At 32.6% G+C, this 134,349-nt stretch overlaps 14 protein-coding genes, 2 long non-coding RNA genes and 1 other non-coding gene across 28 annotated transcripts; 11 read left to right on the plus strand and 6 right to left on the minus strand.

Moving 5' to 3' along the window:
• Positions 1-441: 441 nt before the first annotated feature.
• Positions 442-512, plus strand: TRNAG-CCC (transfer RNA glycine (anticodon CCC)). The gene has a single exon. It is a non-coding gene; the product is annotated as a tRNA-Gly (tRNA).
• A 5,364-nt stretch (positions 513-5,876) lies between these two features.
• LOC140180720 (uncharacterized) lies at positions 5,877-6,485 on the plus strand. The gene has a single exon (XM_072222003.1). The coding sequence runs from the start codon at positions 5,877-5,879 to the stop codon at positions 6,483-6,485; it is 609 nt and encodes a 202-aa protein (XP_072078104.1).
• A 17,543-nt stretch (positions 6,486-24,028) lies between these two features.
• LOC112764731 (acyl-CoA-binding domain-containing protein 1) lies at positions 24,029-27,882 on the plus strand. Of its 3 annotated transcripts, XR_011875621.1 has the most exons (7): positions 24,029-24,864; positions 25,324-25,429; positions 25,544-25,647; positions 26,149-26,240; positions 26,332-26,482; positions 26,989-27,086; positions 27,351-27,882. XR_011875621.1 is itself a non-coding variant. In XM_025810491.3 (6 exons), exons 1-6 carry the CDS (start codon positions 24,368-24,370, stop codon positions 27,525-27,527), a joined length of 1,074 nt encoding a protein of 357 aa, XP_025666276.1. In that variant the 5' UTR covers positions 24,029-24,367; the 3' UTR covers positions 27,528-27,882. The 3 variants fall into 3 exon arrangements, 2 of the variants coding, with proteins under 2 accessions (XP_025666276.1, XP_072079577.1); XM_025810491.3 differs by lacking the exon at positions 26,332-26,482; XM_072223476.1 differs by lacking the exons at positions 26,332-26,482; positions 26,989-27,086.
• Positions 27,883-28,950: 1,068 nt separating this feature from the next.
• Positions 28,951-34,154, plus strand: LOC112764972 (importin subunit beta-1). The gene is made up of 3 exons (XM_025810829.3): positions 28,951-29,541; positions 30,298-32,721; positions 32,819-34,154. The coding sequence occupies exons 2-3, from the start codon at positions 30,305-30,307 to the stop codon at positions 33,015-33,017; spliced, it is 2,616 nt and encodes an 871-aa protein (XP_025666614.1). The 5' UTR covers positions 28,951-29,541; positions 30,298-30,304; the 3' UTR covers positions 33,018-34,154.
• A 3,388-nt stretch (positions 34,155-37,542) lies between these two features.
• Positions 37,543-38,963, plus strand: LOC112765309 (uncharacterized). The gene is made up of 3 exons (XM_025811218.2): positions 37,543-37,700; positions 38,231-38,286; positions 38,637-38,963. Exons 1-3 carry the CDS (start codon positions 37,634-37,636, stop codon positions 38,748-38,750), a joined length of 237 nt encoding a protein of 78 aa, XP_025667003.1. The 5' UTR covers positions 37,543-37,633; the 3' UTR covers positions 38,751-38,963.
• A 10,481-nt stretch (positions 38,964-49,444) lies between these two features.
• On the minus strand, positions 49,445-52,749 carry LOC112766717 (protein phosphatase 2C 57). 4 transcript variants are annotated; one of them, XM_025812611.3, is made up of 11 exons: positions 51,813-52,749; positions 51,586-51,714; positions 51,380-51,482; positions 51,187-51,297; positions 51,008-51,087; positions 50,859-50,912; positions 50,661-50,777; positions 50,514-50,568; positions 50,106-50,138; positions 49,823-49,869; positions 49,445-49,744 (listed from the first exon to the last, which is right to left on the minus strand). In XM_025812611.3, the coding sequence occupies exons 1-11, from the start codon at positions 52,115-52,117 to the stop codon at positions 49,621-49,623; spliced, it is 1,158 nt and encodes a 385-aa protein (XP_025668396.1). In that variant the 5' UTR covers positions 52,118-52,749; the 3' UTR covers positions 49,445-49,620. The 4 variants fall into 4 exon arrangements, with proteins under 4 accessions (XP_025668396.1, XP_072079579.1, XP_025668395.1 ...); XM_072223478.1 differs by having other exon boundaries at positions 50,085-50,138; positions 51,813-52,429; XM_025812610.3 differs by having other exon boundaries at positions 51,586-51,726; positions 51,813-52,429.
• A 14,205-nt stretch (positions 52,750-66,954) lies between these two features.
• Positions 66,955-72,051, plus strand: LOC112765489 (RNA-binding KH domain-containing protein RCF3). The gene is made up of 8 exons (XM_025811385.3): positions 66,955-67,999; positions 68,845-69,321; positions 69,530-69,778; positions 70,103-70,321; positions 70,831-70,910; positions 71,031-71,139; positions 71,499-71,625; positions 71,726-72,051. Exons 1-8 carry the CDS (start codon positions 67,298-67,300, stop codon positions 71,743-71,745), a joined length of 1,983 nt encoding a protein of 660 aa, XP_025667170.1. The 5' UTR covers positions 66,955-67,297; the 3' UTR covers positions 71,746-72,051.
• Positions 71,878-76,819, plus strand: LOC112765490 (uncharacterized). The gene is made up of 11 exons (XM_025811386.3): positions 71,878-72,015; positions 72,110-72,182; positions 72,479-73,588; positions 73,672-73,857; positions 73,927-74,158; positions 74,489-74,639; positions 74,886-75,108; positions 75,217-75,308; positions 75,624-75,759; positions 75,940-76,271; positions 76,366-76,819. The coding sequence occupies exons 3-11, from the start codon at positions 73,503-73,505 to the stop codon at positions 76,614-76,616; spliced, it is 1,689 nt and encodes a 562-aa protein (XP_025667171.1). The 5' UTR covers positions 71,878-72,015; positions 72,110-72,182; positions 72,479-73,502; the 3' UTR covers positions 76,617-76,819.
• Positions 76,820-77,032: 213 nt separating this feature from the next.
• Positions 77,033-79,392, plus strand: LOC112765493 (uncharacterized). The gene is made up of 4 exons (XM_025811393.3): positions 77,033-78,081; positions 78,394-78,466; positions 78,555-78,610; positions 79,082-79,392. Exons 1-4 carry the CDS (start codon positions 78,032-78,034, stop codon positions 79,194-79,196), a joined length of 294 nt encoding a protein of 97 aa, XP_025667178.1. The 5' UTR covers positions 77,033-78,031; the 3' UTR covers positions 79,197-79,392.
• A 242-nt stretch (positions 79,393-79,634) lies between these two features.
• Positions 79,635-83,719, minus strand: LOC112765491 (protein ABIL2). 5 transcript variants are annotated; one of them, XM_025811392.3, is made up of 11 exons: positions 83,245-83,719; positions 82,732-82,784; positions 82,468-82,599; positions 82,229-82,311; positions 81,978-82,128; positions 81,037-81,136; positions 80,799-80,891; positions 80,667-80,709; positions 80,493-80,575; positions 80,190-80,335; positions 79,635-80,061 (listed from the first exon to the last, which is right to left on the minus strand). In XM_025811392.3, exons 3-11 carry the CDS (start codon positions 82,570-82,572, stop codon positions 79,891-79,893), a joined length of 975 nt encoding a protein of 324 aa, XP_025667177.1. In that variant the 5' UTR covers positions 82,573-82,599; positions 82,732-82,784; positions 83,245-83,719; the 3' UTR covers positions 79,635-79,890. The 5 variants fall into 5 exon arrangements, with proteins under 5 accessions (XP_025667177.1, XP_025667173.1, XP_025667175.1 ...); XM_025811388.3 differs by having other exon boundaries at positions 80,493-80,578; XM_025811390.3 differs by having other exon boundaries at positions 80,493-80,578; positions 83,348-83,552.
• A 9,727-nt stretch (positions 83,720-93,446) lies between these two features.
• Positions 93,447-94,468, plus strand: LOC112766050 (protein RKD4-like). The gene is made up of 2 exons (XM_072222275.1): positions 93,447-93,943; positions 94,021-94,468. The coding sequence occupies exons 1-2, from the start codon at positions 93,554-93,556 to the stop codon at positions 94,207-94,209; spliced, it is 579 nt and encodes a 192-aa protein (XP_072078376.1). The 5' UTR covers positions 93,447-93,553; the 3' UTR covers positions 94,210-94,468.
• A 4,198-nt stretch (positions 94,469-98,666) lies between these two features.
• Positions 98,667-100,797, plus strand: LOC112767246 (uncharacterized). Its single transcript, XR_003184811.3, has 2 exons — positions 98,667-99,022; positions 100,528-100,797. It is a non-coding gene; the product is annotated as an uncharacterized lncRNA (long non-coding RNA).
• LOC112767245 (sugar transporter ERD6-like 7) lies at positions 99,320-100,034 on the minus strand. The gene is made up of 4 exons (XM_025813128.2): positions 99,900-100,034; positions 99,721-99,810; positions 99,591-99,650; positions 99,320-99,501 (listed from the first exon to the last, which is right to left on the minus strand). The coding sequence occupies exons 1-4, from the start codon at positions 100,032-100,034 to the stop codon at positions 99,364-99,366; spliced, it is 423 nt and encodes a 140-aa protein (XP_025668913.1). The 3' UTR covers positions 99,320-99,363.
• A 1,934-nt stretch (positions 100,798-102,731) lies between the features above and the next one.
• LOC140181050 (uncharacterized) lies at positions 102,732-105,184 on the plus strand. The gene is made up of 4 exons (XR_011875622.1): positions 102,732-103,032; positions 103,115-103,168; positions 103,257-103,385; positions 104,917-105,184. It is a non-coding gene; the product is annotated as an uncharacterized lncRNA (long non-coding RNA).
• A 4,225-nt stretch (positions 105,185-109,409) lies between these two features.
• On the minus strand, positions 109,410-111,138 carry LOC112766685 (uncharacterized). Its single transcript, XM_025812585.3, has 2 exons — positions 110,563-111,138; positions 109,410-109,774 (listed from the first exon to the last, which is right to left on the minus strand). The coding sequence occupies exons 1-2, from the start codon at positions 111,070-111,072 to the stop codon at positions 109,697-109,699; spliced, it is 588 nt and encodes a 195-aa protein (XP_025668370.1). The 5' UTR covers positions 111,073-111,138; the 3' UTR covers positions 109,410-109,696.
• Positions 111,139-118,348: 7,210 nt separating this feature from the next.
• On the minus strand, positions 118,349-122,358 carry LOC112765067 (uncharacterized). Of its 3 annotated transcripts, XM_029294627.2 has the most exons (5): positions 122,079-122,152; positions 121,547-121,999; positions 120,096-121,300; positions 119,059-119,990; positions 118,349-118,882 (listed from the first exon to the last, which is right to left on the minus strand). In XM_029294627.2, the coding sequence occupies exons 3-5, from the start codon at positions 121,258-121,260 to the stop codon at positions 118,550-118,552; spliced, it is 2,430 nt and encodes an 809-aa protein (XP_029150460.1). In that variant the 5' UTR covers positions 121,261-121,300; positions 121,547-121,999; positions 122,079-122,152; the 3' UTR covers positions 118,349-118,549. The 3 variants fall into 3 exon arrangements, with proteins under 3 accessions (XP_029150460.1, XP_025666717.1, XP_029150459.1); XM_025810932.3 differs by having other exon boundaries at positions 121,547-122,358; XM_029294626.2 differs by lacking the exon at positions 122,079-122,152 and having other exon boundaries at positions 121,376-121,563.
• A 2,563-nt stretch (positions 122,359-124,921) lies between these two features.
• Positions 124,922-128,141, minus strand: LOC112764683 (PP2A regulatory subunit TAP46). Its single transcript, XM_025810404.3, has 8 exons — positions 127,802-128,141; positions 127,449-127,535; positions 127,154-127,258; positions 126,870-127,031; positions 126,513-126,548; positions 126,363-126,434; positions 125,769-126,049; positions 124,922-125,440 (listed from the first exon to the last, which is right to left on the minus strand). The coding sequence occupies exons 1-8, from the start codon at positions 128,021-128,023 to the stop codon at positions 125,191-125,193; spliced, it is 1,215 nt and encodes a 404-aa protein (XP_025666189.1). The 5' UTR covers positions 128,024-128,141; the 3' UTR covers positions 124,922-125,190.
• Between the last annotated feature and the right edge of the window lie 6,208 nt (positions 128,142-134,349).

A 134,349-nucleotide genomic window follows, 5' to 3' on the forward strand; every position in this document is an offset into this window, starting at 1 on the left:
GTCCAGTTCCAAAAATGTATTGTTATCCAAAAGTTAATCAAAATATTAATAAATAGCGTTTGTAGCTTACACACATACAAAAAAATCAAATCCCACGTGTGACTCTTCTTTCTTAGACACATATGTGGGAGTGGATCCTCTCCAGTGAATAAAAAACTGGATGGTGTGCAGTGTTTAATCTAACCATTCACCACATTCTCTTTCTTATTTATTTCTGATCCCACTATTAAAATCAAAGGTGAGAGATTGCACTGTATTTTGTCAAGTGTTGAAAAAACTGGAGAGGATCCATTTCCCACGTATGTTCAACATACCATGTTAATTTCTAGCCGTAACCACCATAGAACTTCCCTTTTTATAACTCGATGATTCTTACACTATCATTTCAATTGCTTTGAAAAGTTAAAATTTAAAAAAGTATCCAGAAATTTTAATATGAAAGCGCATCTGGTGTAGTGGTATCATAGTACCCTCCCACGGTACTGACCGGGGTTCGATTCCCCGGATGCGCAGTTTTTCTAACAGTTTTGCTTTTCAAAAATAAATAAAGTATTTGAGCAATGAAATTTAGCACAAGTTTATGTAATAAATTAAAAATATTTTTTTATTTATTATATTAAAATATTTTTTAAATAAAAAGACTTTTTTTTTAAAATATAAATTATAGCTTTTAACAAAAATTTTTAGTATTTTTATTTTTACTTTTAAAAAATTGTTAAAATACGCTACTGAAATAAATATTCTTTTTTAACAAATTAATGGCACTTAATCATTTAATATAATATAATGACGATGACAGGATTTCTTCTTGTTCTTGGGTGTCTTTATGTGACAGGTTTATGAGACAATGACCATGAACGATGACTTAGTAATACTTTTCTTTTTCGAATTAAAACTTCAAAAGACGTTTTAATGATCCACAATGGAGGACACTACTTATCATTTATTTCGGAAAAGGGTACTAATAAGTAACATATTCCCAACGACTTAGATTAAATCATATGTTTTAAAACTTCCAAACATTAATATTTAATGATATATATTTGTGACTAAAGTTAATATATATATATATAAAGTATCAATGTTTTCAAATTTTATTAAGAATTTTCTAAAAAATTATGTAATATGGTTATTTTTATTTTTATATTTTGTCAGATTTTAAGGTATTTTCTAATTTACATGAAGATGGACTTTTTTTTCTATTTCTATAAAGATATCTTTATGTAAAAATAGTATTATAAATTGTTAGATTCAGTCAAATATATTAAGTTAAATATAAAAATAATCTAATAATTTTCAATACAATTTTTATTTAAAGATGTTTTTATTAGAGTAACCACCTTTTTTGTTATAGTAATAGTGTAATACTCACACAGATAAAAAAAAGTGATGAATGTTTCATAAAAAACTAACCCTAACCCTAAATTTTAGTTAAGTTTGAAATTTAGGTACATTTTTTTTGTCTAATAGGTTAGATAATTTTTAACTCTAAATATTATTATATTACAAATTCATTTACACTATATACTTGTATTACACACAACACTTTAAGAATTTTTTTTTTACTTCTTAATCTTAACCAAATTTTAAACTCGAATATGGTTATTCACGAGACAAATGAATTCTCATTGGGAAGCGAAACCTAGGTATATTTTTTTTGGATTTGGACTTAGGCAAAAAAATTGACCTCGGCTCGAACAACAAGAACTTGCCCGAGGAAGGAGACTTGAATATCCTACACAAACCCCACCCATCCTTAGCTAGGTATACTTGTTTTAAAGGAATAAATACCTATAGGAAAAAGGGAATTTATGTCGATCAAAATTGATTTGGTGAAAGTCTATGATATTGATAGCTCAATTGGTATTTCATCTTTAACACCCTTTCTAAATTTGGTATTCCCTCACAACTTACCAATATTATCAAACATTGTATTTTCTTCTCTCAACTCTCTATCAATTTGAATGGTCAGAGAACAATTAATTTCTTCCCTCTGAAAGACATCGGACAATGGGATCCAATCTCCCTTTATATTTTTTTTATTTGTATAGATAAATTATCTCACTTGATTTCTAAGGCAGTTGATGATGGTATTAGACTCCTATGAGAGTTGGTAGAAATGGACCTCAAATCTCCTATTTAATGTTTGCTTATGATTTAATTTTGTTCCTGAAAACTTCTACATAGCAAATGAGTAAAGTCTTAAAGATTCTTGATAAATTCTATGAAGCCTTTGGACATATGATTAATAGCACAAAGACTAATATTTATTTCTCTAAGAATGTCTCTGATCAATAAAGGCGGAACATTAGAGATATTAGTAATTTTTCGGATGTGAAGAAAATTGGGAGATACTTGAGGGCTATTATTTAGGAAAATAGAATTCGAAAAGAGCAGTTTATTAACATAATGGAGAAAGTTAACAACAATTTTAGTGGATGAAAATTAAGATGTCTTTCAATGGCAGAGAGAATAACACTTATCCACTCGGTTATTGGCTCTATGGCGATATTTTCGATGGAACATACTCAAGTCTTTAAGAGTGTGCCAGTTCATTAAACAAGCGCAGAGGGACTTTATTTGGGAGCATACAATCATGGAAAGGAAAATTCTCCTTGTTTGTTGGAAGAAGATAACCTTGCCAAAGATAAAAAGTGGATTAGGGTTTAGGGAGCTGAATAAAGTAAATCAAGTCTTTATTATTAAGAGAGGATGAAATCTCATAAACAAACCAGATGAACTGTGGGCCCAGGTCCTTATTGAAAAAATACATAGAAATGCTTGTTTGAATAGGAAAATTGTTTGCCAAAGTTGTGAAACTGCCTAGCAAAAAATTGAAAAATTCTTATTGATAATACTAGTGTTATTATAGGAAGGGGGTAGAATAAATTTTTGGAGAGATCCTTAGTTGAAATCGGGTGTCAAATTGATTGACTTTCTTTCACCAATCCTTAGAGTTGAAGAGTATGAGAAAGTGATTTCTAATTATGTGTTAAATAATGAAAGGTGAGATTTGAAAAACCTTAGGTACCTTATCCTAAATGAGTTTGTGGGTAATATTAGTAAGGGAATGGTTCCTGAAAAGGAGGATGGCAATGATCTCTTTTGTTAGAAGATGAATCCGAGAGGTAATTTTACTGTCAAGCATGCATATGGTCTTTTTCAAATCATCGTCATCACAATGAAGGCCCTTGGAAGAAAATATGGAATTGAAAATGGTTGTAGTGTCAAGATGTATTTGTAGCAACTGAGTCACAACAGCATCATGACTACTTCTAAAATTTAACATGGTGTGTCTGGTGTATAATAGTCACATAGAGACTCCTTTCATGTTATCAGAGATTGCCATAAAGCCTCTCAGGTGTGGATCTCGCTATTGGATCCTTAACACACTGCCTCATTTTTTAACTTGGATCTCTTGGATTGGATAGAATTTCACATGAACAAGGAGATGTGAAACAAAAAGATTTTGATTGGAATGATGTGTTTATGATGGCAGCTTGAAAGATTTAACTTTTTAGAAATGAACATGTTCATTCTAATAGTGGCAGACCAGTGAATGTCCAAATATCGCAAATTATAAAGCTGGTGTAGGAAATTTATAGTGTTAGAAGGGGCATTCCTTCTCTAAATAGAATGAATTTTTCTTCTATTGTGTGGAAACCTCCTTCAAAAGATAGTTTAAGCTTAATACAGATGGAGAAAATCTAGGACAGAAAAATTGGGTTGGCGTCCTAAGGAATGACATGGAAGGATGGATTTAGAGACATGCAACAAGGATGAATAATGTGAAAGCCATCAAACTGAAAATATTTGCAATTCTAGAGAGTATGAAATTTGCTTGGAATAGAGGCATTAAGCAATTAACTGTTGAGTCATGTGTTGAGGGAGAAAAACCAAGTTGCAGATAGTATGGCGAATTTCATTCTAGATACTTAGAGTACCTCTCTATTTAAGCCCTCAAGTTATTTTTTTTGTTTCTCACGGTATCCCGCAGTCCAACAGGCCAATAACTGATCCACTGTGGTACTGAATTTCGTTTAAGAGTTTGTCGTTGGCCAATGGATGGCTGCATGCACAAGGAGGGATTCGAATCCTCAACACTTTCTTAAGTATACTAATGAGCTAACCTCGAGTTATTTGCTCACAGTTTTGGGATTTCTTTTTTCTATGATAGTTAGTTTTATTTTCTCTTCATGATTTTAGGGCCTTATATGTACAAGAAAAAAACAAATAAATACTTCATCAAACTAATCCATCATTGGCCTTTTTTCTCTTATCATGATGCCCAACCCCACAGCAGCACCCCCCCCCAAAATCTACACATCCACTTACTTTTATTCACTACACCCTAAAGATGGATGGTGATCCGTTAGCTATAACTTGGCCCAATCAAACTTATACCTCGAAATCGAAGTCAAATAAATAAACACATGATCAAAAAGAAGCAACAGAAGATGAGAATCTCTCCCAACAAGCCACTAAGAAACAGTTACACAATAGAGATTGGCCCAAAAATCCTCAATAGTCTGACGGATACTAAAACACCTTCCAACGTAAAAAATTTATAAATACATCTACTCTTGACATGAAAGAGGTACGTTATTCACTCTGAATAATATCTATATCATCTTGTACTCATTTTGACTTAGAGCGTTGGAGTGCCTTTGCAGGTACTCATCACCGCCGTTCTTAGAAGAGCCGACGTATACTTCATCCCCTCCAAGGAGAAGCGAGTTCAAGCACTGAGTAGAACGAGCTATACCTTGGAACTGACTACTCACGCAGGAACATTTTGCATCCACCATGGGGCCCAAGTTTTAAACTAACCCCAATATCATCTCTCCTGCCCTATTTTCGCATCTTTTTTGCAGGTCACTACCTATGGTAGAAGAGCAAAGCAACCATCCTCCTCCTCCCCTCACTCAAGCCGAACTACTGGCCATCAACGAATCCCTATGAACAGAGAATAAAAAAATGGCCGATTTATTACGTCAGAAGCAAAACAGCCAAAGTAAGGGAGGAGAACATAAGAACACTGAGAACAAAGATGATCAAGACAAACACACGTCGAAAGCCAAGCCTATAATAACAACCTCTACAAAGACGACAGTGAAGAGGACCAATCCTTTTTCGAAAGATATCATGGACTTCCAGATGCCCCAAAACTTCACCCAACTAGTAACACTAAAGCCTTATGAAGGAATAGGCGATCCCAACATACATGTCACTAAATTTTACACAATGATGTTCATAAATAGTGCATCCGATCCAATTCTCTGTCAAACATTTCTTACTTTTTTAGATGGTGCTGCCTTGATCTGGTTTTCTAATTTGCCTACAAGTTTTGTATCAAGCTTTGACGAGCTACCGACCTTTTTGTCAATAATTTTGCTGCATCAAAGATTTATGTGCATGACTCAGATTACCTCAGCACCATAAAGCAAGTTCAACATGAGAGTTATAAAGACTACATGACGAGGTTCGCCAAGGCAACCATGAAAATACCCAATCTCAACCCGGAAGTCCACCTGCATGCCCTGAAGAGTGTACTCCGCCCTGAAAAATTCCAGGAGACCATAGTTGTCACGAAGCCAAAGACGTCGGCCGAATTCTGGGAAAAGACGACAAGCCAGATTAAAATAGAAGAGCTCTGACAAATTCGGAAAGTAAAGAGGCTTAACCCTAACAGAGAGGAGGAAAAGAAGAACAAGTACCCGAGCAACAAAATGGATAAAAAACCATTCAAACTAATACCAAAGTTTGACACGCACACCCCTTTCAATACCAAAAGAGAGGACATCATCAAAGACATCCTACACTCTAAGCTGATCAAACCACCAAACAAAGCAGGGACATACCAGGACCAACGATACATGGACAAGTCTATGTACTGCACTTTTCATAAAAAATATGGACACACCACGGATGACTGTGCTATAGCAAAAGCCCTACTTGAGAAGCTAGCTCGGCAAGGCATGCTAGACAAATATATTGACAGCCGAGGACAAAGACGAAATACAGAGGACCTCGGCCAACATTCTAAATCAACCGACAATCATAGAGATAAAGGGAAGAAGGTAGATGATAACCCTAATCCACCCCACCAAATTATAAACTGTATCTCTGGTGGTTTTGCAAGTGGTGGAAGCACCAACTTAGCCAGGAAAATATCTTACAGAACTATGATGTCAGTCACTAACTCTGATCCGACCTATACCACCCACACAGATGCCCCAGACGTCACATTCAGTTCTTCAGACTACCAAGCAAGTGACAAAAACTCGAACGACCCTGTAGTCATATCATTACAAGTCGGCGAGCCACTAGTGAAAAAAGTTCTAATGGACCCAGGGAGTAGCGCCGACGTGGTATTTTACTCCACGTACCAAAAAATGAAACTAAGTGATAAAACTCTTCAACCATCTTCAGGAGAAATGGTAGATTTCTCAGGTGAGCGTATTCCAATCCTAGGTTATATATAGTTACAAACAACATTGAGTAATTATCCTAATTGTAAAACTATAGATATTCAATGTTTAGTTGTAGACTGCAAAAGCCCATATAACATCATTCTAGGCAGACCTTCTTTAAATGATTTTCGTGCTATTGTTTTTCACTTTACATTTGTGTGTTAAGTTTTATTCACAGGACAATAAAATCATCACCATTCATGGCGATAAAAAAGAAGCCAGACAATGCTATAATGCAAGCCTAAAAGCAAATTCTTTAAGACAAGCCGACCAACAATACGTACAGGCAGTCTATAACTCAGAACGTATGCCAACCTTGGCCGGCATGAATCCACGGGCCAACCAGCAAGACCAACCTATGCCCACAGACAACTTAACAAAAATAAAACTGACAATTAATAAAGACAAATACACCTATATCGGAGGTTCTTTACAGGGGCGAGAAAAAGAATACCTTATCAAATTACTGAAGCAAAACATTGACCTATTTGCCTGGACTCCGGCAGATATGCCAAGTATTGACCCAAATGTCATCTACCACAGACTTGCCATCAACCCATCCATCCGATCTATAGTTAAAAAAACACCACCTTGGTACGCACAAGAGGGAAACTTCCTTAGAAGAGACCCAGAAACTACTCAATGTTAGATTTATAAAGGAACTCAGATTCACAACTTGGTTAGCAAATGTGGTCATGGTTAAAAAACACAATGGTAAGTGGAGGATGTGCGTGGACTACATTGATCTCAACAAGGCATGTCCAAAAGACACATATCCTCTCCCGTGTATTAACAAATTAGTTGATAGCTCATCTGGTTTTAAATGTCTAAGTTTTATGGATACTTATTCCGACTATAACCAAATACTTATATATTCGGCTGACCAGGATAAGACCATGTTTATTACTGACCATGGTAACTTTTGTTATAAGGTTATGTCATTCGAACTCAAAAATACAGATATAACTTACCAAAGACTAATGGACAAAATTTTTGCTAACCAAATCGAACAAAATATAGAAATATATGTCGATGACATGGTAGCAAAGACAAAGTCCAATAGCAATCACATCAACGACCTAAAGGAAATCTTCTAACAACTCCGAATATACACATGAAACTTAACTTGTGCTTTTGGAGTGTACGGCGGAAAATTCTTCGGTTTCATGTTAACCTGCCGAGGTATAGAGGCCAATCCAAAAAAATACCAAGCTATATTGAAAATGAGGAGCCCCAAGTCAATCAAAGAAGTTCAACAACTTACTGGACGTTTCTATCACGTTTCCTCCCTCGGATAGTAGACCGTTTACACCATTTCTTTAAAACACATTAAGAAAGCAAAATGATATGGTCAAAAGAATGTGAAAAATCATTCACCAAACTCAAGGCCATAATATCTTTACCACTAATTCTCCAGAAACCAAAACTTGGTAAACCCCTTTATCTATATTTATCTGTCACTAACCATGCTATTAGCTCTGTCTTGATAATAGAGATAGGTAAGCAACAACAGCCATTATACTTCGTTAGCAGATCTTTACAAAATGTCGAACTCAGGTACTCAAGGCTAGAACAATTAGCCCTGGCTCTTGTCACAATAACGAGTCTGCGACACTATTTTCAAAGTCACACCATCATAGTTCGGACAGAGCACCCCCTTAGACAAATCCTAGCTAACACGACCTGACCTTGCTGGATGATTAATATTGTCTATAAAGCTCTCGGAATATGACATCTAATATCAAGTACGAGGAGCTATCAAGTCACAAGCATTAGCCGATTTCATAGCAGAACTCACACTCGATGAACCCACATCATGTGAGGAGGTATGGATGTCAGACGTCGACGGAGCTTTAAACATGAAAGGCTCTGGAGCTCGAATATTACTTGAAAATAGAAAAGGAATGGTCATAGAACAATCTCTACAATTCACTTTTCATGCCAACAATAACCAAGCAGAATATGAAGCACTTATAGCTGGTCTCAGATTAGCTAATACTCTTGGAATAACACACATCAATGTTAAATGTGATTCCTTATTGGTCGTACAACAAGTAATAGGTAATTTCCAAGTAAGAGATACATTATTAGAAAAATATAATTCTATTGTCAACAATTTCACCACTTGTTTTCTGAAATTCAAAATCTCCACACACCTCGAGAGCAAAACAGCCGACCTAATGTTCTATCTAAAATAGCAACTACCAGAAGTATAACCCATCAATTGAGCTTATCACAATTAACACTGGATAAACCCAGTGTCACGCTAACAAGGGTGATGAGTATTTCATAGGAAGAAGATTGGCGAAGACCATTCATATAATATCTACAAACAGGAAGCATACCTGAGAGCATCCAGGACGAGAGACAATTCAAACGAAGATCCAACTTCTATACCATGATCGGAACCGAGTTATACAGATGAGGTTTCACAAGACCGTTATTAAAATGTCTAAACACAGAAAACGCCAACCTAGCCATGGACGAAGGCCATGAAGGTGGTTGTGACACACACATAGGAGGAAGGAGCTTGACCTCTAAAATGCTAAGAGCATGGTACTATTGACCTACACTACAAAGAGACTGCATGAACAAGGTCAAATCTTGGGATCATTGCCAACGACATACACCAATCATTCACAACCCAGCCGAGTAATTGCACACATCAGAGGTAAGCTAGTCCTTTAGTAAGTGGGGCTAGATATCCTCAGTCCTTTTCCACCAGCTCCAGGTCAGGTTAGATTCTTAATTGTCGCTATCGATTATTTTACAAAATGGATATAGGCTATACCTTTAGCAAAAATCAATTCTGAAAATGGCAGACAATTTATAGATAAAAAATTCACAAATTTTTTACAAAATTTTAGAATCATTCATCAATTTTCATCTATAGAACACCCACAAACTAATGGTTTAGCTGAGACTGCTAATAAGATCATATTGCAGGCACTTCGAATAAAACTCGAAGATTCTAAAGGACAATAGACCGAGCTCATGCCAGAAGTCCTATGGAGCTATAACACGACAAAACAATCATCAACAAAAGAGACTCCTTTCCGACTAGTATATGGTTGTGATGCCATGTTATCAATTGAAGTATCTCTCTAGTCCACCCGAACTTAAAGCATCAATGACAAAGCAAATACGGAGTTAAGAGCAACCGAAGTCGACCTAATCGAAGTAAACCGTGACAAAGCGTTAATCCAACAACACACAACTCAACTTGCTATAGTTCGGAAATACAACAAGAGAATCAAACTAAGGTCATTCCAAAAAGGAGACATCATTCTCAGAAAAACAGAAGAAGCACGCAAACCATCAAGACATGGAAAACTAAGTGCCAATTGGGAAGGCCTTTTCTGAGTATCAAAGGTCTTCGGCCAAGGAGCATACGAAATTCAAACATTAGAAGCTAGTAACCTTTCAAGTACTTGAAATATCTCGTCTCTAAAACTCTACTATAGCTAAGTCTATAAGTCGAGACTGGCGATGTACTCTTTTTCCTACTACTAGATTTTGCCCCTAAATTGGGTTTCGCTGGAGAGGTTTTAACGAGGCACACCCCCTACATCTTCAAAATGTGAAAGTTCTTCTCATTTTTTAATAATACAATTCCTTATTCAAGCAAAGCTCTTTCCATGGCAAATTCATTAACCAATCTATATCAACACCCAACATCCCACGATGTCTTCGAATAGTACAAACCTTTGCATAAGAATCAATCAACCACTTTCATATTCCTAAACTTACACAAATAGTTACCAATATCATGAACGATAATCACAAACATATAACAAGCTTATATATGCAAACGCATCCGCAACAGATTACCAACACAATTATTCAAAATTCAAAACAAACTTTTTCAAACACATACCAAACGTGGGGATACATAATACTTTCTTACGTTTAAAAATCCAAGCTAAGCACAAGTAAATTAATAATTAAATAGTATTTTGGCTGAGTTATACTCAAGTCATCAGTTCTCCAAAACACCAACACAAACAAAATCAAAACAACCTAATACCATTAGTCATATTCTTTTACAATCTGCCTTCATGGTGCATCAGGATTCTCGCCCTCCCACTCCTCATCTTGATCCTCATCTTCTATCAATTCTCCATTAATCATAACCTTGCATGAGTCCATAACAGTTAAGTCCATATCCGGAGCCAGAAACTTTACTTGCTCCACAACTCTCTCAAAACCAGTAACGAACATCTCAAGACCATGATCCTCTTTCCCGGTCTCCAGCTCCTTTTTCTCGATCCCTAGCACAACTATCCTAGCTTCCAAACTAACTTTCTCCTTCTCCAACTTTATAACCTTTCCATCAAATTCACTTATCTTCTCTTCCAACACCTTAATCTTCTCCAGCGCTTCTCGAAGCTTGTTACTTTTCTCCAAATCCTCTTACATCACCTGATCTATGCTAGCTTTGTCAAAATCATCCCTCACATGCTTCAGCTTTTGAGTTCGACTAATTGACATTAGCCGTGCTCCCATTACCTACAGAATCAATCAAAACAACATATATAAAAAAAAACCAACAAATACAAAACATATACCAGTCAATATTTTTTACCTCGCCTATAAGTACTACACAACACTAATATCGCCAACGTCATGGACAAGCTTAATATCAGTCGGACTCTGTCCATACTCATCAGACACTAACACGAAAGGGAAGTGGCCACTCCATAGCTATGTAAGGTCTTCGTTATCCCTGTATCCATGTAGTATCCTTTGGTTCTCAGTAAATTTCTCCACCTGCTCCAAATCAATTTCTTTCTTGCCGAACTTGTTCTCGATCAAATCAATCACCTTGTTTTTATCAACTCTTTTCCTTTCATAATTCACCATCTTCACAGGAGAAGGCTGATTAATTTCGGTCCCTTCGTCAGCCTTCACATGACTGGTTGACCCCTCCTTCTCCACATTCTTTGTTTTAAAGAAAGCGCGCAAGCTACTCGAAGTGATCTTTGGCGCCTTTTCACCTACAACAAAAAACAAAAACCATCAACAACCACATAAGGACACTAAAACTATTGTTACTAAACAAAACCCATGTCAATTTATCTAAATATTTAATCACTGCATGTTTATCATTTTTTCCACTCAAGCAACTCAAAAATAACCAATAAACTATTCGTCAAAATGTTATTCACCAAAAACTCAACAATCATCTCATTCATATACTCCATTCTCTCCATACCAAGAATATGCCTCGGAGCAGGATACCAATATAATGAAAATTTCTCCATCAAATGCTCATGCACATAAAAAGGAAAATCATTTTCACATGACCTCACTTTCGCATACATAGTTTTGAAACCTTTAAACGACGACCTATACAAACTAAATATAGCTCGGTTAGGCATACTAGCTAAGTTCAACCAACACTCCCTTTTCACATCCTTAGCGTGGAACAGTGCAAAGAATACCTCTAACAAAGGTTTCACTTTCAAATATTCTATCAAAATTTCAAAATCTCTTACAAACGCCCAAGAATTAGGATACAACTGATATGGCATACACCTCAATTACATCAAAACTTCATGTTCAATTATATCCACCCCTATGGTATACACGATCAGTAGAAGAGCAGGGCAAAAACTCAACTTTTACAATTTCAGTCTCTCTAACCCAACTTCCAGGATCACCCAATTGAGCAATGCTATTTTTATCACCAAACACAGAAACCCAACTCTTAACAGACTCCGCAACCCACGTGAATGGGTTATCCGGATCCCGAATAAACACCTCTTCAACAATTTTATCACCTACTTTGCTCACATTCTCCTTCTTTTTTCCCTTTGCCTTCTTTTTTACTTTCTTTTCCACCTTCCTCATCACCACCTCTTTACCTTTTTTCGTTTCTTCACCGTTTCAAACATATACGAAAATAATATCATATACAGAAAAGAAACCCACTAACATCTTTCACTGATCTCTAATGACCTTTTGAAAATCACAATAAACCAAAAACGCGAAGTCAATATTGCAACCTATGCCACAATTACCATACAAAATTCACTCAGCCCTATAATCAACAAACAAGAAGAAAATCTTTTAATATTCCAACTAAATCCACACCGTCAATCATAGTATGGAACACACAACTGGTCATCAAAACCTTGGTAACTATAAAGGTCAAGTGAAGGCATTCATTACACACGTCCCTTCTATTACATATTTTTAATATTTTTTAAATAAAATTTACAATTTCTTCCCCCTCTTACATTCATTTACTTCAAACCATAAAACTACAAAATTTTTATTACAACAGTTGAGTTTAGGGCTCCACTCTCTCGATTCTGAGCTATAAATCGAAAGCTCAACCTGTTTATATAAAAAAAATACCACAGGTTAAATTTGAGGGCTGTGATCCATTAGTTATAACCTGGCCCAATCAAACTTATACCTCGGAATCAAAGTCAAATAAATAAACATGTGATCAAAAGCAAGCAACAGAAGATGAGAACCTCTCCCAACAAGCCACTAAGAAATAGTTACACAAAAGAGATTGTCCTACAAATCCTCAACCGTCCGAGGGATACCAAAAAACCGCTCAACTTAACAAATTTATAAATACATCTACTCCTGAAATGAAAGAGGTATGTTATTCACCTCTAAATTTGGCTCCTCCGTTGCAACGAAACCAGCCAACGATGCACCCAATACAGCCTTTGTTGCAACGCGTCCAACCTCCGTTGTAACACTTCCAGCCAACGTTGCAACGCGCTCTGCCTCCATTGTAATGCTCCCAGCCAAATTTATTACTTTGTGGTTTATCTTGTGTTAAATTTAGTGAATTTTATCAATTTTTCTCACATTTATTTAATGAAATAGCATGATTTTATAATTCTCCCTAAATTGTGCTTTATGATTAAAAACATACTTTTTAGGCCTTAAAATTGCTAAATTTAATTCACTTTGATTCCACTCGATGCCTTGATATATTTGTTAGTGATTTCAAGTTTAAGAGGTAAGGATTGGATTAAAAAAGTGAAGAAAAAGCATGCAAGATGGAGAATTCATGAAGAAATAAAGAATTGGTGAATTCATGGCAACGCGTACGCGTGAGAGAGGATTTTGTCAGGCGACACTACGCGTGACACTCGTCACGTGACTTCATTAAAGAAAACATGGCTGGCGATTTTTGGACTTGCTGGAGCCCAATTCAACTCATTTCTGAAGCTATTAGAGGCCAAAATCAAGAAGGATGAAGCGGGGAGCAATTAGGGTAGTGTAGGAAATATGCTTTAGGTTAGTTCTAAAGAGAGAAGCTCCCTCTTCTCTCTAGAAATTAGGATTTTTAGTTTAATCTCTCTTAGATTTAGGTTTAAATTCTTGTTTTCATCTAGTTTCTTTTACCTTTTCATGTTCTATTGTTTTAATTCTCTTAGTTCTTCTTGTTAATTTTTCTTTTTATGTTACTTTTATGTTATTGAACTCTTGTTAATTTTAATTTCATGTAATGCAATTTAATATTTTATGTTTCTTTGATGTTTGTTTGAGTTATTGTTGTTATTTTTTTGCATTTAGTAGCTTTAGATTTTATATTTCTTGCAATTTTTACCATGCTTTTCTTCTAGGCCTTCCAAGTGTTTGATAAAATGTTTGGTTGGGTTTTAGACCATCTCCAACGATGAGTGCCTTGGTAACTTTTTCTGACACAAACGAGTTCCTGCCCGTTGGAGCAAAATGGAATTGATCCTTGCACAAGGTCCGATGGAACAAACTCCCTCTGAATAGGGACTGGAAGTAGCGAATAATAACTTGCCATTTGGCAAGTTATTATTTAAATAAATAAGTATATAATATTTTAATTAATTATATTAAATAATTATATTAAAATAAATAATTATATTAAATAATTAAATAATAATTAATTTAGTAATAATTATAATAATTAATTATATTAAATAATTATATTTTTATTTAATTAATAATTTATATTAGTTATTTAAATAATAATTAAATCGTAATTAATTATTAATAATTATAATAATTATAATAATTAATTAGATTAAATAATTAAATTTTTATTTAATTAATGATTTATATTAATTATTTATGTCATAATTAATATTGAATATTATTTATATTATTATATTAAATTAGCCGTTGTAAAACTAGCCGTTGCAAAATTAGTCGTTGGAAACTAGCCGTTATTATGTTACTATTATTATTAATAAATTAATATTTTGTTACTCTATATATACCAGTTAGATACACTTCTATTCTCACACTTTCTACTACTCTTCTTCATCTTCTTCCAAGTTTACGAAATCAAAGCTCTGGTAATATTATTTTTTGTTCGAAAAAATGAATCCAAACCAACTCAACTCTTTCTTCAATTACTTACAAAACTTTTCTCAAATTCCAAATACCCAACCATCTCAAACCTCAAACTCTTAAGTTCCAAATCAAAACTTCACACTACCGAATATATTTCAAAATCCAAATACACAAAATCTTTCTAATTTTAATTTTCAAACTCCTTATAATAATCAATTTTCTATATTCCAACCGCAAAATCAAAATTCACAAACACCACATTTTTCATTTTCTTCCATATTTAACCCCTCTATTAGAAATGTTAGTCCAACTTTCTTGCCGTTTCCAACTCAATTTAGTGCATCAAGAAATAACTCATCTGGTGTTGGTGGCTCTTCTAACACATCCTCTCAGACTCCTATACAATCTAGTCCAAATTCGCAATATTCAAATTTTGCCAACCCTCGTGGATTAGATGCTATCGACCTCAATGATGATGATATTGAAGATCGGAGGCAAGAGAGTATTCAACACTGGCAGTAAAAAGAGGATGAGATGCTGATCAGTGCATGGTTAAATGTTTCAACTGACCCTATAGTTGGTACCGATCAAAAAGGGAGAAACATTTTGGAGTCAAATTCATAGCTACTGTGTAGAATTTTGCTCCGACATGACAAGGGGGGTAGTTGCATGTAAGAAATGATGGTATAAGATCAACAAGACTGTTGCACAATTTGCTGGTTGCTACGATCAAGCTAGTCAAAACATAAGGAGTGGTTCGAACGCTGATGATATAAAGGAGTTTGCCTATAAACTTTATTCCACAAATTATGGTCAAAAATTCACTTTTGAGAGGCATTAGAACATGCTTCAGTTGGAGCAAAAATAGAGAAGCCAACTACCTACACAGAGTGGCAGCTCAAAGAGAACCAAGGTTAGTGCAATTGGAGCATACTCATCCTCATCAAACCCAGAAATACCGTTGGTTGACGAATCTGGTGTGGACTCTCCTGTTCGCCCACAAGGATCAAAGAAGAGCAAGTGAAAAGGTAAGAAAAAAGCACAAATGTCTAAAGATTTTAGCGAAAAGAAATCATCGGTGGTTAAAAAGTTATCTCTCATGGAAGATATTAAGAATGTTAGAGAAAATAAACTAATGAATAGGGAAAAAGAAAGAGAAGAGGAGAGGGAACATAGAGTAAAGATTATGGCAATCAAAGAGAAGGAGTTACAAATTCAAGCGGCAATGAAAGAACAAGAATTACAAACTCAGAGGTATATTAAAGAAATGGAGATAAATGTAAAAGAAAGAAAAATGGAAAGGATGGCCAAGGGAAGGGAAAGGGAAATGGATATGCAAATACTTAATGCTGACACGTCTACAATGAGTGAAAAATGACGAGCTCTTCATGAGATTCCATGTGAGAAAATAATCACCAAGTGGTTTACTTAATGGTTCCTTGTATTCGTAGAGTTATGTAGTATGTTCTTATTTTTATTGCGTACTACTGGTATGTAATGTAGTTTGTTTTATTTATTTCTGATGTAATTTTTTAAATTAGTCAATATTATTGTGCCATTATTGTTCATGAAAGTAACCGTTGCAAAAGTAGTCGTTAAGTAGCCGTTGCAGAACTAGCCGTTAAGTAGCCGTTGTAAAACTAGTCGTTGAGGAGTAGGTACTTATTAGAGACACAATTATAAATATCAAGTATCAATGACTCTGCAACTCCACTTCAACTCTTGTTTCTCACCTCGAAAGAGAACTAAAAATTACATTTCTAGATATGGCTAGAAATTTTGATGATATATTTAATGAGGCTTTGTATGGCAAAAGAAGACGGCAAGATAACACAATCATAGATAACTGGATCGATGAGTGTTTACTCGAAGATTCAGAAGAAGAAGATATCGATAGAAGCTCTATCCCAACTCCTCGTAGATGGATCAACAGAGATCGAGAAGTAGGACATGATCGCCTTTTCCAAGATTACTTTGCAGATGAACCGGTGTATAATGCTGACATTTTTCGACGAAGATTTCGAATGAGAAGACATGTGTTCCTTCGGATAGTAGATGCTCTCTCAAATGTCTATCCGTATTTCTAACAAAGGGTTGATGTAACTGGAAGAAGAGGCTTGTCACTACTCCAAAAATGTACCGCTGCGATACGGATGTTAGCATATGGCGTAGCAGCTGATGCTGTTGATGATTATGTGCGCATAAGCGAGAGCACTACAATCGAATGCTTGAAAAAATTTATTGAAGGTGTCATTTCGGTGTTCAAGGATGAATACTTGCGAAAACCAAATCCAAATGACGTATGACGCCTGCTACAAATGGCAGAGGGTCGTGGCTTTCCTAGCATGTTGGGTAGCATTGATTGCATGCATTGGCAATGAAAAAATTGTCCAAAGACATGGAAATGTATGTACATGAGTGGTTATCGTGGAGTTGCAACCATAGTACTTGAGGTTGTAGCATCTTCAGACCTTTGGATATGGCATGCGTTTTTTGGAGTTTCTGGTTCAAATAACGATATCAACGTATTAGATCGTTCTCCAGTGTTCGATGATATTCTAAATGACCGTGCTCCGGAGGTAAATTATACTATTAATGGTAATAATTATACCATGGGATACTATTTAGCAGATGGTATTTATCTTGAATGGGCCACATTTGTCAAATCAATCTCAAAGCCACAAGGAGAGAAACGCAAGTTATTTGCACAATACCAAGAAGGGCAAAGAAAAGATGTGGAGCGAGCATTCGGTGTGTTGCAAGCACGCTTTGCAATTATACGTGGTCCAGCTCGCTTTTGGGAAAAGAAGAAGCTTGCCAACATAATGAGAGCTTGGATTATATTGCATAATATGATTGTTGAGGATGAAAGAGACACTTATGCAGGAAATTTTGCTCAAGGCTTAGAGTATGATGATGTCAAAAATGGCTTATCACAACCTCAGTTGGGAGAAGAAGATTTTGCACCATACCATCAATTTCTCCAAAGAAATGTCCAACTTCAAAATAGGCAGCAACATAGACAATTGAAAGAGGACTTGATTAAACACATATGGCAATTTCACAATGTTTGTCGTCAATTATAGAGTTTAATTATGTTTTTCTTTGTATTAAGTAATTTTACAAATTAGTGTAATCCCGAATTATATATTGTGTATTATTGTTATATATGAATTTATTTAATATTAATATTGTTTAATAGTGAATTATTTTTAAATTTATAAATTTAAATTATATTATTGAAAAAAATTAACTACATTAATTTTAAGTATTTTAATTAATTAATTAAGTAGGACCACAACAGGGACTAAAGTTAGTTCCTCCTAATGGAGAAGAGAGAGATGCTTTGAGTTCCTATTTACTGTTTATGACGCAAAAGCTGATGTGGAGTTACTTTTTATGACATGTGGGCCACAAATAGGAACTGGGATGAGTTTCCTACTGGAGATAGTCTTAGAGTAGATTTTTAGCATTCTTGACTTGGAAAGAAAAATTAGACAATCTTGAGTCATTAATACCCAACATGAGTTGGTGATCTAGGATTATTAGTTAGTCTTGTTTCCATTGATGCTACTTATGGATTAGGATTAACTAGGCATATTTGACTTTTTTCCAATGTGGAGATAACGTAATAGGCTTAACTTTTGGTAATTATTGTGTTATGATTAATGACTAGGATAGAAAACCTTGATTTTCAATCCTTGCCATGAATACCTCTTTAGTATTTGGTATCTTTAGTTGTTTTTTTTTTACTTTTTTGTCATTTAAATTCTTACCTTTTTTATTTCTTGTTTTATCAACCCACCCCCTTGAACCTCATAACTGATACATACCTCACTGCAATTCTTTTGAGAGACAACCCGAGATCTAATACTCTCGGTATTTTTATTGGTTTACACTTGTGACAACCAAAATTAAACTTTGATTGATGGTTAATTGTCGGTTTAGATTTATACTTCAACGAGATTATTTTTGTGTGAAAAATTCTAAACCGACAATTTTTCTTCTATCACTCAACCTGTTTACATAAAAAAATACCACATGTCAAATTTGGGGGGTTGTGATCCATTAGCTATAACCTGGCCCAATTAAACTTATACCTCGGAATCAAAGTCAAATAAATAAACACGTGATAAAAAACAAGCAACAGAAGATGAGAATCTCTCCTAATAAGCTACTAAGAAACAGTTACACAAAAGAGATTGGTCTACAAATCCTCAACGTTTAAAGAATACCAAAAAATTCTTCAACTTAACAAATTTATAAATACATCTACTTTTGACGTAAAAAAAAGTATGTTATTCACTATGAATAATATCTATATTATCTTGTACTCTTTTTTATTTGAGAATTAGAGTGTTTTATAAGTATTTACTATCCCGTTATACTTCATCTCCTCCAAAAAAAGCTAGTTCAAGCGTTGACAAGTTATACTTTGGAACCAACTACTCAGGCAGAAACAGATGGTATATGAGATATTTTCAACCATCAATGTCATTTTCTTTGGGCTATGAATGTGGTCCTCTATATTTACGAAAAGTTTCTGATGGCCTAATACTTTGGTAAATATAGTAAGCTAGGCTCATATAATGCTAAAATGCAAAATGTTAATTAACATTTTATTAAAGACACTTATTTATTAATAATTTAAAAAATATTTTTTACGAAATTCGATAACATTTATATATCTATTATTACTAGAACTTAAAAAATTATATAAGAATGTACTATTTTCAAACTTTTAACAAGTGAATTTAACAAAAATTCGCATAAAATATAGGAATAGGTGGGTGGTATTCTCTTGTTGCTAGTTCTTACCAACGCACATAAAAGGCCAAATATTTTAATATGTGACTAGCCAGTGAACCACGTGTACCTACATGACCCAAAAAATAAGAAAAAAAAAAGAAAAAGAAAAAGAAAAATGTGTAGTAGGTTTGGCAATGCTAACTACTACTTGTTGCTTTATATAAATGTATAACGGACTTAATTTGAGAAAGATAGAGAGATAAAAAGATGAATGATTTCCCTTCAATTCCTAGCTTCCTAATGTTTCTTGCTCAAGTGAGTATTCCAATTTCCAACCACAGAGGCATGCAAGTATTGCACTGATGAGGATTATTAAGGTTGATTGAGATGCTCACATGAGCAAGCAGTGTTAGAAGGTGGGAGATATATATGTATATATTAACCGCCAACAATTCTTAAGGTATTTCTTTTAACATTTACAAACATGTGTATGAGATTTTCCTCCATAATTATATATTAAAATGGCTTAAACTCGTAAGGAAAAAATAAGTTTAAGAGATATATATGTTAGGTTGCGTTTGTTTACAGAGATAGAACACTCGGACATAGACACAGAGACACACAATCATGTTTGGCAGAAAAGACATGGACAGAGATAATGTGTCCAGAGACACTGAATTAGTGTATTTTGTGTCCATCCTGACAGGAAGGACACGGAGACACTAACAAGGAACACAACTTATTTTTTATTTTTTCTTTTATTATTCTTGTTAATTTTTCATAATTATATATTTTATTATTATATTTTTCATCTCAGATTTTTTGAATGAAAAAAATAAGAATAAATTGGATTTTTATAACTTATTCTAGTTTATTACCAAACAGAATATAAGAACACAAAATTTTATGTCTCTGTCCATCAGTGTCTTGTCTTATTCTGTTCTTAGTGTCTTGTCCTATCTATTCTCAAAAACAAACGGAGTCTTGTATCCGCTGAGAATCATCAAGAATTAAGAGGTGTTTAAAATCAATCCTTTGTGAGTCTGGTTAAATGTGGTTATTAATAGTTATACTAGGTTAGTTATTATGAATATTTATGATTAATATATATAACAGAACTTAATTGATTAGAGATGCATTCAACATTACTAAACTATACAAGCTTTGCAGAGACACCAAAAAAAAAAAAAAGGCTAAGCTTTGCATATATAAATTTAGAATATGAAAAATGGAAAATAAATAAAAACAACTCAACGTGTATCTTTTACAAAATGCTATTTAAATGAAAAAATGCATAAGATTAAAATTGCTGCAAATAAAATTATTATGAGTAGAAGTATACATTAACATTATTAGAATGTTATATTTACTTGAAACACAAGGACATTTTGTTGAGTTAGTAGTATTTTTGTGTCAAATACATCTTGAACACAGTTTTTGTCCGACACAAGTTTAATGTTCTGTCTTTTTGTATCTATTTATATATCTTAATAAAAATAAAATAAAATAAATTTTGCTTATTACCAAAAAAAAAAAAATTTGCTAAACACACTTGAATACACCAAAAAACAATTAGGTGTTGCATTGGCTTGTTTAATATTATTCTTGATTGATATATTTAAAATGAGTTTAGAAATTAAATAATATGTATTATAATATTAATATAAAAAGTTATTTTAATTTAAATAATTTATATAATTAAAAAAGACAAACAAATATTTAAAAACTTAATTTAATGAGTGTTTCTATATCTAACAAAAATTTGAAATTAATGTCCTATCTAGATGTATCCTATGTCATATACATCATATGTCCATATAAAAAAAAGGTTTTAATTATGGTGGATATTTTCATAATAATATCTTCGTATAAAGATAGTATTATAGACTATTGGATAAATTAATATATTTGATTAAATATATTTAATTAATCATTTAAAAATTTATAATATCATTTTTATATAAAGATGTCATCATGTGAGTATTTCCCTTTAATTATATGTCCATAGTGTATCCTATATCATATACCTCGTATGTTCCTATATGATATTATGCCATTTATATAAAAAAAAGGTTTTAATCCCAACTTCAATTTTGTGTGTTGAAATTGGTTTTGGAGTTTAATAGGATTTGATTAATTAACATTTTGACCGAGTTGGTCAGTTGGATTACATTTGTTACTCTGAATACACCAAAATGAACTAACTTCTTCTAAAATATTAAAATAATATAGTTCACACTTAACAAAAGTTACAAAATCCATAATAGATGATTAAACATCACTTTTTCACTCTATTGGTCTCCCTGTTACTTTAAGAATTTTGTCAAATTACTATAAATAAATTTGATTATTTATCTATTATTAATTATTTTGATGTATAAATTCTTATTTCAATATATATATATGTACACACATAAAAATACATATAATAAATTATTTAATAGTTAATTTTTAATATATATAATAATTTTTATATGAATTTATACATATTAATTCACATTTTTTAACTAAATAATTATTTACTAAAATAATCAAATATGTCATAGTAAAATAATTAAACTTGTAATAGAAAAATAATTAAATTTATTACAGTAATATAATAAAAAATTTATGAAATTTTAAATACATGTTTTTATACATAATATGATTCGCAATTGGTTCTTTTAACACTGTAGTATAATTGTAATTATTTTCATAAGCTTTAAATTTTTGGGCATTTTTGTCGTGTTCGTGGTTTTTAATGGGTTAAGTACGATTTTAATATTTAAAGTATAGGTCAAAATTTTTTTTTGTTTTTAACTTTTTTTTAATATAAAATTGTCCTTAAAGTTTAAAACTAAATTTTAAAATTGTTTTTTTTTTAACTTAAATCTTAACATTTTTGACCAAATTACCTATAACAAAAAAACATAAAATAAAAAAAAGAAAAATAAGAGAAAATAGTGTTTCTACCCTGCGAAGGAGTAATGAAGAAGAAGAAGGGAGAAAGAAAGAAGAAGAAAAGAAAAAAGAAGAAGAAGAAGCTGTCCACAATTCACCTTTGTTTCTGTTTCCATCGCCAAAACTTTAAAATTAAGTTAAATCTTAGAAACGATTTTAAAATTAAGTTAAATCTTATGAACTATTTTATATGAAGAAAAAGATTGAAAACAAAAAATATTTTCGTCCTATATCTTAGAAATTAAAATTGTGTTTAACCATTTTTTTTTTAATCTAACTATGTTCCTATCTTGTTATCATTTTTTTTGTTATTATTATCATTATTTCTTTCTTCATTTATTAACAAAAAATTCTTTCTTTATTTGGTCATGTTATTGTACATTATTTTGGTGGATTAGTAGTACATGAACAGATTTATACTGAGCCCTACGCAGAGAATTAGCCATCTATTCAAAAATGAATGATATGAAAATTAGCTCAAACAAATGGTAAATTAATTCAATTACTTCTGTCTAAAAAGGGAAATGAAGAATTTAAACCCAATCAAAAGTAAAATTCACAAAAATGAAATATGGGACAAGATGATTTCGATTTAATTTTTTATAGGAATATAAATTTTTGGTACATAATTTTCTCATGGGAAAGCCATTATTAAAGGTAGGTGATTGTGACTCTTTTTAAACTCAGAAGTAAGGTTATGTTTAAAAGGGAACAGAGACGAAAAAATAAAAAATAAGATATTAAAATAAAATAAAATTTTTGTATTATATTTAATATAAAATGTATTTTTTTTATCGAAGATATGGAGACTCCAATAACCATGTGAACTATTGCTTCTTGGCTAATATAAAATGTATTGAATTAAATTATATTTAAATATCATATTTAATTTAAAATAAATATAAAAATTAAAGAATAAATTTAAAATTTTAATTTTTAATTCTAAAAATTTTAGTCTTTTTTATTTCTACTTTTGAAAAATCTTTAAAAAAACTAAAATTTTATATTCTAAAACTAAAATTTTAATTTTCTTTTTTGAAAATAACCCCTACTTAAAAATACACAAGTCATTAAGAAAGGACAAAAATGGAAGACCACTTTTCCTTTATAGGGTGGACGACAGAAGAAGGGACTAACGGTGCTTGAGATTTTTTTGGTTTACCCTTTTTTTTGTAAAGAAATATTTTTAAAGGAGAGGAAAAAGAAAGAGAAAAAAAGAGCGAGTATCGTCCTTTACCTCCTTTACTTGTTTATTTTCTTGTGATTTTTTATATGTGAGGTCATTTACACTATTGGAGTTCATCATCTCGTGAAAGCTATATACAGCAATGTTTGGAAGTAATGTTACTTGAATAAAATTGTTGAGATAATAAATGATGATATAGATCTTCTACTAAGTACTAACTAATATATAATGGAGAGTTAATTTAATGCTCTTGCCTAAGTACATCAGTACAGTAAGTGTTTCCAAACAAGACTCGATTACTTTCAAATTAAGAGAAGCAATGTTTGAATATTTAGAAGATTAAAATTATAATCAATAAAGCATAGTCGGTGGCCATATCAAAAACACTTTAACTGGTGGATACACGTGTCAGCCGCAACGACGCAGCCGTAAGATCACATGTTACGCGCGAAGCAGCTGATAGCTCTCTCTCGCTCTGCGTTGGCGCGTGCATGAGTTCTTCCCTTTCTCTCTCTTACACATCGCAATCTTCCTCTATTTCCGTCAACTCCATAGCTTCTTCGGTGCTCTCTCACCTCTTTCTTCAATACTCACTTAAGGTTTTATCTTCTAAGCTTTAGGTTCTTCACATAACCCCCCTCAAAAACCTAAAACCTCTTCGGTGGAATTAGAATCAGATATTTCTGTTAGGGTTTTCAACTTCCAATCCGCATCCATGGGAGACTGGCAACCCCTTCTCCAATCCATTTTCATCGGTCTCATTTTTTCTTACCTTCTTGCCAAGCTCATCTCCGTTGTTGTCTCCTTCAACAACGACAACCTAACCGTCACGCGCGCCTCCGCCGAAGAAGATGACAGCAAACCTATACGGACCGCCACGGGACCCGACAGAGGCGGCGGCATCTCCGAAGCAAGTAACAATCGCTTTGAGGAGGAGTCTGTCATGGCGGAGCAGGGAAGTGTGAGGAACGAGAGTTTGGACGGCGACGACGACTACGACGATGACGATTGGGAAGGTGTGGAGACCACCGAGCTCGACGAGGCGTTCAGCGCCGCCACAGCGTTCGTGGCTGCCGCCGCCGCCGATCGGTTGTCGCAGAAGGTGTCGAGCGACGTGCAGCTACAGCTCTATGGGCTGTACAAGATCGCCACTGAAGGTCCCTGTAGCACGCCGCAGCCTTCGGCGTTGAAGATGACAGCACGTGCCAAATGGTATTCATTGCGTTCAATATATGATTGCAACTGCTTTGTCATAAATAGTTGAGGGAAAAACAAAGTGAAAGGGAAGAGCTTTAACATTTGCTTACTTTTTTGTACGGTAATTATGCATACTTGGAATCTTGTGTGTTGTTCCATCTGTATGTCAGTATTGATATTGGTGATTATGGAGATGATTAGGTTGTTAAACTTATAAATGGATTGGCTGTAGTTGCAGTTTGTTTGCACGTTAGACTTGAGGCCTAAAACTACAGAAAAAACAGTGAAATATCTGTTTTGTTCCATCTCCATCTATAGGCATTAGTTATGTTGAAGTGTTTAAATTGAGAGCTCAATGGCGCTTGGAATTATTAATTTTTCAGGGTTATTGTTGGCTTGTTTAAGCTGTTATTTTTGGTGTCTGAAAATTAGGCTCTTAGGTGCTAACCGTGTTTTACTTTCTTATTGTTGAAGGCAAGCGTGGCAGAAATTGGGAGCTATGCCTCCTGAGGATGCAATGCAGAAGTACATTGATATTGTGACAGAGCTATATCCTTCTTGGCTTGATGGTTCATCTTTGGTGAGCTAATATGCTGTTTCTTGCGCTATAGTTGTGGATTGATCACTAGTTGTTTCACCAAAAAGAAGCCCCCCTTGTCATGACCCTTACTGATTCCCATTGTTCGTGTGACAGCGGAGCAAGAGTTACGGTGGTGGTGGCTCTAGTTCAGAGGCTAAGGGACCGATGGGGCCAGTATTTAGCACTTATGTATATGAAGAGGAATATGGCAGTGACTTGTAAGATTCCTAGAAATCAATTTATTTTGAGTTGTAATGTAAATGTCTAGACTCTAGATAGCAATTTGTCTATAATTTGTTCTATATGCATTTATGTATATGCTGTTAAATGTTATTACGTGAATGTCGCATTGGTGTCTGTCCAAAATTACGGTGATGGGATATCTTCTATGGTAGCTCTTTATGGTTTTTACTTTGGTGGTCTTTCTTTTTTGTTTTTGGTCCTTCAAGGTTTACTCTCAAGCTCATTATTTGGTTCTGATGCTAATCCTGATTCATAGCTATAAGGTTATCCTTCTCTTCTTAGTAATCATGTTCATATTGAAGGATTATTTGTTAAGGTTTTGTTGTGGTCCTTGGCAATTCGCACCTCTTATAATATGTTTTTTCTGTTTCTTTTTTGTAAATTAAATTAAAAAAAAAGAAGCTCCATTCTAGGTTGATATTATCTCAACTGCAACTGACAACCTTTTATGACTTTGATGGTTCCTTCCTTTACAGGACAATGGATGCCATTCATGGATTTGCTAGAGAAGGAGATATGGCTAATCTGCTAAAGTGTATTGAAAGTGGTATTTCAGTGAATTTGAAGGGTGAGTTACTTCTTAGTTGTTTGCTTTTAGGGTGTGCTGTAAGTTGTGAATGGTTATTTATTTCTTTATTTTAATTTTTTGGTTTTAAAAGGGACCAAGTTCCTTAAGGACACCATGTTATCAGCATGAATAGAGAAGTACCATCACGGATTTAGTGCAACATCAATCTGAATTTTTGTGGCACTTGCTTGACAAGCCTAACATGGGCATATGTATGGCCTAAAAATTGTTTGACAACTAAGGTAGGTGCTATGTTTTTGTAAAGAAGCCTAAGTAACTGGCTTTAAGACCCCGTTGAAGATAGATAGTTGACTGGTAACTTATGTGTCACACATGAATAAATCTTGTTGGACTACATCTAAGTCATTAAAATTGTCTGAAATAAAAAATTCTGCCCTGCTACATAACTAAATAATGAATAATCATTTCTGTTTTTCAACCTATATTCTTAGCAGTGAGTATAGTGAGGGAAGTAGCTTTAATCACACTGCTATTGTTCCTACCTTCTACATACATTTTCTTGACGATCAATAATGTAGCATTAATAATTCACTGTTTATTTTATGTAAATGCACTATTGCATGGCAAGGCAAGTAGCTACATTCACACTACTAATGAGCATTGTAGAATCTATTTCTTGAATTGTTGATCTCGTTAGAAACTTTTTATACTTCAAGTCCATATACAGAAAGAGAAGTTGAATGGCCAACGAGGCATTAGAGAATTGATCTTTCTGAAATGGCTGCAGACAGTGAGGGCCGGACACCATTACATTGGGCCGTGGACCGTGGCCACCGTAATGTCACAGAGCTGCTGCTTGAGAGGAATGCTGATGTGAATTGCAAGGTAGGTATCCATAGACACATGTATGAACCTAACTCTTAGGAATAATAGCTACCATCAAGCTTAGTTGGCATCGCCTTAACTTTGAAGAATGAAAACACGACAGAACCTTAATTGTATTTTGAATATGGCATTATTACTTACTGTTTGATCTCAAATATTAGCTTAGTCTTTTGAAGACGTTTTTCTGATGCATCTTTTAATTATCCACACTGCTCTCAAGTTGGCTCCCTTTTGTTGATGCTATGTATGTTTTCTTTTTGGAAGGATAATGAGGGACAAACTCCGTTGCATTACGCTGTTATGTGTGATAGAGAAGCCATAGCTGAGTATTTAGTGAAGCATAATGCAGACACAAATTTAAAGGATAATGATGGCAGTTCCCCGCATGACATCTGTGAGTCAAACTGGTCGTGTTTGCAGCAACTGGGGGAACCAAATTGATTGTTAGTTTGGTTCTTGGTGCTTTTGGCTAATATACTATAACCTTACCCAAATCCCTTTTGGGGATGTACGTGTCTATATTAACTCAATTTTTCTTTTCCTTCTTCCTTTTAGTATATATACACCCTTTTAGACCCGCCAATATACTGCTTAGGTAATGGTTAATCAAGTGTATGTGTTTTATTATTGCTTCATCTGATTAACACCTGATTGGTCCCTTCTATTGATGAGGACTCCTTATTTTGCCCTTATTTACTTATATTTGATGGAGAATTATAATATTCATCAAAAGTATAGAGTAACAAGGAAATGAATCACTCCTAAGTACTAACTAAGATTCGTTATTGTTATGCTATCCCTTTATCTACCCCCTTCTTCCCTTAATCTTATTCTACTGAATTTATGATACAAATTTACATGGTGGTCTGTTTTCTTTCTTCTCCTTCTTCGCCAAATGCAGAAACATGCATGGTGAAGAAGAGCTGTTACTGCTTTCATACGAGCTTGATGACTTATAATTCTTTGACAGATCTCTAAAATGCTAGAAAATGGATACTCCTTAGTCCTTAAGTATATCCTTTCATAAGTATTTTTATTTTTTTTTTGGGGGGGGGGGGTTTAGTAATTTTTTTTTCACTCTATCTATTACATCTGACATATATTTACCTTACCAAAATATAACTCAATATTTCGACTGTTCATAAAGTTTCATTTTATGAAGCGGGAAACAGTAAACTAATTTGATTTGTTTAGTTTCAGAACATATACACAGATCACGTATAATATCAAATTCGTACGATAAACGAATCTGATCCAGCTAGTTAAAACAGTATAAAAAGCCATTTTGTATAATGTTTACTCTAACCCCAATCTACAGTGGTAGTCGTGGACTGTTAGTTTCTTGGAATGAGGCATGTTATATTTATCTTAATAACCATTGGCCCTCCGAATTCCCAAACCCTCCTGCACAATCATTCTCGTGTGTGTGTTAAATAATAATAATAATAATAATTAATAAAAGCTCAATCTAGTTGAGTGCTGAGTAGTCCACTAAGCTGAAGGGATAAGAAAATTCTGGCCATGGATGAATATTGTCATTGATGATCATAGACTTGCGAGACAAGAAAAGCTATTTTGCTATGAAGTATGAACTATACCAAGTTGGCTTGCTCCAACCTCCAATAATGATAATAGAAAAAAAGAATAAAAGAGAACAATGATACTAATAATTTATTAAATTCAATTCAAACGCGGGCCCGTCGCCCGGGCAAAAGACACCGCCTTTACGCGCTGTACTCTAATCATTTTTATTTATTTATCTTATTTTTAAATAAATAAATTATTTCTAATGACTAATTTCTTTTGAGTAGTGCTAGGGAGTCAATGGCCTAAGTGTACAATATGTACAATGGGCTAAATCTTTGGTTTATGAATTAAATGAACATCACTTATACTATGCAGAATAACCATCCGGATACCAGGGATAATAAACATCTCATGTTATAAAAAGTTAATTTTGGGTTCACCAAGGTTCGAACTCTTGACCTTCCACATCTGGAACTCTTATACCATGTTCTGAAACCACTCATCCCAAAAGCGTAACCTGACAGGATAATGTAACACTAATAATGATATCTCTAATACTTTCTAAACCTTCATTGTACACATTGTACGCTTACGCCATTGGCTCCCTAGACTTTCTCATTTCTTTTTTACTATTTTTTTTATTATGTGCACTGGCACCTCTTAAAAAGATTTCTATATTTTGAATTAACATGCTATTTTTAAGGTATGCAAGAAATAAGAAAAATGACATGAATTTTTAATTCGAATCTATCAATTCAATCGCTTTGCGATTGTAATTTGCAACCGCTGTTGCAAGCTATTTGGGTTGTTTGAAGCTCACTGCTCTCTTACTCTGTCACTCTCTCTTCTCTCTCTCTCTCCCCCTTCCCCCTCTCCCTCCCTCTCTTCCCATCAGATCTCTTTTCCATCCAAATTTCACCGATATCAGGTAACTTTTCATCCGATTTATCCTTTTTATTTCTCAATAATTTTTTTGTTCACGCATAATAGATATATTCGATTAGGTTTGACTTTTTTTCTTTTCACAATTTATTCAATTATTAACCATTTTCGGTTTCTGTTTCGGTGCTTCGATACGTTTGGACTGTTGTTGTTTGATTGGATTATGATCGATTTGAATCCGTTCTTGTATCGATTAGAATTTCGATCTGTTGTTTTTTATCTTGTCGGTGTGTGAATCTGTGACGGGTCTTGGTTTTGAAATTGTGGCACTTTGGATTTGGGGATTGGTTGTTCGGTTGAGATAATAGGGCATTAGCGAGTTGGCTGAGTCAACTAGGTTTTTGGACCACAACGTCTCTGTATCCTGTACGCAGTTTGATTATTACTTTCCCCCCTTTTTCATCAATATGTAGAATCAATAAAATAAATTTTTAAATACATGTGGACCACGATAAAAATCCCAGAAGTTTTGATCTATCGGTTCAAAGAATTTTCTTATAATCGAAATACATTTGGGGATTACTTCTGTTTTGGAAATCCAATATATTTATTGTTCCTGAATCGTTCTGGCATCATTTCCCCCTTGGCAATACTGCTGGAGTAGACGATCTGAAATTGGACAATAATTTTATAAACAATTATTTTTTGCTTTGAAGGACTCGTTGGCCTTTGCCTTGACTTTTCTTTTGGTTGGCTGTTTCACGTTGAAAACTTACGAGCCAAGTTTTTTTTGTGCCATTAGGTATAGCATGGCAATGGAAGTTACCCAGGTACTTCTGAATGCTCAATCCATTGATGGGACTGTACGGAAGCAAGCCGAAGAAAGTCTGCGGCAATTTCAGGAGCAAAACCTTCCTGGTTTCTTGGTCTCACTCTCTGGAGAGTTAGCAAGTGATGATAAACCAGTTGATAGCCGAAAGTTGGCAGGATTGATTCTAAAAAACGCACTGGATGCCAAGGATGAAAACAGGAAACGGGAGCTGGTTCACAGATGGTTGTCGTTGGATCCTGCGGTGAAAACCCAGGTCAAGTCATGTTTGCTGCAAACACTCTCTTCTCTTGCAGCTGATGCTCGATCGACTGCAACTCAAGTTATTGCCAAAATTGCTGGAATTGAGCTTCCTCAGAAACAGTGGCCTGAACTGATAGGTTCACTCTTATCAAATATTCATCAAGTACCATCTCATGTCAAGCAAGCCACTTTGGAGACTCTTGGGTACTTATGCGAGGAAGTCTCTCCGCAGGTTGTTGATCAAGATCAGGTAAATAAAATCCTTACTGCTGTAGTCCAAGGTATGAATGCATCTGAAGGGAACAATGATGTTAGGCTTGCCTCTACTAGGGCATTATATAATGCTCTTGGATTTGCTCAAGCTAATTTTAGCAATGATATGGAACGTGACTATATCATGAGAGTTGTCTGTGAAGCAACTATGTCTCCTGAGCCGAGAATACGACAGGCCTCCTTCGAGTGTTTGGTCTCAATTGCAGCCATGTATTATGAGAAATTGGCTCCCTACATCCAGGATATATATAACATCACAGCAAAGGCTATTAGGGGTGATGACGAACCTGTTGCTCTTCAAGCCATTGAGTTTTGGAGTACAATTTGTGATGAGGAGACTGATATCTTGGAAGACTATGTAGGTGAATCCAGTGGGGACTCTGATATACCTTGTTTTTATTTTATTAAGCAAGCTCTACCTGCACTCATTCCTCTGCTGCTGGAAACATTACTCAAACAAGAAGAGGATCAGGATCTGGATGAAGGTGCCTGGAATATTGCGATGGCTGGTGGTACGTGCCTGGGTTTAGTTGCTCGTACTGTTGGAGATGATATTGTGCCACTGGTAATGCCATTCATTGAGGAGAATATTACAAAACCAGATTGGAGACAGAGGGAGGCAGCCTCGTATGCGTTTGGCTCTATCTTGGAGGGGCCTTCCCCAGACAAGTTAGCACCTCTAGTTAATCATGCTTTACCTTTTATGCTTAGTGCTTTAGTAAAGGATCCAAGTAACCATGTGAAGGACACCACTGCCTGGACCTTGGGACGAATGTTCGAATTTCTTCACAATTCAATTGTTGGTACACCAATTATTAATGAGGGAAATTGCCAACAGATTATTACAGTTCTCCTTCAGAGCATGAAGGATGTTCCCAATGTTGCTGAGAAAGCCTGTGGTGCTCTGTATTTTCTTGCCCAGGGTTATGAAGATGTGGGACCAACATCTCCTATAACTCCCTTTTTTCAGGAAATTGTTCAATCCCTTCTAGCTGTTACTCATAGAGAGGATGCTACAGAATCACGATTAAGAACTTCAGCATATGAAACATTGAATGAAGTAGTAAGATGTTCAACAGATGAAACAGCTCCGTTAGTGTTACAGCTAGTTACGGTCATCATGATGGAGCTGCATAAATGTCTTGAGGCACAAAATCTTTCATCTGATGAAAGAGAAAAGCAGAGTGAACTGATTGGCCTACTTTGTGGTTGCTTGCAAGTAATTATTCAGAAGCTAGGGTCTTCAGAGCCCACCAAATATGTCTTCCTGCAGTATGCTGATCAGATAATGGGGCTTTTCTACAGGGTTTTTGCTTGCAGAAACGCCACAGCACATGAAGAAGCCATGCTAGCCATTGGAGCCCTTGCCTATGCTATAGGCGCCGATTTTGCCAAATACATGCCTGAATTTTACAGGTTTCTGGAGATGGACCTTCAGAATTTTGAGGATTATCAAGTTTGTGCCGTCACTGTTGGTGTGGTGGGGGACTTGTGCAGGGCATTGGAAGATAAAATACTGCCTTACTGTGATGGGATTATGACACAACTTCTGAAGAATTTGTCAAGTGATAATTTGCACCGTTCTGTGAAGCCCCCATTGTTCTCTTGCATTGGTGATATAGCTCTTGCAATAGGAGAAAACTTTAATAAATACTTGATGTATGCAATGAACACACTGCAGCTTGCCTCAGAGTTGTATGCCCACACATCAGGTTTTGATGATGAAATGACGGAGTACATTAATTCTTTGAGAAATGGAATATTAGAGGCATATTCTGGGATTTTCCAAGGGTTCAAGAATTCATCAAAAACCCAGCTCTTGATTCCTTATGCACCTCACATCCTCCAATTCTTGGATAGCATATACATGGAAAAAGACATGTAAGAAAGTGAAAAATGTTACCTTACTTGAGTGTTTTTGCTTTTTTTTTTAATACAATAACCAGTTTTAATGGCTTTCGTTGCCTTCACTATGCAGGGATGAAGTGGTTATGAAAACAGCAATTGGAGTCCTTGGAGATCTGGCTGATACGCTAGGAAGCAATGCAGGTTCTTTAATTCAGCAGTCTTTGTCAAGCAAAGAATTTTTAGATGAATGTTTGACCTCAGAAGATCATTTGATTAAAGAATCTGCTGAGTGGGCCAAGTTGGCTATCAATCGTGCCATATCTGTTTGAGGTTCATCTGAGTTGCATATTATTTTTCGTAAACTACCTGCATGCATTTGGGTGTCAAAATCGGTCTTGGGGGATTGCATGAGTCAAGTTGTCACCATGGTCAGACAACAGAAGGTATCAGTTTGAAACTCTTCAAGTTGTCACTAACACTTGCATCATCACCAATGCATCACTGACTTTTGCATGAGCACCATCGAGTCCAGTTTGGTCAAGAGGAAGAAGGTAGCAATGAGTTTGCAAATATGCGGGTGTGGGTCTTCATGGGACACATAATTGGTTGCATGGCCGAGGGGAGGCGGTAACTGATCCATGATTGAGAAATTAAGATACCCTTTGATGCTGAGTCTGAAGTTGGTCTTATTAGAAGATAAACCCATTATAGCCTGACAATGGTTTTCCCATAAACTAGCCATGGGTTGTTAGAATGGTGGAATTCACAGGGTTGAACTGGTTTTTATCAACACCACCAAAGTGCCTTGTTTCAAAAGAATCTCTTCCTTTTTCTGACTTTTAACACTGCATCTAGTTTTTTTTTTTTCCTCTTTAAGAGACATCATCCCATTGTGTATAATTGTCCTGGTATGTCTGTCTGTCATCCATATCATTTTTTTCTCCCTCCATACTTGTTTTTGCTATGATCGGGGTTTGTTATTGTTTAGAGGGTGGGATAGAATACATCCTCCTCGCATTGTGCATTTTTTTTGCCCTTTTAATGTCAGTTGGTATTGTTAGGTCATAATTCATCCCGCATTCATGAAATCATCAAACTTTTCAATTTATTTCTTGTGTTAGCTTTTGAAATGCGTATGTAATCATATGTTGGCTATACCTATGATTAGTTTAAAAGATCGTCATGTTTTCTGATGACGACCATAGAGTTGTGGATTCCTTTTTCTTTTATTGGAAGACAGTGGTATGGGTTTAGCCCTCTGTGTATCCGTTATTCTCTGTTACATACAAGTTTGGGGATTTTCTTGCAATTGGCAATTTGCCATATTTCCTGTATATCTTATTTTTTTGTTTGGGGGTAAGAATTTTTGTTACCAAGTTACAATCGTTCAAATGATGTTTGATTGTGAGAACAGGATAATCAACTGTTGTAAAACCTGAAAAATAATTATAATTAATTATTATGCATATGTAGTCTCTCTCAGTATAGAGGCAAAATATAATAAATAGTAAATATGTATGGATACTTTCACCTAATGGAAATAGCGTTAGGTTTGTTCTCTATTTAATAAAACTGCTGACACTAGCATTCTTCAAATTTTCCCAAGACAATTATTCATGCCAATTTTGTGGTGCATATGTGCTATTAATACTTTTCTTTTCTCCCGAAAAAGCCCTCCTCTGTAATTGGCCATCATGATCATCATCTTTACTTTTTTTAGGGAGAGGACTAAGGGGATTAACCAACGATTTGAAGAGAGGAAAGTGTGTAACTTTTTTAGAGAAAAGCAAGTGTTTTATATTATAAAATACTAGAATACGTAAATCTTAAACTGTATAACTAAAAAAATGATGTGTGTAATTTTATAACCAGTTTTCAGGTGACATCGGTATACTTTATCCAATAATACCAGAACTATGGTATAAACTCAGTAATATTAGCGATTCCTAATTATATCTGGTGATTATTAGGAGAAAATGCACATGCAAAACACCAAACAAAATATAACACAACCAAAATTGTTTGCTTCCCCAGTGATATTGTCCGAATTCCAAATCCCCTAAAAAGGTTCAGTAACTAATCAAGCGATCATATTATGTGATAGAAGAATGTTAGAACAGTAAAGGAGGCTATATTTGTCCCATGAGACCCCTGAAAAGCCATCTTATTCTGATACATTGTGTTAGTAACAAGTGGTCATGATAAAGTCACTTCATAGAAGAAAATCATAAGTTAGGTTTTCCCATATATATAATTCATGAATTAGGTTCCTCTAAAAAAAATCAATTATATAAGTGATTATGTATGTAATTATATATATTTAAATTTGAACATGTTAGTTTTTTTTATCAATTACTTAATTCTTAAAAGTATAATTTATATTTACAAGAGCCACACCCATAATTTGTATGTTAATGGAGAAGGGATCAAATGTGTGAGTAACTTTTGTTTCTTTTAAATTAGTTCAGAGAAAGTGCTAGTGAGCTTTTATGATCTGACTGCCACCAATATATCATATCTCATAAAGCAGAGGCTTGGATGTGAATGATACACTCCTATTCTCCATTTTTGTTTCTTCAATTCCTTCTTTGTCAATCCTCTCTTATTTCTTCTTCTTTTTATTTGTTTATTAATTAATTTATTTTTTTTATAGTAATCAGTGTTGTATGTATTGTGGATTTGTTAATTGGAATTTTGGAGCCTTTGACTACTATATTGTATGTTATGCACAACTATACATATATTTTCTAACAATATTATATAGTGTGGAAAAATAAAAAAGAATGCAAAAATAAAACACACATAGTGAGCATTCAAAATGAACAGAATCTCCACATAAAGCATATATTTGCATCTATGAAGTGAGTTGTGACCAAATGCAGTTTTCTCTCTCTACCCCTCTTTGGCTTTCATAGAACAGTGTCACACACAAATATGATATTATGTACTTGCATTGGTGGTGATAATAAGAAAATAAAAAATGTTATATGGTTGTAAAAAAATAATGCTCATCATGCAACAATACACGAATAAAATTGCCAACCTTAAGATCTGTGGCCACATACCGACACTTCATTCTCACAAATTCTATCATGAGAATTGACAATCAAACCCCTTTAATAAAATCATAATATATTCAAGAATACTATGAGTTTGGTTTTTGGTATATTCCATTTATTGGCATGAGATTAATTAGTATAAGGGCTTATGGAGAATGCACAAGTTGCATAAGATAGAGGGCAGGTTAAAAGGCCAAATCACAATTTCTAAACTTTTTAAAATCTATGTTAAACAAGATGCCATAAAAAATATTCCTTTGGACCATTGAAGACAAAACCAAGATATGCACATAAAGGGCAAATATCAAAGTTGCATTTGCCATGTGAGGAAATACCTACTTATGAGATTAGGTAAATTATATATATCTTGCTGATATTTTCATGGAAATTTTATAATTACTTTTATATGAAGATTTTTTTTATCATTGAATAATGAATTACAGAGTTTAATTTTGTCATGTTATAAAAGCATTAATTTTATTTGATAATATTCTTTTAAAATTGTTACTTTTTTTTTTCTATAAGTCACGCTTTTAAGGTGTGGCTAAACAAATATTTTTATGAAAAAATTTTAAAAATATCTTCATTAGAATAGATGCCTAGTTGTATATTTATGGGTGGCACTATTAGTTGAAAATTAGGTACAACTCTTATAAGAACTATAATAAATGCATATTTGCATCAAATAATAGAATTTAGGTTATCTAAAATGAGAAAGTAAATAAAATAATAAAGTGTGAAGGTTAATCGTCATTAAATTTGTAATTTCTATAAAATGTATATTATACTATCTTAATTTAAGAATGATTAACTTCACTTTACCACTTTATAAATTTTTTCATTTTAGAAGATCTTAATCTCAAATAATATGATAATCAAAAGCTTCCATGACTTGCATTTCCAACAACATGAATTTGTATTGCCAAAAACAGATACAAAAGGCAAAGGGTCCCTTACGGCCATTATTACCATCATTTTTAATTGTGATGATTAACTTGAACATGTTTCATTTAATTGCTCTAATGAAGGATTAAACTATTAAAGATGTTCCCCTATAAAATCATGATTCTTTTTGGTAGTGCACATAGACGCACTAAGGGGAATTTCCGCAATGTATTTGAATTAATCTGTTGTAGCCCACTCTCTATGTCTGTCTCCATCCATTGACTAAAGCCGAAATAAGAGGACCAAAAGCCACCATTTTGCACTCATCTCTAAAGTGGTTATTGTTGGTACCACGGAAAAAGAATTCAAATCCACCACAATGTTTTAACAGCTTTCACTACCCAATTCCCATGTCAAGAATTAGCATAGCAATTTAATTACTTTACTTATTTTATTTTTAAAAGAAAAACTCTAAGTTTCAACGCTCTAACCATTTAGAAGATCTATTTAGACGACAATCATACTTTTTTGTGTATTTTTATTCTCCAACCAAACATATTGATATAATAAAAAGTAACGAATTGTGTATTGAAACGAACATCAACAAGGAATTAAAACGAAAGTTGACTTGGGAAATTAAAAAGGTGGACAAAGCTATAAGTGGTTAATTATATATGATATGATTTTGTGCCATGCAGGGAAATGTAGGTATTGTCCACATGCAAACAATTTTCCTGTTTAGAATTATTTATTTAATATACAAGGAAAGTCATATTCAAAAATGAATAGTGAAGTTGACTTATAAGAGTGATGGGGGCTAAGGCCTAAAAAAGAGTTATTGCATTTCATCATAACAATGTTGCTATTTGGTGGGGTACACCATGACAATGCAACACCTCTCCTAACACCAACTTTAAAAGGGGGGTTTGCACTTCCTTTCATTCATGCCAAGGCACGTATAGGCTTCGCTTTTGGAAACTCATTTTTACTTATCACTTGCCATGCCTCTCATCAACCTCAAGCCTTTCCTTCTGCTTCTTCTCTTCCTCTCCATTCCATTCTCTTCAGGTTAGCAACTTCATTATATTCTCTAAGACTGCGTTTGTTTACAGGAAGGAGACATAGATAAAAATATTGTGTTTAGAGATATTTAATTAATATATTTTGTGTTTATCCTGACAGAAAGAACACAAAGACACTAATAAAAAATATAATTTATTTTTTATTTTTTTTTATTATTCTTGTTAATTTTTTATAATTATATTTTTATTATTATTTTTTTGTCAAATTTTTTTAATAAAAAAATAAAAAAAATAAATTAAATTTTCATAATTTGTTCTACTTTATCACCAAATAGAATATAAGAACACTAAATTTTGTATATCTATTCTTTATGTCTGTTCTCAGTGTATGTCTTGTCCTGTTTTTAGAAATAAACGCATTCTAATATCTTCTATCACATCGCAACAGTGAATTTTACTATATTAATTTACCGGTTATTAGACTCATTTTTTCACTTTAAAGAAAGTTGATCAACAATAATATAATATTGTTTAATCTATGTAATCGATTTTATTCAGAGATATTCCTTCTTTCAGGTTTGGTTGAAGGGTTTAGGGATAACATGTATCCTACTCATCATGTACTTTACAAGGTATTCTATTATCTCTTCTATCTCTCTTATTTGAGTTATTTCTAAATGGAAAATGTTTTTATTTATTTATAGTCGTTAACAAAATGTAACAGAAAACACTCTAAGTAAACTTTTTTGAAAATCATTCATAACTTGTGCCAAATTATTCGAAAGCTGTGTAGAAGTGTTATTTTCAATAATGTCATAATTAAGAATAAAACGTTTGAGTTAGAATTCTGTTTAGATAGAGGATATGCTTGGATTTTAATAATGCTAATTATATAATAAAAAATTGAAAAACTTGTATTATGTTTGATGTTTAGATAGTGTTGATCTTTTAACTAATTAATAAGTGCTTTTTCATTACGAAGGATGGTGGCATGAAGATGAAATTAAGGAAACTGTTTTCCCATGAATTTGTGTTGGATTACGATGAAGCAGGAGCAAATCCAAAGCACACAAAGAAGCCTGGCAAGGGCCCTTGAATAATGAATATGATACTTCTTTTTTATTACAACCCTAATGATCACATATAATATATAATAATAAAAGTTATGATAATAATCCTATAGCCCTTATTTCAAAATGTTTTGTTAATGTATAATGAGACATATGATATATTTATTATAGACCACCGGGACTACTACTTGTGTGAATTTAGTGACTTACTATGAGACAATAAAGTTTTTGATATCTTATTATATGTGTAATTAGACCATATATGTTGCATATTTTATGGACCATTAAGTGAAGTGGTAGTAATTAAGTTGAAAGAAAAAGAAAAGTCTTGCCATTTTATTTACTAACTTGCAATAAACCATGCCTAAGTTTATCTCCCTTTTCACAAATTAAATAGAAAACCAATGAAATTTAGGACCAACGGATAGGTTTATAAGTAATTTTTTTAACTTTTAATTTATGAAAATTATTCATACTCTGACTCAATATAATGGTCACGCTTAAATAAGTCAAAAAGGTCTAATTTAAAGGGTTGGTCTTCATTAATCCATCCGACATTTCATGAGGTCGGATTCGACATGAGCTGGCAAGTGACACTTATTCAAATAAGTAAATGCCTTCTAAAATCTCTCACCCACTTCTAGAAGAGAGATCCCAACAACCTTAAGATAAAGGAACAGTTATCCACCATCAGAAGTGAAACTACTTTAGCGGTGGTTATTGGTCCATCCCCTATAAATACCCTGAAGCACTCAAGTAAAACTAAGTTTCAATACACTTAAACCTGCTTTACCCTTTGCTGACTTAGGTATCGGAGTGTCTTGCAGGTACCACCCCCCATCTCCTCAAACACAACCCAGACGGTGGCTCCCTGACGCAGGACAAGTCAGAGACCACCTTCTTTGAACACTTGGGCTTCACAAATAAGCCCAATCATCCGGTTCTAGGTAAGCCCCAGAACATTGGCGCCGTTGTCGGGGACCTGGAAGATCAACGCACGATGGCGGACGACCAGCACAAAGATGGACACACCGCATCGGAGTCTAAGCAAGAACACCAAGACGTGGTCAACAACGATCGGGCAATAATATCCTTACAAGAAATGGAAGGACAGCATGACAAAGGTCCCTCCAATACCCAGGGTTAAAAAAGGATCTCGTCCGAAGTTCATCGACCCGGAAAAGATGCGCAGCCTCACTCTATTGACCTAATGGGATTATTACATGGTTACCAAGGTCGACTCGAGCAACTAGAACAGGAGTTGGAACAACAGCGTGAAGCAGAACGAAGCCTAAGGAGAGAGATCGAGTGACGAAGAGAGCTTGAAGAAAAGCTCTCAAGGCTGGAATGCAACCTCCGAAATAAGGATTCCCGCAGAGATCGAGAAGACACCCCGTTAGGAGAAGAGGATCCATTCATTGAGGATATCATGAGGGCTAAAGTTCCCAGAAACTTTAAAAGTCACGACATGGATCTGTACGACGGGACGACTAATCTGAAGCATCACCTCAATAATTTCAAAAGTCAGATGTACTTAGCTGACGCGTCGGACGCCACTCGTTGTAAGGCTTTTCTGACAACTCTAACAAAGGCAGCCATGAAGTGGTTTGACGGCCTCCCTCCAGGTCGATGACCAGCTTCGATGACCTCTCGCACAAGTTTCTTGCGCGCTTCTCAATCCAGAAGGACAAAGTCAAGCATGCACCCAGCCTCTTAGGAGTGAAACAGGAGGTCAGAGAACCCCTGAGAGACTACATGGAAAGGTTCAATAAAGCGTGCTTAAAAATCCAGCACTTACCCACTGAAGCAGTGATAATGGGCCTAGTCAACGGACTTCGAGAGGGACCTTTCTCTTAGTCCATCTCAAAGAGACATCCAACTTCTTTAAGTGATGTACAAGAACGAGTTGAGAAATACATCAACATGGAGTAAAATGCCAGGTTACGAGAACCAAGTTGGCGGATAGGGCATCCCCACCAATCAAAAGAAAAAGAGAAGGAGCCCAAGAAAAAAGAAGAAGTCGAAGCTGAAAGGCCTAGGAGATACACTCTTATACTCCCCTGTGAGTTTTCCAAGTCGACGTATACAGGGAAATTTGTCACACCGAAAAACTTCCTCCCCCACGACCCATCAAGAACAAAAAAGGGGAAAGTCATAATGAATACTGTGAATACCATAAACTGTATGGGCACTCTACTAGTGATTGCTACGACCTAAAAAATGTGATAGAAAAGCTGGTCAGAGAAGACCGGCTAGATAGATATCTCATGGAAAGGTCGGACAATCATGGAAAAAGAAAAAGAGATGATGAAGGTTATGGACGAAGAAGTCCACCCCCCGCAAATCCCAGAACGACATATTCATATGATATCGAGGGAATTTGTAGGAGGAGGATTGACCAAGTCATCTCGCAAAAGGCATTTGAAGGAAGTCTATCAAGTTGGGAGCGAAGTGCCCGACCTCCTCACCATCTCTTTCACCAAAGAGGACGGATAGGGTATTGTTCCCGGGCACGACGACCCGTAGTAATCACTATAATTCTCGCTAACGCTCATCTACATAGAACTCTGGTGGATCAAGGGAGTTCAGCTGACATTTTGTTCAAACCAGTGTTCGATAAGCTGGAATTGGATGAAAAGGAGCTAAGAGCTTACCCAGACACTCTCTTCAGACTAGGGGGCACTCCCATTAGGTCGTTGGGTCTCATTCCCCTACTCACAACTTTTGGAAAGGGAATAAAATCCAAGACATTAAGCATTAACTTTATTGTCATTGATGTAGCTTCTGCCTACAATGCCCTGATAGGCAGAACAACCCTAAATTAGCTCGGAGCAGTGGTTTCTACCCCTCATCTCTGTATGAAGTTTCCAACACCAGAAAGGATTACCACCATTAGAGGAGATCAGAAGTTGGCGAGAAAGTGTTACAATGAAAGCCTAAACCTAAGAGGTAAATGCAAGAAAGTCAATACCATTGAGCTCGGAGGAGTCCGAGTTAAGGAAGAGCTACGACTACAGCCCGGAGGAAAGACTGAAGAGGTACATATTGGGCAAGAGGTCAGAAAGAATACCAATATAGGAGCCAACCTAGAGAAGATCTGAAGCAGAAGCTGGTACAACTCCTACAAGAGAATTCCGATCTCTTCGGCTGAAAAGCCTCCGACATGCCTGGAATAGACCCCAAACTCATGTCACACAGATTGGCTATTCATTCGGGGTCCCGACCCATTCAGCAAAGAAGAAGGAAGCTAGGACCTGAACGGGCTCAAGTGGTCGAAGAGAAAGTACAAGCCCTGCTTGAGGTAGGCTTTATCAGAGAAGTCAGATATCCGGCCTGGCTGGCAGATGTGGTGTTGGTCAAGAAACAGAATGAAAAATGGAGGATGTGCATCGACTACACTGACCTAAACAAGGCATGCCCTAAGGACCCATATCCTCTACCAAATATTGATACCTTAGTAGATTCCAGCTCAGGGTATCAATACTTATCATTCATGGACGTTTACTCGGGATATAACCAAATCTCGATGTACAAGCCAGACCAAGAGAAGACATCATTCATCACGTCCAGAGCTAATTATTGCTACGTGGTCATGCCATTTGGATTAAAAAATGCAGGGACCACATACCAGAGGCTGATGAATAAGGTGTTTTCACCTCATCTAGGAGAGCTCATGGAGGTGTATGTAGATGACATGCTGGTGAAGACCAAGGATGACGTCCGCCTCCTGAATGATCTCTCGCAAGTCTTCAACACCATAAGAAAGTATGGGATGAGATTAAATCCCGATAAATGCACCTTTGCAGTGGAGGCTAGAAAATTCCTAAGATTCATGCTAACACAAAGGGGGATTGAAGCTAACCCCGATAAGTGTAAACCGATCTAAAAATGAAGAGCCCGACCTACTTAAAGGAAGTTCAGTAGCTGAACGGCCGACTTGCAGCTCTATCCAGATTCTTGGCAGGATCAGCATTAAGATCCCTACCTCTTTTTTCCCTACAAAGAAAAGGATGGCAGTTCGAATGGACTCCTGAATGCGAAGAGGCATTCCAAGAGTTCAAAAGGTACCTGAGCCAACCTCTCATTCTTTCCCGGCCAAAAGTAGGGAAAGAGCTCGTATTATACTTAGTTGTCACTGAGAAAGCTGTGGCATCAGCATTATTACGGGAATATGAGGTCGGACAGCATCCTGTCTACTTTACAAGCAAGGTGTTACAAGGCCCTGAACTAAAATATCAAAAACTTGAAAAGTTCGCATATGCCTTGATAGTATCATCTAGAAGACTTCGGCCTTATTTTTAATCTCACACCATAAAAGTTCGAACGAACCAACCCATGAAGCAAATCCTTCAGAAAACAGATGTTGCGGGCAAAATGGTTCAACGGGCTATAGAGCTATCCAAGTTCGACTTGAAGTACGAAACTCGGACAGCCATTAAATCCCAATGCCTCACCGACTTCGTGGCTGAATACGCAAGAGATCAAGAGGAGACCTCCACAACCTGGGAGTTGTATGTGGATGGATCCTCCAACAAAGTCAGAAGCGGTGCTAGCATAATATTGGTTAACCAGGAAGGAACTCAAATAGAAGTCTCCTTGAAATTTGAGTAGCCTTCAGTGACTCTCAAGTGGTGACTTTTCAAATTAATGGAGACTATCAGGCTAAAGACCTGAATATGAGAAGGTACTTAGAAAGGACTATCGAGTATCTTGGACAATTCCCCAAAATCGAGGTCAGACATATAACTTGAGAACTCAACAGCAGAGCAGACGCCCTCTCCAAGTTGGCAAGTACCAATCCTGGTGGGAACAATAGAAGTCTGATTCAAGAAACTCTCCAAGGACCTTCAGTCATGAAGGCAGATACCAAGCTAGACATCTTAGAAGTTTCCAGATTAGACCTTGGTTGGATGAATCCTCTAGTCAAATACTTAAAATTCGATATCTTACCGGAGGAACAAAAAGAGGCCAAGAAGATCCGAAGGGAAGCACAGAATTACACCTTGGTGAAAAATATCCTTTACAGAAGGGGGATATCTACACCATTGTTGAAATGCGTCCTGACTTCTAAGACGGAAGAAGTTCTGGAAGAAGTGCATAGTGGCATTTGCGGAAACCATCTTGGAGCAAGATCTTTAGCCAGAAAGGTAATTCGAGCTGGATTCTTCTGGCTGACCTTGCAAAAAGACACTGCCGACTTTGTAAAATGGGGACTAGACCTACTCCTTGCCAGATGCATGCAAACTCCCATATTGCTCCCCTAGAAGAATTAATTAGTATAACTTCTCCTTGGCCTTTCGCAAAATAGGGACTAGACCTACTCGGACCTTTTCCTCAAGCGCCGGAACAAGTAAAATACCTTATAGTGGGGATAGATTATTTCACAAAATAGATTGAAGCAGAGCCTCTAGCCACCATTATAGCGCAGAGAAGTCAGAAGTTTCTTTACAAGAACATCATTGCTAGGTTTGGAGTCCCCCACTCATCACCACGGATAATGGTACTCAGTTTACCGACTCTTCCTTCAGAAACCTGGTGGCCAGCATGAAGATAAAAAATCAATTCACCTCGGTCGAGCATCCTCAGGCGAATGGACAAGCCGAGGCATCCAAAAAGTTATACTAGCAGAAAAGACTTCAAGAAGCAAAGGGAGCTTAGGCTGAAAAGCTTCCTCAAGTATTGTGGGCCTACTGAACTACACTTCATTCTACTACCGGAGAGACATCCTTTCGACTTGCTTATGGCATAGAAGCCATGATCCCTGTTGAAATCAACGAGCAAAGTCCTAGGGTGAGATTTTACGACGAGGTCAGAAACATTCAAGCTCACAAAGAAGAACTCAAGTTGCTCCCAGAAGTCAGAGAACAAGCCCAAATAAGGGAAGCAGCGCTGAAGTAAAGGATGACAAATAGATACAATAAAAAGGTCATTCGAAGAAGTTTCGCCCCAGACGACTTAGTTCTAATCCGAAATGACTTTGGCATAAACAAGTCGGGTGAAGGAAAACTCGCTGCAAACTGGAAGGGACCCTACAAGATAGTTGAAGTCTTAGGAAAGGGATACTATAAGGTGTCCGACCTAGGTGGATTCGAGCTTCCTAGGACGTGGCACGCTTGCAATATGAAGAGATATTACATCTATAAGTGAACCTCGCTCCCTGATGTACTCTTTTTCCTGACTTCATGGTTTTTTCCAAAAAAAAAAAGGGTTTTCCTGAAGGGGGTTTTAACGAGGCATCAAAGCGAGGGCTAAGGGTAGAAAAGCCATAAGTCGCTCCCCTAGTAGCAAAAGCACCCTTAGGAAACACATTTCATTAGTAATAATATCTCGTTTCTCTATCTCTTTACTTTTCTCTTTAAAAATTCCATTTATCATTACTATGATACGCACTGACTTAAGCTCGAAAAAGCGCAAACATCCGATTGACCGACCTACGTGGCCGGAAAGATAAAGCGACGAGATATAAGCCAGTGTAAAGAGGTTATAAAAGTCGATCATGACAGCTCGGATATAAGATAGCTAGCGACTTATAAGTCGGAAAGCCCTAGCAGATCAAAATGCATCGCGAAAATAACCTAGGTTCTAAAAACGATTCAATTGGTAAAACAAAATTGAGCGTACGAGGTCAAAGTAATGGAAAACAAAGAGATGCGAAAATTCCTTAGGGAATCAATGATAATTTTTTTTTTCTCGGAACATAAAAGCTTAAAAAGCTTCGCATAGTTAAAATCTTTCGTCCAAGGAACGAAACAAAGATTTTTACAAAGCCTTGTAACGGCCTTGAACCATTCAACAAAAGTTTTTCAAAATAAACACAACGTTATCGCATAAACAATAAAATGTTTACTTTGTTAAAGGTCCTATCCAAAAAGGACCAGAAACAAAAATCGTTGTTAAAGTCCCTATAAAAAGGACCAAATGTCAAGGAACCAGGAGAAAAATATACAAACAAATATAAAAAAGACCCACAAGCTGGGCCTTAAGAAAGCTTAAATCATTGGGGACCAAGAAGAGGATTAAGGTCATCGGTGGGAGAGGAAGTCGGTTTGGCCGCAGGAGTCGTAGGGGTTGGAGGGATCTCTTCGGCATCACGAGCTGAAACCACCTCGGGAGCAGCAGAAGAACTCAGCATATCAACCTCCCGAGGAGGGGATTCAATAATACGCTGCCCCGCCGTCTTCAACTCGGAGTCAGTCTCAGGACAAGGAGGAGAGACTATCTCTCCATTGACGACGACCTTGTCAGGATGAAGAGGTGACAGGTCCAAGTCGGGAGCCAGAAATCCGACCTGTTCCTTCAGAACCATAAACACTTCCTCAGTACCCTCGACAATGGAGTCCTCCAAGTCCTGATAACCCTCCCGAAGTTGCTCCAACTCTTTTTTCAAATCAAGATTCGCCGAAAAGATCTTCACATAATTTTGTTCAGCTTTATCCTTCAGATCCTCAGCCATAACATACTGGCCCATCAATTTTTTCTCCCTCTCTCGGGTCTGAGCAAGCTCTTCCTTCAGCCTATCATTCTCCTTCTGCAACCTTTTCTCATCCTCCTGATACATGACAATCCTCCCTTGGAGATCCTACAAAGATTTTTGAGTAGCTCTCAACGGAGTCTTGTCAAAGATATCAAGAAGAGAGGTACAGACCCCAGCAGTTCGAATTCCCCCTCGAATTAAGATTTGAAGATGATTTCGGATAGCAGCATCATTCATAGTAATTTGACTATAAGGAAGGATGTGCTTCCTAGTAAACTTAGGCCCATCAAAGCCGGTATCCCCAACACTAGAGGAACCGGCTTCCATGGTCTTACATTTTTTATTCTCAGGTTTCGAGGTGGATTGAATTAGGGGAGCAGCAGGAGGAGGAGGAGGAGGAGGAGGAGCAGGAATAGGGTTTACCAAAATGTGCTGAGAAGAAGTCCCCAAACCTGAGACTTGACGAGGAGGAGGAGTGACGAAAGCCCCGGCCTCCTGAGCAGCAGCCCGGGCACGAGCATTCTTCTTAGCCTCCTGCACCTTCTGGTAAGCTGCCTTCGACCCACCTTTCATTTTTTCTAAAAAAGGGAATTAAGAACGATCAGCACACAAGTCGAACGCAAGTAGACTAGCACAAGTCAGAAGAACTAGGAAACAACTACAAAATCAAAAATAAAGGCTACCTAGCTCGGTCCGAACATAACTCGGAGAACCGAGAAGAAATTTCTTGGTATCGAGGTTGGGAGCCCGTCCCCAAGCCTCTTGGAAAAACTCAACCACCGCCTCCTCCACCTCGTCCAAATCAACCATATTGTACTTTTCTATGGGGGCTGCCTCTGCCCAGTATAATTGAAAGCGGGGCTCATAGTTGTCATTCAAAAAAAAATGGGTGATAAGTGATAACCCTCGACAGCTTGAATTTTGAAAAAGAAATTTTTAAAATCATGGAAGGACTCATCAAAAATAGAAAAAACCTTCCGACCTTGTATAGCTCGGAAAGAAACCCATTGCTGCTTATTCTGCTTACTAAAAGGCTTGGTAAGGTGGAAAAGGTAGAAAAAGATTCTTAAAGAAGTCGAGAAGTCAAGCTCTCGGCTGACAAGCAGGTATATTTTTAAGAAACCCCAAGAATTGGGGTGGAGTTGGGTAGGAGCTACTCGGCAGTGGGACAAAATCTCCATCTCAAAATCAGAAAAAGGGAAGGTAACCCTCAAACGGGTAAAAAGGCAATCATACATAAAAATGAAGTGGGGATCAAAGTCATTAAGCCTCCCACAACAAATTCGGTCTTCAAAGCCTTGGGCCGCTAGTTCATACTTGGGCTCATCAGCATCTAGGCTACAAATCCTATGGTGCTTTTAGAGTTCAATTATAAAAACGTCATCCACTAAAGAGTTTTTAGAGAGGACGGAAGTATTTATCCATCTCAAAAGGGCTTCAGAGATTTGGGAAGACATTTTCAGAAAGGTAATATATAAGAAAATATACCTACATTACACAGAAAAAGGGACATCATCAAAAGCCAGGCCAAAGATAATTCTTTTCAAACAAAAGAACAAGGAAAACGGTAGCCAAAAAGACTTTCACAAAAGGAGAGCACAAAAATCTCAAAAAATCTTCCTACTACGAACAGTAAAGATATCACAAAGGAATTTCACTCTCAAAGTATGCCGCATGTTAAGTACAAAAAAAATACTGTAAAAAGCGAAAGGGAGATGCGAAAATTAACCTTTGGGAAGAAGAAGATAGAGAGACGAACATGGCAACAGAAGAGAGCCTGAGAATTTTTGGAAGCGAGAAAAAAAGAGCGAAGGAGCGAAACAGTTCTCAGAAAGCAAACGAAAGAAAAGAAGAGGAAAAGGTATTTATAACACACCAGGGGCATAATAGTAAAACAACACAATCATTAAAAGAGCGTGCCGTTACCAATGTAACTGCCCCCGCGTGTAAGTGCAAAACCCAAACGGACGCGACGGTTGACAAGACGCAACGATTGATAATTCAAAATCACATCGGTTTCCGACTTAGCCAGAAAATATCAACCCTGGTGTCTCCGAGCTCCATCAATACTCGAATCCTACTCGTAACTAAGAGATCGGACTCGAGTAGGGACACTGTTCATACCCTGACCCAATACAATGGTCAGGCCCAAATAAGCCAAAAAGGCTCAATCCAAAGGGTTGGCCTTCACTAATCCATCCGACCTTTTCATGAGGTCGGATTCGACATGAGTTGGCAAGTGACACTTATTCAAATAAGTAACTGCCTCCTAAAATCTCTCACGCACTTCTAGAAGAGAGATCCCAACAACCCTAAGATAAAGGGACGGTTATCGACCATCAGAAGTGGAACTATTTCAGCGGTGATTATTGGTCCATCCCTTATAAATACCCTGAAACACTCAGGTAAAACTAAGTTCCAATACATTTAAACCTGCTTTATCCTTTGCTGACTTAAGCATCGGAGAGTCTTGCAGGTACCACCCCCTATCTCCTCAAACACACAACCCGGATGGCGGCTCCCTGACGCAGGACAAATCGGAAACCACCTTCTTTGAACACTTGGGCCTCACAAACAAGCCCAATCATCCGGTTCTTGGTAAGCCCCGGAACAAAAATATATAATATTAATGTTTGGTGCAATTTTTAATACCAAATTCTAGCTTTTTTAAAAAGCTATTTAAATGCTTATGAGAAAATTAAAAAAAATGACTTCTCTCATAACAAAAAAATTTTTATTACTTTTTTCTTAAAATAAGTACCTTTAAAACTAAAAAATCAAATATAAAATAATTTATTTATAAACTACTTTTAATATAAATATTTATTTTTTAAACTATTTTTTCAAAAAGAATTTAATTAAACTGTTTATCCGATCAAAATCCACATTTTTCTACTAATAAAACTTGTTCACTCACACTCAGTACATTCAATATCAACGAGCATTAATATCAGTTAATCTTAGCTTCTGATGTGCCAAATTATTCAGGTCTTTTGAGTATTAATTACATACAACAAACAAGTTTGATACCAAAATCTAAAGGTGCAAATATTACTATTACTATTTTTTAGGTTAACTTTTGGTGCTTGCCTAACATAGTGAAAGTTGGATCCATTATGCATACATGTGCTGGTAGAGAATTTTAAATGTCAAAGCAGGCACACTTGCATTTGTATGTATCTTTTGACCCGACTTAAACCGAATTAGTCAAAGAATAAGAGACTGTGAATATACAAAAGAAAAAGGTTGAGGGCAATCCATGCTTTAAAATAAAATTCTTAATTTTAGGAATAAAACATTGATTTAACCCCTTAAGACAAAAGAAAAGACAAATCCTTAATGTCCTAAAACAAGTAGATTCTATCTCTGTGTATATACATGATGATCACTGGTATTTTATTTTTTTTTTATCTTTTCTGAATCTATAATGAAAGCTGAGACGAAAACCAAATTCCAATGGACACAATACCAATGGTAGCAAGGGCTTGAACCAGCTCCAATACCATATTTTGTTGCTGCACTGCCACATTCTCCCAATCTGTCTTCCTGCAATCATGCTCAACTTTTATTTTCACAAACACCAATCATCACAACTTTGTTACCAAATAATAATCAAATACGTACCCTAAATCAGCAATTATAATGCTCACATTATCCTGTGTTCTACGGTCCTGCAGTGTATATATACTCGCATTACAAAAACTAAAAATTTCCATCAAAAGTATATTTTTCCGATGCATTCAATTTTGTTCCTAGCATTTTAAATGGAGTTAATATTTAGGTATAATTTTGATGCAAATAAAAAATATTAGGGACAAAATCAAATACAATTAAAAGTTAGGGGTGTATTTGAAGAAATTCACAGACGTCGAGAACAGAAACATACTTTACTCTCGTAAACACTTACCATAGCTGCTTGTGCAAGTGCTTCACAGGCTACCTGAAACAAGAAAGGAAATAAATATTAGAGAAAAACTCTAAACGACCTCTGACAATTATCTCGAAAGACAACGAGATCCTTAACAGAAAAAATATTCAACCTGGCCCCTGAAATTTATTTTTATGGGACTAATTAGCCCATGTAGCAATGTTTTTTTGGTGTTTTTTTTTTAGCACAGGAGCTGATCAGTCCCATAAAAATAAAGTTTTGGGGTCAAATTAGGTGTTTTTTTTGTTAGGAGCCTCGTAGTCCTTTCGAAGTAATTGTCAACGGCCGGATTAGGTATTCACTCTAAATATTATGGCTGCAACCATAAGCAGTTAAGCACACAGAAGCACGGACCCTTTGCCGAGTTACTGTATTGATATGAAATACCTGAATGTTTCCATGCTTTTGTAACTGTTCCCTCACAAAGGAAACTGCATCTGAGCTGCAATGTAGCAAGAATGTGAAGGTAAATTTTGTGATCTAGCAAGAAAGGAAAAATGGTAGAGAAATGAGTCTAGGTATCATGCAATGGACCTGCTCATATAATCCCATAAGCCATCTGACGCTAATACTATAAACTCAGCATCTGAGCCAAGATCTACTTGATAAATATCAGGGTATGCAACAACTAAATCATTGTTGAGCCGTACCCTGGATCATAAAAACATATCATATGTTAGAACCATTCTTACTTAAGCAATAAGGAATTGGAAGAACTTTGTAGCAACATACCGAGAGATAAACTTTTCTGACCATCGTCCTTCTTGAACTCCTTTTTGTAGCATCCTTTTTCACAGCAAAAGGTAGATGAACCTTAGGAAAAAATAAATAGCATTGAGCTGTTTGTACTAGTAGCAATAATGAAGAGATTAGGAGTGTACTCATTCTTCTTTGTTTTGTATCGTAAGTCCCCGAATGCACGAGATACAGCAATGTCTCCACAAATTCTACCATTCACAATCTATAGATAACATACTTTTGAGTTATCAAACCATGAATTGGAATTCAAAGTTGTCACAATTCATCTAAAGTTGTAAATTGAGGAATAAGGAAAACACACCCATCCACCTGCTTCTCTGATTCTTTTGATTTCTTGAAGAGAAGCCTTGTTCCTCCCATATGGTCTGTGAGGACTAGTAAGCATTTCTGCTTTTCCAGCTCTAGATAGAACCTATAAAACCAATATGGGACACTTCAAATTAACAGAATACTCTGCATCCAAAACTTATTATTGTAAGATTGATAATACATACCACAGATGAGTCGCCAATGTGCGAAACGAGCAGCGTATCATCCCCTACGAACACTGCAGTTGCTGTTGCGCCTGATTCGTCCTCCTCTCCCTTCATTTCAAGCCTTTAAAAAATGAAATACTGTCTAAACCTTCAATTGAATCATACCAATATGGAAACCAATTCAATTAGATTCCCTACTCTGTAGACTAGTTTATTGGGTTTACCATTTTAACAACTTGGCATCAGCTTTGGCAAATGCTTGCTCTAATGCTTCTTTAGTGGCTTTGAAATCTTTCTCAACCAATACTAACCCACCTTGTAAGGCTTCAAGACACTCCTTGTAGAGCTCATCCCTATAGTTTGCACTTGCCACATCAAATCAACAAATCAGATTATGCAAAGAAACCAATCACATATCCTTAAATGAATCAACATTGAAGGTGCAATAGACCTGAGGAACTCAACAGAAGAGAAGCCTCCATGGCCATCAAAAACAGCAGCAAAAGAGAATCCATGAAGGCCATCAGGGCGAACAATGATATCATCCTCCATCTCTTCCCTTAAACCCTGCAAAGCTATGGATCCCCATCTTACACCAGGAGCCTCAGCTAAAGATGAAGGTGCATCAATGGCAATGGCAGAGTAGCACCTGCTTGTGCATGTAACAGCAGCAAAGGGGTTTCTGTGGTTGGAGGAGAAGCGGCTATGGAGCTTGCCCAAGAGGAACCTTTGTATATGTGAGCTTGTTAAGGCCATCACCTACCACAGTGCACAAGGGTTCAGAGAATCTTCAAACTGAAACTGAAACCAAGGGTGGATAAGTGAGTTAATAGGAGCCTCTAACTGCTTTAACGGATTGGATTCTCTTCTTCTATGAGATGATATTCTCCACAAGGATTTTGGACCATTAAATAACCTACAAACTGACGTCATGTGCCAAGTTTGATTGGTCAAACTTGATACTTAACACTATTTGTCTACACAATGCATGGTTGTGCCTCACTTCATATCAGATAAGGTTTGCTTTCTACTAATTACTCAAGCTATCAACATGCTGCTGCTTCTTTCATCTTTCACAAATTAGTATATTTTGTATAAATACAAACTACAATTGCTAATAATCTATTGATGAGTGCCAAAATACCTTCTCAACATAGACTAACATCAACTCTGTCAACAGTCAAGTTAATTACAGATTTAATTTATCAACTACTGCCCAATCTGCAACACTTCATAACATAACCATTTGTGCTTAACATTAGTCCAAAAATCAGCATTACATCTTTGCTAAAATTAAATGCATTTTTACACCCTAAACATGACCTGATAATCCCACCATACTTTGCAAAATGGGTAACAACAAAACAAACACTTACGTTTCTGATGGCGTGTCGTGTCATTTTTGCTAATCCACAAATATATGGAAAAGTTCCAAGGAACTCTTGGTTTTGTTAAGGAATCAAATTTCAACTATTTGTATTAAAAGTAATTCTTATTCTTAAATAGCTATATATATTATTTCAATTAACCTTAAAATATAAACAGAATTAATCACCCTAAATTCTAAGCACAACTACAATATAACTAGCATTAACAGCCCGTTTGGGATTTTCTTCTTGAACTGACCCTTCGCCACCATTTTCACGCAAGATCTGCTAGAAGCACTGGCCTTCCACCATCATTCTCACGCAATCATAGTTATCAGAACCGGACCGAACCAGCCGGTTCGACCGAAAAACCGGTGAACCAATAGTCTGGCCGGTTCGGTTGATAGATTGAACCGTATAAGCATTCGAACTGGTCAACGGTGGTCAAATCCGTTGAAAACCGACCGGTTCGCGCGTCAGATCAAGCTAAACCCGCCGCGGGTCTACGGTGCACCTGCGGAGCGCCGACCCATCGTAGGAGCTCCCACTTGTACCCAAAAATGTTGTATATGAGTTTCGAACACGGAGATGCGTGAAAACAAAACCCCCCCTTGCCACTGTGGCAAATTTGATTTTTAATATTAAATATAACAAAAATTATATATATAACAAAGCGTAATGATTTTTTATTTTTTTTTATTTTTTAAAGTATGGATTTACATGGATACCAAACAAATAACAATACATAGTATACAAATATATTGATATATTGATATTGATTGTGTTATCTTTTATTTTTTATTTATTTAAATTGAAAAAATATTTTGTACTAGTAACTAATTTATTATCTCTTTTTGCATTATAAATTATATCTAAGAATTAATATTTAATTGTTATTAATATATTTTTGAAAATATGTATTTAACTTTTAATTTTAATTTTATTTTTATAATTTTATATTTTTATTTAATTATGACCGGATCAACCGGGTAAATTAGTGACCCACCGGTTGAACCAGTAACCCAGTGACCCAGTCGTATGACCGGGTCAATTACCGGTTCGGTTCTGATAACTATGCACGCAATGTTCCAAACCTCACCATTTTCACGTAATGATTCATGTGATGGAAGTATTGATCCTCCACCACCATTTTCATTTTCAGACAATATTGCATCTGAACAACCTACTGCATATATTCCTTCTAAGTATTTTTTTTATCATTTTATCACTCTATTTTTTATTATTAAATTTGTATTTAAGTGTGGTATGAAATTTCAGTTTTAATTTTATTTTTTTCACATGTGATTTTATAACTTGCTATTATTTTCATAGTTAATTATAACAAGTTATTGACCTCAATAAAGGAGAAGGGAGTTCTAATAGGAGTAAAAAAAATAAAAAACAGCAACAAAATATACATTGACACACATTTTATATTTATTTTTTATTTTCACCTACCATATTATACACAATATTAGTGATTAGGTTATGTAAAATAAACATTCAATATTGAAAAGTATTTGTTATTATTGTTATTTTAATATTCATTCTCTTCTGTAAAAAAATTTTATTTTTTGAGTTATTTATCCAAACACTACAACTTTAAAATAAGTACTTTTATAACTAAAAAATTTAAACACAAAATAACTTATTTATAAGCTAAAATTAATAAAAATCCTTATGCTTTAGACTTTTTTTTCAAAAAAAACTTATTTAAGTTATTTATCCAAACTAAACCTAATTGTCCTACAAATTGCATTTTCATAATGATATATTTACTTCAAACTTTTAACTAGTAACTAATCCTTTAAAAATTAGGAGAATGAGTTAAAAAAAAAATTTTTTTATAATATATACCAGATTTTGTATTGACGTTCAATGGCTCTCAATTTTCATGAAACAAGAATAATCAAAGTTATTGTAATATGTTAGGGACTAAAAATATAAAAATGCTACTAGCAAATAAAAAATCAATAAGTTTTTGTATATAAATACATTGAAGTTTTTGCGTAAATGGTCTCTATTATCGTTAAGTTCTACTAGCAATATGACTTATATTCGTTCTCTATTATAATAATAGTAGAATTTTCATTATAATAATCAATATGAATTACAAATTCTAATTTCAACAGACTTACACTTTTGTAAATCATTTAGATTATTTCAAGATTAATAACTCATTTAAGTACTAATCCAACTTAATTAAAAAAAATAAGTGCACTCTAATCCAACATATTTTCAAAATCAAAACACTCGATCAAAAGTTAAATAGTTTTTGTATGCACGAAAATGATTGCCTCTATTTTAAATAAAATCTTTTATAGAGCTTGATATTTTCTCTTTAATGTTAAAATGATTCCTTAATTCATCAACTAGCCCTTGCATCATTTATGAGTTGATTCTGTTAACATTGAAATAGAATCTTTATCTTGATAATGTGCAACAACTATCCAAACATTCATAATAATATATTTTCAGGTTTGGTTTAATATCTTCAATGATATTCCTCTTGATAATGCTGATTTGTATAGTCCCATCTTACTAGTTGGGTCATCCCGGATTGATTCTTATATTACTTATCATAATAGTTAGTTAATTATGTTTGTTATTATAAGATATCAAATTAAATATTAACTCAATTTATATAAATTAGAATTTAATTTTGATAAATTATTTGTGTAAAATAGTTTTACACATGTATCCAATTACGCGATGTCACATCAATAAAAATAATTACATTTCACATTGATCGCGTAAATAATCATCCAAAAGAACAAATATAATTACACGACTATATAATTTATACTATCAATACATCAAAATTAAATTCATATAAATTATTTACAAAAGTAATAATATTACTCTTATTTTCAATAATATTGTTTCTAACATAAAAGAATTGTATTTTATATGAATTTATAAAAAAATAGTGAGATTATTAAAACAAAAAAAAACATTATTATCATTTATTATTTAACTCATCTTTAATATATATTTTATTTTCAGATCTACTACACATCCAAGTAATATTGCTATCCAAGTCCAACTAAGTAGACCCAACACCAACAAAAATCACTCTCATTAAAGAGAACGGGATTATAAGCGGCACATTATTCTTCCAACCAAGTCATTTACGTTCCCGCGCGGGGCTTTATGTTATCGTCGTCGTTGTCATCTTCTTCGCATTTATCCTCCGCCTTCTCCTCCTTCTCCTTCTCTTTCTTCTTCTCTTTTTTTTTCGCGTGTTTTCTCCTCATCGTCATTCTTTTGTTACTGCTGTTATTACAGTAGAAGGTGAGGAGAAAGTTTTGAATTGTGCAGGACAACAATTCCAAATGCACCTTAATTCACTGAGAAATGAACCGAAATTACATAATGGATTGTGAATTTGTGACACAATTAACTCAGAAATGAACCGAAATTATATAGCAATTGCGACACAATTAATTGAGAAATGAACTGAAATTTACCATAATGATTGCGACACATAAACTTAGTTTAAAAATAAGCACACAAACAAGACTGAATCATAAACAAAAACACATCTAAAATCAATTTTGGATCAGACAACGTCATTAATATGTTTCTTCTTCTTTTTTGTTTGATATTTTCTTCTCTTTTTCTTGATTTTATTCCTCTCAGTGAATAAATAAAAGAAATTGAGAAAATAAAATAAGAAAGTAAAAATGAAGAAGAAAAAGATGAAAAAGAAGAAGATAGAAGAAGCACTAGAAGATGAGGGAAAAGAGGAGAAAGAGTTTTGAATGTGCAGGATAATGAGTCCAAATGCACCTTAATTCACTCAGAAATGAATCGAAATTACATAACAATTGTGACACAATTTTTTTTTTTACCAAAAATAGGAGATTCGAACCCGCAACCTCTTAATTGAGTATGGGGAGACTATGCCATTTGAGTTATTACTCATTGGCAACAATTGTGACACAATTAACTTAGAAATAAACCGAAATTACATCATGATTGCGACACATAAACTCAATTCGAAAATAAGCACACAAACAAGACTGAATCATGAACAAAAACATATTCAAAATTAATTTTGGATCAGACAACATCATTAATATGTTTCTTCTTCTTATTTGTTTGATTTTTTTTTCTCTTTTTCAGTTTTTCTTGATTTTATTCCTCTTAAGAGAATGAAACAAGAAGAACTATAAGAAAATGAAAAAAAATGAGAAATTGAAGAAGAAAAAGATGAAAATGAAGAAGAAGAAGCAGAAGATGAGAAGGAATAAGAGAAAGAGTTTTGAATTGTGCAGGATAACGAGTTTAAATGCACCTTAATTCACTCAGAAATGGACCGAAAAGTGAAATTACATAACAATTGCGATATAATTAACTCAGAAATGAACCGAAATTATATAATAATTGCAACACATAAACTCATTTCGAAAATAAGCACACAAGCAAGACTGAATCGTGAAAAAAAACACATCCAAAATCAATTTTGGATTAGACAACATCATCAACATGACAAAAATTCAACAATAACAATAACAATAATGCGACGATAACAAGAACGACGAAAATAACGAAGAAAAAGAACATGCATGCGCAAATTTAAAAGAAGAGTAAGAAAAAGAAGAAAAAATTTGCCGTTAAAAGTAAAAAGTTGTTTACATTTAAAAGTCAGTTAGGTATAAGTGGTGCGTGGATGGAGAGGAGGTTATAATAACTTAGTTGGCACCGGATTCGATGGTCCCAGAACGTTTGGACCATTAAATGGTCCCATAACAAAACATGTTTTTTAAGTTTTTTAATAACTGTTAAATAGTCTTTTTATAATTTTAATTACAAATTAACCCCATATATTTTATTTAATTATAAAAACTATTTTTATTTTATTAATTATTATTTTATCATTCATCTGTTATATTTATTAACAATTAAAAACAAAAACAATAACGAATTAGATCTTCTATTGATCGTAATAACTTTTTGGCAATCTGACAAACCCCATTTGTAGGGTTTATCTTGTATTGATTTTTGGGGATTTTATCACCTTTTACCCATATTTATTCAAGAAATAGCATGGTTTTGTATATTCTCCTTTAATTGTGCTTGAATGTGAAAACATGCTTTTTAGGACTCAAAATAGCTAAATTTAATTCACCTTGATTCTATTAGATGCCTTGATATGTTTGTTAAGTGATTTAAGGTTTAGGAGGCAAAGATTGGATCAAGGGAATGAAGAAAGAAAGCATGAAAAGTTGGAGAACTCATGAAGAAATGAAAGAACCGGAAAGCTGTCAAGCCGACCTCTTTGCACTTAAACGACCATAACTTGAGCTACAGAGGTCCAATTGATGCGGTTCCAGTTGGGTTGGAAAGCTAACATCCGGGGCTTCGAAATGATATAAGATTTGCCATAGTTGCATTGCGCATAGGGGTGCGCACGCGCACGGTACGCGGACGCACCGATGGTGGCACATGACCCACTTAATGCAAACGTGGCCAGCGATTTTAGAAGCCTTGTGGGCCCAATCCAACTCATCTCTGATGCTATTTAAGCCAAGGATTGAAAGGGAATCAACATACTTTTAGATACTTTTCATACTTTAGAAGTTAGTTACCATTAGTTTAGTTTTAGCTTAGTTTAGTAGTGAGAGTTAGTTTCTAGAGAGAGAAGCTCTCACTTCTCTCTAGAATTAGGATTAGGTTTAGTTCAATAACCTTAGATCTAGATTTTAATTCATGCTTTCATCTCCTTCTACCTTTCAATTCCTTGTTGTTACATTCATTCTTCTTCTATTCTTTTGTTGTAATTTCCTTTATGTTGTTCTTATGTTTTGTTGTAGATCTACTTTTGCTCCTTCTATTTTCTTTCAATTCAATTAGAGGTAATTCATAATAATTGTGTTCCTTTTGATTGTTGTTGTTAATTCATTGCCATAATTGTTGTTAGATTCTATTTTTGTTATCAATTTACTTTGCTTTTCTTTTATGCCTTCCAAGTGTTTGATGAAATGCTTGGTTGGATTTTAGTATAGATTTTGTTCCTCTTGGCCTAGGTAGAGTAATTAGTGACACTTGAGTTATCTAATTCCTTTGTTGATTGATAATTGGAGAGATTGCTAATTGGTTTGGAGTGCACTAAAGCTAGTCTTTCCTTGGGAGTTGGCTAGGACTTGTGGCTCAAGTCAATTCATCCACTTGACTTTCCTTTAATTAGTAAGGGTTAACTAAGTGGTAGCAATGAATAATTCTCATCACAATTGAGAAGGATAACTAGGATAGGACTTCTAGTTCTCACACCTTGCCAAGAGCCTTTTATAGTTGTTAGTTTATTTTCATTGCCATTTACTTTTCATGCTTCTTATCCAAAACCCCAAAATAACTCATAACCAATAACAAGACATTTCATTGTAATTCCTAGGGAGAACGACCCGAGGTTTAAATACTTCGGTTTATAGAATTTAGGAGTTTGTTACTTGTGACAAACAAATTTTTGTATGAAAGGATTATTGTTGGTTTAGAAGCTATACTTTACAACGAGATTTTATTAGTGAATTTCTAAACCGTCAAAAATCCAATCGTCACAATCCCAATCAATTAAAAGTTTATCTTTGATCCGTTACATCCGTCGAGGGTTGTGAAATCGTATTTCTTAGAAAATTAATCGATTGGATTAACAAAACAATCGATTGAATTTCAGGTTTCTCATAACTCAATCGATTGGATTTTAGCTTATCACAAAACAATCTATTGAAAGTTGCAAAGCAGTATGGTTTGCCCAAAAATCAATCGATTGGTCATATTACCCAATCGATTGAACTCATCAAAGCAATCCGAGTTTAATTAATTCAATCAATTGGTTATGAGAATTCAGTCGATTGGTTATGTTTTGAAGTTTGTACATGACTAATGGCATATTCCAATTCAATCGATTGGTATGAGAATTCAATCGATTGAAATGTGACGTAAATAAATTTTTATCTGTATCCAATCGATTGGTATGATAATCCAATCGATTGAAATTTGAAACGCGCTATGTATTAATCTTGGTAACCATGCGTATTCAGCCTCCCTCTCCTTTTTAAACATAAGAACATCATTTCTGCTAACCTCTCTTCTCTTTCTAAATCCAAAAAACTTCTCTCTTCTTCTTCTCCAATCTCACCAACATCCAATCTAAACTACATATATATTATTAATGATAAAGTTGAGCAAGAACGGCTTTCTGAAGCTAAGACTACATGGACACAGATGAAACTCTTTCTAAAACCACGTGTCTCTATGGCTACAGATGGAACTTTTGTTCGGGTAATGTACATACTTTTTTATTTAATAATTCAATAAATGATATCTATTGATCATTTTACGCCATGCAAATTTCATCTTCCGTAGGTCACTACCGCAAGAAGTATTTCCTTTTTTTTATTTTAAAGAGCCATACGATGATATTTTTTATTAACTGAACAACAGATTTATTTAGTATTAATAATTTTGTTTTGTATTTTTAATGATAAATTCATGTTTTAGAATTGAAAATATAACGTTATAATTGTTGTTGTGTGGCCTAATTTTTTTTATCAGTTGAATGAGCCAAGAACTAATTATTAATAGATGATCTTTGTGATGTGAAGAAATGTACAATTCAATCTTAGAAAAGGAATTTGACTACTGTCATTATCTATTTCGTTTATTGATATTTTGTGTCTTTAAACTTTATGCAGGTAGTTTCATTGGAGAAATTGTACAAGATTTTTGAAAGATGCTAGGCAACCATATAGATTGTTGCTCTCTGTGATATCATCTTTAATATTGTGCTCTTGTGAATATGTAACTATAGTATTCAGGGAGCTCGTCTCAAAGATTTCCTTGGTCGTAATTCTGAATCATGTTTCTTGTAAAGTACTTTCGAATGTAAAAAGCATTTTGAGAATAATTGAATTGGATGTGTTCTTCTGTATTACTTTCATGTCATTGCAGCCAGCCAGCCAAAAATGAATGATTATGATATCCTGCTTTGTGGTCATTCTTCGAGCAGCCAATCCTAATGTTGGATAAATACTTCCGGTTTTGTTATGCAGCTAACGTTTACCATTGAATTTTGTTGATAGATATAAGGATTGGCCAAGGATTCCTTTGTTTGAAGTAAGGAACTTTCTTAGAATATAAAATGTAAATATAATATTCCATCACACACCGTGTAATGTATAAAAATTGATTGCCTTTGCTGAATGTGTCTCATATTAATATATTCATATTTTTAGATTATTCCCAAATTCTGATCAGTAACTTACTTCTATCAAGTATCGTGGATCAACAACATAATAGGTTGTAACCTGAAAGTAATAAGACCAATCGATTGGGTAATAAGACCAATCGATTAATTTTTGGACAAATCATACTGCCTTGCAACTTTCAATCGATTGTTTTGTGATAACCTGAAGTCCAATCGATTGAGTTTTGGGAACTTGAAATTCAATCGATTGTTTTGTTAATCCAATCGATTGATTTTCTAATAAACACGATTTCACAACCCTCGACGAATGTAACGGATCAAAGATAAACTTTTAATCGATTGGGGTTGCCGAAAAGTTATTACGATCAATGAAAGATCTAATTCGTTATTATTTTTATTTTTTATTGTTAATAAACATAATAGATAAATGATAAAATAATAATTTATAAAATAAAAAATAATTTTTATAATTAAATAAAATATATGGGATTAATTTGTAATTAAAATTAAAAAAAAAACTATTTAACAGTTATTAAAAAATTTAAAAAATATATTTTGTTATGAGACCATTTAATGGTCTAAATATTCTGAAATCATCTAATTCTTTGCCAATTTAGTTGAATTTGGTTAGTGAAATCACTTAGATGCATAATGTTATTATTTTATTTTAATAATAAATTTAAAAGCTAATTTTTAGGGTGTGTTTAACAAACGTTAAAAAGGATAAAAGTGGGTTTAAGTTCTTGGGATGGGATTAAGTGTGTGTTTGGATTCCAGTTTGCAAACCAAAGTTTGCATAAAATTGATTTTGTAAAATTGATTTTGATGATAAGTTAGTTTGGGTTAACGTGATTTATGTTTGGTAATCTTTATATCAAAATTGATTATAGTAAAATAAATGTTGTTTGGATTATACTACTCAAAATCACTTTTAGATGAAAAATTACTAAAATAGACATCAATTTATATACATGCAAAATCAGAATACTATAAAAAATAATATAAAAAATATTTATCATATAAATAAAATAAATACAATAAAAAATAAAAATATAAAAGAGAGTACTATAAATTTTATAATGTCACACAAAAAGAAAATATTCTATAATTTTTTTTAGTATCGTCAGTACTCTTTAATTTAGTATTATTTTACACTATAAATTTTTATTATTTATGACTCTATTGTTACTTATAATTAATTTTTTTTTATTTTGTCCTTTTTTTATAGGATCATAATTTATATTATTCAAAATTTTGATAATAAACATAGTATATAATAATTACAATTACAAATTTTACAAATTCAGAATAAAAAATAAAAAAATTAATACAAAACAAAAATAGAGTACATCAAAGAATAGAAAAAAATTATACAGATAAGAAATAATAAAAATTCCATAAAACCAATAACATATATCATATGAACAAAAAAAATACCATAAAACGTAAATAAAATTCATATGAATAAAATCAAATAAAAATAAAAAAATTTCAATTTGTCAGTGATTGAAATAAATCTGAACGATTTTGATGAAAAAAAATGGAACTAAAAAATTATGGCACAAAATTCGGTGGTCCAGGAACCTTTGGACCACTTAGTGGTCTAAGTAAAAAACATGTTTTTGGAGTTTTTTTATCAATTGCTACGTAGTTCTTGATCTAATTTTAATTACAAATCAACCCCATATATTTTATTTAATTATAAAAATAATTTTTTATTTTATAAATTATTATTTTATCAATTATCTATTATATTTATTAACAATCAAATACAAAAATAACAACCAATTATATCCTCCATTCATCCTAATAATTCCAATTGATTAAAAAATTAACTTTGATCTCGTTACGTTCATTCATGGCTTCCAAATCGTGTTTTCTTGAAATTCAATCGATTGGTTTTTCAAAACAATCGATTGAATGATAACTCAATCGACTGGTTTACACTATATCACAAAACAATCGATTGAAAGTTGTAAGGTAGAATGGTAAAAAACTTAAACCAATCGATTGTTTATACTTTCCAATGTTACTCAATCGATTGAATTCACGAAAACAACCTGGATTTGCCAAATACAATCGATTGGAAAGTGATGACATTGAAGTTTTAGCCAAATTCAATCGATTGGTAATGTAATCCAATCGATTGGAAAATGATGAAGTTGAATGTTTTGCCAATTTCAATCGATTGGTAATGGTACCCAATCGATTGAAATGTGATATGCGGCTATTTCAATCTTGTTATCTTTTTTAGAAATTATCTTATTATTCATCTATCTTATCTTTAAAATTCTATCTTCAATTTTTTCTGTTTTATTTTTATGTAGATAAACTAATCTTATCTTTTTCTTAATATTAACATTATAAATTGGTGAATAATCCATCACTAATTATTCAATCCCACCATTGAAATCGTGTATCATTTTCTTTGATTATAAAAAATTTAATTATTTTTCTTTGGAACATCCATCTACTCAATATCCAATTTTTTTTAATTTTCATCCGTCTATTTAAATTATTAGGATGAATGGAGGATATAATTGGTTGTTATTTTTGTATTTGATTGTTAATAAATATAATAGATAATTGATAAAATAATAATTTATAAAATAAAAAACTATTTTTATAATTAAATAAAATATATGGGGTTGATTTGTAATTAAAATTAGATCAAAGACTACGTAACAATTGATAAAAAAATTCCAAAAACATGTTTTCTACTTGGACCACTAAGTGATCCAAAGATTCTTGGACCACTGAATCATGTACCAAAAATTATGAAGAAGTAGGAAGAACTACAAAGAATGACTGTGAAGATAATAGTTACTAGTATCATTCTTATAAAAGAAAATGAAGGGTAGGGTTGGTAAAAAAGAAATATTTTAGCTTCTCCTAAACGTGAAACGTGAAATGTGAAATGCAGAAGTTACAAATTTGAGCTTCTCCTAAACGTGGGTTTAGAGGCAGAATCAATTCTGCGTTCACAAGGATAAAAATTGCCAAACATCAAAGTGAAACTTTCAAGAAACTCAAACGGGCTTCTCTCCTCCCCAACGTGTTTGCCAAATACACCCTAAGTACTCCGTAGATAAATGGAGTTTTAAAACTCCATCAATAAAAGAAAGAATAAAGTTAGCATTTAAAATTTTAAAGCTCTTAAATGTAAAGAGAGAGAAAAACATCTTTTATTGGTTTTTGTTTTATTTTGGGATAAATTCAGTAATGTTTTAATATTGGATTATTAAAATTTATTTTGCATTTTTTTTGTCTCAAATTCATTTTAAGTTAGAATTAATTTTTTTTATTTAAAATTGTAGTGAGTTAAAATTAAAAACTGTAGCAATAAAAAAATAATTTTATAATTTTTTATTTAAAATTTGTTTGGATTAAAAAATTTTTGTTTTATTATTTTCGTTTTGTACTATTTTATTTTAAAATTGATATTAAATTATTATAATAAAAAAATAAAAGGTAAAAAAATTATTTCACATAAATAAAGCTTGTTATTCTATTATTTTCTGTTTTTTTAATAATGAAAAATTAAAATTAAGCCACAATTCATACTAGCTTATAATTATCTATATATTTTTTATTTGAATTTAATATTATTTTTAATTATTTAGAATTATTTTGTAATTATGTTCTGAAATTTTTGTTGAGATACTTAAAAGATTATAGTAATTGCAGTCCTCTTTTAAAACAAAATAATGCGAGAACATTTATTAAAAATAGACAAATATCTTTTTTTAATTTTAAATTAACACTTTTAAATACTTAATTTTTTAAAATCGAATAAATATAATTAATCATGTAAATATAATAATATGGTTATGTTTATTTTTATCATATTAAATTAAATTATATCTATTTATAATTTTAAATTAATTAAAAATTTTATAATTTAAAATTAAAATTTTTAAATTAATTTTTATATAAATAAAATTAGATTAACTAAAAAAAATAAAAATATATCAATACAATCTAAATCATAATGTAATAAGAATAAATTTGATGTGATGGACAAATTTTATGTGCTATGCAAAAATTTACATTTGTTAGACAAATTTTATAAAGCTCTTTAAAATAGTGAATTTTTAAAAAAAAAATTGTTATAGAAAATAATATTTTTTTATTTTTATTTCAGTAAAAAATTCAACACTAATAAGACACTAAAATTAAAAAACGTTGTTTAATAAATAATAAATAAATAAAGATTAGAGAGAAAGAAAGAGAGGGAGTGAAGAGGCAGATTTTGGTATTAGAGAAGGAAAGAGAAATTACGTTGAAGATAAAGAGTTTTTTGCATTAAATTTAATATAATTTTTTTTTTGTAAACTTTAATGGGATTTTAAAATTCCAAACAATGAGGGAGTATTGTAACATTCATCTAAGTTTTTTTAACAGCAGAAATGATTTTGCATCCTAAAAGACTGTTCACTTGAAGTAAGTGTGTTTGGATTTGTGTTAGAGAAGAGAGAAGCTCGTTTGAGTTTCTTGAACGCTTCATCTTCATGTTTAGCAATATTTGTACGCTGTAAATTCTTCAATCCACGTTTACTTTTTCACGTTGGATTGAACTTTATGTTTTATGTACCAATTATATCCTTCATTATTCATATGTTTATTGTTTTTTTTATAATACTTTTTTTTTAATACTCTCTTATATATATTATTATTTTTTATAAAATTTCTGTTTTTTTATATGAGTTCTTTTACTGTTATTGTTATTTTTTTTGTATGGAATATGTTTTTTTACTTTGTATTATGATTCTATTAATCCTACTAGAGTACTAAAGAATATTGAGAGTATTAAAAAAATATTAAAATTAAATTAAATATTTAAAATAAAATTATAAGATAACATAAAATAATTATTTAAATTCATGTCTTTTTTTTATAATTTTTTTATCTAAAAGTAATTTTGAATAATGTAATCCAAACAATATTTAGTTGGCTATAATCCATTTTGAATAAGAATTACCAAACATAAATCACGTTAATACTAACTCACTTTTGATCAAAATCAATTCTACAAAATCAATTTTATAACATTTCAAATATTTTAATTTTTTATTATTTGTAGTATTTTCTTTTATATTTTAAAATTTTTATTAAATTTTTTATTATAATTTTGTTATCATATGAATTATTGATCTTATTAAAAAAGACGAAATAAATGAAAAACTAATAATATATAATAACATAGTCATAAGTAATAAAATTTTACCGTTCAAAATAATACTAAATAAAAGAATATTAAGAATATTAAAAAATTATAAAATATTTTTTGTTTGATATTGTAAAATTTATCATTGTAATTCTTGTGTATGATTTATTATTCTAATTTTTTATAATATGTATTATTATTTGTATTAGAAATAATAAATTAAATAAAAAATTAACTATAAATAGTAATAAAAGTATAACTAGTAAAAAATTAAAACCTAAAATAATAATACAAATAAAATTATTGAAAATACTTAAAAGGACTAAAATATGTTATTTTATATATTATCTTTAATTTAATAAATAAATATTAATTTTTATTAAAAAAAATACTTAAAAAATTCTCAATTATTATGTTATTTTTAATTTAATAAATAAATATTAAGTAGTAAAAAATTATAACATATTAGAGTATTATAAAAAATACTATATAAAAAATATATTAAAAAAATATAAAAAAAATAATTTAAAAAATAATATTATAATTTAATATTATATTTTTTTAATAATTAACTAATTATATATTTAAAATTAATTTTAATATAAAATATTAAACATAAATTATATTAACATAAACCTACTTTTATCTAAAATTAATTCTATAAAATTATTTTCATTCAAACTCTAATTTGAGAAACCTCAATCAAGCGTAATTAGTATTTACTTATAAAGGTTGAATGGAAGGATACGTAGGAACTAGGAAGTATTGAGTGTATAGTGTAGTTGGCAGCAAAAGCATACGGCACATAATTATAAGCGTATAAATATAGAGAGAGACACACACACAACACAAGAGTACATTTAATACATACATAGACCCAACCCCACTCTTCTTTCTTCGTTCCTCAACTCTGCTATCTGCAATTTCAATTAAACTAAACATACTTACTTGCAACTTCCCTGTCACTGCGACACACCCTTTTCTCTTCCTTTCTAGGGTTTCACACATCACTTCAAAATCGAATCGGAACTCATACATAACAAAAACAACTCGTTAATTTCAATTCTATGTTTCAACATCCAAACGCACGCAACATAATGCTTGGATTGAAAGGAAACCCAGCGTTATAACTTCAAAAATCCCCAAACGAACGGATTTTCACTCGGAACTCGAATCCAGGTTCTAAAACTTTCATGGATAGGTCTAGATCTAAGAGGAACTACTACTATGACCAGGACTATGATTCTGACACCCTCGCTAGGACCAGGCCCCGCTATAACCACCACTATAACAACGTTCCAGTTCACCGCCACCGCGGAGGAGGTGGTGGTGGTGGCGGCGGCGGCGGAGGACGCCAGTTTAAGACTCAGGACTCGCCGTTGACGGTTACCACCAGCTACCGCATTCTGTGCCACGATTTGAAGGCCGGCGGCGTCATCGGGAAGTCTGGCAGCATAATAAAGTCCATACGGCAGCACACCGGCGCATGGATCAACGTCCACGAGCTGATCCCCGGCGATGAGGAGCGGATCATCGAGATTTCCGACACTCGCCGCCGCGACCCTGAGGGGAGAATGCCGTCGTTTTCGCCGGCGCAGGAGGCGCTCCTCATGATCCACGACAGGATCCTGGAGAGCGACGCTGCGTTCGGGGTCGGGGAGGAGGATGAGGAGTACGGCCTCCCTGGCGGAGGAGGCGGAAGAGGTGGTGGTGGTGGCGGGAACAGTCGTGTGGCGTCGAGATTGGTGGTATCGAGAATGCATGTAGGGTGTTTGTTGGGAAAAGGAGGGAAGATTATTGAACAAATGAGGATGGAAACAAAGACACAAATTAGGATACTCCCTAGAGATCACAATCTACCCCGTTGTGTTTCCATGGCAGAAGAGATTGTTCAGGTGCAAATTGCAACCAACAAAAGTAGAATTACCTTTGGCGATTGTCTGAATTGCATGCATGCTGAGAAAAAGAACACAACTACTTTTTTGTGGTGAAAGAATTCCAGCACCATTGTGGAGTATGGAGTAATGGACTATGGGGAAAAACTATGGTTTTTTTGCTCATTTACTCTTATATATACTCAGTGGTTGTTATACTTTTGGACAACCAATTAAAATTGCTGAAACTGAAGACAATGAATATGGCTTTTTCTAACGTTTCAGGATTCCTTTAACTTCTTTTTCCCTTAAATACCCGGTGTTTCATAAATTAAATGAAGTATAATTTGAGCTAACAATCATTAGTTGATTTAACTTCTGAATCAGTAGCATTTGAAGCTACTTCATTTCCTTTTCAGCTAAAGAGCTGGAAAGGTGGAACAATTTTCAGCTTCAAAAGCATTCTGACTTTGAATTGGTGGTTTGGAGTACATTTTTTTGTTTGTTTTGGATTATTGATTTGTTTTATGATGTATGCCTGAAATTTATTGCATTATATTAGTAACTGATTTTGATTTGATGGTGGATCTTGTGCTTCTTTAGTTGAACTTATTTAGATCAAATGTGACATTATTTGTCGGATTTTCCTCAAATTTAATCCACTAAGTGTGGAAGACTGCTAGCGGTTGCTTTATCATGCTCTCAATGGTTCTCTTTTTCTGGTTTTGGGGCCTCTAAACTTTGTTATTATAGTGAAGTTATGGAAATGCATGGTCATTCCAAAGATGTGGTGTGTTTCCCTGCAACTTTTACCCATTAAAGATTATTTAAACTGAAAACTAATAATTGTATGATATGCGGTGCAGGTAGTAGGCGACGTAAATGCCGTGAAGAATGCTATAGTAATTATATCGTCACGGTTAAGGGAGAGCCAGCATCGTGACCGTGGTCATTTCCATGGACGTGCACATTCACCTGAGCGATTTTTCCCTCCCGACGATGATTATGTTCCTCATATGACTGGTGGATCTCGTAGATCAGCTGTAGACGGAGCTAATTTTGGTTCACGAATGTCTAACACCAATGCCAGAAACAATAACCAACCCCAATTGGGTAATTACGGAATGGAGCCAGGGCCTGCTCCCATGGTTGATGAAGCACAGCCCCTGTATGGAGAGGAGCTTATTTTCCGTATACTTTGTCCAGTTGAGAAAGTTGATCGCATTATTGGGGAATCAGATGGAATTGTAGAGTTCCTTCAAAATGAAGTTGGGGTAGATGTAAAGGTGGCCGAACCTATTGGTGGTTCAGATGAACAGATAATAATCATTACTTCAGAGGAGGTACTTGCTTTCTCTTTTTGTCTGTGTCCCTTTTGTAGTGTATTGAGTGTAACAACTGCAATATCTCTTAGATCACTTCTTCAAGCTATAAGTGTCATAGAGGCAATTTTCTTCCTGCTTAAGTAGTTGCAACTTAAACTCTTCCAAAAGCTGTTCAACATGTTTTTCAGATGGATATAATTCTAACTGTTCTCATTATGTACTTAAGGGTCCTGATGATGAGCTGTTCCCAGCACAGGAAGCCTTGTTGCATATACAAACTCGTATTGTTGATCTTGTTCTAGATAAGGACAATACTATAACCACCAGGCTCGTCGTCCCATCTAGCGATATTGAATGCATAGATGGAAAAGAGGCCTCGCTATCAGAAATAAGGAGGTTGACCGGTGCAAACATTCAGATTCTGCCTAGAGAAGAATTACCTCTTTGTGTTGGAAGAACTGATGAGCTAGTACAGGTTATTCATTGGACCTACTACTACTTTAAATATAACTACAGTAAATTTCTTTTGCTAAATGTGGTCTTGAGTAGGAAAATGATAGATGTTGAACTTTAAAATGCCGATAGATATTATAATAGTTATTGCATTGCTTTTCTACCAAGTGCAACTGATTTTGAAAACCAATGGGTGTAGGGTTTTAATTGGCTACTTTCTATTAGGAATTTTCCAGTAAATAGTAGATAGGATTAAAAACTTTACCATCCTCAAGGCCAAAGTGAAGACCAAGCATTTAATTTCTTCTTCGTACATTTCATATTGTTTCCTTTATTGTCTCTGCAGATTGTAGGAGAGATAAAGGCAGCACGAGATGCTGTTGTTGAGGTGACATCAAGATTAAGAAGTTACTTTTATAAGGACTTCTTTCCAAGAGATACAATGCCACCGTTGACCTCCTTACCGGGCATTGAGGCATCTTCTTCTAATAATATGGCTTCAGCTACTGAAGCTCCTGCAGCCTATCAGAATGTGCTAACTGCACCAGGGCCCTTTCCATCAAAGGTATTCTTTTGATGCAATGCAAGAAATGTCATTTTACCTTAATTATGGTCCGTTTTGCTTGACATTTTATCTTAAATATTGTCTATTTTGCTAATCTGCCATTTAATGGACTGGTTTTGGGGAGAATTTTTTACCCATGTCAAGATATATTTCTTACCTACATTGAAAATCACTTTTAAGCATATAATATATTATGGAAATTTATATCTCAGTAGTTTTTCCTCCCCTTCATTATTCTTTGTCATAAAAGAAGGATTTTGCCTGTAATCGTTAAGTGATCATATGAACCTGCCACATACTATCCAATGACTAATGATCTAGTGGTTTCTTGAAAAATAAGTCAATGCTATGTTGCAATGGCTATATATATGCAGTTTCCTATCTCAAATGTTGTCTACAGCTTAGGGAACCGAGTCTTATATAATTAGTGACTGCTTGGGACAAATTATAGAGAATTTTGTTTTTTATTTGAATTAAAAATAAGTTTTTCTCTTGTTTCTTTTTGGAAGGAATCTGGAGGGTCTAGCACCGAGGCAGGAAAGCAGAAAGAGACGGACCGCCGCGAAGATGTGCCGAGTGGTTTAAATAGGTACGTGGTCCACTGGTCCCTTTCATGAAATGTTGTGTCTTACTTTTGTGAATATGTCATCCTGTTTTCTTTCTCCCCTTGTCAATATCTCATCCCATTTCCCATTTTGTATGTGTTTAGGATTGCTGTGCCTCTTGTCACAAGGAGTACACTTGAAGTTGTTCTACCAGAGTATGCAGTTCCCAAGCTTATAGCAAAATCCAAAAGCAAGCTTGTTCAAATAAGTGAGGTATATGTGATTATTAGATCTTACATCCCCTCACCTTAATATTTGAAGTGGAAAGTGCTAAAACTAACATGATTCGTAAAAATTGCCCTACTGTAATGTGAGTTCTGTTTTTGCTGTCCATGATGATCCCCCTATGAGTTCTTTCTAGACCATATTTTTGTCATGCGAATAATCTTTGGGAAAATTTTGGTACTTTATTCTATTTTTTTTTTCATGTTCGAGCTTCAAGAATGACCAATAAAATAGGAGATAATTGTTTTTTAGTATTGCATTAGATTGTGGAAATTATGATTATATGTCTGTATTTTTATTTTGGAAATTAAAGTCATGCATTTTCACTTATGTTTTCATGGGAGCAGTTGTCAGGAGCCAACGTAACGCTTGTAGAGGATAGACCAGATGCGACACAGAAGATTATTCAGATATCCGGTACTCCAGAGCAGGCAGAGAGAGCCCAGAGCTTGCTCCAGGGATTTATTTTGAGCAGTAAGTCTTATATATCTTGGTTCTTAACCACCCCCCAATTCCCAGTATATCTTAAATGCAAATTTGAACTGACATTTATCTTTTCTGGATCTTTTCACAGCACAAGAAGATGGCCCTTGAGTGATGCACATATTGAGAATTTGGCTGAAGATTATGGCAGTGCCATTACTTGTGTGCCTGGAGCATTGGCATCTTGTTCCATGCACTGATTGGTTTTCCATATAGTAAGAGTTAGGAATTTTGAATGCGAGAGAAGCATTCCAATGTAAATGTTGTACTGGGCGAGCTTATTCATTACTTGTTACTATTATTTTCAGCAAAGTGCAGGGAGCAATTGTTGGCGGCTACCCTAGATTGTGTTTTTCCTGGTTGATAACGCGAGTTTTATGAGTAAGCAATGCAATGGAAAGTTTTAACACATGAAAACATAGGCTTTCATCTATTTTATTAATTTATTTATTTATTTTCCCTCTAAAAACCACAGGGCTTCCACTAAAAGTACATTTCCATAGCAGCTTCAACATATGGCTACATCCAATGGACATTGACAAATCATTGTATGTAACTAATAAAAATTATTTCTTCAATAATTGCTATTTTATTCAAACCCCAACCAAATCTTTATTGCTTTTTGATGATGGCTTCAATTAGATTTCTTAGCATAACTAACTATCAAACTTTCAAAGTATAAATTTTTAAGAAAAAGGCCAAAATCATTTTATATTAAAACCTTTTTTCAAAGTGTGACCTATAAATATAATTTTTCTTTTTTGGTCTAACTTTAGCTTGAAATCATTCATTGTCGAATTTGTTAAATTTATTCATAACTTATCCGTTTTTTTTTTTTTACCAGGTGGATTGAACAACTTTCAATTTTAGGCATCATAAATTTATATTACCATTCAACCAAAGTTCCAGCTGCTAACTTATCCTTTGATCAAGTTTTTTTTATCCCCCCACCCCCCCCCCTTTTTTATTTTCACTTAACTACTCACAAAGACCCAAAAAGGGTGGTGAGGGTAAGGGACCAAACAACATTTCATCAGCTACATGGATAACAGAAAACCTAATCTAAAACACTACAAGCTAAAATGACATTGCTCACAATCCATTTCACAAAAGCACACTTATTCTCGCTAATAAGCTATAGCTCAAATGACATAGTCTTCCCATATTCATCTAGAGGTTGCGGGTTCGAGTGTTAATTCTATTTTTGGTAAAAAAAAAAAAAGCACACCTATTCTCTCAACTTTTATCGATATAGTATTCCTTTCATCAAAAGAAACCTCATTGTGAGACATGCAAATTAAAGATATTTAGAAGTTAGAACCGAATTGCATTAAGAAAAATATCAAAAGAAAATACAAACATGAGCAAGTCTTCACAAACATTCACAAATTACAACTCTACACCTTCAATTTGTTCTTCATGTTTCTTTTATCACCTAAACCAGAAAATATAGTAATATCTAATATGCATTTTCTTCTCTTTTAATATACATAAGCCAAAATAATGTAAATTAATGTAGCTTGCTAATCATTCTAATAATTCTCACTTGAGATGGGCGAATAATCTGTTCACGAATAACAAGTTCATCAGAAATGATACAGAAACTAAGAAATTCTCATCCAAACTATACTTTTTTTTAAAAAAAAGAAAGCTATTAACCTCTTAACCTGGAAGGCTTCCCGTGTTTTAAAAAATTGTACCGGATCAGAGACACTCGCTCAGCATTAACCATCTACTTCAGTTAACTGATTCCTGATTTGGAATACATTGACAGTGTCCACCAAACCATGCTGCTCTTTTCTAGTTAATATTGGGCTTTAAAGTGGCCCAAATTTAGCGCCACATTATCCGTTTCGTTGTGCTGCTGAATGCCAACACCAGCTTTCACTTTCTACTCTACAATGTCAGCTTCAGCTTCGTTTCTTGCTCCGTCCCCCTCTTTCGCTCCATTCAGGTTCCCTATCTCTCTCTTTCTTTCTTTCAATTGCTACAATTTCTGAAAATCCTCGTCTAATTTCCTTTGTTATCTATTATTAGGGGTAGCAAAGAGGTTCCACGTATGTTTTCAGTGTCTGACCTGAAAAGCATAGCATGCAACAAAAAGGAGAATCGCACTTCAAAGCTTTACATTATACCCATCACCACTGTTACTCGCTTTTGTGCCTCAAGAGCTTCACTTGAGTCCTTGCACTTTGCTGACACTAATGCTAATCAAAATCACAGGTAAGAAGCGGTTTTCTTCCATCGATATATCGCTACAAGTACCTTGACTCTGCAACTTGTGTTCCGCAGAATAAACGAATTTGAGACAGAGTTGAACGAGTTCTTTGATGAAGTGAAAACAATGATTAGAATGGGAAAAAGAGATGATGCTCTTGACCTACTTAATGCAAATTATGAAGTGGTCAAAGATCGGATGAATGCCGGCTCTAAAGGCATTCAAGAAGCTGCAATTCTGGATGTCTTAGCGCTGGGTTATGTGGCTGTTGGAGACCTAAAAACTGTTGCTTTTTTGTTGAATGTGGTATGTTTTCCTATTTATCCAATTTTCCTATTTCTGAGTATTTGTTTTTACTTTCGATTTTGTCAAATTTATCATGGTTTTAGTCTTGAAGAGTATGTTTGACGTGCTGAAGTAGTGTTCTTGTAACTATATCTCTTTGTAATTGTATACTTGTAGTTGCCAATAATTGTTTGTTCCATATATCTGTTGATTGTTGAAGTCATATTTCAATGGTGAAACTGAAAGGCATACATTTGCATACTTATTTTAGTTGTAGTTCCCTGTAGAATCTTTTAGTGTTTCACTCCCTTTTCTATGTGGTGTCCGTTCTTATATTTTCATTATTGCTAGATGAGAAAAGTGATTGACAATTTGAAAGATGACACACCACATCTAGATTTGATACTTATGCATATGGGAAGTATGTATTCAACATTGAGCAAGTTTGGAAAATCACTGGACACATATCAAAGGGCTTTCAACATTATGGAAAGGACCTATGGTGAGTGGATGTTCCAGCTAGCAATGTTAGTGTTATTTTCTAATTTAGTACAGCCTGTTGAATGATTGTGTTTAGTTTGACCTGCTAATTGTCTCGTTGGTTTCACTAAAAACTAGATCTATTTTCTTGAAACTTTTATATTTGTGCATGTCCAGTTATAGTTACCTAAAAAAATTTCCATATAAGATGCAGTTGATGTTCGAAGTTTCAAAATTCTGGTTTTCTCAATTTCATCTCTTTTTTTAGGTAAGGACAGCCCTTTTCTTGTCACACCCTATTTGGCTATGGCAAAGGTTCTTGGTTCAACTGGAAAAGCAACAAAAGCCATAGAGAAATACCAGTCTGCAATAACTATTTTGGAGTCTAAGAGAGGTGCTGAAAGTAAGGATTTGGTTGTACCTTTACTTGGTCTTGGCAATCTTTTACTGAAAGAAAGAAGAGTCAACGACGCAGAAACTCATTTTACTAGGTTTAGCTGACTCCTTTTTTCTAATAAGAAAAATATCTCCCTTTCTGATTCAATGCATTAATGGCTCTGCTTTCTTGCACATTTACCTGTGTTTATGCTGTTTTCTAGGGTTCTCGACATATACACAAAGTCATATGGACAAAATGATGGAAGAATTGGATTGGCCATGAGTTCCCTAGCCCAAGTTAAGTGTGCTCAAGGTAACTTTACATTTTCACTTACACAACTTCATTTTTGTTTGCATATTCCTCTTTGCTTTATCTAGTTCTTTCTCTGCTTTGCTTTGTTGTGCTGCTGCTTTTTTTTTCGTGCTCACGCGTGTTTGTGTTCTTTTTTCATTTGATGGTTGTATCATTTAACATGAATGTTGGTTACAAGCTCTTTCATGCATGAGTTTTTTTTCTAAATAAATAAATAAATAAATGGTGTCCAAGTAGAGAATTCTCATCATCTTTCTGCTTTTCTTTTTTGGCTACAATATTTAGGCACTGATTGATATGAAATATGATTTGCAGGGAAGTCAGATGAAGCAATCAATTTGTATGAACATGCACTTCATGTCATGAAAGATTCCAATTACTTGTCGGCAGATGACAGCATCATGGAAAAGATGAGGGTAGATCTTGCTGAGTTGCTTCATGCTGTCGGGAGGTAAACTTCTCTTACAACCTTGGTAATTTGAATGGAAGATTTAAGTATTTATTTTGGCATTCAAATAACAAATTCTAATCTTTATCTCATATTAAAAAAAAGAAAACATTAAGTAAAATCAAATACTAAGAATTGATGGTAACTTGGCACTCACTGTGGTGTCTATTACTTTACTTTAAGAGCACAAGAAGGCAGAGAATTATTAGAGGAATGCTTATTAATCACAGAGAGGCACAAAGGAAAAGGTCACCCCGGCTTAGTGACACACATGATAAATCTTGCAACTTCATATTCCCGATCGAAGAATTATGCAGAGGCCGAGCACTTGTTGAGAAGAAGTTTGGAAATAATGATAAAGCAGAAAGGAAGCGATGACCAGTCCGTCAGCTTTCCAATGTTGCAACTTGCAGTTACGCTTTACCACTTGAAACAAGATGAAGAAGCTGAGAAACTGGCACTGGATGCTTTGCGCATCCGTGAGAAGGCATTTGGAGAAGATTCTCTTCCAGTTGGTATGTTTGCCCTTTCCTTTCCATAATTCCTGTTACATTTTGCCGTGAGAATATAAATCAAATTCTTATTTTAACATGATATCATGCATGCCAGGGGAGGCTTTGGACTGTTTGGTGTCTATTCAAACTCGAGTTGGTAAAGATGAGAGCGAGTTAGTTGTGCTACTTAGAAGGATTCTAGGTATACAAGAGAAAGAATTTGGATACGAGAGTGAGGAAGTTTTGGTTACAGTGAAAAAGATTGTATTCTTGTTGGATAAACTAGGGAGAAGAGATGAAATGCTTCCCTTGCAGAGGAGGTTGTCTCTGCTTAGAAAGAAGTATAAGCAGATGATTCATCACTGAAGGACTATAATATGTGCCTCCTTGGTGCTGTCTTTGTGAGCTTAAATGGCAACCTAAATGGTTTAAAAAGTAATACAAATAGAAATAGAAAGTCTAGACCAATCAGATTGGTTATGATTTAGTAAACTGTTTTTTGTTTAGGAACTGGAAATGAGTAAATGAGGAAGATTTAAGATTTAATTAGAATACAAATAATGAGAGGACCTGTGCTGTCGCTGTGGCCCATATCTCTCTAAAATTGCAAGGGATAAATGAAAATAATGCTTGACTAGCTGAATAAGATGTCTAAAAGGGATAAAAAGAATGTTTAATTTCCATATATTGTTACATAAATAACCCATATGAATTATTCTTTTCCTTTAAAATAATTATCACTTTGATTTTGTCAAGATAAAGGACAAGAAACACAGAGAAGTGGAAAATGAAAATGAAATACAATCCACATCACAAAGGTGTCACTGGACAGACAATCTTCTTCGGCATGGCACAAGGATTTTTTATTTAAATAAATTAAATAAATGTTTTATTTACCGATATAAATAATTGTAAAATTTATTATGAAAATGTATAAAATTATTTATCTCCTTTACATTGTAAAGGAGATACCTATTAAGTTAAAACGTTTACATTCTACACACACGTTTCATATCTTCTTCTTTTCTATTTTTTTTCCAAAAAATAAAAAAAAATGTCAAGTAGTAGCGGTATTTGAGTGTGAGAATCAGATACTGATGTGTACTCGGCGTCTGAATTCGTTGTTCGAGTTGAAGAGTTTGATATTGAACAACCTTGATGGTATATGGAGAAAAGAGATTGAAATGGTGGGGTATAGGTTGCTAGCACCATTGACCCAGCCTTATCTTGTTTACAGTGTCGTTTACAGTGTATACGAGATACGTTTATCTCATTTACAGTATATACGAGATACATGCACCATTGACCCAACCTTATCTTGTTTACAGTGTCGTTTACAGTGTATACGAGATACGTTTATCTCATTTACAGTATATACGAGATACATTCAAACTTATCTGTAAACGAGATAACTAATCCTAATCATTTTCGTATTAATTTTTAAAAGTATTTATTTTAGTAAATAAAAGATTTATTTAATTTATTTAAATAAAGAATCCCATGGCACAAATATGGAAAATACAAGAGAAAATAATTAGATATTTTAGTGAGTGGAGATCAAATGCAGTAGTAGTCATGGTGTACACATTCTAAGAAGGAAGAAAAGAACCAACAAGAAACCAAAACGAAAGTTGTCACTCCCAATTGTAGTGTTTGATTCATCAAGTTCAACTATTTCACTTCTCAACACTGCGCTCAACAAAGAAAAACCCTAGCCATCTACCTCAGGAGCTTCCCTCTTCGTCTCCAACCCCTGTTCGCTCTCGCCAATCAGAACAGAAATGGCTGCCACAGCAACAGCAGAAGCTGGTTCCCAATGGCCATTCAGCTGGTCTCTCTCTCTCTCTGTGAAAAATTTAATATTTTTTTAATCTTCTATTTGCATTGTTTTATATGCTATCCATGAATATTATGACTCCCAAGTTTTGATTTTTGTCTTCTTTTGTTTACCTTATTTCTAGTGTGTGGTCTTGTTTGGTATCTGATCCCTTATTTGTGAATTATAGCTGTGTGCAAGTGGCTACCGTGTTATTTGAATACGAACTCACCAACTTCTGATAAATATTTGGAGAATCAATGATGAAAACTTTGATAAGCTAATCTACCAAATTTGTCTCTTAGTAACTGTTCATGACCATTACAGTGACCTAGAAGTGGATTTTGGACATGAACAAAATGCTGCTATCGTATGCGCAGCCTTAGCTGTTGATAAGGAGGTCATTGTTTCTTCAAGCTATCAAATTTCCATTCTTTTACCCAAAAATTTCTCATTGGGTTTCTAATTTGATTTCATGTCTACTGCAGTTGCAACCAGACAAGGTGAAACGACTCATGGCAGTGTCTCATGGAAAGCTTTCAGTGTGAGTCTCTTCTCTACCCTCTATGCTATTATTATGATCTGCATGCCTTGTGCATCCTTTCCTGTTCAACTGAAACAATTCTTGTTCCGCTAATGTTCTAATAGTAAACGATTACTTCGGTTTAATTATTGTTTAGATTGAGTTGTTATTGATTAGTTAGACAGATATGTGATTAGCTAATAGTTTGTTACTTACTACTTAAGCCACACATTTCTGACCTACCTGCCATGTGATCCAACACAAATACAATGTTTCACGAACGTGGACCGAACATATCTTTGTAATCAATCTCCAGTCATCAATCATCATCAGTTATGGTGATTAAATTATCATTAGTTGATGTGATGAGAATGCCTAAAACTTGTTGGATTTTATCTTTAAGAAAGTAAACTTTTTTCTGTAATTAGTTAATTCAGCTTAAAGGGTTCTGCAGAATATCTAATGGTACTTTTTTTCCTATGTTCCATTCAGGCACTTTGAGGCAACGGAAGCAAGATTTCTTCGGGCATCTTTTAGTGCTTTTGTAGATGTCCTTACACTGGCCACAAAAACGATTGAAGAATTTGGTCAAGGAATGGAGTTGTGACATTTACTTTTCTTATTCTTAAAGAATGTATTGCTACTCCAACCATTATATATAATCCTATTAGGTTTCTCATAGTATATTTGTATTTGTGTTTGCATTTTTCACTTTCATATCCTTTTATTGGATTCTGTTCTAAGATTGTGTAACCAAGTTTTACTCATTCATGTGGCAAAATTGATATTCTTCCACCAACAAATTTATGACTTCCATCCAACTTGTAAAAAGAGGAATGTTGCTTATTGCTTTAAATGGCATTTAGGAAGAAAATGGAAGTAGCTTTTTGGATAATTGGCATGAAAAATATTATTTGATAAGGAAAAATAGATACCAAAATCAAGTAGATTAGAAAAATTTTTTGATATTACTGTAGATAAATTAAAAGTCATGTTATTTGCTCAAATTTGAGAAACATATGTAGCCTTACCCTGCAAACCGAAAAGTCGAAAAGAGAAACCAAATTTACTTGATTATATAACATGTTTAACCATTAAAAATAAAATATCAACAATGAAACTATCATGCAAGACCATTTTGGAGACTATATAATAACAATAACAACCGTATAATACTTCTTCTTAAGTGACAAAGTGAAACCTATTGGATCAAATGGACGAAATACTATAATGCAAAATTGACTTGTTTCCAAGCTTTCATGACATCTTTTCTCTTTCCCTTTGCTTCTAGATTTTGTGCATCAATACTCATCTAAGTATGTATATAGCATGTCATCCTTCTTAGACTTGCGCCTGCTTAACAACGCCTTCAGAAGACGTTTACTTTTACTGGGGTATTGTTCGACTTCTTTGCCATTGTCTCTTTCGGCCGGCAATCGCATTGAAGCTGATTTCCGTGGCTCAGACGGGTACTGGTAGAAACATAAATGGAGATGTGGTTGAAGAAACTATAGAATTTGTTCATATTGTACCGAGCAAACAACTAGCATTTATGTCATTAATTTAATTGAAATTTGTAAAGAAACAATGTTAAACTTACCCTTTGTCTTGCATTGGAAGGATTGGGTGTGGTTGGTCTAGCAGGGTTTGGAGTAGTTGGTCTACTGCTCTTTGGTGTTGTAGGCCTACTTGACCGCGACCCGGTGCGTAAAAGTGGGAATCTATGCGGTGAAACAGAACGCTTATCTACATTACACGTAAAACAACTATGAATTCGGGTAACTACGAAACCTAACCTATATCTTCGCCATTGTTTGGACATGAAAAAGAAATAACAATTTGAAAGACAAAAATAACATGAACTCTAGTATATTTATATTATAAGATCTGTGTGTATACCAACCTAAAACTTTTCTTGGCATGGTTGAGGTGAATGAAAAACCTCCAGGTCTCTCAGTTTGGACAGAAGGTGATGGTGAACGCCCTCTACTGCGTCAAAATGAAGAATTATGTCAAGATACTTATCCGAGTAAAAGGCCAATTTAATGTGACAACAGCATGCAGAATTTGTAGTTACCTTGCTGTAGATGTTGGTGTTTCTCTAATTGTAGCTCGAACAGCTTTTGGGACACAAATAGAGTGAAAGGAATATAAGTTTATATTTTTAAGGTTAGCCCGAAGATGATTGATATTGGAAAGCAGAAGGTACCACTCTTGAAGTGAAGCCAGTCATCTTCGTCATCTAGGTTGCACCCAACATAGGACGATTTTGTCTGGTTCGCGCCATGCATGGTCTCCCCAGCTGAACTTACAAATTAAAGGAATGTGAGAATTTAAAATCACAGGCTTACTTCCTAATAAGTGATAGAAAGAAAGTATAATGGAAGTGGAGAAAGTAACAAGTTAAGTAAGATGACAGTTTTAAGAAGAATGCAGTATATACTTGCCTGGTAGAATATACCGCTTGTGATATTTTGGAGTACTGATCACCAGCGACTGTTGGGTACGCCCCTCGTGATCCATATAATCTTGGCACGTCCTCATTCTCTAATGTACCATGTTATGCACCAAGAAGAAAATGTTAACCGTCTTCACAAAATTTCACAATAATCAATTTCAATGATATCAAGACAGAGCTCCTCAAAAACAACTTTATATGAAAAATTATGCAAATAACAACATACTGGCGAAGCAAGCTTCTAACTCGAAAGTCATTTGTAATAGACAGATAATTATCAGCCATGCAAAGATTCCCTATGAGCACCACTATCAGATTTTAGCCATTGATCACAATAACTGAATATAGCTCCACTGATTTTTATACTGCTACCATTATCTGATGCGATAAACATACATGACTCTCTAAAAGTGATACAATAAACAAAACCAAGTCTTATCCTGCTAGATACTAGACTAGAATAATGGATATGACATTATCCGGATATAAATGCTTAATGCTAATAAGATACTATACTGCTAAACATCTGAAATTCTCATAAGATTAACATCTAAATGCAAACTTCTATCTACATGTATCGATACAAACACTTAAATCAATAATGAATGATGTCAATTTAGAGTATCCAGAAGCATTAAAAGAGGACCCAACATGAATTTCTAAGTTTTTTCACTTCCTAGTAACCATACATTTTATGACTCATCCTGGATCCTATAAATAAAGGAGAAAAGAATATATGAAATGATTCTAACTATGCCTAAAAAGTAAAAACATATTTATTCTCAGCACCTCAAAGCAACAAACCCATGTTGATGCCTCCAATAATCTAAGATAAAGATAAATGAATTTTCCACTGTCACAGCAATTAGTTTGAGCTTTCCTTTAATGGACTAACTTTATCTGAAGCAAAGTGGAGATCACTAAGTATACCTGCTCAATACAAGATACACGTAGCTCTGCTCCGGAAACTTCAACAACCTTCTCTTCCAACAAGTCATTCACTTTATATGTCACAGAACCTAAATGATCCACAGTATTCACAAGAGCTTTAATCGCATAATCCTTTAATGTCTCTACCACTCTGCGACCACAACACGAAAAGAGAAAACAAAATAAAGATGGGAATAAGGGATATAATACTACCATCATGCATATATAACAGCACGCAGCAAGTAACTCACATTTGTTTTTGGTCATCATTGGTGTATGAAAGTTCAAAATACTCGGCAGCTGAGTATAACTGTGATCTGAGATTTTTCAAATCCTAGGAACAGTGATGAAAATATGAGAAATAGTTAGCAAACAAAATCATATAATAAAAGCAAGAGATACATTATGCAAACAGGCACTAGCCATGACGGAGGTATGGTCGAGGAACAAACTTCGCCACATAAAAGGGCATTACACATGACCAAAGTACCTTGAGACTATCATCAAAGATCAAGCTCTGCTGCATAAAAATCTCATCATCAGTTGAAGCTTCTTGAGACACAGGCTGTACTGCAGAAGTGGTGATCTTCCCCATGAATGAAAATAATAGAAGCAAGAACACCTTATCCATAAGAAAGAAAATGAATAACAGTTAATTCGAATTCATGGTGGCAGAGTGATGAGGATTAAAGAAAAAATGAAAATAAAGCACTGCCAAAAGAAAAAAAAGAATATCAAAACCAAGATTGGTAACCTTTTAGAAGAAGATTGTTGAGAAAACTTCAAGCCCTTGATAGATAACATACACTGACAAAAAAATAAAAAAAAAAGACAGTAATTAGAAGAGGGATAAAGTAGGAGACAAACTCATCCCTAACAACTAATAAGATACCTAAAGCTGATTATCTAACATAATGGCTGTCTGGAAAAAAGTATATACCATAATTCAAAAACAGAGCTTTAACAACAAAATCAGTAGCATATAACATAACACTATACACTATGAGAGACAATTCCAATTTCCACACTATACAAGACAACAAATTGAACTGAACAGCACAAAATTCCATCACTTTGTCTGAATCTTCACATATACTCAATTTCCACATCAAAATTCAAATTGACACTCAAAAAGCAAAGCCCACCCAAATACTTAAAAACATCAAAAGTTCAAAATTTTAACCTCATCAAGCCCACAAGTTGCTAACTTTAAGCAGAAAAATAACAAATTGAGTAAATGGTATTAAAGGAAAATGCAGAAACAAACCTGGTAACAGCTCTTTTTTCTTCAGTTTGCAGTGGTTAGAGTGTGAAACCCACATCCCATTTGAAACGAAAATGTGAAACAAAAAACAAAGACACACACTTACCAACTAAAAACCAAAACGGTTTGGTGTTTGAGTTATTGACCAAAACGCAGCAGTGTAAAAGGGACAGCTCAAAAATTTTCCAACTTAAACAGTTAGTGGGTGGAAGGAGAAGAAAGCACTCGGAATATTGGCAGCGGAATCCGGAATAATTTCTTCTCTTTTATTTTCTTTTTCATTCTGTTTAAAATTTAAATGAATTATCATCATTTTAACAAACAAACAAAACAGAGTATAAATCCCACCTTCTAAAATTAAAGTTTATAAAATTATTTATTAGAATATTTATCTATTGTATCAACCATTTTCTATTCATTTGTATATAAATTTTTAAGTGTGTAATATTATTTAGATTTAAAATCTAACTGAAATCAGGTGTCTTAATTTTATATCAACTCTATATATAGGATGGAATAAAATATTTGTTAGAGAAGAAAATAGTACTCCAAACAGCTGTGGGAAGTAGGAAGAAATTGGTCAGTGATGGTGGCCACTTCTCTCTCATCATGGCCCCATTTTTTTTTATTTTTTTTAATATGACTAATTTGGAATAGCATGTAAAGGAGTTATTAGTAAACCCAAGGATTTACTTTTTTTTTTTTTTTACCTTTATGGGTTTTCTGTCTTCTTCTATTTGTCTAAACTGTATGAGATTATTACAAGATTAATTTAAATACGTGATTAAAGTATCTTAAATGTCATTTTACATTCACTAACCAGTAGTAATAGATTCATATTCTTAATCTGAAATCTAATCCTAAACATAATTACACCTTTGTTTTCAGGAATCAGATATTGAGACAGTGACATAGAAACACAAAATCGTATTTCACATATAAGATATGAATAGAAATATTGTGTTCAAAGATATTAAATTAGTATATTTTGTATTTATCTTAATACAAAAATACTAATAAAAAACATAACTTATTTTTTATTATTTTTTTTATTAATTTTTTATAATTAAATTTTTAATTATTATATTTTTTAAAAATTTTTTGAATAAAAAAATAAAATTAATTAAATTTTTATAACTTATTTTAATTTATCATCAAATAAAATACAAAAACATAAAATTTTATATTTTTATTTTAAAGATGAATTTGAGAATCCAGAAGCATAAAATAGTTAATGACATTAACACTTGAGGGGCTTCTATACTAGTTTTGATAGAAATGGGCCCCTTGCCCACAATATTTTTGTAATTCTTTTGTCCCAAAAATGATTTTGAATGAAGGCCCAAGTCTGGAAAGTTCGGATCCAACTTGGTTTTCTCATATTGTATCTCCATCATCTCTTTTCTTGTGATACTTTTTCTAGGTACTATACTACTTACTAGCTAGCTAGGTACTATACTTTTCCTCGTCTGCAATAATTACAAACCAAATTAAGAAAGAGAAAGGTTCATTTCATGTGTATGAAACTAATAAGACACATAATTAATTAAGGACAGAGAGTTAAGGCCAGAAAATTGAAAAGATAAGAATTGTTGAAACTTGAGAAACATATATAATAAAAGGGTTATGCTATGATGCTGAAACAAAATTTTTTTAGTACCTACTGAAATGAGGTGGTAAAAAGAAAATTGAATACATATTGATGTTGTTGTTGTAAGAATAGACACAAACTGTGGAGCAGCACAGTAGTGACAGGAATTGTGTTGGAAGTATTAAGCAATCGTTAATAATTTAATGAAGATAATTTTTTTGTTGGTTTTTGTTGTCATTGGACATTAGATAACTGTCATTCTCTCCTCTAGTTAGAAAATCAAAAATTTTGATTCAAATTTTTAATACACCAAGTAAATCCATCTTTCAATACTTTTCAAGCCTTGTAAAGACTCCTCCAAATAGGAGAGTTCTTGTTCTTAGGACAACTAAAACAATCATATAGAGATGATCGGTATTTGGCATCCAACAATTGAACCCATAACTTGTTTGGCTGCTGAAAAAAAGTTTAAACTAGTTTCTCAAAAAGAGCAATATTCACACAATAAGAATCTCTAATCCCCAAACCTCTATACTTTTTTTGGAGTAACCAGCACCTTCCAACTAACATGATTCAATCCTCTTCCATCAACTTGTCCTTTTCAAAGAAAATTCATCATCATAGATTCCAATTTACTAATGATTCCTTTAGGAAAAATAGAGACATGCATCTAGTATGTGGGAATAGCGGCTGCAACAAAATTAACCAAGCAGGGTCTACCAGTTCGATTTAGTAAACTCCATTTCCAGCTTGCTAGTCTACTCCGAATCTTATCCAAGACACTATTAAAAGCTGAACGGGTCACCCTAGAATGGCTAAGGGTAACTCCAAGATACTTGCCCAAGTCCTAAACAAATTTGGTAGAGGATACCACAGTGAAAACCTCTTTTCTTGTTGCAGAGACATTCTTGGAGTAAAGCGTTTTAGACTTCTCCACATTAATCTTCATCACAGATGCTTTGCAAAAAGTCTTTAAGACCAACATCATATTTTGCACTTGTCTCTTTGTAGCTTTACAGAATAGAAGCAAGTCATCTGCAAACATTAAGTGGGATATTCTTCGTCCTCCTCGAGAAATAACAACTGGATCCCACAAACCCAAATCAACCTGATGACTAATAAAGCATGTCAATCTCTCCATACACAACACAAAAAGATAGGGTGACATAGAATCTCTTTGTCTAAGACCCCAGTTAGGAGTAAAGCCATTCAGACGATTCCCATTCCAAAGAATATATAAGGAGGAAGCAGTGACACAATTCATAATCAAATTAATTGTAGGAATAGGAAAACTAAAGCTCTTAAGGATATGAGCTAAAAACCTCCAATCAACTCTGTCATAAGCTTTCTCCAGATCAATTTTAAAGGCCAGTGTGCCCTTCTTTGATTTAGTCTTCTTTATAAAGTGGAGGATTTCTTGAGCAATAATGATGTTGTCAGGAGTTCCTCGTCCCGGAATAAATCCTCCTTGAAGCGGGCCAACAATCTCTACAAGATGAGGACGGAGCCTATTAACAAGGACCTTCGTGATGATCTTGTAAACTACATTACAGAGACTAATCGGCCTAAAATTTTTCATAGATATCAACCTTTGGAGTAAGAACCAGTAAGGTCTCCATCATTCTCGGATCAAGAGTAACACCGAAAAATGCCTGCTTAACCATCTTCCAAACATCAAGACCAATGATTTCCCAATATTCTTTGAAGAAGAAAGCTTGAAACCCATCAGGACCCAGAACTTTAAAAGAGTTCATGTGAAAAACAGCTGTTTTGACTTCCTCCATAGTAACTGGTGTCGTAAGATTATTGCAAGCTTCCTCATTCAAAGAAGGAAGAGGCACATCACCAAGGCAACCCAAATCAATATCATCTAAACGATAGAATAAGCTTTTATAGAAAGACTCTGCTTCTTGACTCAAAACCTCTGGATCAGTTTCCCACACTCCATCCTTGAGAAAAAGGCCATGAATCTTATTATGCTTTCTTTGCACAAGAGTTTGAATATGAAAGAATCTTGTATTCCTATCCTCGAACCTTACCCTCTGCTCTCTGGACTTTTGGAACCATAGGAGCTCTTCTTGCACTAGAGTATTATTATAATTATTAAGCAAATGTTGCTCTTTCTGACGTAAATAAATGCTATCTACCACTTCCAAACGCTTTTGTAAATAATTAATTTGCTACTCTAATTCACATTTCTTAACAAAAATGTTACCAAATACCTTCGAATTAAACTCTAGTGAATTCTTCTGTACTTCCGAAAGCTTGCCATGAATCCCTCTATTACCAGACTACCATGACTGATTCACAATATCCCTATACCTGGGATGAGTAGCCCAAACAGCAACAAATCGGAAAGGTCGATTTTCTTTAGGCTGAGGACGATCTTTACAACACATCAGAATAGGGCAATGATCAGACTGAAGCCTATTTAAAACTTCTGCATAAGCCTCTGTAAAGATAGATAACCAACAACTATTTATATAGACTCGGTCAAGATTTTTTGCCACATCAACATAATTTTTCACCCTCCTATACCAAGAAAACTGTCTCCCAATAGTCTTCAGATCAAACAAACCACTATCCCCTAATGAAGTAGCAAACATGTCTCTTCTTTGATGAGAAAATTGACAGCCCTTAGATTCATAAGAAAATATGACTTCATTAAAATCACCAAGAACAATCCAAGGTCCTTGAAAAACTATGGATTGTGCAACAAGATAATCCCAAAGGAGAACCCTTTTATTAAATCGAGGACTACCATAAATACCACTACACCTCCAAATTAAATTATCAGATTGAACCTCAACAGTAACACCTTGATCAAAACCATCAATGAACTTATAGCAAACACCCTTCATAGATGATAGAAACCAAATACCCCCTTATGCCCCCTCTGCTTCCACTATACCAACAGAGTGATACCCCAATCTTTCCCAAAACAATTTTAAATGCTGAAAGGGGAGTGAGTTTCAACCACAATAAAAAAAATAGGTCTAAATTTTCTAACAAGTTCTTTACAATGCACCCGGGCTAACTTATTAGAAGCACCCCTAATATTCCAAACAATCAGATTTAAACTATCCATAAATAAAGGGATAGAATAAATAAAAACATAAACTCTAAATAGAATCACCAACCTTAATAGGTGGTTTGTCCTGTGGTACTAGCACACTCTAATCCTCAATAATTATCACCTTCAGACCCCCTAACGCTGCACCTGCCATACTTTCGTCTATTAAAGTTTTCTCCGTTGTGCCACCATTTTTATCAACTGGCGAGTTCTGCAGAGAGGAAGGCCGCGGACTCTTCCGTAGAGAAATTCCACGATGTGTAGGAGTTTTGTGCGATAGAGATGGCGCAATTTCATATTTTTCTCGCTTCCCCATCCTAATGCCAATTAATTTGCCTCCATCACCATGCAAATTGGGCCTTGGAACCCTTCTCGAACCATATTTGTGTTACTTTTCATCTTGGTCCTTCAAACCTAATGGCTGATCCATTGTGAATTTTTCCTTATGTAGCACTTGTTGTCAACCCTCTCCATCATCCATACATGCCTCATTAACATGACCATCAGGCATGTGAGGAGCCAATAATTCTGTAATCGCATCCTTTCCTTTAACAACTCTTAATTTTTCACCCAAATTACGAGAATTCTCACCCAAATCGCGAGCTTTCGATTCAACCTTTTTTTAAATCTCATGATTGTTGTGTGGCACTAGTGTCAGGGTTTTATTATTTTTTCCATCACCAAAAGATTTACTATTGTTTTCTTCCAATGACTCTTAATAATAAAACTAAAAGAAGAATATATATGTATATATATATGATTTAAAAACAACTATAATTCATATTAATAAATTGATTGAAGGCTAAAATTATAAATATGTTCTGAATAAAAATTGGTTATATATCTATTTTATGTTAATGTGTATTAGTCTGTTCACATAATTTAATTTGTATAGCAAAAAAAAAATGCAACTTATAAAAATTATAGGTGTACATCTATAAATGATTTTATGACAATTAAATTGATAGAAGAAGATTTTAGGTTAACTTTAATATTATTTAATAAACCCTTTGAAACAAAATTATTCTCACATAAAAATTAAAAACTCGTTTACTCATTACAATCATTACAATATTAGATTTGACATTTTGAAATATTAGGTTTTAGTAGAAATTTTTTAATTTAAAGGATTGTATATAATAAATGTTAAAGTTTTGGTATTTTTAATTAAAAAAGTTATACAAAATATCTTTATTAATATTTTACTATGTATAATATTATTTAAGGTTTAGAGTTAAGAAATTAGTGTTTATTGTTGATAGAATAGAAAGTGTGATTTATGATTTAGGATTTATGAGTTAGCATTTATGGTTAAAGATTATTTATTTGGTATTTTTTATTTAAATTTGTAGTTTAGAATTTATGATTTAAGATTTGAGCTATAATTTAGAGATTTTGGATTGGAGGTTAATGTTTAGAGTTTGTTGTCGAGAATTTAGGGTTTAGGATTTAACAGTTAGGGTTTATAATTTTTCGAACATATTTTTTTCAATTTGTTTATTATTTTTTATTAATTTTCTTTATTTTATTTTATATTTTTATATATATACTTAAATTATGTGATTTATTTTTTACAATAAAGATAATTTTTAATTAAAAAATTGTGTTTTAAAATTTAATGAATTTGTAAAAAAAGATAAAATAATAGAAAGATTTAAGATATTATTATTATTATTATTATTTTACTGTGATTTATAATTTTAATTCATTATTACTATGATAGCATTATCATGGTCCTATTTGATTTTCATGTACCAAACTATAAATAACTACTACATGCTCTAAATATCATGCCATATCCAAATAATAATAATAATAATAATAATAATAATAATAATAATAATAATAATAATTATTATTATTATTATTATTATTATTATTATTATTATTATTATAACCCAAAATAATTTTTTATTAATGGTTTATTGTCGAATAACTTGATCCAACTACAAAATAAAAACAGCATGTCCATATTCAATGACAACAAAAATCAACAAAAAAGTTATTTTCATTAAACTATTAACAACTATTTAATATTTTTAACACAACTCCTGCCACCATTGTTATTTCATAGTTTGTGTCTGCTCCTGCAACAACAATACCAATACGTATCTAACTCTCCTCGTTACCACCTCATTTCAGTAGATGCTGAAAGAAAATCTTATTTCAATATCATAGCACCGCCATAATAAAATGGCAATACTACTGTGAGAAAGTTTTTTTTTTTCTCACTTGCTGAAATATGTTGGAGAAAGAAAAAAGAGACAGGTCTTACTAGAAATTCAGGTAGTGCAGGTGTTGTGAATCAGCCTGATATTTACTGATGTAAGATTAGATTAGCAGTAATGATGAGATAGTGATAATTAAGTTATTAGATTTTTGGGTGTTGAATCTAATATTTTTTGTTAAGTAATGGGCTTGTGTTGTTATTGAATGAAACATAATAAAAAAATTGAGGAGATAACCAAAAACAAATGAAATGGATAAGGACTCATGTTATTTGGGCCAAGGCGAATAATAATAATAATAATAATAATAATAATAATAATAATAATAATAATAATAATAATAATAATAATAATAATAATAATAATAATAATAATAATAATAATAATAATAATAATAATTTTATTATTTTAGATTTTCTTATCAATAAATATTAGGGTTTTTATTTTTCAAATTAATTCAAAAAAGATTTATAATGCTAAATTTTAATACGATCGAATTTTCGTTATTAAAACAAAATTATAATTTTATATATCAAGATAATATTAAATTTACTGTTAACATGAAAAAAATAATATGATACATGAAAATCATCATACATTGTTTTATGAAAAATTTTCACTTCCTTCTCCTACGAGATGTTAAAATGACACTTTTCTCCTTTTTATTTTATAAATGTACATTTCCCTCCCTTCTAACTTTTAAAAAACCTCATCTTTAATCCATTTTAAACTTTTTGTATTAACTAATGTTAAATTTATCCATTTTTTAAGAAAAATAAATTATTTTTTTTTAAAATATCCATTAGCAAAAATTTTATTTTTTATCATTAAATTTTACTTACCAAAATATCCTTTAATAAATTATTCTTTTATTGATTAAATTGTATTTTTTTAAAATTTAATAATTATATTAATTTTTTTAAAATACCCTTCAATAATTTTTAATTATTAAATTATAATTCTACCAAAATTTTCGTTAATAATTTTTTTATATTTTACTATTAATTTTTCGATATCTATATATATTATTTTAACATTAAATAAAAAATTTTAGTAAGATTATTTTTTAATATCAATATATATTAATTGTTATATATATTAATAGTAGTAAGATTTTTTTGTTAACAATTTTTTTTTATTATTAATTTTTTGAAATTTATATATATTATTTTAACATTAAATAAAAAATTTTAGTAAGATTATTTTTTAATATCAATATATATTAATTGTTATATATATATTAACAGAAGTAAAATTTTTTATTTAATGTTAAAATAATATATATTGATATAAAAAAATTAATAATAAAATATAAAAATAATTGTTAACAAAAATTTTGATAAAATTATAATTTAATAATTAAAAAATTATTGAAGGATAGGTATCTTAGAATAAAATAATTTAATTATTAATTTTTTTAAAAGTATTTTAATAAAAATACAATTTAATCAATAAAAAATAATTTATTAAAGGGTATTTTGGTAAGCAAAATTTAATGATAAATTAAAAAATAAATTTTTTGTTAATGGGTATTTTTTCAAAAAATAATTTATTTTTTTTTAAAATAGATAAAGTTAATATTAGTTAACACAAAAAATTTAAAATGGATTAAAGAGAAGGTTTTTTTAAAATTAGAAGGGAGGAAAATGTACATTTAAAATAGAAGAGAGGAGAGTGTCATTTTAGCATCTTGCAGGGAAGGAGAGTGGAATTTTCTCTTGTTTTATTATTAGCTACACCCAAAAACATAATATTAAATGTGAAAAACTAATATTTAATCTATTTTCAACATAAAAAAATTATTATACAAATAAAAATTATAAAATACTTTTAAATGGTACTCTTTAAATTTTGAATGATTTAAAATTTTTAATATTTAAATCAAAACTAAACATTGCAGCCATTTCTTTTTTAATGTAATAGAAAATAATTTTTTATCTTATTTTTAACCTTATGTTAATTGATTAAGGAGTCAATAAAATATAAAATAATCCTAAGTTAAATAGATAAAAAATTAACCAATTTCTTAAAGATGATAAAGAAAAATATAATTACTTAAAAATTAGTTTAAAATAGTAAAATTTCAAAAAATTACAACTTATAATTCTTTATCAATCTACAATAATACAATTACACTAATCCTTGTTTAATATTTTTTCTAATATAAAATATTAATTTAGAAACTAATAAAACATAAAAGAATAATAAAGTACATAGATTTAAAAAATACCTAATTTCCATGAGTCCAATATGCATGTTTACTTTGAAATAGAAAAATAATGGATGGTGAAAATTGGAATAACACATGGTAATATGGTATTGTACCTAGTAGTGAGGGATTTAAACCGGTGGATTTATTTTAACACTTAACCATGATCAACTTCTGAACTTCATACACTGATTACAACCTTAATCATTACTAGCTTTTGTTAACACCTAAACCCTCAGAACTTTAAATACCCAGCAACTACTAATCACATGCACTTCCACTCAATCAACTCCTATTTAACACATTTCCGTTTAAATTAGACTAAACATGCATGTGTACCTAATGTTCATGTTCTCCATACATTATCGACTTATCAGTTGTCCTACCTGAAATTCTGCAACCACTGCAGCAGAACAGCTTTTGTCGTGTACCCCCATTATCAATACGTGTAGCAACGGCCATGAGACATAGTGGATGGAAAGCAAGAGCAAAGCTTGAAGTAGCAGCGTACCGTACCGTACATAGTGGGCTAGTGGCATTGTATGCATCTCCTGTGTCCCTCCAAATGCAGAAAATTGGCTACCTCAACTCACAGCAGACAACCTCAGACGACAAAGTCTGCTACTGTGTACATACACAACATTAAACGACAAATTTCAACAATTTTGTTGTATCTTCATGTTATTCTTATTAAGTTAAATTAAACCTGCAGATATATAGCAGCAATAATAATGATTCTCATTCTTCAACTTCCAAGGTGTGTGCCGCCTGGCCTTGGGAATCAACGTAACTCCCTAATCAAGTGGATTTCATTTATTTTCCACTAACAATGTACGGCTAATTATTAATGCATTTACACACGAATTTTATTGTTGCTTCGGCAGGGACAAAAAAGGAATAAACTTGGATAAAGTGGGAAATTATATTTGGGATTAGGAATTTACTGGGGGTAAATTTGTCAGCACACAAAATTTGACTATACCCAAACTCATTCAACTATATATATTTTCCGCATATTTTCACTTACTCACTCAGTCACTCTTCTCTTTTCTTCTCTCGTTGCTTATGGAGTTCTTTAATAACGAACTCGATTCTTTCTCTAACGACATCGACAAGTAAGTCATCATTGTTTTCTGTTACAAACATGCTTCGTGCTTTCAAGAAACCGCTTTTCTACTGACCATGTTGTTGTGCTTTTAATTTGCAGAATAATGGAGATTTCACCTATGGATGATTTCGACGATTGGGCGCCATTGTTAACCTACAAAAGCACGCAGAAGCTTTTCCTGAACGACTTGCCAGAAGTGGATAACGACTTTGACGACCTTCCACCTCTGGACGATTTCAAGAAAGAGCGCGAGGAAGAGGATCAAGAACACAAGCAGTTACTACAACTTGCTCCGATTAGTACGATTAAGAACAAGAAGAGTGAGTTGGAATACGATGAGATCAAGAAGCACTTCGATTTGCCAATCACAGAAGCTGCTAGCAAGATGAACATTGGTTTGACATTGTTGAAGAGAAGGTGCAGAGAACTCAGCATCAAGCGTTGGCCTCATAGGAAAATCAAGAGCTTGCATTTACTCATACAAACTCTCAAGGTATATATGCTTGTAATTAAGTTTTGGCGCTTCATATCATTTACCAAATCTCAATGATTATTTTACTTTGAATGTAGGAGATAGGTTTGGACAATGAAGTTGAAATGTTGGAGCAAGAAATAAACATGTTGAAGCAAGTTCCAGGGACGGAAATCACACAAGAGACCAAGAAACTAAGGCAGGCTTATTTTAAAGCCAATTACAAAAGGAGGAAACTTTTGGCCTCTAACTGTTCTTCATCATCATCATCATCATCACTTAGCTAAGCTACTAATCTTTCTATGTTCATATTCCATCTGATCAAAGCAACAGTTATTAGATATTAACATAGTTTAACTGTTTAGTGCTTGCATTGTTGCAATGGTTGTATTTTGGTTAGAAGATGCGAGGATGTTTCCTCCTCTCCTTCACTAACACGTCTCCGTTGCTATGTTGATCACGTTATTACCAAATATATGTGCAGAACCTGCAAAAGCTCAGTGAGCTAAATCAAGAAAGTAGAAACAATCAACTTTACTTGGTCAATGGCGTCAATGCATAATCTGGTTGGTTCATAATAAGTAAAGTATGAAACATGCTATTTTCATCGAGCGGGAGCGAATTGGGAGAGTAAAAATTGGACCTTTAAGAAGTAAGCTTACAGATTCCGTATTAGTGGTGGAAAATGATGCTGTACCATTATTTATGGTATTTGGAAATTGGAAATTTTTCCTAAGAAATATACTGAATTAAAAACCAGAAATTATTTTTAATATGGAAAGAGAGATGGTGTTTTGGTTGAATATTGATATTTGAAGTGTATTCCAATAGTATGGAAATCATTCAACACGCTCCCCACGTGTTGGCTAAGAAGCTGCCACGTGTTCAACACGCCCCCACGTGTTGGCCAGAATGCTGCCACGTGTCCACCACGCCCCCCACGTGTTGGCTTTCCACCCAAAAAATTCACCCATTTGTAATTACACCAAATACCTCCATTTTCAACAAAAACACCAATATTTTTTCCATACCAAAAAAAATTAGCCATTAAAAACATTCAATTCAATGCCTGATTGAAAGTTTAATATAATTTTTTTTGTGACTTATTTAATAATATAATTATGAATAGAATGACTAACATGCATAGAGATATTGTAAATTAAGTTAGACAAATATATTATTATTATTATTATTATTATTATTATTATTATTATTATTGAATAAATTAAAAAAATTAATTAATAAACATTGTTAATTTTGCATCTAACTTTATCTATTATGCAAAATTTCTGTTTATATGATTTATTTCTTATTATATCTAGATTAGATCTCATTAATAATTCTTCTTATAGATAAATTTTTTTTATTAATTGTATTTTAAATTTTCAATTATATGTCAGAACTAATTTTTTTTACCTAAAGTTAATGTAAAAAAAAAATATATTCACATCATGTTATCTAGACTCTAGAGTCATTATAATAAGATTTTTGGCCAATAACATATTATTAATAATCTCTTCTAAAAGTTTAAGTTGTATAAATATAATTAGATAATTTTAATAAGAATAATACTACATATTAAAATTTTTTTAATCAACTTTAATTAAGTTAGTATAACATAATAAAAATAAATTATGACTAGCATTATTTTTAGTTTTATTGTTTAATTTGATTAAACTTGATTCATAAAAAAAGTTGGATATATAATATTACTTTTTTTTAAATTAATAAAATTATATAATAGTCTTAGATGAACATTAATAAATTTTATTTATTAAATTATATATATAAATAATGTATATAAAAATATGACTATTGAAGTAGATAATTTAGTATTTTTACTTGAATGCTTAAAGAATATTTTATCATTTTGTAGTAAAATTGAAATTTTAGCCTTTTTAAAACTCAAATTAAAATTATAATGTATAATATAATCAAACATGATTAAATCTGCAAAAATTTTAAGTAGGGTTTTATAATTATTTTAATTTAAATTAAGTAAAATAAGGAATGAAATAATAATAAATAATAGTAAATAATGAATTAATAATTAATTTTGTTTTGAAACAAAATACTAATTATAAGAAGAAAACTAATCCTTTAAGGGCTTGTTTGGGTGAGCTTTTAAAAAAAGATATTTTTTTGAGTTATCTTTTTTTAAAAGGTCTTATAGAGAAGTAAAAGTAATTTTATGTTTGGATATCTCATGTAAAAAGGTCTTTTTATCTATTAATTATGTTTGGGTATAACAGTATAAATGTACTTTTTTGTTCATTTATTACATGAAAAACATCTTTTTTTTTTAAGGAAAAAAGATCTTTTAAAAAAAGATGTAAATTACAGCTTCTCAAAAAAGATCTTTTTTTTATTTTACTAGTGCTTTTACTTTTACTACTAGAAATTTGCTAAACACGTTAAAAAATAAAAAAAGATTTTTTTCATTGAAAAAAGATCTTTTTTTAATAAAATAATGGCGCCCAAACATGCACTAAGAATCTTAATTAAAAGTCGCTATACCCGTTTGGATAGATTCATAAGTGACTTTAATTTTTTTAACTTTTAACTTATAAAAAAGTGTAGTATTAATATCTGGTACAATTTTCAAAACAAAATTGCAACTTTCTAAAAAGTTATTTTGATGCTTAAGGAGAAGTTAAAAAAATGACTTATCTCATAATAAAATTTTTTTTATCACTTTTCTCTTAAAATAAGTATTTTTAGAATTAAAAAATCAAACACAAAATAACATATTTATAAGCTACTTTTAATATAAATATTTATTATTTAAACTATTTCTTCAAAAGTAATTTAATTAAGTTGTTTACCCAAACTGAGCCAATATATTGGCTAAATAGATAAATATATAACAACCAAGGAATAATAATCATATTCGAATAAAATTAACAATTTTTTATTTAAAAAATTTAAATATATGCCTTTAAATTACGGCTTAAAATACAGTTTTTTATTTTAATTTTTTAGGATTATTTTTGTTAGGCCTATAATCTGCCCTAATATTATTATTATTGTCGTAACATTGACAATAAGGACAATGATAATAAGTTAATAACATTAATAATTATAATAAGAAGAATAATAGTAATAATAATTTTAATAATAATAATAATAATAGACAAAAAAAAAAAAAAGAAGTTGCAAGAAGGATATATCCAAATTTGTCCCATTTACTAAATTTTACTATTTGCAAACTGGCCCTTAAACTTTTGACTATTTTTATTTATTTCTTGGTCCATCAAGATCCAGATTATACTTTCTTCTCCTAAGAAAGCTCCTTCATCGTGTAGCATGTAAATTTATGTTTGATGCATCATCAAGCATAAGAATCTTAGTAAACATATGTGGCATTATAATGTTTAAGATAAAGTATAGTATATAGTTTGTATACCCTTTCATTATTTAGTATAGCACAGAAACAGTTTCCGGTATGTTATAAATTTAGTGTCAAATATATTGTTTTCACTTTTCACATCGTCAAAAATCGATACTTTAGATGGAATTAAAATAATAAATTAAATACGTAATATAATTTAAATCATGAAAACTAATGGAAATTTTAGAATTTATTCACTTCTACAATATTATGATACCAAAATTAGGTGAGGTTATATAATTCAACCAGAGATAAAGACTTGCATGCAACAATGTGTATTAGACCTTCATGTCAACAAACTTATATATACTAACTAGTGTATCTAGATTCTTTTGAATTTAAGTTTTTAATATTATAGAAAAAAAATATTTTTTTATATATTATAGAATTTAGCTATTTTATACCCACCACACTTTGAGATTAATAATAAAAAGTTTTAATTTTTTTTATATATTTAATGCATTAGAAATATTTAAAAAATAATTTTTCATTAATTTTAATAAAATATTTTTTATGGTATTCTTAAAATATACTTTTAAAAAATATGCTGACAAAATCTTATATTACATTATAACAAAAAGTATTTTAGGAAAAAAATTAAATATCAGTCCTTTTTTATATTCTTATTATATATACCGAATAGATATGAGTAATGTTTGTCAAAAAATAGAGCATGTCCATGAAAATGCAAAATTTACATTATTGACACTAATGAAATACTAAATATTTTACTAAAATCACTACAAGAAAAAGCGTGTTTATCGACGGCAAAAATCGACGACTATTTCTGCCGTCGATAATTTTCGACGGCCTGCTGTTGATATTACTAAAAAAATAATTAAAAATAAAAATATTAAAATCGACGGCCTAGTCGTCGATATTTTTATAATGCATTAATTTATTTCCCTATTATTGTCGTAGCATAGGCGAACCAGCAGTCGAAAATAAAATCGACAAATATGACGTCTATTTTATTATTTTAAATATCGACAACTTTGCCGTCGATAAATTTGAACGGTCTAGATTACCTTCTAAAATGGGATGAATGGTCTAAATTTAATCTATATAATAGACGCCATATGTGTTGTTTTTTTTATATTAAAATCGACGAATGTGTCGTCTATTTTATTATTTTAAATATCGACAACCCTGCCGTCGATAAATTTGAACGATCTAGATTACTTTCTAAAATGGAATGAACGATCTAAATTTAATCTATATAATAGACGCTATGTGTATTGTTTTTTTTTATATTAAAATCGACGATTTTGTCGTCTATTTTATTATTTAAAATATCGACACCTTTGCCGTCGATAAATTTGAATAAAATCGACAAACAGGCCGTCGATTTTTATCACTAAAAACACATTTTCTCAACTCCTGCTTCCAAAGTTCAGAAACGCATGTCTTCCCCAAATTCAAGCTAGGTATTTTTATCACTAAAAACGCTTTCTCTTCAACACCGCCTCCGTCCGACACCACCACCGGCGACCAGCATCGCCTACCCTCTCTCTCTTCCTTCTTCTCTTTCTTCCCCATTTCTCCATTTCTTCGTTCCTTCGTGCGACACCCCTGTTCGTGGAGTCACCCTTTGTCCGCGTCTTCAAGCACCGACAAGCAACCACCAGTGGCGGCGACCTTCTGTGCCACCGCGACATCACCACCACCCCACTGCCTCTCCGTTCTTCTTCCTCCTTTCATCAATGCAGGTTCCCTTCCCCTGTTCCCTGTCTTTCTTTTCTTTATTTTCACTGCTTTTTAATTCTGTTTTTAGAAATTTTGGTTAGGCCTAGGTTTGTTAAAACTTGTGTTTCTAGACTGAAATTGTTGTTGGCTGTATCTTTCTGAAATTACTGGGTTGAATGTTGCTTAGATTAAACTGAAATTTACTGTTTTAAACTCTGCACACCACATGTTCGAAGAAATGCCTGAATGGAATTTTTGTAAGTAAGGCTTTATTATTATGATTATTATTAGGTTTATTTTTTCAATTTTATAACATTTTGATAGAGTAAAATAGTAAATAGTGAATTGTATCTAAAATACAAATTTACATTGATCCAAGAATGTACCAAAAAGTGACAATGACAAGTAAAAGAGAATGAATGTGAGTGAAACCAACCACATATGAAAAAGATCCCATTCCATATCCAGTTGCTAGCCTCCCTATGTCTAAAGGTATTGGACCCTGCATGGAAGTTAAAAAAAAATGTCAAATTAGTTGAAAAAAGTTGTGTCAGAAAAGTGTGTAAGAGTTTTGTAAGAAGAAAAAAGAACCTCAAAAAAGAAAATGACAAGCCAGCCTGCAACACAGAAGGCACTTGACACCCTCATTGCCTGAAAACATTCCACACATAAACAACTTGAACACCTTGAATGCCAAAAATCACAATCTCCCTTAGCTTACCCCTTTTCGACCAATCAAATCAGCAATCGGTCCGGCTGTTATGGCGCCAATCATGGCGCCGAAAGTCAAGATGGAGCCAAACAAAGAATACTGCAGTCATACCCAAAATTGGAGCAGAATTAGATCAAATCCATGGTTAGTTTAATTTGCTAGCACCAACAATAATCATGATGAATTACCTCTGCCAAAGATAGACCAAGATCAGTTCTAATAGCATCTTGATGAGTAGGAGAAGAATATCCAGCCTGCAATTTCAAACACTCATATCTATCAAACTCTTCAAACAATATATCATAAAGATGAATTTCCCTCATGATTCAGATAGACCATAGCTTATAATAAAAAATTAAGAAAAACGAATCTAGTATACGAATTGAAAGTGTAGGGCATGCTACCAATAATTGTCTTGATTCTTGAATATTCTGTTTTATTATTATTATTATTATCTTTTTGTTGCCACTTAAGTTTGAACTTTATGGAAATTATCGCAGCTAGCTAGTCACCACGACCCCAATCTAGTAGTGATGTTGGAAAACTTGATAAATATGAGATAAAATTTATAAAGCTGTAGAAAGAGAAATCTGAATCTAATTTAGATGAGGAAAGGGTTGTTCTACAAGAAAAGTATTTGCATATTTTTTATTCTTTATAATATATATAATGCATGATAAAAAAAATAACATTATCAATCATCCATTCTTTACTTTTTGTTGTTTGCTAAGGAAGAAGGCAAATTTTACTTCACGTGAAGAAAATGATGCATATAGAAGAGAGTACCCTTAGATCTAATACTTCTAATTTTTGTAGTGATATTCTATAGCTTTTTTTGCGTACTTGGACATTGATGGTGAAGAGGATGGCTTTGAAAATATGAAGGAAGACAAGGGTAGTTTGGGAAGTGAGCAGAAAAATATTAGATGCATCATTTGTTATTAGATTTATGGTACTCCTGTATATTATAGGAAAACAAATTCAATTAGCATGTACATTATTGAGAAGAAAAACTGCTATCATATCAAAATCTGTGTTATAAAACTTATTTAGTATAAATTTTATTTTTATATTTAAAAGTTTATTTGTCTTGTTATCTATATTCTGTTTAAATTTTATTTTTATATTTAAAAGTTTATTTGTATTAACGGTTTACTATTTTTCAAATAGAAAAAAAAAACATATAACTATTAAAATCGACGATAAAGTTGTCGTTTTTAAAAGTTAAAATAGACACATCTAAATAATTAAATCGACGGCAAAAATGTCGATTTTATTCAAGCACATATCGACGGCCTTGTCGTCGATTTTATTAAACATATTATAGACAAAAGTGTTGTTGATTTTATTGAGTTAAATATCAACACAAAGGCTGTCGATTTTATTGAATCAATTATCGACAAAGAGGACGTCGATTTTAAATAATAATATCGACGGCAATGTTGTCGATTTTATTAAGAATGCAAAATTCTCACACCCATATTACAGACGGAACTGACGTCGATTTTATTAAATTATTATCGACGGCCATGAAAGCCGTCGATTTTATTAGCATTTTGAAAAATCGACAAGCTTTATAGCGACCAACTGCGCCGTCTATTTTGCCGTCGAATTTCAATATTATTGACGGCTAAGCCGTCGATTTGACCGTCGATTTTAACGACGTTTCTTGTAGTGAATATAATATAACAAAATTATAAATTTGGATAACCACTTTATTTTGACCAAATTTTTAATGAGATATAAAATAGTAATTAGTGATGCTACTTTATTTTAACTCAAATCTCTCCTAAAAAAATCTTAAATAGATAATCACTCTACTAAAATTAATTTTTAACATAGAAATATAAAATAATAATTTGTGATACTCCACCAAAACTAAATTCTAATATACATCCAAAATACAAAGACCAAATAGTGTAATTACTCAATCCAAAATACAAAGAGAGGATATCAAAAAATACAAATCAATATTCTCTAATCAAAAGAGTGACTAGTAACTTAGCATACAAAATAAATATGGAGACATAACACAAAAAAAATCTTATAATTTTCTCTTTAACATTTACTAACTACAATTCATAATTCCTGCACTACAATAAAGTAGTCAGATTTATCGATGAATTTATTAAAAAATACGTCCGTAACCTGTTTATCTTTGAATTTAGTGTCAGAATAAATCTAACAGTATAAATCTCGTTGGTAATTGTTTATTGATAAATTTTTTTGTTTGTCGTTAATTACTGACAGATTTAGCGATAGATATAAATATTTAATTGCGAAATTTTGGAGCTTGTTACCGTCAAATTTTTTTCTCGGCAAATCTCACGGTAAATTTATATTTTAATTTTTTTTAAATTTATTTAAAAATTTAATATATAATTTTAAATATTTAAATTTAATAATTTTTAAACTAACAAAATTCAAAATTTTACAATTTCTTATAATAATTTGTATATAATTTTTAGTTGAAAGTTTACAAACAAGTTTAAATACCAAAGTATATTATTTAAAAAAAAAGAATTCAATTAAGTAGAAAAATCATATTTAAAATACACCAATTAACTAACTAACAATTAACTAATTTATCGTCTACAACATCAACCATACATTGCCATAAATTAAGGCAATACAATAGCCAAATCAAATACTAATTCATCATAACCAATAAAAATGTCAACTATCGTTAATATTAATCATCTGAGATAATTCTAAAAGTTAAAAAATAAATAAGTTGTCTTAGTTACCCAAAATTCAATCTTAGTTCTTCAATTAAGTTTGATAGAACTTAATCTGTCAAGTTATTATTTTGTAAAAATCTTAAACAACTAAAGAGAGTCTAATTAAAAAAAACAAAAAATAAAAAAGATAAAAGAATTACAGAGGTAATAAATTAATAATCAATAATAAACAGTAAATGTAAACCCCGGTTAAATTAGTTAATAAATTAATTTTTAATAAAGAAGAATAGAAATGCGAATATTATATCAAATTGGAATAGAGCTCATCGAAATAAGAATTTTGACACTAATTTCGAAAAAAACGGTCCAAATTGGATCGTATAGACCGAACCGGTTGAACCGAGCTCAAACTGGGCCATCGGTCCAACCGGACCAACCCATTAAAAAGAGCCACGGGCTCTTCTTTTTCTCATTTCCTCAACGAAGTAGCAAGCATTCCAGGAAGAGGGAGAAGAGAAACCCACGTTTACGGTGAATTCAATTTTCCGTAACTTCTCCATCCGAGCTCCGATCGCCGTACCGTTTGCGGCCACACGTTCACCGCGTCGAGCTCTACGTTTCTACCGGAACAATTTCATAGGTAACTCGTTTTTCTGTCTTTTCCCCCAATTTTGAAAAATTAAGTGGGGATATTGAATTTCTTTGTTCTTTTGATGTTTTAGGATCCAATTAGCTTGAGAAAAACGTTCACTCTTGCTTATGTGAAGCTTGGTAAGGTGAGGAAACCATAATTCTATTTTAATTTTATTGAATTTGAGCTTTGAGTATTAAATTGGGTATATATGTGTTATAAATGTGTATTAGGTTGTAAATAAATAATTGGAGCTCGAAATGATGAATACTGGAACTTGGAGGAAGCGGATTAGTTGAGGTTTTGAGGGCTGTGTTCTTTTAGAAAAATTGTCTTGGAATAATACTTGGGAATCGACTAAGGTATGGTTTAGGTTTCTTGCATTTAATATATAATGTTCTGTGAAAACTTAGGCTAGATGACCATAGGATAAGTTGGAATGCAGGTGTATATTTAATGTTTAGTAATGGGTTGATGAATATGCTTGGTTTGGTTTGGTGATTTGTTTGTAAGATGATATTAGTTGCTAGTTGGATCTTTGAAAGGATATGTGATTGAATTGTTGATTGTATGGCTATATTTTGGTTTGGTTGAATGATAATTGATGAAAAGATATGGAGCTTGTTGAGGATTATTGTTGGCAATTTGGATTGGTGGTAATAGGTTTGAAAATAATTGGAACGGAAATTTTGAATGAAAAAAGAGGTATTTTGTGTTAAAAGCCTAGGATTTGTGAACTATGATTCTTAGTTGAATTTGGTTGTTGGATTTGAATATTGTATGAGTATAATTGTTGATCTGAGGTAGATTTATTGTGGTGATTGTTATGATGATGAGGAAGCGTATGTTGAATTGAAAAGAATGCAGGTTTGGACCCGAAAAGGGTGGCAAAGTCCGAGTTTTAGAGGAGATGTTGCTGAAATTTTATAAAAATTAGGGATTTTGTTTAGATGATTATTTAAAAAGATTTAGATTCAAAGGTTATATGGTTTGATTTTGAGTTATTAAGAAAATGAGCATGTTTTAAGTTTGATTCAATTAGAAAAGAATGAATTATGTTTTGAATTGGAACTATTGATGGACGGAATGGGATGTGTGATAATGAAAGATAAGGATTGAATATGATTGATGTATGATGATGAATGAGATGCGATTGAGAATGATGTGGATGTTGATGAATTATAATTGAATTATTTATATGGCTTGAATAATTTAATGATCTGAGATACGAGGTTCCCTGAATTAAGTGCCGTGGCTTGCCACCAGGTGTACCAGGTTGAAAACTCGATATTCTGTTGACCCTACGACGTAAGTGTGACCGGGCACTATATAAATTCCCGGGAGTGTTACCCCCATTGAGTAATATTGATTATTTGAGATAAATCTATGCATAGACTCTTGGGGATGCACGTCGGGGGACAGTCTAAGGACAATTCAGACTTGTCGGGTTGGCTGGATAACCGACAGATGAGCCTCATCAGCCATAGGACAGGCATGCATCATCTGCATATTACTTGAATTACTTGCTTGTGCATTAGTTGGGTGTGCCTAACTATATTTTCCATGTTAAATGTGTAATTGTTACCTGCTGTATTTGTAACCTTCTTGTGCTTGCTTATATCTGTTTAACTGTCTGTGAAATACTGAAGGAAGTGGAGGTATAGAGGAACGGCAATATGGGGTTTAGATTTAAGGTTAAGTCAAGTCAAGTTTAGGTAATCTTAGAAAACCACCTTTTATGGCTTCTGTTTAATACTTTAAGCTCTATAATATGAGTGTCGGCGTTCTAGGATTTACTCTGGCATTCACATGACCTTATATATTATGTGTGTGGCACATTTACCATACTGAGAACCTCCGGTTCTCATTCCATACTATGTTGTTGTTTTTCAGATGCAGGTCGAGAGGCATCTCGTTAGGCGTCTGGACTCTTGAAGCAGAGTGGTTACAGGGTTATTTTGTTATGCTATAATGTATATATATGTACTTAGCTTTCTCTCCACATAACTTATTCTTTTTGATCCTCCTAAAGGTGTATGGAGAGGCAGTATTTTGTTTATGTACATTTGTGTTTTGGATATGTATATATATGTATATATATGTGTATATTCTCCGGCCAGTCTTGACTTTGCAGGCTGAGTCAGGAGCTCGTTATTTTGTATCTTTGACTCTCTGTTCCTGTTTTGGGTTACTTTACACTTGACAGCGGTAGCTTTCTTAGCACGCAAGTTAACTCGTTTCTCGAGCGTTGCGCTTTTATTTCGCGATTTTTATTCCCTCTATTCTTCAAGATTCCTAGCATATTATAGTACAATGTTAAGATGGAGTTTTCTTTTCTAAAAAACCTAACCTAAAAAGTACAATAATAGTAAAGGAAAACTACTAAAACTAAAGTTGAAATAAGAAACAGAATAAACTTACCAATGTGAATTGTCATCGCTAAAAATTTGCTGAGATCTAAAAAACAGAAGTAAATAATCACAAGTGAGAACCTAACGGTTTCTAATAGGATTTTGAAATCAAAGACAACTACATAACGAGACACTGGCTCTAAATATCTTAAGTCACAACTCAATCTCCAAACCTAGAAGCCAATTTAAACCATTAGCGTGACTTACCTTTTTATTAAATTTAACTTTCACTCATTGATCTAACTTTTTTCCTTTTTTTAAATTCGATTCTTTTTCTTTCTTGCCATAATCTAGATTGAAACTTAGGGGTATCACTAAGATTCAACATGTCCTCTGCCTCTGTTACCTCCCCACACTCGATAAACACAAGCAATTTAAACAATAACAAGCACAATAATTCATAAATAAGTCATGTAGAACAAGTAGCACATATTCAATCAAATAGACAATTCCAAAAAAAAATTCTAACCATAACACAGCAAATTACAAGGATAGTGCAAACTAACCATAACATAAAATTAACATTAAGGTCAAAATTTTAACAAATAATTTGCATCAAATATCAAGCAACAGTAACTAACAATACTAGTACTATCATTTGTATAAATTTTAGAATAATTATTATCTAAATACCCAATCGCTGAAATAGATAATCTTTTCAATTCAAAATCCTTTAACATTGTAAATGAATGATATCTAAATTACAAAGTAGTCGCAAAATGATAAAAATTGTGGAAGGAATAGTGAAGAATTTACTTGAATGGAGAAATGAAGCATCCAGAGGAAGAAGAACCAGAAGTAGAGATGGACCTGAATGGTGGTTCAAAAAAGGGGATTAGGACAAAAAAGAGGTTAGAGTTTTTATTAAAAAAATGAAAATAGAATAGAATAAGGAGAGGGATAAGGACAACCTATCTGAACGACAGAAGAGAGACATAGCTCTGGCGACAGAGGGGCGATAGTGGCAGCTCTTCTAACGGTGGTGGAGACAGATGGAGCGAGCAACTTCGTTTGAGGCAATGAAACATGATCCAGACAACTTGACACAAACTTTAGAGAAGATTGGGGGAGGGTGGCCAGAGGGGCTGCCAGAAGATGTTGTAGGGGAGACAGAAGAGAGAGGAGAATGGGGGAGAGAGAATGGTGTTCTCAAAAGTGAGGGAGATGACTGCACATTTTGAATTTAGATTAGGTTTATTGGAGGATAAATTCTACGGTTATCTCAACGCCAATTTTTCTTATTTTTCCTCTAATTATTACCGACGAATTTACTGTCAAAATATCAAATCCGACGATAATCTTTGTATCCTACGAATTTATTACCAAATCTGCTAGTAAATTTACCAGTAAACTTGTCGCTAATATTCGATGCTAGATCCAACAATAATCCAACAGTATTTAACATTTTTTTTGTAGCGTTAACAATATAATATTCATAAATTTAAGGTCAAATTACTTATTTATACTATTTTTAGACCCAAAAATACATCCAACCAAACAACTTGCAAATAAGTTGTCGTAAATGATCATAATATAAAAATTAGTTAACATTTTCGATTATAATATAATATGATACTTATAAACACTTGTAATTTGGTTCATGATGATTCTACTATGTTCTTCAATTTGATATTTGTGCAATTTATCCGCATTCATTTCTAACACATAGGTAGATCAAAATTGATTTTGACTTTTTTTATAATGTTAGGTTAGGTAATTAATTTTTTTCGATTAACATCAATCAATCTTTTAAAATTATTTAATTTAATTTAAAATTTAAACATATACTATAATTTATAAATCTTAAACTCTAAATTCTAAATAATAAATTTAAATATAAAATTGACTGATATTGACCTACTAAAAATTAATTTCCTATATTTTTAATTGGGTGATCTTTGAGTTCTGCAGATAGTATATACTACTAGCTTAGTAATAAAACTCTAAGTCTCTAACATCACTTCTTGATATGAAACAAAAAAGGGAAAGAAATTGAAATTCAGTTTACATGAGTGGTGTTTCAAGGACATGCCACTATGCATATATTAATAAAGGAATGTTAATGGGAATTTATTATTGAGTATATTAGCAGAGAGCCACTGTACTGTCTGTATTTGCGGCGGTTCAATCACTGGATTTTAATGCCAACAAGTTTCTTAACTACAATACACTACATAATGCTATAGCCACCACTTTATACATATCATTCTTCTTAACATGCATTCATGTAACTACTGTATCGATAATCAATTGGTCCATAAAATATCGTACCCTATAAATATGTACCCCATTATTATACTATGTGTGTATGTCGTTACATGTTAGAGACACATGTCGTTGAAAATAGCTTCTAGATCAGTACATGTCATTGTTAAGGGTCATATTAATAATTAGTTATGACTCTCTACAGTTGAATTAGTATTTGAAGCGTGCAAACTAATCCAGGCAGTGCAAGAATTTCTAAGAGAAATTAACGCTGTATTTGCGTCTTAATCTTCTACTTCACTCTGATTAAAAGTATTGGTTCCATTTTTAACTTGTACTATATGTAGCTTGCTACTCTAGGGTTGCACGCGAATCGGATCGGATCGGATATGGCCAAAATTTCGATCCGATTCACACTAAAATTATCGAATCGGATCGGATCCAATATCTGCAGTTTTTAAGGTTGGATCCGATTTGCGGATCGGATCGGATATCGGATATCGGATATATCCGCAAAACACAAAAATATTTTTAAAAGTTTATTTTTATTAAAAAAATATCAATAAAATTTATTTTTTTATTCTTTTAAATATGTTTACTTTTAAAATAATATTAAACATACTTTTTTTAAATAATAAATTAAAATAATACAACATATATGATAATTATTAGTTGAAATAAAATATAAAAAAATATTTACTTATTTATTTCTTTATTTTTGCGTACATGCGGATATGCGGATACCAACACAAAATCCGCAATCCGATCTGATTAGTGTGCGGATCCGAAAGCCTTGCGGATCGGATCCATATCCGCAATTTTTGAATCGGATTCGGATAAATACCGCGGATATGCGAATCGGATCCGATCCATGAACACCGCTAGCTAGTTAGCTTTGACTATGCTATTTAATTATTTATTTATTTATTTGATTTGTTTGCATGCGTGTGTTTTTCTACACACATTAATTAAAATGAGCAAACGTCAAACATGTACCATCTCAACATGGAGTCTCCTATAATATACATAATTATCTTTCATTATAAACGAGTTTTGTGTTTAGTTTTAGTCCTGTGTTTGTTTCAAAGAATTTTACCTTTTTAGGAATTGTTTATTTACAAAATTATATTATTCTCATGTTTGTTTAAAAATTTTTAGTCTAGTTTATAGAAATAATTTCTTATTCAAAATATAAAATTTTATTCTTATCCAAACAGATAGATGGGTATTTGATATTTCCATATCAAAGAAATGAAAATTAAAATATAAAAAGTACTATTATTACCTCCCTAAATTATATATTTCTTATAAAAAAAATCTCCTCGTTTTATTGATATTGAGACTGTTTTAGAAATTTAAGATTTATTTTTGGGAATATGCATAATGAAACAAATGTATCCTAATTTAATTTTGTAATATTAAAAATAATTTCCAATGATTTGTAACACTAAATAAACAAACATTTTATAACATCGAATATAACATTTCAGAGAACAATGAAATATATATTATTAGTCTTGAAATAAAACATTCCAAGGTTATTAGCATAGGAAAAAATAATTAATTTAAAATGTTTATTTTCGACATTTAATAATTGTGTTAATAAATCATTTAAAAAAATTTGACATCATTAATTATAAAAAATATCTAAAAACACTTTTTATTACGAATTCCTAATTATTGAAAAAAAAATATATATTGACAATATTAATATTGATTTTCAGCTATTTTTGTTAGTGAAAATTAGTGTTAATAATAAGCATGACCACGTCAAAAGAAATTGATATATTAAAACAATTAAAGGATATACAGATTTCTACTGTACAAATTAAACATCACATGTTGATGCAGTAAGAAAACAACTGCACCTTATGTCTCTTTATCATTAGACAGTCAAATACATATATTTGCATTGATTTTTACATCTATAATAATTTATATTTTGCTAAGCAAAATATTTGGACTATGCATAATAAACATAAATGTAGTAATAACAATAGTAATAATTAAGAGAACCACCATGACATGTAAATGGTCAATTAAAGATAAACTCAATATTAATAAGCTCGTTTTCTTTGTTTTTCTTGCTTGCGTTTCCATGGGACCATTTGCTTAAAGCTTTCATAAATGCTTGCCTGCAGTTATAAATAAAATTAAATACTAAATAATGTTACTAGCTAATTCATAATATATATAGCATCTGTGATTAAGATATATCAAAACCTAACCTAATCAATTTTAATCAATAAAATAATTTATTACACTACTATCCAGTCGGTGCAATTTCCTCTGTAGCAATGAATTGAAAGTCCAGCTTTTGGGCACCAGAAAATGTAGATGCTTTATCAGCCTCGTGTATTTTCTTTATGCACAAATTAAAATTAAGAAAAAATGTCTCATCATAATTAAGTGTAAAGTGTATGACTATAATAATTAACCTTTTATTTTTTTATAATATTAAACTATGCTGGTTAGTTGTAGCCACCCCCCTAAACAATATGACCAAATGCAAAGACATATATTTTTGGTCAAAAGTTAACTTTATGATTTCGGCCACTGGAAATGACTAGTAACAAAAAAAAAATAGCCAAAATTAATTAAAATTTATCTTATTTAATATTTATTAATTATTATAATATTTAATAAATATTAAATAAAATAAATTTTGACTTTTTTTCTATAATATTATCGTTCTAGTCATGCCCCCCATATGTGTTTTTAATAATGCATACCTAACCTCAGTATGTTCATTGTGCATGGGACTGCTTCTATATAACTAATTGTATTCTGAATTATTTATGCCACGAAATAATTTTATAATTTACAACTAACAATTATAATATATCTAAATGATGATGATAGCTAAAACACACATGATATGAAAGTGAAAATTGAAGAGTAAGAAAATGAAATGATTAATTACCCAAAAATGTGAGTTTGTGTTGGAGTGGTTGTTAGAGAGGCTCAAGTAGCGGCGTGGAAACTTAACCTTCTTATTATTATGATGAGGGAAAAAGTCGAAAGTGCCCTCGGGATCATGGTGGGGGATGTTGGTGGAAGTGGGAAACCTTGCAGACCCAAAAGTGGAAAAAGAATTATTGTGAGTGTCCCGGGGAGTTCTGTAGGAAGTGGTGAAGGACATGGCCCGGCCCACGTAAGGCCCAGCCAAGACGGTGGTGGGAGAAGGCACGTCCATGCTCGACACTTTGTTGTTGGAGTACTCTAAAAACAACAACCTCGGAGGAAGCTCCAACGATCTAGTATCCTTTTCGTTAGTGTCCACGTGGCAAGGCTGCCTAGGCTTACCGGGTGCTTCCTCCCACTTGAAAGGCACGGACACTGGCGCCGTGTGCGGCGGAGGAGGGGGAGAGTCCGGTGGTGTGGTTGGACGGGAGGAGATGAGCATGGACAACCTTGAGTGTGGTGACTCCATCTTTCACTTTATGGCAACCAAGTCAAGTGGGTGTGTGTGCTTTTATAGAGATGCAAAATTAATGTCTACCCAAAATGCTGAGAGATAGGGACACAAGTATATTATTCTTATCTTCCTTTCTTGAGTTATGCTAAGTGACACTAAAATTAGTCACTAAAATTAGCTATTAGTATAAAATATATATTAAAATATAAATACATATTAAAAATAAATTAAATTATATATATATTTATATATAAATATATTAGTAGTTAATTTTAGTATATAAATAATATTTTTATCCTATTTTTTAAGGTCACATTAGGAAAATAAATAGACCAATTTAATATTCATTAAAAATATTGAATTAGTTTGAATTCTCTATGATTAAATTTTTTATTATAAAAAAATAATAATTTATTCTTAGCAAAGTTACTATATTTATATTTTGTATACTTTTTTTTAGAGGAGTATTAAGAAGTCAGCACTTTTGTTAAATTCTGGTTAGTATTTAATCATAAAAAAATTAAATAATTTTATACTATTAGATACAATCTCACACTATTAAAAATAATAAATAAAATATTATTGATGATTAATTGATAACTAAAAACCACAAAATCTACTAATCCTCTAGATTTTTTTTTCATATATATTATCAGTCAATTATGTTATATGATAGTAAATTTTTAGTACTTGGGTAATTATTTAAATCATCCTTGCATTTAATTAATTAACAATGATATATCTAAAGAAAAATTGACAATTATCTGAAAAGAACATATATATATATATATATATATATATAGAGAGAGAGAGAAAGAAAAAAGGACTAGATGGTTATAGTTATACAAATAGTAATAAGATTCTTTTTATTTTTAATTTTTTATAAAGGTGAAGACTTGAAAAGTCTGTAAAGGTGGTGAGATAAATTCGAGTTGAGAAAGTTTTGGGGACAGCAATTTTTGTATTTTGTGGCCAGCACTTAACTATCAAAAAGAAAATTGAGTGATCTTCCACCGTTGGATATAATTTCACACCATTAAAAATATTATTGATGACCAATTAATAATTACAAAATACAAAAGTTGCTGACCCTCTAGCATTCCTCATTTGAGTTTGGTATGGTTTTATTATTATGACTTTGGTGGTTTCAATTGCGAAAAGGAAAGAAAGTGTTCACTCTCTGCCCCTATTTCAAGGTAATAGTGACTCCCTCACTTATTCATTTCTTTTAATTTTATATACTAATCTTTTCTTTTCTGGACTTGTAACAACCAATTAGTGGCAGTAACATCACCGGTAAATTTAATTAAATAATAATAATAATTTCTTATTTCCTACGGTTCTATATTGATTATTAAGATTATGATCTTGTGTAAATTTAAAATGATTGATGATAACTTGGATGTGCAAGCAAATTAAGAGTAATAATAATAAAAATTGATTGATCTTAATCCTCAACGGTTTTATTCACACATTTTCGATCGCTCTAAATAAGTTATTAATGTTCGTAAACGAAAAAGCACCTTCCTAGCACCCACTGTATTTGTATGTTTTTATTTTATTTATGGTACGCTATTGACATGTCGAATTGATGAAGAAAATGAATGGAATTTATGAATATTATTGCAACAACATGCATCTCACTTGTTTACAGTACTTTACACATGTATTCCAAATTTCCAATTACTTCTTAATAATTAGCAGCTGCGCATAATCTATTGCTCATACCAAAACATAATTACATGTACATAACGTGGGAAATTCAATTTAGTACTTTCAAAGTTCTAATTGATTTGTATTTGTGTTCATAAAGTAATATACTATAATCTTTAGCAAGAAACTAATATAGTATATATTAGTACAAAAATTTGACATTGTAAATAACTCCATCATAGTGTAACGGAATGTCATTTGATTTTTATAAATAATTGAGTCGATGGTATGCAGATCAAAATATCATAACAATGGGTTATTTCACGAAAATACTAATACAAGAGTTTGACTTATCATGAAAAATGGAATCGAATCAGTAATTTTTATAGTCGAAGTATGATAATTACACGTGATGCTATCTAGAAATACTATACTATATAGAACGTGAGACATAAAGTTTGAAATTTAAGATTTTTTATGGTCAAGACAAGGTCTTAATCTGAAAGATAAGAGAAGAGTAAAACATTCTACAAATTTATTCTTAGTCTATAAATTAAAAAAAATACAGAAATAAAAAAAAAACTTCAATTAAACACTACACTACCACACAAAATTCTGCAAAATTCATAGTCATACTAACTGCCCAAAAAATTAATAGAATACAAGTATATGTAAATGTCTAAAGTCAGCCTTTTTTTATTTATTTTATTTGTTTCTTTTATTTTTCCTTTTATGTCTAATTCATTTTGTTATTTTGATTTTCTTTTCAAGTACTTTAATTTTTTTTCTTTATTTTAAATTTCGATTCACTTGTTATTTCATTTATAGTTCTTATTCATTATATTTCATTTTTTTTTGTTATTTTTATCTTTGTATTATTTATTTTCTTCAAATATTTTATTTTTAAGTTTTTATTTTGTTAATTATCTATTTTAAGCTTTGTCTATTCTTTTGCATTGTAATTTATCATAAATATTTTGATATAAGTCGTTTCGACATCAATTTTAAGTAATTTTTAGGTTGAGTTTATTTTTTTTAAAAGAGTTGTATCTACTCTTCAAATTAAGATATTGATACAAAATTAATTCGACATCCTATTGAGATTATCAAACATGAAGCAAAACATTATATATAATGTTCATTTATTTTATTATTCCCTTGCATTGCCTCGACAATTATTTGTTAAAGAGTTGAGTTGACAATGATGATAGTAGTTAAATAAGATGTATTAGATATCATATGTTTTCATCTGTGTTTTAGAATATTTTTTTAAACTCGTTATTATTAAGAACTGAATTTAAAAGTATATATAAAAAAATTAATTTTGATGATTATTTTGGATTCTAAAAAAATTCTAAAAAATACGGTATAAAAATTATATATAGCAATTTTTTATCAATTGACATAATAGTATAATATCTAATAATTTATTTTAAGAGTTTAATGATTATTTTATAGTCGTTATTTTTTCTTAAAAGAAAAAATTATAATATTGATTATATAAATCAACAAACAATTCATGAAAAAAAAATTATTTTTTCAAATTAACTAAATCTAAAAGATAATTTATAGCTTCATAATGATATAAGAAAATATAAGAAAATGAGCTCATAATATCGTAACTTCGTAAAATATGCATTATATATTTTAAATATATACACTCACGAATGACTTCTAAATTAGTATCTCTCGCGAACTATATTAACTTGAGCATTAAAATTCTTGCAGGTACAGTTTTCTATCATGTAAATGACGAATTCGGGACATTGAAAACTCAGAAATTTATTTAGGTAACTTCTACACTTGAAAAAAGTAAACACGCTATAGAACAATTTAATAATTTAAAATTTTTAAATTAATAATTTTATGACATGAAGCCAGATTGTATAAGATAAAAATAGAAAAATATAAAATAAATAAAACATGTTCATATTCAAGTGATTTCTTGACAAGATTTAAGAGAGCTAGTGACTTCATGAATATGCATAATCAAACTCTCGATTTGTTCTTTGTATTTTTATTATTTTTACTTTTTTTTATAAATTATAAATATGATCTTAATTGTATTTTATGGTGGTGATTTGAGATTCTGGAACAAAAGAATGGAAAATTTTGTGGTGCTGGAGTGGTGGTGAATCAGTGTTACCAATGATGGTAGAGGGTATATTTTAGATAAAAACACTTAAAACTTTTTATAAGAAAAATACTTAACATTGAAGTTAACCTTTACATTTAAAAAAAAAAAATCAAAGAGAGAACATTTTAATATTGTAAACGAAGAAAGTGCCTATTTTATAAATAGAAGAAAAGAAAGTATGTATTTTATAAATTAAAAAAAAAAGAAGAATGTTATTTTTCTGTATATAATATAAATTTTTTTTATAAATTAATATTTTTAATTAGTTAATATAAAATGTTGATATATATATATATATATATATATAACAGTAACACCTTAAAGATTTTCCTTTTTAAACGTGGCTGACGCAAAAAGAAGCTACAATTAGTCGATAGAATGCTAGTGTCAACCAAAAAAGCATATGGTTTTATGATTAATTAAATAAAAAAAAAATGAGATAAATACTGAATGAACAAAGATATATAAATGATTGAAAGAAAGACTTGAAATGATTAAACACCGAATATTTGTAAAGGAATTCAGAAATACGTTATGGTTGTACTTTGATATTATTTTTGAGGTCATTTTTTCAATAATTCAAATAAAGAGAGAGAAAATACTTATTAATAAATGAACATTATTAAGACTAAGAGACTTGTCTTTATCCTAATAATATAAAGGAGAATTAGAGTCCTAGACAAAACTCCAGTCAAAAAACTAAAAAGAAAATTAAAGGTGAAGGATAATATAATGGAAATTTGGTGCACTAATACTAGGCACTTTTTTTCCCCCTTTTAATTGTTTATTAGTAGTATTATTTTTCGGCTTTTAGAACATGGTGGAAGATATTGTATAATCCTAAATAAACACGACAATGTGAGAAATTAGAAAGTAGCTAGAGAGATTCGTTAATTTTTATTGCTAGTTGCTCTCATCATGATATGCTTTTCATGAGATTATTCCAAAGTTAAACATTTATAATTTGTTAATTTTTTCCTTTTGTGTCCACTAGTATTAGCTTTTCCTAATCAAGTTACCAATCTTATTTGTTCACTGCTACTAATAATCTTCTATGAGCTCCTAATTAAATTAGATATTTCAATAGCTGACACTATTTATGAATAATAATTTATCAAACTCAATGAAAAAAAATTATTAGAATGATGATAAGATGATAGATAAGGGAAAAAATTTTTTCCCTTAAATAAGTCATGCATTAACCATTGCCAATTTCTTCATCATATGGTGAAAAAATAAATAAATAAATTAAAATGACTGAAAGTTTATTCACCTAACTAAAGATCGAGTAATTTATCAAAAGAAAAACGTGGGAAAAAAAAGTAAAGAAAAAAGGTAGGTTGATACAAACTGATAAAAACGTAAAAACCCACTTGTTAGTTTTAAGAATAGATGGATTTGCATTGTGTTTTTGTGGTGTTGGGTTTAGTGTCTTGTTTTGGGAATTAAAGTGGAAGGTAGGCCTAATGAGATGGTTTAGTGTCTATTTATATGCTACATTAGTTCATAATCTTATCATAACTTTAGGCCACTCACAACCAAAAAGAAAGAAGAAAATTATAGCTTAGAAAATACATGTGTGATTTAATTTATTTTCAATGTATATTTATATTTCAACATATATTTTATACTGATAGTTAACTTTAGTAACTAATTTTAGTATATATAACATAGTCGCATACCAAAATATCCATGTGATAACTAACACTATGTTTGTTTGAGAGGAAAATGGAAGAAAAGAAAAGGAAAGAAAGAAAATGTGAAGGAAAATGATTATTTTTCTTTGTTTGGTTGAGAAGGAAAATTAGAGAGAAAAGAAAATGGAGAGAAAACTAATGTTTCTCTCTCTACTTCCAATACTACTCTTTCACTTTTTCAATACATTTTATAATATAAGAATAAAATTGTCTTTTTATAACATTTTTTTTCTTCTTATTTTCCTTCCATCCAAACACATCTAAAGAAAATAAAAATCTACTCAATTTCGTTCCTTTCTTTTCTTTTCTTTCTATTTTCTTCTTCTTTATTTCTTTCTTTTCTTCCAACCAAACATAGCCTAAATGCTTTTTATTTTTTTATCAAAGAAAGAGACTGGAACCCGCAACCTCTTAATTGAGTATGGAGAGACTATGCCATTTGAGCTATTACTCATTGACTAGCCTAAATGCTTTTTTACTCTTAATTCTTAAAGTTATTGCATAAAAGCGGCATTTTCAAAGTTGTAACAGAACCACATTTTTGTTATCATGTTCCTTTGAAGATTCTTTAATATGGAAAAGAATTTGGTAATTCAATAAAAATATCAAAACTGCTACGTGTGCATTAAAAATTAGTCACCAAACATTAGAAAATACTAAGCATATTTTTGTCTTTTTATTTTAATTATTTATATTTTAATAAAACTTAATGATTATCCTAATACTTATACACAACTTAAAAAATATTTAATTTAAAATGAGAGAACTACTGTCAATATTATATAAAGTAAAAAATAACTGGAAGGAATGGTTGTAGAGCTTCTAATCCATAATGGCGGCAAAAAGAGAAAATATTAAGGAGGACAAAAGAAAAAAAAGAAGAAAAAAGTGTTTGCTAGCGAATCAAGTTTTTCTTATTAATTCACCCAATACATGAAATGGATTGGATCAACAAAAAATGATAAAGGATTCCACAATGTCTAGTCTTAGGTCACTGGTCATGGAAGCAAAAAAGGGCTTATAAGCTAAAGCAATCATATAACTACTCCAATAAAACTTATCAAATAAAGATTATACTACTTATTATTATATTCTTTACATTCCACTTTTACTTATGCTAACAGATACAGCAATATACACTTAATAATGCATTATACAATAAGATAATTCTATAATATAAATTTTGATGTATATCGTATGATGCACGGACACGGGACACGATATGATATTGAATACGTCGACATACGAATTTTAAAATCTTATAAAACACAGAGACACGCATACATATAAAATATAAAGTATTTTTTAGATAAATCGTAATGATATTTTGATATTTTATTGATATTAAAATATAAATTAAATTTTTAATTATTTTTAATGTCTTGTTTTAATTATATCAAATATTTAAAATATTTTTGGTTTTAATAAATAATAATATATACTATATCTAAATTTATTTCAAGAATATATGTTAATAATAAGACTGGACACGCTGACACATGATAATATTTAGGTGTGTCTAAGCGTGTTTAGAGAAGAATTTTTTATTTTTTATTAAGACACGGTTGGACACAGCAGACACACGTGTCGTATCTGAAATGTGTCCAACACGCGAATACGATAACTCAGCGAAGTGTCCGTGCTTCATAGTGTATATCTATTAAAATCATACCATTAAATTATTTTAAAATATCATGTATCATGTTAATATGGATGCATTAAAATCATTCCCCAATGTGGAAAAGCTTTTGCCTATAGCCATGTTACCTCACCTTACCTTGATTTATAATGGTGGGTCCATGACTTCCTTGAAATTTCAATTCCATTAGAACTGTGTGATTTGCATATATACACATACACATTGATGATGTTATTAACTGTAGTAATCACTAAACAGTATGCTAATATTTTCTTTTACTATAGCTCTGAGAAAACTTATTGGATAAATAATGTATAAAAACATGTTTAAGTTAAAAAAATGTGTTGGTGGTGAAACTTTCCAATTCTATCTCCTGAAAGATGTGATTCCATCACAAGCAAGTGTTCCTTCAAGGTCACCAATGATTCTTGATGTGCGAACTTCTAGACCCCTTTGGACTTCTTGGAACAGGTTCTTGATGCTGTCAGCAAAGCGCTTCATGTCAATGCCAGCACTCTTCTCCATCTCCTCTGCCACCCCACCATACCCAGAATCAATCTTTGATTGGATTTCCATCAGCTTTTGTCCTGTTGCAACTATGTACCTTTGTAACTGAAATGTCTCCTCTAGAAACTGTTCTAGTGTTGATCTTGCACCACCATTCATGTCTCCACGCCTTGCATATATGTCATTCTCATACTGAAAATTAAGGTGCCAATTTCAAATGGTTATCATTGCTTCATCATGGCATTGCTATATTAAGTTGGACACTAGAATATAGTTTGAATTTCATTGGGACATGTTGAGTATATTTTCATAGGACTAATGTGTCACAACTCAAAAACTAATAAAACTAACATAGAAATGGTGCTTACCATCCTTTTGCAAAGATCATCAGTCTTTTCTTGGAGGGATTGGTATCTTCCAACTTGTTTATTTAGCAAAGCAGTCAAGGACAGATATGCCTTCATACCACCTTTGCTCTCATCACTGGTTTCTGATTTTTCATCACTAGCCTGCATTCCGGCCAACCTTTCGACAAGAACAAGTTGCTGCTTCAGCCTCTTGATCTTGTAAGAAACACCAAGAGCATGGAGATCCATCTTCCATGGGGATTGTTTTGTCTTATTAGATGGCTGGCTGGTAGATGCTATCTTTTCAGCACCATCAACTTCTATTTGATTAGGATTTGGACTTTGGTTCTGCATAATGCTACTACTACCCTCCATAGAAATATCTTTTTCTACTTCAATTTCATTGTTTTGAGACTGCACTACTGAATTAGCATCATTATTGAATTGATCATGTGCCACAGGGTGCACTTCCTTTTCACAATCCACTTCAATCAAAGTTTCCACAATTTCTTGTTCTTTCTCACCTGATTTTCTCTTCACAACCTTGACTTTAGAGCAGACAGCATCTTGTTGCACTGGTTCTGAAGGCTGTGGATGCAAATTTGAGTTGTTATTTCTAATACAGTTGAATGACCTCATTTGTGAGGAAAATTTCTCTTTCAGTGAAGCAAGTTCATCTTCTCTCTCCAACACTAAGGTCTCCAATCTCATCTTGTCATGTCTCAGCTGTGTAACATCCTTCACCAGCCCCTCCAAATGTGACTGAAGCTGCTTTGTTTCTAGTTCCATTCTCAACAACTGCCAGCGAAACGCCTCTAGCTTCTCATCTTTCATTCTCATTTGTTCTGTAAAAGCATCCAGCTCCAAATGGTGCCTTTGTTCAATCAGAGCCGCGTATCTTTCTGCTTCGGCTCGCATCCAATCATCCAATCGCTTAGCATTAGCAGGAATGGCTACAGAGTAAATAGGAGAAAAGGGTAAATACAAAAAGAACTTTGTACATTAACCATACAGAGACAAAATAAACACAAACACATGTTTGGAGAATTCAATCTTACACAAGCCTTCAGTTCTTTGTGGCAAATATTTATCAGCAAAGTGTGGAAAAGAATCTGATTCCTGTGCAATCTGTGATGATCCTGTTGAACTATGCTGCCCAACTCTAGCAGCAGGGAAAACATCCATCCTTGAACTCAAGTTCACCAACATGCTCTTCAAGGAATGTCTCTCATGTTTCCCTTCTGAAACTGCTTTCCACCTTTCAGATTCTTGCTCAGCATGCTTCCTCCTAGCCTTTGACAATTTAACCTCCTTTAACAGCATTTGCTTCTCCGCTGTATCAAGCTTTGATTTCCTCAACATTGCTGACAAAATCTTGTCTTTCTGCTCCAAATCCTTATGTAGCCTTGCAATCTCAATAGACAATTTTTGGGCCAACAATTCTGACTCCTCCTTCTTCTCCAAGACTGAACCGAGCTCCTGCTTTGCAGCCTCCAACTGCTTCATGGCGCGGCCAAGCTCCGCTTCTAGCTGCCGTTGGTTTGACACCAGCTCAATGAAGGCAGTTTTGTGCTTCCTGAGATCAGAGGAGTGTTCCTGAGCTTCAAGCTTAACAGATTCTCTCAATTCTTCTGCTTCCCTTTCAGCCTTTGCAAGATTTTCCTCCAACTCCTTCCTCTTCTGCTCCCCTTCTTGAATCACTTTGTCCCTGGACTCCAGCAAATCCTCCATTTCCTTCAATTTCTGGCTCATTTCAGAGACAGCCTCATCCTTTTTCTTTTCAAACACTCTCAGCTCATTCATCAGAGCCCCAATGTGCTGCCGAAGTTTCCGCCTTTCATGCAACCAACTCTGCTCCTGTGCAGCAAAGATCCCCACAACTTTCTCATTGGCCTTTGCATCCTCATGCCTCATCTTCTTGAGATTCTCAATCTCCCTCTCAGCATTCCTGAGCTTGAAGAGAATCTTCCTATATTCTTCTCCATCCGGAACCCCTTTCTGAACCTTCCACACAATCAACCCAAGCAGCTGTGCACTCCCTTGGAGTATGCTGTCACGGATTTCACTCCATTTTTCAACCTCAACATGTGGTTTTGTGAGTGCTTGGAGTGCAAAAAACGCACAAGAAACACCAAAATACATAGGATACATAATATCAGTGTCACTCTTCTTGTCATACCCAAATCTATTATCCAAGACAGAGAATCCCTTATCCTCTGCCATTACTATAATGGGGTTTTGGTTCTCCTTTGCCTCTCTGCAACTGTGAAAAGAAAAAAACCAATAAGAAAACAACTATAATTAATGAAACTGAGTCCCACATTACATTAAAACTCACATGATTTCTGGCCATAGATAGATCCCAATTGATTCAATAATGATAGACATATTTGACAGTACAATAATTGAGTTAAAAACAGCAGATGCCTAATGAAAATGATGGGAGACATTAGTGTATGTCTAAAGCAATAGTTTCCTTAACACAGGATTCAAGAATGATCTTACTTACATATTTTCTCCCCTTCTGAAACTGCAACTAGGCCTGGAAAAAGTACTTGAATGGATCAGTTAAGTCCACAAGTCACACCAAACAGCAAAACTCATGTAACTGATGTGAAGGGAATCATATTAGATGTCCACAAAATGCAGAAAAGATTGTTATAAACACGTGTAGTCGTGCACATTCTGTAGAACAGGTGGGGTGCACTCTACCAAGAATAGAGAAGAAAAAAAGGCTATTAAGTTTTGGTTCCCTGGTTCTAAGTGATTGTACAGGCCCTATTAGCCCCACACATGATCCTTCTTTAATTCTTCTTTTTACATTTCCTTTCTTCTTCTCCTACCACCAACCTTTGTACTACTCAACACTCTTATTTTCTTTGTGGCTCAAGCATTAACCATTTAGCAAGCAAAAGCACTAGATTCCTGGGAGCTTGTCACCATTACTGACAAGAGAGAGAAGCTGATCACCAAAAAGAAGAATAATAAATATCTTTTGAGTCAATTTGGCTATACAATACCATATAATTTCAGTTGCTTACCTGTATCATCACTAGAATATACTACTCTTCATTTTTTATATATAAAATGCAAGTCATGTTTCAACGTGAAAAACCAAGTTTTAATTGGATCCTAACATAAATTATTAAGGTCACATAAAAGTTTAAAAAAGAGGTAAAAGTATGCGTCGGCATAAAATTTCCAAGGTTCAAATTTCAATAAAATGGGTTAAAAAATTGTAATATATACTATAATTTTTTTTGTTTCTCACCCTATCTCTCAACCTTAAGGCTGTGTTTATTTTTGAGAAGATGATAACACAAGACATTGAGAATAAGACACAAAGGATATTAATACAAAATTTTGTATTTTTATATTCTGTTTGATGATAAATTAAAATAAATTATGAAAATCTAATTTATTTTCATTTTTTTTATTTAAAATAATTGAGAAGAAAAATATAATAATAAAAAAATATAATTACAAAAAATTAACAAGAATAATGAAATAAAAAATAAAAAATAAGTTGTATTATTTATTAGTGTCTCTGTATCTTGTCAGATGGACACAAAATACACTAATTCAGTGTCCCTAGACACAATATCTCTGTGTTCTTGTCCCGTCCCTGAAAACAAACGCAACCTTAATAGACTAACTGACTAAGGACTAATTCATTGCAGATCAAATTTCTATCGGGTCTGCTATTGGCCAATGAATTACTACATACACAAATCACAACTCAAATTCCCCACGATTACTTAAACAAGCGAGTGAGTTGACTACTCGACTGAAGTCAAGTTGGTTGTAAAAATATACTTATAATAGACTTCAAGTTTAAACACAAGATATAATGAGAATAGATGTGAGACATTGCATGAGATCAGTTACATAAGTGTATCTTTCTGTTTTGTTAATTTTGTATTATACGCACATAAGTTAGGGACAATAACCGGTTGCTTTGCAACTTGGTATACCCATTTAGACAAATAGGTCACTTTCATGATTCGGCAGCTTAGTATAACAAAATAAATATAAACAACCCAATTAAATAACTCCCTACTGGACCACGTTATCTTGCTCTTAGATTAATATTCACGATTACCCTAGAAAAATAATTGTATCCGTATAAATAAATACAAGAAAAAACCAAATTTAAATCTGAAACAATAATAATACTCTTGTGGTATCTAATATGCCACCGTGTTAGCTATTCTTGTAGGACAAAGCATGTCTTGCAGTTAAGAACAAACATTTCTGTATGTGTTTGCAAATTTCAAGCAATATAATGTCTTATACATTAAGGTGTAAAATACTGAATATGATACATGCCCCATCTACCAATGATTCTAGAATCTCTTACAATTTAATTTGGTGGAACCTGTTCATGAAAAGCTATACAGCATCAAACTAAATTATGGCTTGTAGCATAAAATAAATTAAGAGATACTCTCATGAGTGCAACTCACTTGATTAAGATAAATTTGAAAATCTTAAAGAGACATTATTGTCATTATTATTTGAATATACCCATTCAATATCGATGAGGGATCAAATTTTATTTTCAAATAAAATAAAATTTAAGAATATTTAAGAATTTTCAAACCTCAGGGGACATGGAACAGATTTTTCCACCTCTTGCTCTTCTTTCCCATGGTCCCACGCTAGTAGTTGAGCTTTCTTTCATTTCCATTATTCAATGATAACTTATATAACATAAAATTATTAAGGGGAAAAATATTGAAATAAAATATTATTTTTTCTTTTTGCCTAATACAACTTGGTGTATGCTATGGTGGAAAGAAAAAATTGAGAGGAAAATTATGCTTCTGTTAGATAGATAATTAGATAGCTGTCAAGTAGAATATATCATTTTATTTTATTTTTTTTTTAAGGTAAAATATACACTCATCTTCATTCTATACACACAAAGGCCTCTTCATCATAGAATTGGCCATACAACTTATACTAAACCAAACCGAGTATTTTTAATGTATTCTAAGTTCATAACGAGTTTTGGATTTATTTAAATAAAATTTATAAAAATCCTAAAATTATGCAATTTCTCTAATTGAATCTGACGATAGTGATTCTAAACTATGATTTACCTTCTTTCTTCTTTCTTTTTTTTTTTTTTTTGGTGGTTTAAAACCACAATAAAAAAATAAAACTCAAATGCCACCAAATTTAGTTTAGGAGAATTGTATGATTTTAATATTTTTTGGTTTCTAATCATTAACAAACGAAACAAATACACACGCAACCCCCAAAAAAGGGAGAAAAACTTCCAAAGAATATGAATATATAAATATACGAAGGACTATCGTAATACCATAGCAGCAGTATGTAAAAATTTATATTACCAAATACCAATATAGATGTGTGACGTGTCTATAGTGTAATGTACGTAAAGATTTTCGTAATTTCCAAAATCGAAGATCTATACTTGGAAATTGGAATGCGAACTCAAAAGCAGGATTCATATTCTTTATTCTAATAGCATTCGGTGCAATTTCCCATATATAATTTGTTCTTTTTATGTTGTCCTTAAGCACACCAATTAATTTTTTAATATATGATCATAAGAAAAATCCCTTTGTTGCTTTTCCTTTGAGCAGTAACCTTTTAAACCTTAATATTTCAATATCAAAATTCAAAGGATAATATCGAGTGCATAGTGGTTTCCAACTGTTCAATAGCCATAGATATTTATTATCCACCTGATTTTGAGAATCTGACAACCAAGTGTTGGAATTTTATGACCTGAAACGAAGAAAGTCATACCTATTTGTTGCCATCACGAATCTTGAATTTTGGATCCATGTATATTGACTATCACGGGATCCAACTGCCTTTGTATCAGTGTTAATGGTATACAAGTACAAAATTGTATCCAAAAATAATCACATAACATTCACTATGTCGTCGTCTATTGAATCTGAACAGTGAAAACTACACAAAATATATGTCCAGAGAACCTGGTATACATAGAATCTTAATACATAATACAGGGTACGAATAAATCTACTACTCACATCCATTCCGACACCAAAAAAAGAGAGGGGTGAGGGGGTATTAAGGGAACAGAGAATAAAATTTATGGGATTTCATATTTTCATTACAATAAAAGATTGTGATTGTCCTACAATTCCTCATTTAGCCGCATGGAGTGAGTTTCTTGTTTCCGGCACCCCTGGGATTATCATCCTTCCAATCATCCCATGCCCGCGCTTTCTCCTGGGCAGCATCGTCATCTTCATCTTCGTCTTCTCCTGGCCTTGTTGGCCTGTTATCTTTGTACCAAGATGAGTTGGCTTCTTCCATGAGTCTGGCATTTCGCTCTTGCCATTTATTCATTATTTCCATTTCCTTAAGACCTGCTTCCTCAATGCTCATGGTTGGCATCCTTTCACAAAATATATTCAACTTAGCATCTCAAAATAAATATGAAAAAAAAAAGGTTTAGTCTAAATCGCGTTCTAATAAATTCGTTTATGAGCAAAAACCCAATAAGCCACTTCTCGGTGAAGGATGGTATCCTAGTCCTACTAATCCTGTATCCTTTCCAGGCAAAAAACAAAACTGCAAGGAAATGCAACTCTATTTCCTTTCATTCAGCCATAATCTGTTTATTTTATTTTATTTATATTTCCTTATTCACAATCTCTTCAGTCATTAGCTTAGTCAGGTCAAATGTACAATTTATGCTAAAAAGGGGTGAAAAATGTATGTACCTATGACTAGGTTGGAAGACCTGAGCAGCCATTCTTTCCCTCTCGGTTGTTACGCTTCCGTTCAAAAGACTGGCTGGTCCAAATATTAGCGGTTGATGTTTGTGTTCATGTGCCTGTGAAGCCTTAGCTCTTCCTTCCAGAACATCCTGAGCAAAAGTGGCACATGTGATTGGCTGTGCCGGTTTAGTGTACTGTACACGAACTGCAGCATCCCGATGCCAAGCTTCTGCTTTCTTGGCACGTTCATCGAGAGCTTCCCTAGAGAACTCCGTATCTCCATCCTAAAAATGGAGAAACAAAAATAGAAAGGCAAACAAGATCACAATTTTGAAATACAGCATGCCAGTAGACTTAATTATGTACATTATACAACCCTAAGTTTCAAATTAGCTTGTGAATGTGCTATCATGTCTAAACATGGTTAAGTATTGATTTCTACTACCATAGAACAGTTTGTCAAGTTTCATTTTTGAAGCCAACAACATTTCATAAAGGAATAAAGTTTTCTAGCATAATATTATATTATAAAATAGTGATAGCAGCTAACAAGCTAAAGCTTTTCATCAATTGCACACATGCCAGCCAGTTTACTACCTTGGATTGTTTATCCTTTACAGCAACCAGCATATCTTCCTCTTTCTTCAACATTTCCAGCAGATCCATTGCCTGAAGTGTAAAGATAAACATTAGCACAATAAGGTAGAAAAGCTTGAGCAATTAAAACTGTATAAATAAGAAGCAAACCTTGCAAATCGCCAATGATATGGTAGTATTCCAAGCCTGCCAAAGAAAAAAAAAATCAATAATAAGCAAATATTCTCCATAATTCAAAGCTATCAGGACTCCGCTCTATATATAGTGATACTATAGTCTATACATGTAATAGTGCCATTTTAAATGGATATGAGATGCTTTCTGCATTTAAAATGGCCAAAATCCATTTTATGTATTTCCAGTGAGTACTAAACACTAATGCTTAGCAGAAGCAGATTGAATTTAAAGCCTATCTAAACCAACTTAAATCAATCAGGTAAAAATCAGTGTTCACACAAGCATGCCCCATAGTATTTCCAAAATATAAGTACTAGATCAGAAACATACCTCCCTTTCTTCTTCCCCATCATCATCCAATACTTCTTCCTCTCCTGCCTCAACAGGGGTCGAAAGTGCAGCTGCTCTAGTAGAACGCCCCCGCCGTTCTTTTCGCTCTTTTATTTCCAGCAACTTTGACTCTGCAGCTCTCTGGCGCTTAAATCTAGCAATCTTCACAAAAGGAAACAAATTATTTACAAAATTAGTTGCAAACCCATATGATGCTCTTAACTCAAATTTGCATGTCCAATGTCCACTTCCCCTTAAAAGAAAATATCGAAAGAAAACCACACCTTCCTGGCCCTCTGATCAGCAACAGATTTTGGCACCCCTTGCGAATAAAATTCTAGCTCCTCTTTTGGAACCAGCTCCATTGCCTCACAAAAGGAAATGAATTCCTACAGAATGAAACAGAAAGCTTCAATTAAATTAAACATTACCAAAGGTTTAGCAAGAGTTATGCAAAATAAAGTGAAATTGGCTATTAATTTATATTTTCTGTACTTTTGGACAAGGTTATCAAACTCCATAGTTCACCAAACACATGGAGCATAAGTAAAATCGAATCAAATCTCAAATGGCTCTTACCTTAAGCTTTGCCTGTGAAGCCTTTATAACCTGTAACCTATCATCCTGCGTTATTCTTTCAGTCAGCTCAGCAAGATAAAATGGCACCTGAGGAAGCATCACGTCATGTGAATCATTCACAGGAAATTAATTTAAAAAAACAAAAACTGCCCTAAATATGAATTATTACATAACACACTAAAAAAGATCACGTACAAAAACTAAAACAACGACTCTCTCTCTCTCTCTCTCTATTTTTGATACTTTGAGTGGCATTCATCATCATCCATGAAATGAAACAGGAACAATTAACTAATGAATGAATTAATAAAATTAATTAAGAATAAGAGGAGAAAATGAGGGTTAGAACTTACGAGAAGATACTTGAGATTGTTTGTGGAGATATCGTCTTTGGTCTCGTTTGGGGAGAACAATCCCAGCTTGCTAACCATCTCCTCGCACTTCTCGAGTGCCTCGCAACCCTTCCTCACCGTCTCATCGTCGGCGCCACCGGACTCCGTCACGGTGGCGTGGATCTTGCGAGCTTTCTCGAACAACCCTGGCAGCGTCATCTCCTCCATTCTACTCTCACCCATCCTCAATCACTTTGCAACACTTTCGAACGCAGAGATCAAAATCATAATCTTAACGTAAGGTTCCAGAGAGATCCAGAATTGTTTTGCTTTCGATTTCTAATTTGATTTTAGTCGTAGAAAGTTAATTTTTTTTAGTTTTTCCCCTTGAAGAATGAAATGGGCTGATTGGTTGGGCCTTTCTAAGACCAAAAAATAAGTAGTATTCGTTTTTGGCTTCTAAGCAAGTATTCTCCTAACAAAAATGCCCAACAAAAGGACTCATAATGTTTGACCAAAAATCTATTTTCCATAATGTCAACTAGTTCATCCAGAAAAAAAAAGGGTCATCAATGAAGAAAAGTCAAAAGTACATAAAAGAAATCATGTCCCATTACCAAAAAAAAAAAAAGAGAAAATTTAACTCTCCTCGCGAGATGTTAAAATGACACTCCTTCTCCTCTATTTTATAAATGTACATTCTCCTCCCTTCTAATTTTTAAAAAATCTCCTCTTTAATCCATTTTAAACTTTTTGTGTTAACTAATGTTAACTTTATCCATTTTTTAAGAAATTTTTTTTTAAAGATATCCATTAGCAAAAATTTTATTTTTTATCATTAAATTTTGCTTACCAAAATACCCTTTAATAAATTATTCTTTTATTGATTAAATTATATTTTTAAAAAAATTTAATAATTATATTATTTTTTTTCTAAAATACCCTTCAATAATTTTTTAATTATTAAATTATAATTTTACCAAAATTTTCATTAACAATTTTTTTATATTTTACTATTAATTTTTTGATATCTATATATATTATTTTAACATTAAATAAAAAATTTTAGTAAAATTATTTTTCAATATCAATATATATTAATTGTTATACATATTAACAGTGGTAAGATTTTTTTATTTAATTTTAAAATAATATATATTGATATCAAAAAATTAATAATAAATATAAAAATAATTATTAACAAAAATTTTAGTAAAATCACAATTTAATAATTAAAAAATTATTGAAGGAAAAAAATAATTTAATTATTAATTTTTAAAAAAATATTTTAGTAAAAATATAATTTAATTAATAAAAGAATAATTTATTAAAGAGTATTTTAGTAAGCAAAATTTAATGATAAAAATAAAATTTTTGTTAATGGGTATTTTTTTAAAAAATAATTTATTTTTCTTAAAAAATGAATAAAATTAATATTAGTTAACACAAAAAAATTAAAATGGATTACAGATGAGGTTTTTTAAAAATTAAAAAGGAGGAGAATGTATATTTATAAAATAGAGGAAAGGAGAGTGTCATTTTAGCATCTCACAAGAGAGGAGAGTGAAATTTTCTCAAAAAAAAAAAAAAAAGAAATCATGTCCATCACCAAATTAAAAAAGAAATTATGTCCAAAAAAGGTAAAAAAGATAAATATTTGTACTAACATAGAATCTAGGTTTAAATGTGTGAAGAGATACTATGCAATTCCCATTTACAGATTTACTAGAATATATTTTAGATATTATATATAAAATATAGATAAAAATTTAAAATAGCCCCTGACAATTACCTCAAAAAACAACGAGGCCCTTGACAAAAAAAAATCTAACTCGACCCTTGACAATTACCTCGAAAGGATAACGAGGCCCCTGTGCCAAAAAAAAGTCAATGTTATTTTTTTTGGCACAGGGCTAATCAATCCAAAAAAAATATCAGAGGCCGAATTTAGTGTTTTTTTTCTTGGGAGCCTCATTGTCCTTTCGAAGTAATTGTTAGGAGTCGGGTAGGGTATTCACTCTATAATATAATATGATATTTAGTTATATGATTTTATGTTTATTTAGTTTGATAATAAGTTAACTTTGTTATTAGAACTAAATAATATTCTTAGCTGGTAAATAGACGTTCTTTAATCTTTATTTATATTTTTACGAGATTTTAATACTGATTGAATTCTAACTTGTTATCAATATCTTTATTAAACTACTCTTTCACCTTAGCTCATGACAACAATAAAGAAGTTTCATGGCGCGCAGTAAACAGGGGCCACGCGTACGCGTGAGTCATGCGTACGCGTGATCATGCGCATTAGCTTTTCACGCGCACGCATGGCTACTCGCGCATGCGTCGTCAAAGTGTCATGCCATGCGTACGCGTGGATGAGCGTTTTTCTAAAACGGCCAGAATGCCCAGAAAAGCTGCTGCAACCCTGTTTTTGGTACCTTGTAACACATATTCACATGCCAAACTTCCGTCGTCCATAACTTTCTCTACAAAATTCTATTTTTCACAAAACTGGTATCGTTTAAAGGCTTGTAAGATTATATTTCATTTGAAACAAACCACAATTCCATCCAAAATTTGGAGAGCAAGTTATGGACCTCCAAAGTTCACCAAAATCCACTTTTTTATCAATTGGCTTCCAAACCTCATTTTCATCAATCTCATGTTCCTTACCATCAAAACTTGCATGTCATTAACATATCATCCCATTTCATTAACAACCATTACCAAAATTGCCTTTAACCAATTCAACAATCCTTAACCCCCAATACATAAATTCAATTACAATTTTATTCTTTATTATCTTATCTTATCTTATATTTACTTTTATCTTTCGTAGGCAACACACTATATATATTTAGTTTTACCTTCATAATTTACAATTCAATTCACTCAATCAACAATCAATAAAAATTTCATCATCTTTTCTTTTCTTTTCTTATTCTTTCACAATTTTATCATGGTATTAGAGTCATGATATCCTCCTCGAATAGGATATATATGTTATCATCTTTTCGGTAAGAAATCACCATGCTCCTTTTTCAACTTCCTCCCATAATGAATAACCAATGTTCCAATTTAGTTCAAGATCCAACCAATCCTTATTACATGCATCTAAGTGAAAATTCTACCTCAGTTTTGGTTACCCCAGTTCTTTACCAGTAATTCTGTCTGCGCCTCTTTTTTTCAGGCTCTGCGCTTACTTCTGACAGTTTCGTCTGTATTCTGTTTCAGCAGTCATGTCTGCATTCTGTTTCAGCAGTTTAATCTGCACTATGTTTTAGCAGTTCTATCTGTACTTTTATTGCGCTCCACGCGCCCTTTTTTTATCGCGCTCTACGCGCTCTCTTTCATTGCATTCTACGCACCCTCTGAAGATCACTTTTATTACGCCATACGCGCCTTCTAAAGATCAATCTTATCGCGCTCTACGCGCTTTTTTTTTAAGATCGCTGCTTGCTCTCTCTCCCTCAAGCACATCATCTCCTTTTATATTTTTGCCGTCGGCAGCTCTAGCTCCGCCGCACGCATCTCCCTCTGTGTCACCGTGTCTTCCTCAACAATTTCATCAAAACTTATCCAAGCTGTGGATTATTGACATCTTCCATCCACCAGCTTTCGGGGGCGTATTAAACTACTCTTCCACCTTAGCCCATAACAACAATAAAGAAGTCCAAATTCAGCCTAACAGAATACATAAATTCAATTACAATTTATCTTTATTATCTTATCTTATCTTTTCTTTATTTTATCTTTAGTTGTTCTTATCTTATCTTTATTTGCTTTTATCTTTCATAGGACAATACTCTATATATATTTAGTTTTACCCTCATAGTTTACCATATACAATTCAATTCAATTCAATTCAATTCAATCAATCAAAAAATATAAAGTATAATATTCTTCCTGTTTTACTCAAATTTTTGTTCCATTGTTAACAACAAATAAATCAACAATTTTCGAGTTTTGTTTCACAATCTTAATTCAAAGAGCGGAAACGACTCCTTTTATGGGTGTCTCAAAGTCTCAATTGTAGTTCCAAAGTAAAATTAAAGATAAAAAGGAAAACATACAAGGTGCCGGAGGCAAAGTAAAATGCAGAAATTAAAACAAACAGGAAATTAAAAAGAAGATGAAAGAAGAAACATAAACGTAAAAGAGAAAAAGACATAAAAGTAAAGAAATTTTATTAATAAAAAACTGGAAAAAAGCAAAGTACAAGTGTTTGAGTTCAGAGGAATTACTTAAGATTCCCAATTTTACTCTGTGATGCCAAGGGGCTGAGAGCGTTTTGGGTCTCTAAGTGTTTTCCAAGAAGAACTGAACTGATTACAACGTGTTCCTAAAGCTCTATTTATAGACTAGCCTAATCTCAATGGGCAGTTACTCTTTGTACACCACTTGCAAAAAATTTGAATTTCTTGTAACTGTTCCCGCACTTATTGCTTGATGTTAATTTCAAAATTTAAATAAATAACCAACTATCAAATGATCTAATTTAATTTAAAATAGATATAAATATTATATATAGGAACATTACCAAATAACTAATTATTTCTTTTTATAATTTTCTTATAAAAATTATATTTTGTCTAACAAGATGCCCCCAAGATTTCTCACTTGAAGATATGCAATGATTGAAAGTGAGAAAACTTAGTTGTTTGTTGACATTTTTTTTTATTTTTGATATTGAGAGTCAATTGATATTTTAGACACATTCGCTTGACAGATTAAATGCCTACTAGTAATAGACTTAACAGAATTTCTAAGTCTATAAAATTTTTACATTAATAGTTGAACTGTCAATGGGGTCTATTCTTTTGTATGAAATTTTTAAGTGTGTCAAATGATATCTGTTCTAATTTCGACACATTAAATGTGTATTAATTGACCCTTATTTTGAACTTTAATATTTCAATTAAGAGTTTTTTTTTTTTACACACACTTTCATTGTTTTAATTGACACAATTTTCCTAACTTCAGAAGTAACAAAATCTTAACTTCGTGAAGTCATTTCTTTCATATATTAAACTCCAGGTGTCAATTAAATTTGATAAAATTTCTAATCCTATAAAATCTCCACACTAACATTCTAATAGTTTTGACTCCAAGTGCTAAGAGGCTCAACAGAATTTCTAAGTCAATTAGGCTTTTGTATTTATGAAGTACATACCCAAATGTCAATGAGAGATTATTTTTGTCCAAGATCTTAAACTTGATGCTTTTTTTTTTTAAATAAAACCATTCATATCTATTTTACACATCTCAATACTTTCAGGATTAAATGCCTTGGTGTCAACTGTCAATGGCTTGACTCCAAGATTATACATCCTGAACTCCACATGCATCTCATCATAGTAACATGTACTATTATTAGCAGGAACTTCTTCCACTCCTCCATCTTCGTTCCAAAAAATCAACTTTTGATGTAGAGTGGATGGGATAGCACCCATTCTATAAATCCAATCACGGCCCAAAAGCAAGTTAAAACCAGCCTTAGAAGGAACAACAACAAATAGAGTTGGCCCATTGACAGAATCAACCTCAATTGACAGCAGAACCACACCTCTAACAGAAGAAGTCCTTCCATTGAAATCAGTTACCCCAATGCTACTTTTAATCAGATCTTTTTTAGTCTTTCCAAGCCTTCCCATCATTCTTTCAGGCATGAGATTGACAGCTGCTCCCCCGTCAACTAAAATCCTATTAACTATCCTTCCATCTACACGAGCCTTGATATGCAATGGACGCAAATGTTCCTTGTCATTTTTAGTAGGTTTCTCAAACAATCCTCCACCACACATATTGTCATCTAGCAATAAGCATTCGCTTCCAGGGAAGACATCATAACAATCATCTTCTAATGACTCTACTTCCTGGACTTGACTATACTCCTCAGGCAGTATTGACACCACAGCTATAGGTTGCTTAACACCAAATATTGCTTCTAAGATGTCATCAAAACTAGTGTCAAAATTATCAGTAATTAAATCTTCATCCTTTTCTCCCTTGTTTTCAACCATTACCCTCTTCCCAGCAAGATTCTTCTTGACATTTTTATTGCATTTAGGGTGATTAGAAGAATTGCCTATTTTTGCAGACTTGGCCATGGTTGGCAAATGAGGAAAATCTACTCCGTGTCCCTTGTATGAATCCAAAGGAACATACTCAAGTATATTCTCTTTCTGCTCAAAAGTTGTAAAAGGAGAATATTTTAGAATATTTTGACAATTTGGCCAAGGAGAATAATTAGGAACCTGCTGCATGTTAGGATTATAACAAGCATAATTTGGCTTTGAGGGAACGGGCACATTTTTTGGAATATATATACTACCTCCGTCTTGTGCATGATTCATGTTCCATAACTGAGACTCATAGTACCTGGGCTTAAAAGGTCTAGGCTTCACCCATTTGTTTTTTCCTCTTGCAAAAGCAGTAGGTTGATTCTGCACATTTCTCACATTCTGGACCCATTTATTGTTTGAAATTTTGGTGGGAGGTACTCTTGTCTTTTGAGAAAATCCATCAGGTTTTCCACCAATCATGACCACAGTCTTCATCTT

Source organism: Arachis hypogaea, chromosome 17 (assembly GCF_003086295.3).
Source record: "Arachis hypogaea cultivar Tifrunner chromosome 17, arahy.Tifrunner.gnm2.J5K5, whole genome shotgun sequence".
In the NCBI taxonomy this organism is placed as follows: Eukaryota; Viridiplantae; Streptophyta; class Magnoliopsida; order Fabales; family Fabaceae; genus Arachis; species Arachis hypogaea.

Bases quoted from the DNA above. Each gene is read 5' to 3' on its own strand.
- LOC140180720 (XM_072222003.1), top strand. From the start codon at position 5,877: ATGGACAAGTCTATGTACTGCACTTTTCATAAAAAATATGGACACACC.
- LOC112764731 (XM_025810491.3), top strand. From the start codon at position 24,368: ATGGGAGACTGGCAACCCCTTCTCCAATCCATTTTCATCGGTCTCATT. The intron at 24,865-25,323 runs GTATTCATTGCG...TTATTGTTGAAG, and splicing joins ATGACAGCACGTGCCAAATG to GCAAGCGTGGCAGAAATTGG. The intron at 26,241-26,988 runs GTGAGTTACTTC...AAATGGCTGCAG, and splicing joins TATTTCAGTGAATTTGAAGG to ACAGTGAGGGCCGGACACCA.
- LOC112764972 (XM_025810829.3), top strand. From the start codon at position 30,305: ATGGCAATGGAAGTTACCCAGGTACTTCTGAATGCTCAATCCATTGAT. The intron at 32,722-32,818 runs GTAAGAAAGTGA...TTCACTATGCAG, and splicing joins ATATACATGGAAAAAGACAT to GGATGAAGTGGTTATGAAAA.
- LOC112765309 (XM_025811218.2), top strand. From the start codon at position 37,634: ATGCCTCTCATCAACCTCAAGCCTTTCCTTCTGCTTCTTCTCTTCCTC. The intron at 37,701-38,230 runs GTTAGCAACTTC...TCCTTCTTTCAG, and splicing joins CTCCATTCCATTCTCTTCAG to GTTTGGTTGAAGGGTTTAGG. The intron at 38,287-38,636 runs GTATTCTATTAT...TTCATTACGAAG, and splicing joins CTCATCATGTACTTTACAAG to GATGGTGGCATGAAGATGAA.
- LOC112766717 (XM_072223477.1), bottom strand. From the start codon at position 52,117: ATGGCCTTAACAAGCTCACATATACAAAGGTTCCTCTTGGGCAAGCTC. The intron at 51,088-51,186 runs GTGTGTTTTCCT...TGTTATCTATAG, and splicing joins TCAGAGAAGCAGGTGGATGG to ATTGTGAATGGTAGAATTTG. The intron at 50,913-51,007 runs GTACACTCCTAA...GCTGTGAAAAAG, and splicing joins TACAAAACAAAGAAGAATGA to GATGCTACAAAAAGGAGTTC.
- LOC112765489 (XM_025811385.3), top strand. From the start codon at position 67,298: ATGGATAGGTCTAGATCTAAGAGGAACTACTACTATGACCAGGACTAT. The intron at 70,322-70,830 runs GTATTCTTTTGA...TCTTTTTGGAAG, and splicing joins CAGGGCCCTTTCCATCAAAG to GAATCTGGAGGGTCTAGCAC. The intron at 71,140-71,498 runs GTATATGTGATT...TCATGGGAGCAG, and splicing joins AGCTTGTTCAAATAAGTGAG to TTGTCAGGAGCCAACGTAAC.
- LOC112765490 (XM_025811386.3), top strand. From the start codon at position 73,503: ATGCCAACACCAGCTTTCACTTTCTACTCTACAATGTCAGCTTCAGCT. The intron at 73,858-73,926 runs GTAAGAAGCGGT...TGTGTTCCGCAG, and splicing joins AATGCTAATCAAAATCACAG to AATAAACGAATTTGAGACAG. The intron at 76,272-76,365 runs GTATGTTTGCCC...CATGCATGCCAG, and splicing joins AGAAGATTCTCTTCCAGTTG to GGGAGGCTTTGGACTGTTTG.
- LOC112765493 (XM_025811393.3), top strand. From the start codon at position 78,032: ATGGCTGCCACAGCAACAGCAGAAGCTGGTTCCCAATGGCCATTCAGC. The intron at 78,082-78,393 runs GTCTCTCTCTCT...TGACCATTACAG, and splicing joins TCCCAATGGCCATTCAGCTG to TGACCTAGAAGTGGATTTTG. The intron at 78,467-78,554 runs GTCATTGTTTCT...TGTCTACTGCAG, and splicing joins CCTTAGCTGTTGATAAGGAG to TTGCAACCAGACAAGGTGAA.
- LOC112765491 (XM_025811388.3), bottom strand. From the start codon at position 82,572: ATGGGGAAGATCACCACTTCTGCAGTACAGCCTGTGTCTCAAGAAGCT. The intron at 80,336-80,492 runs GTTGGTATACAC...CGTGTAATGTAG, and splicing joins CATGCCAAGAAAAGTTTTAG to ATAAGCGTTCTGTTTCACCG. The intron at 80,062-80,189 runs GTAAGTTTAACA...TGTTTCTACCAG, and splicing joins CTTCCAATGCAAGACAAAGG to TACCCGTCTGAGCCACGGAA.
- LOC112766050 (XM_072222275.1), top strand. From the start codon at position 93,554: ATGGAGATTTCACCTATGGATGATTTCGACGATTGGGCGCCATTGTTA. The intron at 93,944-94,020 runs GTATATATGCTT...CTTTGAATGTAG, and splicing joins TACTCATACAAACTCTCAAG to GAGATAGGTTTGGACAATGA.
- LOC112767245 (XM_025813128.2), bottom strand. From the start codon at position 100,034: ATGAGGGAAATTCATCTTTATGATATATTGTTTGAAGAGTTTGATAGA. The intron at 99,651-99,720 runs GTAAGCTAAGGG...GAATGTTTTCAG, and splicing joins ATTTGATTGGTCGAAAAGGG to GCAATGAGGGTGTCAAGTGC. The intron at 99,502-99,590 runs GTTCTTTTTTCT...ACTTCCATGCAG, and splicing joins TTGTCATTTTCTTTTTTGAG to GGTCCAATACCTTTAGACAT.
- LOC112766685 (XM_025812585.3), bottom strand. From the start codon at position 111,072: ATGGAGTCACCACACTCAAGGTTGTCCATGCTCATCTCCTCCCGTCCA. The intron at 109,775-110,562 runs GTAATTAATCAT...TTATAACTGCAG, and splicing joins ACACAAACTCACATTTTTGG to GCAAGCATTTATGAAAGCTT.
- LOC112765067 (XM_029294626.2), bottom strand. From the start codon at position 121,425: ATGTCTATCATTATTGAATCAATTGGGATCTATCTATGGCCAGAAATC. The intron at 121,301-121,375 runs GTGAGTTTTAAT...TTCTTTTCACAG, and splicing joins TATCTATGGCCAGAAATCAT to TTGCAGAGAGGCAAAGGAGA. The intron at 118,883-119,058 runs GTAAGCACCATT...CTTAATTTTCAG, and splicing joins ATGATCTTTGCAAAAGGATG to TATGAGAATGACATATATGC.
- LOC112764683 (XM_025810404.3), bottom strand. From the start codon at position 128,023: ATGGGTGAGAGTAGAATGGAGGAGATGACGCTGCCAGGGTTGTTCGAG. The intron at 126,549-126,869 runs GTATGTTTCTGA...TTTCTTTGGCAG, and splicing joins ATGGGGAAGAAGAAAGGGAG to GCTTGGAATACTACCATATC. The intron at 125,441-125,768 runs GTACATACATTT...ATTTTGTGAAAG, and splicing joins GTCTTCCAACCTAGTCATAG to GATGCCAACCATGAGCATTG.